This window comes from Chelonia mydas, chromosome 6 (assembly GCF_015237465.2).
Source record: "Chelonia mydas isolate rCheMyd1 chromosome 6, rCheMyd1.pri.v2, whole genome shotgun sequence".
Taxonomy (NCBI): domain Eukaryota; kingdom Metazoa; phylum Chordata; order Testudines; family Cheloniidae; genus Chelonia; species Chelonia mydas.
In genome coordinates, this window is record NC_051246.2 from 53,657,667 (window position 1) to 53,801,845 (window position 144,179).

A 144,179-nucleotide genomic window follows, 5' to 3' on the forward strand; every position below is an offset into this window, starting at 1 on the left:
AGAGTTAGGTGCCTGAGAATGGGATCCATAAAAGCCAGTATGCTGAGCAGGGAGCCACCTAAGCTACATGATAGGAAATGATGAGGAGAAAGGTGTGGCCTAAGCCTCTCTTCCCCCCAGAAAGGCATGTAGATACCTAACTCTGGGCCAGAAGGAGGCACTTCTCTGTATTTGGGATTCACAGCTGTCAAGGTTCCCTCCCCACTCTGAACTCTAGGGTACAGATGTGGGGACCAGCATGAAAGACCCCCTAATCTTATTTCTACCAGCTTAGGTTAAAAACTTCCCCAAAGCACAAATCCTTCCTTGTCGTTGGATGGGTACTGCCACCACCACAAAGTGAGTTAGACAAAGATTCAGGAAAAGGACCACTCAGTGTTCCTGTTTCCCTGAAATATCCCCCCAAGCACCTTCACCCCCTTTCCTGGAGAGCAGGGCCAGCTCTAGGATTTTTGCCGTCCCAAGCAAAAAAATTTTGGCCACCCCTGGCTTTTTTTGTGCCCCTCCGCCCCTGGCTCTGCCCCAACTCCACCCCTTCCCCAAATCCCCAGCCCTGCCTGCTCCCCCCATTGCTTCCTGCGGCTCCCGCCCCCCCCCACAACCCCCACCTTAGCTCACCAGCCTGCTCCCCTGAACATGCCGCTGCTCCGCTTTCCCCCCCTCCCTCTCAGGCAAGGGAGATGCAGTGCATTCAGGGGAGCAGGCGGAGAGGAGGTGAGCAAGGGTGGGGGGGAGCGCAGGAAGTAACTGGAGGTAGAAGAACCTCTCCCTGCCCCAGCTCGTCTCCGCTCCACCACCACTGCTTCCGCCGAGTGCGCTGCCACTTGGCTTCTTCTCCCTCCCTCCCAAGCTTGCCATGCCAAACAGCTGTTCTGAGCACGGCAAGCCTGGGAGGGAGGGGGGAGAAGCGAAGCGGCAGCGGCACGCTCAGGGGAGCAGGTGGAGGCGGAGCGGAGGCGAGCAGGGGCAGCGGGGGCACATTTCTAGGGGCAGCATGGCCGGCGCCACAATACCGCCCCGAGAAATGTGCGGCCCCAAGCACCTGCTTGTTTTGCTGGTGCCTAGAGCCGGCCCTGCTGGGGAGGCTTGAGAATAATCTACCAACCAAATAGGTAAACCAGATTCTTAAAAAACAGAACTTTATTATAAAGAAAAAAAAGTAAAAGAAGCACCTCTGTAAAATCAGGATGGAAGGTAACTTTACAGGGTAATCAAATTCAAAACACAGAGGATTCCCCTCTGGGCAAAACTTTAAAGTTACAAAAAAAACCCCAAACAAACAGGGATAAACCTCCCTCTTCCTACAGGGAAAATTCACAAGCTAAAAACAAAAGATAATCTAATGCACCTTGCCTTATTTACTTACTCTTTTTGCAATATTGAGACTCATTTTAGGAGAAGGAGTTTTCTGACCTGATGCTTCTCTGCTTCCCCAGAGAACACACAAACAAAGCCTTCCCCCCAGATTTGAAAGTATCTTCTTTCCCCATTGGTCCTTTTGGTCAGGTGCCAACCAGGTTATTTGAACTTCTTAACCCCTTACAGGTAAGGAGGAATTCTGGGCTACCCTTAGCTGTATGGTTGTGACAACAGCCGTGAATCCTCTCCTGGAATTAGGCATCCTAAGCCTTTTCTCTCAAAAAAATGAGGAGGAGGAGCTGTGGCCCTTATTTATAACCTTGAGCCCAGTGGTTAGAGCACTCATCCAGGGTGTGGAAAACCAAGATTCAGATTGCCCCTCTGCCTGATTCAGAGCAGGGATTTTAATCACACCTGAGGAGAGCATCCTAACCACGGGGCCACAAAGTATTCTGGGGGGGTCTCTCTCAATTTCTTCTGTTGAAGCTGTTCCACTTTGTACAAATAACTAAATATTCATTGGGCTAGATGAAGAGTGAGAATGATTCTGTGTTCTAGTGCTTAGGGCACTCACCTGGTACATAGGAGTCAGACTCAAATTCATGTCCCTGTTGAACTTGAGTCTCCCAAAGTTAATAGGGGCCCACTACCACTTGTGTTCTGTTAGCTGACCTCTGAGAATGCCTACCAGATTGGGTCCTGCAGGTCAGATAGGTGGGGAAATGCATAGTTTGAGGATCCTGCCGAGGCTTAGGCATTTGTATGATGGGACTGAGGCAGCTGTGCACATGCCCTGTGGTAGATCTTTACATGCCTAATGGACTGTACCAGCGGAAACTTTGATACCTACAGAATTAGGTGGCAGCTGAGCAGGGGTTTTGAAGATCTAAATTTTGGACTTAGGTGTCTAAAATAGCATTTAGGTGTATAAATCCCTTTGTGGATCTAGTCCTTTAGCCCTAAAAAAGGGCACACTGGATCTTATTGAGTACAATGTTTCAGTACAGCATTAATAAAACCAAATGTCTTCAAGGAAAAATTTGATACAACTAACGATGTTACATTAGCTTTATTTCAATGTAATGAAAAAGAGCACTACAGGAAACTGCTAGTAAACACTTTATCCGGGCTTCTCTTTAGAGCGCTTCTTGGTCAATTATGCCACCATAAAATACATCACCTTCACTCTCCAAAAAACCTACTAAAAGGGACAAAAATTAGAGGACATGACTAACATGGCTACATGATTAAAGATAAATGGATGATCGTTTTTGAGTAGCAAATCATCCTGGATAAATAATAAAAGGCTTATAAATATGTATGATTATATTTCATGTTAGAAGTTCTATTTACAAGGCAAAATGCAGCAATACTTTACAAAAAGGACTATTAAGAAATAGTTTGATCCATAATAATAAGTCTCTGTGGTTCAAAGTGGTTTTGCTCTTGTCATATTAATTTTGTGTGCACATGCAATAAGGGTAAGTGAATACAATTAAAACAATTTATCAAACAGCATTTGTGGATTATGGTCAGGCAATATAGGCAGTGTAGAGGTTAAATCACAGTTTTTCTAATGAGACTAGCAGTTTACATTCTTTCATGAGCATATAATATTAGCAACTGCTGGGATTCTTTCATTTACAATATTCTGAAATGGATTTATTCTGCAAGGGGACATCACATTTCGCTGCAGTGAGCTCTAATAAGATAAGATATTGGCTAATATAGCAACAGCAGGAGATCAGATTAGGTGATCTTGTGGGCACACCTGGTAAAATGAAATCAGTCATAAACTCTAGCTGCATATGAATATTGTATATATTGTGTGCAGGATTATCTGCATTAGACTGTGTATAACGCTAACTAGCTAAAAGCTCCCCTGCCCCTTCTTGAATTTACTCCTTTATTTACTTCTCCAGGAAAAGCAAAGATTTTCATTACTAATCAGCATACCCAAAGTTAGAGTGATATGGAAATAAAGAAATAGCTCACTGATCACAGGAAAAGGTTCCATGCATGGGGGGAAAACCAGAATCCACTTAGCAAAGGAAAGTAACTGCCACATGGGCTGACACAGCTTCTGTAATGTTTGCGAAAATATTGTTCCAAGGGAAGGTGCAGATGCAGAGTAAGGGGTCCCAGTTTGCACTTAATAGAAAAAACTTCCCCTTGTGACAGCCCCAGATAGGTGTTAATGGATTCTGATTAATACCTTAGTTCACTGTGTGCTGAACATATGAGGCTGTATTCTGATCTCAGTAATACGAGGGTAAATTGGAGGTAGCTCAGTGTATTTTCCTCCAGTGTAACTGAGATCAGAATCTAGCCCAAGGTGCACTGGCTGCAAAGTTCAGCTACGTATTCCAATCATTTGAAGCAGAAAAAAAACTGGATTTGCAAAAACTGTTGAAGACACTGGGACAATCTTAGTGTTGCCATCCCTCACAATTTTATTGCAAGTGACCAATCTTCACAATCTTATTGCAAGTCTCACAATATCTGGAGCTTTTCTTAAAGCCTAGCTTCTAGATCCATGTGATTAGACAAAAAAAAGTAGCGTTTTTTAAGCCCTCAGGGTTGCTGAGAAACACTTGAAAATGTGACCCCCAGTGCAACCTGCAGGCTCAGAAACCAAAGGAAAATAAAAATAACCTTTTTAAAAAATTGTGATTTTTTTTTTAAGCCAAACTCAGGATTTGGGGGAGGAGAGGAGCTGTACAAGGCCACACCGCACAGAAGTCACTATTTTGAAGAGTGCACTGCCCTGCTCTCACTGGAGTGACCTCGCATGCAGGGTGTGTGTGAGGTCACACCAGCAGAGGCGAAGCATCAAGTTCTTCAAAATGGCATCCCCCATCCATGATACCAGACAAAACTGCGTCCAGTTTTGTCTCCATACTGGAAAGGGGACACAACCACGGAAAAAGAGGGGTTTCTGGCTTAAAGCCAGATGAATGGCCTGCCTAGATGGAGGTCCTGCTCCAGATTCTGTTACCAGATCTCAATGCTGGCAGCAAAGCAGAATGTTTGGTAGCACCATGTAGCTAGAAGGGAGTTGGAAGATCTCAGGCCTGCTGTGAGAATAGTGGCTTCCTAAAATGGTGTAAATCATACGTTCCTATTGGCATTGCTATTAGGTTTCTAATCCTCTTGTAGCCACTACAGACAAGGGGCCTGATTCTTTTCTTGCTTAAGCAAGCAAAGCTCCACTGGCTTCACAGCAGTTATTCCCCACTGATGCTAGGGTGACTAGGTGTCTGGTTTTTGACCAGAACACCCAGTCGAAAAGGGACCCTGGCGGCTCTAGCCAGCACCGATGACCAGGCCGTTAAATGTCCGGTCAGCAGTGCTGTGGGTCTAAGGCAGGCTAGTCCCTACCTGTCCTGGCTCTGCACTGCGCCCCAGAAGCGGCCAGCAACTCTGGCTCCTAGACAAGGGGGACCCACTGGGCTCCGTACGTTACCCCCGCCCTGACCACTGTCTTTGCACTCCCATTGGCCGGGAACCGTGGCACAGCGCAGAGTTAGCACAGGCAGGAAGCCTACCTTAGCCCCCGCACTGCATCACTGACTGGGAGCCGCCAGAGATAAGCCCGTGCCCCAATCCCTGCCCCAGCCCTGAGCCCCCCCCAAATGCAGAGCCCCCTTCTGCACCCCAAACCCCTCATCCCTGGCCCCACTCCAGAGCCCAAATCCCCAGATGGAGCCCTCACCCCTCCTGCACCCCAACCCAGATCCTCCTCCCACACCCTGAACCCTGAGTCCTCAGCCCCACCCCAGAATCTGCACCTCCCTCCTAGTGAAAGTGACGGAGGGAGGGGGAATGTAGTGGGGTAGGGGGCAGGGCCTCAGGGAGGGGCGGGGCTAGGGTGTTTGGTTTTGTGTAATTAGAAAGATGGCAACCCTAACTGATGCTGAACATAGCCTCCAAGCACCTTGCCCTAGGAAACATACAACAGAGTGAGATTTTGAAATGAGTCACTGAAACAGAGTGTTGTTGCCACTGTGTTGGTCCCACACCTGAAGCAGAGCTCTGTGTAAGCCTGAAAGCTTTGTCTCTCTCTCTCACCGACAGAAGCTGGTCCAATAAAAGATATTACCTCACCCACCTTGTCTCACTGACACACACACATTTTTCATCATACCAAGAGGGAGATACTTAAAAAAAAAAACCTACCTTAAAATTTAATCCCAGCAGGTGAGGGATTTCCCCTTCAAATCAGCATGTTCTGATAGAGCTGATGGTTTCTGCGGTCTTAAAGGGAGGAGAGGGGAAAGAAGAAGAAGAAGAAAAAAGGCCACTGCCACTTTAAATGACTCAGGAAGTAAAAACCAGGATGGCCTGAACTTTAAAAGTGAAAGTAGCTGCTAATGTGCATTGGGCCCTGCTGCTTGGTTTAAGGGAGCAACTGAGATCCCAGCACCCTGCTCATGAAAACTAAGGGGAGTGAGGTTATTTTGGCGTGTTAAATCCCAGTTGCTCAGAAGGTGGGAGGGGGATCAGGCCGGGAGCTCAGCCAGAAACAGGAGAGGGATTGTGGCTGGAGAGGAGGAAGCAGAGCAACTGGGCCGTTCAAGTGTCGCAGGGCAGAGAGCAGCTGGAGGCTTGTGCTGGAAGCGGGGAAGCCGCTTCCCAGCAGAGAGGCAGCAGTTATCCCCCCGAGCTGAGAGCTGCGGCAGGGAAGCGACCAGGCCGGGCAGGGGGCTGCAGCCCCAGCCAGGCCACCCCGGGAGAGGCTCGCCATGGCCTCTGAGGCGGGGGAGCGCGCCGAGGAGCTTCCCCCCGACGGCACGTGCGATGTCTGCGAGCCCGATGAAGCCAAGAGCGCGGTGGGGGTGTGCGAGGAGTGCGGCTTCTCCTTCTGCCAGCCCCACGCCGAGGAGCACGGCCAGAAGTTCGCGGCCCACCGCCTGCGGGGCCCCGCCTCGGGCGGCGAGGAGCTGGGGGAAGAGGCGCCCAAGCTGGAGCGGAAGAAGTGCGAGGAGCACGGGCAGGAGCTGAGCCTGTACTGCAAGGAGCACGAGAAGATCATCTGCGTGCTGTGCGCCGTCACCGGCACCCACCGGCAGCACCAGCTCATCACCCTGGATGAAGCCTACCAGGCCATGAGGGTAAGCGCTCCCCCCCCCCCCCCCCCCCGTCCCTGCCTCGAGCCTCTCCAACAGGGGCAGGGCTCCTCCTGCCTTCCCCCGGTTTCTCACCGCCCTGGGACCTTCTCCTCTGCTCTGGGGGTGTCGGAGGAGAAGCTCCACTGAAGTGGCAGCATTGCACCGCTGTTGTGAGTGGAGCCCCATTGCACACCCTGGGGAAACTGAGGCGCGAAGAGGGGCAGTCGCTCTCTTTGCAGGGCTGTTATGCAGTGTGTCAGTTTCAGGGTCCAGTATAGCCTGCCAGAATGTGCGTGGTGGTGTTAGGCCAGATTCACTGTTGCCCCATGTGTCCTCACCCCTTATGGCTCCCCATCACACTCACCCATAAACAGAAGGCTGGAAAGAGATGGCGAAAGAAGGGGCAAAGGGGCTTTAGAGCAGGCCCAAGGTACCTCTTTAGGATGGTGTAATCTCATGTCTGCCCCAAACCAGTGCAAGAGACAGTCCACGCTCATATACTGGGTGTTGGTTGCCTGAGACGGTCCTGCACTCCAGCAGTTCCCCGTTGCCACAAGCTCCTTTGGGACTATGGCATTAGGGGATGTAAAATACGTTAATGCTCAGGACTGCAGTATTCTGCATCGGAAGCTGAACTGGCCCCTGGTACTCCTGAACAAGGGAGGCACAAGCAACCTCCCCTTCACCTTTGTGTCAGTATAGAGGTTAATTCCCCTGATGATACCCAGGAGTTCATAGGCTGTCATGGGCTTGATTTTCCTCTTGCACAAGTTGACACTGGAGTAATGCCACTGATGCCAGTGAAGTTGCTTTTCAATCCCATCAGAACCTCAAGAGAGTAAGGCCTCTATCTTTTTGTCTTTACAGTGCACCCAGGAAACAGACATAACCAAATTCTCTATTGTGTATTGCTGCTTACAATCCAAATATAAGTCACAGCCAACTTTTGCAGTGTCGAGTTGTGAAGCTTTCATTTGGACCCATCAGTAGGCTGCATATTGGAAGCATGGTTGTTAATGCACTCTAAGGCCTGATCCATGCTGCAAAGTTTTATCAGTAAAACTTGCCTTCTGTTGGCACACAGGCTGTATGCAGTGTGGTCCTTCTTAGAGATCCTAGGGAGGTTTTGTCTTTCAGCATGTCCATGCCTGCCCCAAAGGGATGGTTTGTGGTGTCTTTAATATCCTTGGCAAAGCAATAATTTCTGGGATGTTTTTCCACATACTGGCATCACATCTGACCTGCCCTTCCTCTGATGAGGGCATTTTCTATACTGAAATGAAGTGAGTTAGAAAAGAAATCCCAGGGTCTGTCACTGCAGACTCAAAAAGCAACCAGCCAGACCAAGGTTCTTTTTTCTGCTTCTGTGTTACTTGGGGCAGCTACAGGGTCATGTGTGAGTTGGCCCCAGGGAGTTATCAATAGACTGCTTCTTTCTCCATCTCTTCCCACCCTTCTGTTTATGGGTGAGTATGATGGGCAGTCATAAGGGGAGAGGACACATGAGACAAGAATCAAGAAAGAAGGGAGGGGGAAGAAAACATACATGGTCTAGAGAGTAGGGAAAGAGACCTGGTGAGATGGCAGCAACAGTGCTGGGGCATTGGCATGTGAGGACATAGAGAAAGGTAACCAATCAGTTGTAAAGAGCATCTCCAATGGTGGGACAAAACATAGGAACTATGGAATAAAATCCATAGGCAAGCCACTCTCAGTAAATGTAATATTGCTGGGTTTCCTTGGGACAACTGTTTGTCCTCCCCTCCTGTATTCTATCTGTCTGCTCCAGTCTGATGTTTAGGGAGGCTATTGACATGTATAAGCCTCTTATTCTCTGCATATTTCAGTAGCCTGCTGTTGCAGTGTGCCCTGGCAAATCAAGACACAGCTGGTAGTTTAATTTTAGGCCTCCCTTCCAGCCTTCATGATTGTTTTTCTGCAATCCCCTGAAAAGTGCTGCTCTGTCTCTTAGGAAGTGTAGGAATTTTTAAAGACATGGTGTTAATTTTCTAAGTATCAAAATAGAAAGGGGGGAAAATACACAGACGTGCTGCTTCCTCTTTGTTCACTGCAGATTTATTTGCTCCATTAACAAGCAAAATGACTAGCTAAAGGACTGATAGCTCCTCTGGGTACATCTACACTGCAGCTAGGAGCTTAGAGGGTCGAGTGGGCTGGAGATCCCGAGCTCCAGCCCATGCTGCTAAGCCCACACTGCTATTTTAAGTGTGCTAACACAAGCTCTGCTAGCTCAAATCCATCTACCTAGGCTGAGAGGCTTGCTCCCTGCTGCAGTGTAGACATACCTTCGGCCTACCCTGCTTTTGCCTTTCAGCTGCACGTTTCTGAAGCCTTCTCCCATAGTTCCATAAAGCATGGACTGGATGATTCAGGGGGATTGGTAGTAAGATATTAAAAGCCTCTGAGTTGTATCCAACTCATTAGTTGGTGCTGTTGATTAGCTGAGAGTTTCTACCATCTGATGGCTGCTGGGTGGCCTGTGTGAAATACATTTGTTGGCTCATTCCAGTCTCACGGTCTAAATTGTAAATATTGCTAGTGTCCGTAGCGCTGTTGTTGGCAGTCTCAGCAGAAGGGCCACTGAGAGCGGGCTCCTCTCCAACTCCTAGAGTTGGTCCCTTTGATCTGGGTTGCAGCCCATGGGGAAAGCTTGTCTGGCTGCTTTCCTTGCATTGCCTGTTTTGTGTCTCAAGTTGGGACTTCAGTCTCCAGGGCTGTCAAGACAGCTCCTGTTCTAAGCACTAAATTCACATGCACAATTTTTTCTTGAAGAGGTGGGTGGGGGAGAGATCTACAAATTCTGCAGGAATGCTTCCAAGCCCATACATGTTTCAGTAGTGTCCTTTCAGTGTCTCAGATTGTTGTTGTGCTTCCCTTAGAAGAAGTGAAAGCTTCTGTAACAAAGACTCCACTAGCTGCAACCCATCCACAATCCACCCATTTGCAGAGGTGAAGGGGCTGGATAACAGACTGAAATCTTGTTCTTGTTTGTCAAAGTCCTTCTTTGGCTAAGAAGGGTTCCAAGTCCCAGAAAATTAAAGATGGGCCTGACCTGCTAAATTGGAATCTGAATCCAAGCATTGCCAGTGTTGAAGGAAGTGAAGGGTGGTGGTTCTGTTAATAAATTTTTGGTTTGAAAGAGAAGTATATGGTCTGACCCCTGGAGAGAACCTTATGTTTTCTTGAAATTGGTATTGGATTTTCTTTTGGCACTCGAGTAGTTGCTGATTAGAACAAGGCAAGTAATGCAACAGGATTAATGAACGCCCATTTCATTGAGGGACTTATTTCAGATGTGCTGAACACCCATAGCTTCCAGTGACTTGAACTGGAGCTGTGGGTCCTTAGCATCTCTTTAAAAACAAGGGGTGGGATCCTTCCCCCTGCCCCCTCCATTCCAGCTCCTTTGTTCAGGGTAAAAAGGCTGAAATGGTGTAAGTGGCTCTAAAAGCCCCAGATCTGGAAGGGACAGGTCTGGGGCGGGTATTGTGGAGACAGCCATAAGGAGTCCTTGAGAGTTAGCCTTCACAAGCCCTGGCATTGGGGGCAGGGGTGACAGGGTGTGTTGCCAATTTAGCAAATTTGTTGCTAATCTAGCATCTTTTTAGGTCTTTGAAAGATTTTTTTCAGGCTTTCCTGCACCAAGTCTCTGAACGGTGACTTATAAATAAATTTGTGGATACTCTGGTGACACTTGCTTTTGCCCATGCTCAGGGAGTGAGCCTCAGTTCCGGTCAGGCCTTGCTTGGAGTTGGAGGCACCTGTCCATGCGCACTTCAGGGGTGTCAGAATTTGGCAGGAGGGGAGCGAGGGGAAATGCAGTGACACCAGTTGCTCCTTGCATACCTGTAGGCAGCGGCAAGCAGCTGCTGCAGTCTGACCTGTTGTCACTCAGGACCCAGCTATATAGAGGATGGAGCCTCTGGCTGCAAATGGTCCCACTGGGCTCAGCAGGGAAGAGACTCTCAGCACTGAGCTACCTGCCTCCCCCATCTCTTGCAGGCCCTTACCATGCAGCACCTTGCATTCCTCTAGACACGCAGCACCCACCAGCCCCTGGCATCCCCCAGACACCCAGCACACATCAATCCCCCCTCAGACGTTGATCACCCACAGCCCTTTACAAAGGGTCATTTACGATGAATGTGGAATCAAAATCATCTCAACACAACAACCAAATACAACTCGAATAGATCCTGAATCCTCTGCTGTACAGCTGTGAAACATGGACATTATGTTGCTCAGACTGGACAAAGCTGGAGGCTTTCCACACAAAATGCCAACATCGTATATTGGGCATAAAGTGGAATGACTTTCTTTGTAATGCAGATGTTTACGGTTGCTCCAGTCTACAGACTACTGGGGCCATTGTCCATAACCGGCATTTTACGCTTTTTCAGACATATCGCCAGAATGCCACAAGGCATTCCAGCAAACTCCATTTTCTGGGTGGCTCGTAACATCCGGGATATAATTCCACTAACTGAGGGGTGGAGGCGACCCAGAGACAGACCCCCCCATTACATGGGTGCATCAAGTCTGTTCCAACATTGAACTTTCAGTTGGTTAAGCCCTTGCGGCCACACAGGAATGGACCAAATGGTGAACGAGTGGTACGGCAGATTGTTCGGCTAAGCATTGAAGAAGAAGAAGAAGAAGCACCACCTGTTTAGCGGCCTTACCATCTCCTACACAGAATCTCTTGTCAGTCTGTTGGCCTTGTGCTACCCATAATGCTTCCCCAGAGCTCTGTCCACCCTCCGGCACTTCACCCAGAACACTTAAATCTTGTTACAATATATCTGAAAGGGGAAACCTTTGCAGGAGAACAGTCGGGTCCTTTTGTTGAAAAGGACAGTTCTATCTCTGCAGCCATGTGGAAGAAAGGCAATTGGTAGTCTTGATGCCTGTATTCACTTTATTTAAAATTCAGTTTTAATTATTTTAAAACTCCAATGAATGCGTCTGTAGCTGTCCTAATGTTTACCGCATCTATCAGAGAAGCAGCCTTTTTCTTTTTAGCTTTTATACTTGTGGATTTTTATTTCAAATTGCATGCTACAGTAGCATTCAAAAGTGTGACATTTACAACTGACTCCGCCACAAGTTGAATAAAACCCATACTGAATCGTTCAGGGGCATACTGATGTAATTCATATGTTGATCACCTTTTTCCAAAAATTACAAAAAGAAACAAGGAGAGAGGAAATATTTCATTAAAATGTGTCCCTGCAAACAAATCTATAAAGCTTTACCAAGTAGCAAGACATTTCAGTCATGTTTCAAAGAAGCAGCCGTGTTAGTCTGTATCTGCAAAAAGAACAGGAGTACTTGTGGCACCTTAGAGACTAACAAATTTATTAGAGCATAAGATTTTGTGGGCTACAGCTCACTTCATTGGATGCATAGAATGGAACACAGAGTAAGAAGATATATATACATACAGATAAGTTGGAAGTTGCCATACAAACTGTGAGAGGCTAATGTTGGTTACAAGACTTCTCCTGTTTAGGAAAAGATGGAGGGGCCGCCCTCGCTGAAGTCCATGACTTCACTAGCAGTGGAGTCAGGCATCAAATCCAGAAAGTAGTGTGGAGGTGGGGCTTCTTTGTACCATGTGATGACAGCAGCCAATAGAAAACGATCACCCGGATAGCCACAGTCCGATAAAATACAGGCTCTTGGGAGTTTAGAGAGAGTTTTTTGCTGCATCTGGAGACTTTTCAAGGTCCAGGTGGTGGTTGCAACACTGACCCAGAGCACAGCCCCTGGAGGTTGCCATAACTTAGGCTTTTAGCCATCTGAGCCCTGACCCCGTCTCTTCTTGGGCAGCATAGACTCGCACCCCTGGCACATGTTTTCTTCTTTTAAATATTTTTTATCCCAAAGTTCACAGACTAAATTAACTGCATACACTCCTGGTTCATATTTACCCACATCTAACCATGTTGCTCCAGTCTCTATTACAGATAAAGATACTGGGTGCAATTTTAATTTCCTTAGAGCACTGTTTCTTGAAATGAACTAGCAATTTCTCGTTGTTCATCCTGCTTCTTACTGAGTTCCTAGCAGGGTGTCTATATCTAACTTCACCTGCTATAGAAGTTCTGTCCCGCAGGGTACTGAGTGCTCTGGACTCAGTGAAATCAGTGAGCATTGAGATTTCTCTGTACCCTTATTTGTGCAATGGTAGGCCTGCAGTACTAAGGATGTAATCAATCTGCTTCAGTCAGGTGGGTGGAGGGATAAAGTTGGTTAGGTTTTTGCAAACTTCAAATTGCTGGCTGTACTCCTGTATCCACAGTGGAGAGACAATCTTTAATGGGTAAGAAACATTTTTAGCAGTGGCTTGGATTGTCCTAGTTTTAGAATGTGTGTGTTCAGACTCAACTCTCCTTTCCAAAAGAGCATGCTCCAAATAATGGCATCGATACCTTGTGAACAGGTGAGAATAACCAGCCTTGTATGACTTTCAAAAGTCATACTCTGATAGCTTATTTATCCAAAATATTTTGGATGATGTTTTAATGCTATGGAAGAGTCACATGGCAAGTGAAACGAAAGACTCAGGAAATGCCCTAAGCTGATCCTAGTCTCTGAACTAGGATCATAGGAGCTACTGTGGAGGATCTAGAGCACAGAAGTTTACATCAGATGGAACATGTTCACATCTCTCTGCTTTGACATTTAATGTCTTTTGAGAGGAAAAATGCTCTTTTTTTCTGTCTTTGGGTGTGTGATAAGGATCATTGGGATGCTGCTTGCATTGTTTAAATCACTCTGCCTTCTGTCTCGTGTCAGACTAGTCCTTCAGGACGCTTGCCATTGGTACCTCATTGGAAAAACCTCTATTTGGAAACAATCCTGCTTATACCATATTTTAATAGTTTATTTGGTTGATTACTTGGAGCACTTGTATACAAATAAGATCTTTGTTGCTTTTGATTTTTGTCTGTTCCTGCTGCTTCTGCCTCCTTTGAAATCCTAATTGTTAGGGGGCTTATTCCTTCACCCACTTCCTTCCCTGGTCCTTCTCTCATGAACAGAGAGCAACAATACCCGAAGTCCAAAGGTGCAAACAATTCGATGTTTATTGGGGTGAACTTCCAGCGAGCATGATTCCAGTTTCCTTCCTTAGTGTCCCTCTTCCCAGCTCTGACACCACAGAGGCTTACCTGTGTCCCTGTTCCCATTTCCCCCTTTAGCTAAACATGATTCCAATTTCCCCACCCCCATTCCCTGTTCCCATTTCCCACCCACGCACACACTCACTTCCTGATTGACTGCAGACTGTATAGTAAAACTTGAGATCTGCTTAGCTATACCTTAACCAATCATTTTCCTGAAATTTAACTAACCAATCCTAACATATTGTAACATGATTATGTAACCAATCATATCCCACCACCTTAATTAGTTTACACCCAGCAAAATTAATTATACAGCAGACAGGAACAATCATAGAACCAGACAGAGATTATACAGACAAACAATAGCAAAGTGGGGAACTATAGTGACAAAACAATACAGAAGTGAGGATTTCACATCCCAGCTATTGATAAGTGAGTTTTTGCCAGACAGGATGCTATCCGATGAAGTGAGCTGTAGCTCACAAAAGCTTATGCTCAAATAAATTTGTTAGTCTCTAAGGTGCCACAAGTACTCCTTTTCTTTTAGCGAATACAGACTAACACGGCTGCTACTCTGAAACCTATCAAACTAAGTTTCCTTTTACATCTTCTAGGCACTTCCCTTTCTCTGGAGGCAATAGGCATTATCAGGACAGGATTGTATTCCTAACAGCCCAATAGCACCTTCTTTCAATGTGACTAGTTTGGAATATGAGGATGTGACCGGTCGCTTCCCAGTTTATGGCTGCTTCTGTTGCTTAGCGAAAGGCCTTAGCCTAAGAATAGGGCCTCAGACTGTCACAGTAAGAGAAGGACCTTACACTGGCAGACGGTGATTTTGATTCTTTCTTTTATACCTAGCTAAGTGATAAGAATACACCTAAATTCTTAGAGTCTAGGCCTTTACAGACAGGCCTGAATATCTATATCCTAACACTAATCTGAATGTGTGATGTCATAATTGATTGCTCAAGGAACAGAGGATACGATGCCTGGAAACTGACTGGGGCTATATGAACACCTTAATTAGGTAGGCTTCAATGAGGAATAAGCAATAGAAGCAGATGACATTGTCAACACAGTATTTCTGTTTTGATGTAGCTGTCCCAAGTAATACTTCCTTTTTTTTAAAGGAAGACATCGGAAACATTCACTATAAGCAGAATCATCCTGAAATGGAGGGGTACATTTTGGGCTAAGGGACAGACCATGACGGATAGAATGGGAGCAGTTCAGAGGGGCTCCTCAGCAGCAATTACTGAAGAAATTCTGGCTGGTTCACCAGGGATACTTTCATGAAGCAAAAGTTGCTTCACTGTTGCCACACCTTTTGAAAGAAGCCATTGCCCTTTGCAGAGGCCCAGCTTTCAGCTAAATCACTCTAGCCCTTGCCTCATCTTTTCCCATTTTAGAGCATTATCAAACCTCAAGAGCAACAGATGGGGTTTGAGAACTGGAGGATTGGGATTGTGGCTAGCCCTTGCATAAAACTGCACTGTTCCTAGGCTAGGGATTGAACTGGGGGGAGGAAGGAGTGCTATCCTCCCAAACACTGCCCACAAACCAAGCCTTGTCCATTTTGAGACAGAGTGCAAAACGAAATAGACCAACCCCCCCCCCCCCCCCGCCCCCCATCCCATTTTCAGCTATTCTGGGTTTGGCTCAGTGATGTTTGCATATGTCTTTCCATTGTACAGAAGGAGCAGTGGGAACAGCACCCCACAGGACATGGCCACATTGAGCCTCCCAACCCAGGAAGACAGATTTATGCTGGCAGGGCTCAAAGTAGTGCACTGAAAGTATCAGTGTGGACACTATGGCTCTGGTGGAAACTTGGGCTAACTGCACGAGCTCAGATCCAGGGAGTCGGTTATGGCACCTGAGCTGCAACGTCTCGCTGCTATTTTTGCGCTCTAGCTCAAGCCCTGTTAGTGTAAGTCCATCCAGAGATGGCTGATACCTGCTAATGGGTGTGGAGGGGTAGGAGGCACAATTTAAAGGTCCCCTACAACAGCTTGAGTCATGCGTCCCCCTCTTCCCTCAGTGGCCCCTCCCTGCAGCTTTCAGGTGTTTGCTGCTACTTCTCCCTGTGAAGCTAAAGCAACGCCCCCTCCCTGCAGCCCCCAGCTGTTTGGTGCCTCTCCCCATGGTTGTAGCTTGCCAGCTCCAGGAGCTGCTGCCCGAGGAGGAGGCCTGGCTGGCAAATCCTGGCATAAATCTGTGGGGGGCACATGTCGCCCCCCCCCCCCTTTCCCACACATCATCTCTGAGTCCATCTACCCAGGCTGGAAGGCTCTCTCCCAGCTGCAGTGTAGACAAACCCAGTGTGGCCCAACTACAATATGACTCTTCCTTGGGGGGGTTGGACCGCACCCCCAGTCATGGTTGGACTCAGTTGGTTTGTTGGCTCTTGCTCTTGGTTACTGCCTGTGCTGTTTTTCCTGTGTGCTTTGGGGGTGCTGCTTCTGCCCCCGCAAGCGGGCAGTAAGAATTGTTGGCACTGTATTTCTGACTAGCAGTGGTGTCTGTCAGCTGGAGCTATCATCAGAGGCTCTAGGTTGTGGTGTGTCTGTCTGTCTCTTTTTCTCTTGGCTTTTGAGCCCAGTCATGTATTTGTATTTTGTGCTAGGGCCCCTCCGACCAGTGGTACTGGTGACAACACAGGGTGGTCGCTGAGGAGACGAGGAAAAATTCAAAATGGCAACTGGCAACAAAAGGTCCTGGCTTGCTATGCAACTACAAGCATTTCTTGCACTGGAGTTGTGGGTAGCCTCTGCAGAGATGGACAATGGGGTTACTTGCTTTCTTTTATCCCTTCTGTGCTGGTATAATAGAATGTTTTCCATGAGGTGTCAGTATTCTGATAGCTGCTATAGATAGGTCTGACCCATGTCTTGGAGAAAACTGCCTTAATATTGCTGTTTAACTCTTGTATTTGTCACTGCAATCATTCTCTGCAAAAAGTAAAATTACACTTATTTGAGAGGAACAGCTGAAGCAAAGGAAATGAATATTCCAGGGATTCCATAAGTGCCTATCACTTCACTTCTCTCTCCTGAAGTATGAACTCTTGATTGCTTCCTTAATTAGTTCTTTCCTTTTTTAATCTCTCTCTCTGCTCCAATTTATAAATGGATATACAAAAAGTGCAAGATTAAATTATCAGGCAGCCAGTGCCCATGATAGAATATAAATGTTACATGGACCCAGGCCACCCATTCTTGCAGATCCTCAGTAAGAGCCTTATCCTGTAAAGTGCTGAGTGCCTCCTGCAAGTCACTGAACCACTGGCTTTAGTAGTAATTGAGAGGCAATGAGCATCTTCTAGGATTGGACCCTAATTCAGTGAACCTGGGTGCAGCTGAGCCACGAGACGAAGCAATGAATGAGTCAGCCTGTGCAATTGCATTTAATTTTCATTCCAATAGTTTTCCCAGTTCACTTGGCGGCTTTTTTTTTTTTTTTCTTCCCCTCGTGCCTTTTGTCTGAACAAAAATAGTCCTAGAAGAGCAGGCAAATGTATTCATGGGCTCACTGCAACATGGCTGATAGAATTAGCTGAAAAATTGCTGCCTCCCATTGTCCTGTGAAAATCCTTGTTGTGCTTGGTAGAGTTAAAACGAGTACTGTTTAGTGACCTCTGTCCTCCCTTCCTTGTAGAATAGAGAACCCGTTGACCTGAAGGTGGCCATGCTGGAGATGGTGGAAAGGTTAAAGTTCAAGTGTGCAGACCCTAAAGTAAGTTACTGAAATGATTGTTTGAATGCGCGCGCTCTCTCTTTCGCCTTTCATTCTCCTTGAGCTAAGTGCAGTATATTGTTAATGACTATCTGAATCGTACATTGAGATCTAATTAAGCATGTCAGTCAAAACACAGAAAGCAGACTTCTGTTATGCCTAGTGATATGTCATATATTTTCCCCTTCTATTTTATGACTTTGAACATACAATCATTAATTGTTTTCCCTCAACTACAAACAAGTGTGTTGTTAATTTCCTTTGCAGTAGCACTTACCTTAGAGGCCCACACCCACTCTAAAATCAGTGTAGCTAAACGAACTGTGAAAGGTCCACAACAAGCTGTACTGTTGCTAAGGTGGCACCAGAGAAACATGATCTATTGGGGAAACTAGGACAACAGTCTTCCTTCTGTCATCCAAGTGGAGATGATAACCAAGAGAATGTGCTAAGGCTCCACGTGACAAGGAATCTTGTCAGAAGATGTAAAGGTGACAGTCTTCCTGGGAAAACAGACCTCTTGGAAAGAGAAGGGAAGGTATAACCTTTCAAGTGTACATATTCCAGTGCAGAGTCGGGGAGTGGACTAAGAACTACCTACTGGTATACACTGTTATTAACATGGACTCCCACTTGCTAGCCAAAACACTGCAATGGAAGTGGCATCTGCAAAGCTTCATTTGAGGGCCTGGGAGTGGTGGTCAGAAGGGGAAGCCACAAACGGGAATTATCATTGACAAACAACTCAGCAGGAGAGAGGAAAGAGGGCTTCTACTTCTCAACATTGTGGAAAGTATAAGGCATAGTACATCAGCAAAATTGAGGCTAAAGTGGTTTATACAAGTGCTGGGAGCTATTCTCCTCTTGGAGGTGGTTTTATTACAATGCTGGAGCCGCGACTACACAGCCACGGATGCCACAGCAGCGCTTTAACTTCAGCTGTGTAGACATACCCTTAGACCAGCTATCAGGAAAAACTTCCAAGCGGCAAGATCTATTAGATTATGGAGGAGTCTCCTAAGGGAAGTTGCAGCAAGTCCCATTGCTTGATGTATTGAAAACACAATGGGACAAAATAGTAGCATAACAAAGGTGCCGTAATATAGAGAGTATAGTAGAACCCGTCAGTTACCGACACTAGAGTTACGAACTTGCCAGTCAATCACACACCTCATTTGGAACCAGAAGTACACAATCAGACAGAAGCAGAGACCCCCCCGCCCCCCCCCAAAAAAAGGGAGGCGGGGGGGGAATAAAGCACAGTACTGCGTTAAATGTAAACTACTAAAAATATAAAGGGAGAGCAGCATTTTTGTTCTGCATAGTAAGATTTCAAAGCTGTATTAAGTCAATGTTCAGTTATAAACTTCTGAAAGAACCATAACATTTTGTTCAGCGTTACGAACATTTCAGAGTTACAAACAACCTCCATTCCCAAGATGTTTGTGACTCTGAGGTTCTACTGTAGGTGACTGGGTAGATCTTCCTTATCTCTTATCCTGTGCACTTATATTCTCTTGAAGTTTCCTGATTGTTTCCATATTTCCCTGCAGTTGCTAAATCATGTATTTACTTATTTGTAAGTACTTCCAGGGTTTGCATAGTGTGTGGTAATTGTATTCTGCTTGCTCCATACTAAGGGGTGTTCAGTACTGGAATTCCAAAATGAGCTGGAGGAAAGTTGTGATCAAATGGACACTGAGTATACCGTACAAGATCATGGACTGTAATGTAACAAATTTTCTACTGACACCCAAATATCACATTAACTGGGCTTTGGTACAGTAGCTGGGGTGGCTAACTGCCCCCTTCCATTGTGGCCAACATCTATTTTTCCTTCTATAATAGACTATTTTGTGACCTGAGATTTTTTTTTCCTTTCCCCTGCTGTAATTCTCCTGGAACATCTGCTTGAACCAGAAACAAACGGCAGTTCATTCTCTGGATACTGCATCGTTGCCTGAATGCTCTGGCCCAGAAATCATCCAGCGCTTTGTTCCTGTAGCGTTTTTTCCCTCTAGCACTACAAGACTTGATTAATCCAAATGTTGAAGTCCCGCAGGCACTGTAGTTATTTTTAGCTTTAGAGCTCTGCAAAAGGTGAATGAAGATTTATGATTTCATCTAATATAAATCTAGCAGCCCTTCCCTTCCCTGCTAGGACTTGGATGGATTCCAGCAACCTCCTCCCCTCTCTTAAATAGCCTTTTATTTCTTTAATTAAAAAGTTGAGAAGGGCCAGTAACTCCTTCAAGGTCCTAAGACGCATGGATGAAATAGGTACAACATATAATGTTAGGAATTTCTGCGTATGGCTGCTTTCTTTTGGGGATTATAAATTGGCTTTTGCAAACACCCATTTATTTTGTGCATTGGTTCGATGTCTTGGGGGTGGGAGGAAGAGGAGGCTGGAGCGGTGAGAGAGACTGATTAGGCTAGTGATGAACCTTAAAAAGTTTGGAGATCCATTTTGGACGCTTACCTAAAGTTCTAAGGATCACTTATTTGAATATCTCCTTAAGAATGGCCTCCATCTTTACGCCACCTTTCCATTTCCCTATGTACTTCATCTTTTACAGTTGGCTTTCAGAGACGCTGACTCTTATTCTGAGGGAATAAACCTTAGAACAGGGGTCGGCAACCTTTCAGAAGTGGTGTGCCGAGTCTTCATTTATTCACCTTAATTACTGGCACGCAAAACCTGAAATTCATTTTAATGTTTTTTAGAAGATCTGTCTTTATAAGTCTATATATTATATAACTAAACTATTGTCGTATGTAAAGTAAACAAGGTTTTCAAAATGTTTAAGAAGCTTCATTTAAAATTAAATTTAAAATGCTGATCTTATGCCGCCGGCCTGCTCAGCCCGCTGCCAGCCTGGGGTTCCGTTCGCTTAGGCCGGCAGCAGGCTGGGCGGGGCCTGCGGCCGGGACCCCGGCTGGCAAGGGGCTGGCAGCCAGAATCCCAGACCAGCAGTGGGCTGAGAGGAGCTGGCAGCCGGGACCCCAGATTGTATAGCTCAGCCCGCTGCCAGTCTGGGGTCCTGGCCCTGCCCACACAGAGTGGGTACCTACCTTTTCCCTGGTTCTAGCCCATTCTCTTCCTCTCTCTCTGCACTGAGCACAGGGCTGGGGGTGAAGGAGCAGGCTGGGGGTTGGGGTGTAGGGTCTGGCCAGGAGCTAGAATGAGGGAGGGGGCTCAGTGTTGTGGCGGGAGGTTTGGATGTGGAGTGCTTACCTGGGCAGCTCCCATTTGGTGCGAGGGGTGCAGATGAGAATGTGGGGAGAGGGGTAGGAGCTCCCGTTTGGAGCTCAGGGTCAGAGTGGGGAATGTGGGAGGTGCAGGGGTCAGGGCAGAGGGCTTGGGGTGTGGGCTAGGGTCCTGGGGTTGCTCCCAGCCCCCTGCCCAGAGCGGCTCACGGCAGGGGGCTGGAGGGGATATGCCCTGATTCCTCTCCGCCCCTCCCTGGAGCAGCGTGCGCACTACGGCTCCACTCCTCCCCCTCCCTCGCAAGGGCCATCAGCTGATGGGCAGCAGGGAGGGAGCGGAGGAGGGGCAGGAACCCAGCATGCTCAGGGAAGAGGCGGGGGAGGGGGGAGCTTGCCTGCCCTGCAGCAGCAGCCGGCAGGACCAAGCTTCTTCACCCTGCCCCTGCGGGGGCAGAGAAGACCGGGCTGGGGTGGGCAGGATTTTTAATGGCTCGCTGCTGCCTGCTGGGGTCCCGGCCTGGGTTCGGCAGCAGCCTGAGCGGGGCTGGTGGCTGGGACCCAGCAGGCAGCAGCATGCCATTAAAAATCGGCTCGTGTGTCATCTTTGGCACGCATGCTATAGGTTGACGACCCCTGCCTTAGAACATAAGAATGGTCATATTGGGTCAAACAAATGGTCCATCTAGCCCAGTATCCCATCCTCTGACAGCAGCCAACACCGGATGCTCAAAGGGAATGAACAGAACAGGGCAACCATCAGACGATCCATCCCCTGTCATCCAGGGTGTCCTTAGGCAGCCAGACGCCTAGGGACACCCTGACTATTTTGTCTAATAGCTATTGATGGACCCATCCTCCATGAACTTACCTAATTCTTTTTTGAACCCAGCTATAGTTTTTTGCCTTCACAACATCCCCAGGCAACAAAGTTGACTGTGCATTATGTGAATTAGTACTTCCTTATGTTTTGTTTTAAACCTGCTGCCTATAAATTTCATTGGGTGACTTTGTTCTGTTCGGCTCTTGTGTTATGTGAAGAGGTAAATAACACTTTCTCCTCCCCAGTCCTGATTGTATATACCTCTGTCATGCCCTCCCACCCCCCCTTAGTCATCTCTTTTCTAAGCTGAACAGTCCCCATGTTTTTAATCTCTCCTCATACGGAAGCTGTCCCATGCCCTTCATCATTTTGTTGCCCGTCTCTGTGCCTTTTCCAGGTCTAATATACCTTTTTTGAGATGGAGCGACCAGAGCTGCACGCAGTATTCAAGGTTTGAGTGTACCATGGATTTATATAGTGGCATTACTGTCTTCTTATCTACCCATTTCCTAATGGTTACTAACATTGTTCGCTTTTTTGACCGCTGCTGCACATCGAGTGGATGTTTTCAGAGAACTCTCCACAATGACTCTAAGATCTCTCTTGATGGTAACTGCTAATTTAGATGCCATCATTTTATATGTGTAGTTGGGATTGTTTTCTAATGTGCATTACTTTGCATTTATCAACATTGAATTTCATCTGCCGTTGTGTTGCCCAGTCACGCAGTTTTGTGAGATCCCTTTGTAACTCTTCAGTCTGCTTTAAGCTTAAATATCTTGACTAATTTTTGTATCCTTTGCAAACTATGCCACCTTACTGTTTACCCTTTTTTCCAGATCATTTTTGACTATGTTGAACAGCACTTGTCCCAGTATAGATTCTTGGGGGACCCCGTTATTTATCTCTCTCCTTTCTGAAAACTGACAGTTTATTCCTGCTCTTTGTTTCCTGCCTTTTAAACAGTTATTGATCCAGGAGAGGATCTTCCCTCTTATCGCATAACTGCCTACTCCACTTAAAGAAAAGGAGTACTTGTGTGCGGCAGCTTAGACACTAACAAATTTATTTGAGCATAAGCTTTCGTGAGCTACAGCTCACTTCATTGGATGCAACTCCACTTAAGAGCCTTAAAGACCTTGTCAAGGATTTTATGAAAGTCCAACTTCACTATATCCACTGGATCACCCTTGTCCGCATGTTTGTTGACACCCCCCCCACCCCAAAGAATTGATGTGGCATGATTTCCCTTTACAAAAGCCATTTTGACTCGTCCCAAACAGATTGTGTTCATCTATTTGTCTGATAATTCTATTCTTTGCTATAGTTTCAACCAATTTGCCTGGTACAGATGTTAGGCTTACTGGCCTCTAATTGCCAGGGTTGCCTCTGGAGCCTTTTATAAAAATTGGCATCACATAAGCTATCCTCCGAACATCTGGTATAGAGGCTGATTTAAGTGATAGGTTACATACCATAGTTAGTAGTAGTTATGCAATTGTATATTTGAGTTGCTTCAGAACTCTTGAATGCCATCTAGTCCTGGTGGCGTATTACAGTTTAATATATCTGTTTGTTCCAAAATCTCCTTGATTGGCACCTCAATCTGGGACAGTTCTTCAGATATGTCACCTAAAAAGACTGGCTTAGGTGTGGGAATCTCCCTAACATCCTCTGCAGTGAAAATCAAATGCAAAGAATTTATTTATCTTCTCCACTATGGCCTTGTCTTCCCTGAGTGATCCTTTATCAGCTTGAGAATCCATGGCCCTACTGATTGGCTATCTGCTTTTGATGTACTTAAAATTGTTTTTGCTACTAGTTTTTTGCTAGTTGCTCTTCAAATTCTTTTTTGGCCTGCCTAATAATACTTTTACATTTGACTTGCCAGAGTTTATGCTTTTTTCTATTTTCCTCCATAGGATTTGACTCCTAATTTTTAAAGGATGCTTTTTTGCTTCTGCATTTTTCTAGTTACCTTATTATATATTTAATTTGAGGCTCTATAACAGTGTTTTTTAAAAGTTTCCATGCAGCTTGCAGACCTTTAACTCCTGTGACTGTTTCTTTTAATTTCTTTGTAACTAGTTTCCTCATTTTTGTGTACTTCTTTTTGAAGTTAAATGTTACTAGGGTGGGCTTCTTTGCCATTTTCCCCCTTACAAGGATGTTAAATTTAATTATATTATGGTCGGTATTACTGAGCAGTTCAGCTATATACACCTCTTGGCTTAGATACTATGTTCCGCTTAGTACTAAATCAAGAATTGTCTCTCCCCTTGTGGGTTCCAGGACCAGCTGTTCCAAGAAACAGTCATTAATGGTGTCTAGAAACGTTAAATCTGCATCCTGCCCTGAGGTGACATGTACCCAGTCAATATGAGGGTAGTTGAAATCAGCCATTATTATTGAGTTTTCTATGTTTAAAGCCTCTCTAATTTCCCTTAGCATTTCACTTTCACCATCACAGTCCTAGTCCAGTTGTCAGTAGTATATTCCTTTTGCTATACTCTTGTTATTCAAGTATGGAATTTCTATCCATAGAGATTCTGTGTATAGTTTGATTCATTTAAGAGTTTTGCTATATTTGGCTTTGTGCTTTCTTTCACATATATAGTGCCAGTCCACCACCAGCACGACCTGCTCTGTCATTCCTATATATTTTGTACTCTGGTATTACCATATCCCATTGATTATCATTGTTCCACAAAGTTTCTGTGATGCCTATTATATCAATATCCTCATTTAATACCAGGCACTCAAGTTAACCCATTTTAGTATTTAAATGTTTACCATTTGTATACAAGCACTTTTTAGTTGTCTGCCCTCCAAATGATGTCACTGAATGGGACTCTTTTTCATTTGACCTTTTCTCTTCAGTTCCTCCCTGTACTCTATCAACTTCTATCCGCTCCTCTTTGCTAGGATATAGAAAATCCCTGATAATAGATCCTCCACTATAGGATGCATCTGTCTGAACTGTGTGCTACTCCATACCTGTCAGGTTTCCCCCAGCCCTTAGTTTAAAAACACTTCTACGACCTTTTAAATTTTACATGCCAGCATTCTGCTTCCGTTTTGTGGTTTAGGTGGAGCCCATCCTTCCTGTCTAGGCTCCTCCTTTCCCAAAAGGTTCCCCAGTTCCTAATAAATCTAAAACCCTCCTTTCTACACCATTGTCTCATCTATGCTTTGAGACTCTGCAGTTCTGCCTGTCTAACTGGCCCTATATGTGGAACTGGAAGCATTTCAGAGAATGTTACCATGGAGGTCTTGGGTTTTAATCTCTTACATAGCCGCCTAAATTTGGTCTCCAGCACTCCTCTCCTACCTTTCCCAATATCATCGGTACCTACATGTATCATAACCACCCGTTCTTCCCCAGCGCTGCACATAAGTCTGTCTAGTTGTCTGGAGAGATCTACAATCCTTGCATCCAGCAGGCGGTTTCCTTGGAGAAGAATGATTTGGTGTGGAGCCTTTGGAACTTGTTTGTTAGCCTTCAGGCCCACCTTTGCTGCTTGTCTGTGAAGCGATGTATGTTGGCTGTATAACAGCAATGTAGGGAGGTTAACTTTTCTGTTTGTGTATTTAACGGGTTTGTCAAAGGTGCCTAGAGAATTGGATGAGGCCATTGTATGATTATATAATAAAAGAAATCCAAACAAAGAATGAATAAAAGGCCCAGACTAAAATTGTAAAGTTCTTCTAAAATGCTGGCCATAAATACAAGCAAAAGCTTCATGGCTTTGTGACCCGACACATGCTCAGCAGCTCATTGGCCAGCCTGTGTTCCTGGTTAACAACCTTTCTGGAGCCAGCACAAAAAGGCAGCAACAGTCCCTGACTTGTCTAAAAGGGAAATAGTTGCAGGATGTACCTTTTGTTTGGTAGGGAAGGAGAAGCAGGAAGGGGAGAAGGTTAAATGGCCTTTTTTAAATGTCAACTTTATTTTTTAAAGCCGTGAAGAGTTCTTGGTCACCTCTTCTGTTTTATTGTTACTGACAGAGAAGGGTGGGCTTTAAACAGTTCAATACAACTAAAATATTGCCTCTTCATCTAAAGTTTTAGCAAGTAGTTTTCAGTAACGGTCTCTGCCAAATGGTGATTCATTTGCCTGAACACCTGATTATGACGCAAATTCCATTTTTGACGAGCAGAGCAGAGCTGTCAGACTCTTTTTCCCTATAGGAAACTACATTTCATGTTTCTAGTGCCAGATGATATGTGACGTTTAATTTAAGACCCTTGCTATCTACTTATAAAACTTTACTGTAATAATAGTGACAAAGCAGCTGAGTGTTACATTTGACAGTCGTCTTCCCTTTGCCTAGTTCATTCGCCTGTTCAGTTTGGGCTGAGATGCCTTGCTTGCATTAAAAAAGAGGCTTAACCCTACATTTTTACGAATTAAGGATATCTGACTTGTAGATAACGATCTGACAGTTTTCAGAGTAGCAGCCATGTTAGTCTGTATCCGCAAAAAGAAAAGGAGTACTAGTGGCACTTTAGAGACTAACCAATTTATTTGAGCATAAGCTTTCGTGAGCTACAGCTCACTTCATCGGATGCATTCAGAATCTCATTTAATCTCTGGGATCATTCACTGGCTCACTTGTTATATGCCGGGCAAATGTATACAATGCAAAAGGAAAAAGGGGTAGGGGATAATGGCATCATAGGGAAGGGTCCTGTAGTTAGTTCATACAATTGCTAATTTCCCACTGGAGTAACGCAGATTTCATTGATCCGTAATTGAAATCCCCACAGAGGAAAGGGCACTAATAATATTGACAACCCTGTTACCATGAACAGGAAAAGCTGGGTTTGGTTTTTTTTTTTTTTGTTTTTTTTTTAAGTTTATTGATGGTATTGGCATTGGTGTGACCCTGTCAGATTCTGCAGGTTAAACTGGGTCATGCCAGTTCACTCTCTGAATGGGAGACCTCCCAGGAAGCAAGGTTAATGATTCACTGAGTGGAGTGTTTCCTCCTTGGTCAGTGCAGAACTCATGCCCCAGTGTGGCACTGGTGCGTGTTTTCCCTCAAGTGAGATATAAAACAAGCGTTGACCACCAGTGGTCATGAATTTGGTAAGGGCAGAGGTGGTGATAATCGTGGTGTTCTGGCTAAATTCCAGTTGGTATAAATCACTTTTTGCCTATCAAAATTACTACCCCCTCCCCTTCCCCCAATGCTGCTATTGGATAGCGTGTTCCCAAAGTATGGTCCTCTTATCAGTCTTTGATAGTGGGAGTTGTATAAGTACCTTACCATTTGAGCACCTCACAATCTGTAATGTATATATTTATCCTCATAACACCTCTCTGTGGTAGAGAAGAACTACTATCCCATTATATGGATGGGGAAAACTGAGGCACAGAGAACAAAGCAACTTGCCCAAGGTGTCTCAGCATGTCTGTGGCAGAGCAGGGCATTGAACTCTAGTCTTCTAGTCACCGACTTCTATGGGAACAGAATTGGAACCTTAATTTGATGGAAGTTGCAACATAAATGTAAATTATTTATTGTTGGGGTAACTTTGGACTCCAAGCATGGGGTGCGGCAAACTGTAAGGCTGCAAGTGGATTGATCACTTGTAACTGGCATTTGGTAGCTAGTCCATCCCCCTCTTCAAACAACTAGAGAAATGAGGTAGTGTCATCATACATTCAGCAGTCAGATGTGGGAGTTGCTGGGTGAATGGCAGACTTGCATGTAACTGTGGGGTCCCTGGCTACTAGTTCTGTTATTGGAAAGCATTCTTCCACCATTTGTAAGTTCACCCTCAGTGCTGCAAAAAAAGCCTTAGAACGTGTACTGTCCAAATGAATTGTCCCAGTGCCGGGAAAAGTGGAGAGCAATGGACAACCAAGCAATCTCCACCGTCTGATTGGTTGGGACTGAGGCAGCTTCTACTGTGAAGTGCACATAGCAAGCCCAGCTTTTGGCAGAGGTGCAAACAATGAGGCCTGCTCTGTTTTTCTCTGAGCCCTCATCAAGCTGCTGCAGCGATTTACTGAGATGTCTCTTGCAACGAATGTTTAATCCTGATTTTTACTAGGAAAGGAAAATGTAATAACGAGAGTCCATAAGGTAGCAATCTCCCCACAGATGCCCTTGCTGTATGTGCATCCTGCATGTTGCCACAGGTGAGACTCCAGCCTGGCCATTAAGTATGTAGATTGCTCCTTTACTAGGTGAACTAATAGGGGCTGTGCTAAGGTTGTGTCGTAACTGTCTTTGGCTTGGTCTATACTAGACATTTTTTTCCCCCGCCTTAAAAATTTCTCACTATTGCGCTACCACGAGTGCTGTACCACTTGTGTTAGCTGGGGCGCGAGGGTGGGTGGGGGAGAAGGGTGTGAATGATGGTTCCGATCAAGAAGTTACATTTGCAGTCTTGCACCAGAACTAGAAAGCGCTTGGGTGGGGAAACCAAGGGGCTGACGTTTCAACTGTTTTTCACTTTCAAATAAGTGGACTCGTTTGGGTGGGGAATGAATCCTCTTTTGTCTCTGTAAATCGAATGAAATATGTTCTACATCAGTTTTAAATATAGTGCCTGCCTGAACAAAGAGCCTCCACAAACCTTTCGTGTCACTTTCAACCACCCACTTCCTATGTGATTACTCCTAGAGCGGAATTGTTTCTCTAGGTTTTAAGAGGAGTGGGTAGGAGAATTGCAGAAATCCAATAACATTAGACAGCCATGATTCTTGGAGTGGATTGGGGCTATGTCTGTAGTGCTTTGTGCTGCCTATTCCTAAGATGGTTAAAGTATTATTTAGAGACCCTTTATACACACACACAGAAAGGGAGGACAAATCCACTGAAGCAATGTGATTCTTCTAATGTGTTGCTGTATTCTTTCCTCATGGAAACTTATTGCCTCATAACATTCTAAACAAATGGCTATATTCTAGAAACAATAAAATGTTGGCTGAATGTCCATTACTAATCAGCTCTTTCTTAGGTTTTGTTAAATCAGGGCAGTTGCTGTACATTTACACTGGCAAACTGACCTCACACGCCTGATGACTAGCCATCAAAAGGCAAATGCACAGTGTACTAATGAGCTGCTAAGCTATTGTCAGAGCCATCATTTTTAATGGAACTAAACTGCACTGTAAACAGATGAAGTAGGATGTCTGTGAAAGACTGTTCCCGAAATTGCTTGAATTGGTTTCTAGTCATGAGTGGAGATTCCAGTTTTAATTGGAGGGTAGATTGACTGCGGTTTGCTTTTTTGGAGTGTCTGGTTCAGAAACTGAATGTCTGTCCAGTAGGAGCTGTCGCCTAAACTAGCAGATGAAATAATGGTGTAAATGACTACTCGAGATGAAAGACAGTGAAGAATAAAGCTCTGTGTGTCTGGAGTCATGGATCCAACTCCCTGTTCTACAACAGACTTGGTTTGACTTTGGGCAAGGCATAGGCTACATCTATGCTACACACATCTGGTGGCGGCATGTAGTGTACATGTATATGCCATAGTGAAAAGCAGGCTGTGTCCACACTTTGTGTGTAGCTACACATGTCAGTGAAGGGTTCTGGCAGAGGTGAGGCAGTGGAGAAAGGCTTCAGCGGGGGGAGCTGCCAGAGTCTTTCCCTACTGCTGGAGTCTTTTCCAGCTGCAAGAAAGACTCGGGCAATGGGGAGGCAGCAGGGACACTACACTGCTAAAAAGCAGTGTAGATGGGAAGGCATGGTTTGGGTTACTAGTAGGTTTGCCCGCCCTCCAGGATTGTCCTGGAGTCTCCAGGAATTAAAGATTAATCTGTAATTAAAGATTATGTACTGTGATAAAATCTCCAGGAATTTATCCAACCAAAGTTGGGAACCCTAGCTACTAGAGAGTTGTGTAGATAGGGCCCTTCATTTTCAGTTTTTATTTATTTAATTTTTCCCAGGAATTTATCAGTGTTTATTACCACCACCACAACAGGTGAAAATCGGTGCAAAAACCTGTTAATTTTTCTGGGTAAATATCGGGGTTTATTTTGGTGGCTGGAAAGACAGGAGAAATAAGTATTCTGTAGATTGATGAACGGAATTCAAAGCATTTAAGTGGTTGGCTGCAGAACTAAAACAGAACTCAAAACACAATGCCACCTCTGAGTTTGAGAAAACAATACATCTCTAATCCCCAAATAAAACTTTTTTCATTTGAATAAACAGTTGTAGACTTAGAACTATTAACCTATAAATATTTACATTTAATAATTGGGCCACACCATTTGCAGCACATACACTCACTTCATCCTTTTGTCCTGTTTGTTTTTTTAAAACTTGAATACTTCCTTGTGTTCTGAAATGTATTCTGATACAGGTTTCCATTTTCTTCCCATTTAATGTGTCAAATCTTTAAACCATTATCTGCTAACAGCTTGAAATGTGTATGTGGTGGTTGTGAGATTCATCAATATGTTCAGATGCGTACGCACTTCAGAGCTTGCATGCGTGCCTGTTTCTTTATTGCATGTATCTTCTAGACTAATATATAGCCTTACTTCAACAGACCGCTTTGCATATACACCCAACTTAATGTATTATCGTAATACATATATCTCATGCAACGTATTGTATTGTCCTAATAAAACAAGTTTGTTTTTTTATATATTTAAATGATACAAAAGTAGGGTGAAAATCAGAAAAAACTGGATAATATTTTTTGTAAAAACCTGGGAATTTTTCAGTAAAAATAGGTTTAAACTGAAAGCAAAGGGGCTTACATATAGGGTTGCCAATTTTGTAATATAAAAAAACTGCACACTCCTCCCTTGCCCCGCCCCTTCCTCCGAGTTCCCACCCCCCGTTTGCTCCTCTTTCACTCTACCCCCCATCGCTCGCTGCTCTTCCCCCTGCAGAGCCGGGGCTGGGAGCTGCAGCTGCCTGATGCAGGTAGGAGGTGGCTCCAGCTGAGTGGGGCTGGCGTGGGTAATGACTAGGTGCCTCCCCCTACCTGCTGTAAATGGACTTTGGGTGTCTAGTCAGTAGATCTGACTGGACACCGACAGGTCCCCCTTCCGACCAGTCTTTCTGGTCGAAAACAGGACACCTGGCCACCCTAGGACCTTGCAAAACTCACATACGTACATACCCATACCCTTTGGGCCTGTTCAACTAAGCTGTATGGCCCAGGTCTCATGGTCTACACAACAATTCTGTGCTGGGGGGCTATGCATGTACATATTCTCTACACTGCCAAAAAAAGCATGCAGTATAGAAATACCCTTCGGCTCTGTACCTCAGTTTCCCCAGGCTTATCCCTATTGCAGTGCTGGCGTAGTATGGCTATTGTACTAGTCCTCCCGGCAGTCTTGTGATTGCTCTTGCAACTGCTCTGTTCAAGGTCTTCTGTAATCCTGATTTATTATATTGCAGGTTCTGTAACTTTTTATGTATGAGTTTTTTCTGTGTTTATAAAGTGCAATGTATGCAGTCTTAGAGCATTTCTTGTTTAGATACATAATGTATTACAGTACATACATTAGAGGGTTGCACACTTCATTACTTCTGAGCTCATTGTATTTCTCCTCCCCCCTCCCCCCCCCCAAGCTTCTTGTTTGCTACTCCAATGCTGGGGCTCTATGCATCCCCTCCCCGATTATTTCTTTTCTTTCTGTCTGATAAATCATTCATTGTGTCAGTATTTATAACTGGTTTGATATATAGTTGCAGCTCTGCAACCAGTTGCAGAGCTGGTTGAAGAAGCTGTTGAGTTTGCTGACCAGATGCCAAGGGTTCTGTGTGCCCCCCATTTTTCCATTCTGATTTTCTGATTTTCACCAAATAAACAGGGTTCTTGATGCTTAGAGCATTCCCTGAAATTTTGTAGTTTGGTGGGAGGCAGTGCTCATAAGTTACCATGTTACAAAGAGACGCCATCAAATTCAGTGTAAGGCCTTTTTTTCTCCCCTCCCTCCCCCCACTTCTCAATGTAGTTTGTTTTGGCCAAGTAATGTTGGACTCACAGGACACAACTCCTCTCTCCTGTTGCCAGCTGAGGTACTATCTCGGGGGTTGGGAAATGGGTTTCTGGGTCTACTCTAGGGAGTACTTGTGATGAGCGTGACACAGCTCTCTTTCTTCCTGATTCCTGCCCCAGGTGGTACCTCCAGGGAGGGGTATGGGGCCATGTGCTGGGTTTGATGGATGGAGGCAGGGGATCAGGAGCCATCCAGGCTCTCTTTGCCCTCTTGCCCATTCCAGCAGCTCTCAGGCATTCTCACTGTGCAGTGTACTACTGCTTTGGTGGCAGGGTGGGCATGGCTCATTAGAATGTGTGTGTTCAATTATTACTTGAGCATTCTCTCCCCATATTCCTGAGGAATACAAGCAAGAGAAGGGATATGACGATTGTTAGCAGTTAATATATCTGGAAAACCCACTGTCCTTTCAAAGGACAAAGAAAAGGCACTTCTCGAGCCAGAGAGTTTTCCTGTAGCTGCGTTTCAAAGGCCTGCTGCAAACATGGAGGTGTTGGAGTGTCTCTCACAAGTTGCAAGAATCTTTTATTTTGGGAAGTGTTAGGCAAGCTAAATATAGGAGTTGCTGTCAGCTCCCCCTACACCTTTTATGCACTGCTAATCTGCATTAATTTTACAAAATACCCACTGTTTCATACAATGGAATGGCAACTTACAGAGTTTATATTTTGAAAATTCAAAACTCCAAGCATGGATTGCTGCTCTGACTAACCCCTATGTCAGAGAGCTGTGCTGGGAACTGTAGGGTACGTACTCTCAACTGACTGGTAATACAGTGATGTGAGTGCTGTGTGGGAACACACTGAACTTGTTTTACACAAAGCATGATGATTAGTGTGGCTACCTGGGACTGTTGAACGTTACAGTGGTTCAGCTGAGCCATTGTGTGTCCAGTGTACGCGAGGATCTGTCAGGTTATGGCCACTTCTCTTTAATGTAGTGGATACATTGGAGAAACTAAAAAAAGGAATGTTCTATTTACAATCAAATTACAAACCTCCTAACTAGGCAAAGTTACCCCCCCTTGCTGCCTTTCTCATTCCCATCTCCAATGTACGGACAGATGATGCTTTAACAAGAGCTAGCTGACCAGCAGATGTCCAGTGGGAACCCCTGCCATGTAGTCTGGGGGAGCAGTGGAACCTGGGTGGGCCCTGTGCTGCCAGTTTCCATCTTTGGTTCTGCCCTAATATATAGAGAGAACCTGGTTTAGAAATTATCTGGGAGTTGCAGATTTATTTGAGACATGGTGCTTGTTAGGTGTTTTTGTTTCATTTTTTGAAAAAATGCTGTTCAGGGAGTGTTTTTTGACATGCAGATCCAGCCCTCTAATTTAAACTCAATGTCAACAAAATCCATCATTTCTATGGCAAATCAGAGCCCTGGAAGGCAGCAGGATAAATCTATCAAGAACAAATGAAGACATTTTCACTTCATGCTTATGAAGTTCAAACCCCTAGTGTGCTGGTGCTACTGTGCCTGCTCTCTGTGCTGGCTGGGACAGGGCAGATTCTCAGAGAAGTGCTTTTTTTTCTTTTCTTTTTCTTTTTCTTTTCCCCAAGAACAGCGACCATTCAAATGAGTATCTGAGGTAGAAGTACTCTTGCCTTGATTTTTATTATTAGATCTGTAGTTTCAATTCTACTTTCATTTCAGCCCTTTCCTCATAAGATAGGGCACAGAATGGCTTTCTTTATACCTGGCAGGTAGTCTGGCTAATAGGATGAATGCTTCAGAAGCAAGTGAGCCATTTCAGCTTTCTATTTGTGCTGCTTTCTGCCCTTGACCCTTGCAAGTTTTTGCTGGAGAATGCCCTGTGCGTGTTTTCAAGGGGTACTTCCAGCACAGGTTTCCATCATTATCTAATAGTGTCGATTTAAAGGGGGAAATGTATCCTGTCTTGCTACTTGCTGATAACAGCCCTGCCAGCAGATCTGGGACTACCTGTCCGAGGCTCAAAGAATGATACCTACAAAGCTGTTGTGTTTTGTGTGTGTTATTAATTCTATTTTTTTTTCCTTCTCGTTTTTAACTGATATAGGTGGGGCTGGTAGCACTGCTTACTATAAAGGTTGCCTGGGACTTTCTATTATAAGACCGTTTTCAGTTGGTTATAACTATAGCCAACTTTAACTGCAAAAAGAACAGAAGTACTTGTGGCACCTTAGAGACTAACAAATTTATTTGAGCATAAGCTTTCGTGGGCCCAAACAAATTTGTTAGCCTCTAAGGTGCCACAAGTACTCCTGTTCTTTTTGCAGATACTGACTAACACGGGTGCTACTCTGAAACCCAACTTTAACTGGTCACACTGAATTTTTCCATGCCAAGTGTCCATCTGAGACTGGGTTTGTTTGAAACTTTTTAGCCAAAACAGTTCGGCCATTTTTGAGAATGAAGTTAAGGGGGAAAAGATGTTTTGCAACATTTTTTAGAAAAATAAAATGTTGGTAACCTTTTCTTGAGAAGCTCTAGCATACTGTTACTTTGGTGCAGAGACTTGAAATTTGACAGGGTGGTATCCTCTGTGTCAGGATGTGCCTTTTGCTTGTTGCTCCAGGATGGAATAAGACTAGGGACTGGACCTGAGAGCAGGGAACCTGTTTTTCCTGTGCTCTCAATGACCTTCACCTCTTCCCCCTGTAACTCCTTTCTCTCCCCCCCCCCTCCCCCACGCCCATATAGTATGGAGGAAGAAACTGCCTGATTTGAGTACAGAGGGGACAAGAGCTGGACTGGGGCCAGGAGAGGAAGAGTAGATTGGGACAAGGAGGCTGGTGGGACTGGATTGGAGGGAATGACTGGGAGTTATGCTTGGGAAACAGAGACTGGGAACTGCGGAGGGTAGGGAGTGGGACTTGCTGACTGGGACAGGGGAAGAGAGGCAGTGGGTGTGAGCAAGCAAGGGAAATGGGTGTGGGAGACTGGGACTGGGAACCAGTGTGGAAAGAATGGACTTAGAAGGGGAGTGGTGACAGATATGGTGGAGTTGGGGTGTGGGGGTAGAATTGGGACTAGCTAGGGCAATAGATCATACAAGGAGCTGGGGATGTGGTAGGAGGAGGGAGAAGGAGATTCTCTGAGGAGCAGAGGAAGGAAAACTAGGATTGGGAGCCAATGGAAGGGGCTGGGAATGCAGGGAGAGAATGATTGGAGGGTGGGTGAGGACAGGAGGGTAGAGGCAGATCAGAGAAGGAGCTAGGATGGGGAGACTAGGACTGGCTGTGCTAGAAGACTGTGATGGGGATGAGAAGCCTTAGGAGTATAGACTGGGACACGGTAGGCAAGGAAAATAAGACTGGAGTGAGGAAGTGACAGGACTGGGACAGGAACAGGCTGTAGAGGATGGGGCCGAAGAGGTCCAAGCTTGGGGGAGGATGCTCCGAGGGGTTTGTGTACACTATAGTGCACACCCCACCTGATCCTGGAAAGAAACCAAGATTCCTGAGTCTCACCATTCCTCCTGCAGTCAGCATATATATGTGAAACCTCATCCTTCTCTAATCCGTAGTGGTCCTTATAGAGGATGACAACCTACTATTGCTATAATTTACTCCGTTTGCTCATGTGGAAGTGGTCTGTGCAGTGGATCTAAAGGTTCCAACTCTTCTAATGACCCACATGGCTGTCAGTATGATTCCACGTTATGGAATTTCTGTTTTTTTCAGTTTGTTTAAAAAAAAACACTGAGGAAATTAAACACACAAAACTAGATTAAAAGAGCATTAAGCTTGCAAAGTCAAGCATTTGATATTTAGGAAATGCCAGAATTAAGGTTGCTTGGTGCAACCTTAGTTCAGCCCCCTTGTGTGTATAGGCATTAGGATATAGTTTTTAATTACATGATCACAAACTATATTTTCCAGAGGCCCAGCTTCATTCAGTGCACATGATGGGAGTGATGAGGATTGTGTCGTAAATGAGGCTGTTGTCTGTAGTACCCCCTGCTTTGTTTGTTGCAGAAGTTGGTAGATGTATGGTGAATGAGGCAGGGGATTGCAGGAATAAAAAGGAGAGTCTCTTGATTTAGGCAGTTGAATGCTGTCCTAGAGAACTGGATTCTGTTCCTGTCATGAAACTTTGGGGCAGACTGTTAAGAACCAGGGCACAAATCCCAGATTGGCGGTGAGTTCTATGCTTAGATTTCACCAACCAGTTATCAATTATGAATGCCTTAAGCACTATAACAGCTTAAACATGGTGTCATAGACAGTCCTCTTGATTGCTCCAATCTATCTTGTCACCTAGGCAAGTCTACTTTTGTGATAGATGGTCACTTACACCATGAATCACAGCAGTATTCAGGTTACTTCCAGTCCCAAAGGACCAGTCACTTCTCCCAGGTCAGTTGCACTGTAGATCTCACACAAAATCCAATCCTATAATAAACTATATGGATTTATCAATAGGAAAAGGAAATGTTATTTACAAGGTTACAGCAGGTAAACATATATACAAATGAGTTACACTCTTAAATTTTCAAAAGGTGAAAGAAACTTCTACAATGAACATCCTCTGTTGTCTTAAAGGGCTAACCCAGGCTAAGCAGCTGGTGATTCCTTACTTTTTCCTAGAAATCTTTTTCCCCATTGTCCAAGTAGCAATGAGATGCAGTTCCTCCTTATTAGAGGCTTTTATTCTGTTTCTTCCTTCTGTTTTGAGCGGCAAACTCAGCTGATGGGAGGAATTAACTTGCAAGAATTCTCTTCATGGGGGCAGAGCCAGGAAAAGAGAAAACAAAAGAAAAGTCTTTTGTCATCTTTAATGTTCCACTTCAGTCCATCTGGTGTCCAGGGGCATTCCTTGTCAGGCAGGTCATAACACTTTCTGTTGGAGACCAGCATTTCACTCTAGTTAATGTCTCTCTCCTTTCTGGTGATTTACACAGTTACAAAGGCTTAAAATGCCAATATTCAAATATTACCTTACCATATGGGATACAGATCTTATCAGTGAGATTAATGCATGCAGCAACTCACGAGCGTTCAATAAAGTCTAAACACATTCTTATCATTCTAAATCCTGTTTTAACAATGCGAACGCAGAGATGAGCCAGACTAGTTCAGCCATGTATTTGTCAGTATTCAACTGAGGCATGGGGACCTTGGGATGAGCTGCCATCTGGTTTGCTAGTTTCACAATCCCTGCCTCTGCCACAGAATTCTTATCTGATATTGGGCAAGTCACTTAAACTAGATTTTTTTACAAGTGGCCACTAATTGTGTGTGCCTCAGTTTCTGGGTGCCTGACTTGAGACCCTGGTGTATAATTTGCAGGAGTCTTGAGCACTCAGCTGCAAGTGAAGTCAGTGGGAGCTGTGCTTTGAATATATGAAATGCTATATGAGGCAATGTACTCTGAAAAAACCAGGTCCTAGTTGTCTCAGATTGGGCATCCCTAAGTAGTAGATTATCCTGACCTAAGTGCTCTGTGCCTGTTTCCCCTTCTGTGAGATAATACTGCCTCATCTCACAGGGGTGTTGCCCATGAAGAAATTAATAATTCTGTCTTTTGGAGCAGGGTTTGAATAGTGTGCAGTAAAGTGTGTCAGCTTTGCAAAACATGTGCGTCACCAAATCCGTGTTTTTCAGCCAAAAAAAGTTTCAGCCAAAAAACTTCACCCAGGTCTAGATTTATAGGTTGTCCTCGTCCTGCACTCAAGGGCTGTGCTGCTGCAGGCACTCAGACGTTGGAAGTACATTTTTGGGGGGAGGGGGTTGTGAAGCAGTGTAGATTTCAAAGATGCCCTGCACCTAACCCCCCATTTAATAAAAAGAAAAGGAGTACTTGTGGCACCTTAGAGACTAACCAATTTATTTGAGCATAAGCTTTCGTGAGCTACAGCTCACTTCATCGGATGCATACTGTGGAAAGTGTAGAAGATCTTTTTATACACACAAAGCATGAAAAAATACCTCCCCCCACCCCACTCTCCTGCTGCTCCCCCCACATCGCCAAGGGGGGGGTTAAACTTGGTGTGCTGGCCAAATTCTAACAATAGGAATTTAATTCTCCCTAACTAAATTCTGTCTTCAGTTTCACTTGCGCACAGTGCTCTTGTTCTGTAGTGGTAAAACAGGAGCTGCTGAGTTTGACTCCAGAAGTGACTGCATTTTGGTAAAGGATTACTCTAATCCACCACAAGTTTTTAGATTCATCTACGTTTGGAAAGTGCTTTGAGATGAAGGATGCTCTATAAACAAAGTGATGTTATTTAGTCTAATTATTTTTCAGAAAACTACTGGATTTGAAAAGGTTGTATTCTCTCTTCCCCTCGCTCCCCTGTTTCATCTTAACCTGAGGTAATACTGCAATTCAAAGGTTCATCTGTTCTTTTGCACTTCCAAACTGCCCATGTGTCTTAGGTGCCGATTTAAACTGTCTTTCGTTTAGAGACTAACCAGTTTATTTGAGCATGAGCTTTCGTGAGCTACAGCTCACTTCATCGGATGCTATGCATCCGATGAAGTGAGCTGTAGCTCACGAAAGCTCGTGCTCAAATAAACTGGTTAGTCTCTAAGGTGCCACAAGTACTCCTTTTCTTTTTACGAATACAGACTAACACGGCTGTTACTCTGAAACCTGTCTTTCGTTTGCACCTCATTTCCCTAAAATCTTGGAGGGACTCTGCTATGGAGTGATGTCTTCCTTTCCAGAACACATCATAGTACAACTCCTAGGCTAGATCTGTCAGTCTGAACAGGGGTGATCTGATCTTACACATTCTGCTTGGCCCCGGTATATTTAGGAAAGGAGAACGTAAGATCAGAGTTTTTCTTAAGGTCTGACTGTATTCTCGCTGATGCACAAGGCACAGATAAAGACCATCTCTGTTCTGAGGAGCTACTGAATGTTCCTCTGAGGGAAGGTCGTGCCCCCTTTGGCTATGAATTTCTTTATTGAATTCAAGTCTGTGTGAGACAAATAAGGACGCTGGTTGCATTACCACAATGCACTCCTTGTGGGGCAACCTGAGAAGGTAACTCAGACTTCAGCTAGTGAGAGAGTGGCTGCCTGCGTAATGACCAGGATTTCACATGGAGCATGTTGTAACGTGTCCATGCTTTCAGTTGGTCTCCATGGGTAAATCATGGCGTTGGAAAAGAAAACCTTTTGTAGTTTTAATCCTGGATCTTGGAGATCATCTCCCACTCAGCTTGCCTGTGCTAGAAAAGAAGTGGATGCCTAATTCTCTGCTGGTGGGCACAGTGGTGAGGGCTGGAGTGTAGAAATGCTGCTCTTGCTACGGCATCATCTAACTGTAGGCTATCCACTATTGCAAACAACAGTGTTGCAATATGGATGCTGAACTAATGGGTCCAGTTTTGCCAGTGCAGAAGCAGCCTATTCAGGCTCCAACTTGGCATTTAAGATCAGCTGGCACAGTTGAGCTCACAGCCTCCTGGTTTGTAAGTCTGAGGTCTGAGGGAAGGCTGGTCCCAGAGGAGGGCCATTCACTCTGGAGCTCACTGCTCCTCTTACTGCACTTGAATCTGAGACTATTTTCCCACAGGGTATGTTGCAAGGTGTATGCGAGGAAAGATGGTCTTGTGGTTAAGGCATTGGACTGAGGTTCCAGAAATCTCGGTTCCGTTCCTTTTTCTGTGAAAGACTTTTTTTAGTGCAACTTTGGGTAAAGTCATTTAAGTCCAGATTTTTGAAGTTCTCAGCACCCACAGCTGGGGCCAGATCTTCAAAACTGCTCAACATCCAGAAGCTCCCCTACATTTGTGGTTAAACTTTCAGATCAACTTAGCACCCAAAATCCTGAGCTCTCCAAAATAGATGGATTTTAGTGCCTAAATGGGAAATGAGCTTTTAATCACTCTGTGCCTCAGTTTCCCCTCTCTAAAATGAGGAGAATGCTTCCTTTGTCTTGCCTATTTAGATTGTAAGATTTTGGGGGCAGGGATTGTCTGTTTTACTAAGAGTTTGTACCATGGCTAGTACAGTGAGGTCCCAACCTCCCAATACAAATGAATTTGTTCTATCTTTATTATTTTATTACTGTCATCTCGGGAAAAGCTTTTTGGTCTGCGGAAAAAGTGTTTTGAGAGTTTCCCTTTGAGGTGGGAGAATAGGGAGTCCTTTTGGCATTGATTTGGTGACAGATGTAGATGACCTTAGCGTTTTGTACATGCACCTAAAGGCTGAAATGGACAATCTTCATTATTGCTCTTTTTCCAATTTATTAAAAAAGAATAAGGAAAAAATTTCCATTAAAGCAAAAAGCATATGGAAAAACTGCCATAGTCTGAAGGCTCTGGCAAGCCTTCCTATTTAGGAAGTGTGAATTTATGCATTAAGTTACAGGCCCCTGTTTAGAGGAAACTGAATATTCGTCAGGATTAACAGAACCTTTACATGAGGAGTGTGAAAATGGGTTGTCAGCATAACGAACGTGTTCCTGTTCTCAGTTTTGCGACTCATGCAGTCATCTTGATGTGTCTTTTTAAAAAATATTTATTATTATTAATTTACATGGTGCCAGTTATGTGCCAAGGGCCTTTAGACACACAACCTGATTCCAAACTCGCTTACACCGTTGAAACTTCGTTGATGTAAGTGGAGTTACTCCCAATTACATAGTGGTCAGATCATGTTCTGAAGTATACTTTCGCTCAAGGGTGTGGCTAGGGCCTTTTGAGTCAATGTAGGGGGAGGCTTAGACTGCTGCTGCCAGGGCTGTATCTGTTCTGTGGATAAAAAGAAGACTTGAGCCTCCAGGGCTGTCAGTCAGGGACCTTTCTTCAAAGCTAACTATCTATATAAACACTAGTCTTGCAAAATTCTGTCCTTCCAGGGTGAGCAAATGACTTAAAAAAAATTAGTAAGTAAAATCATTAGTCTATTCGTCAATAATCATCATGGCAAAGAACGACAAGTAAATATAATGCCAGGATTGTATATTTGCAGGACTTTCTTTACCAGGCTGAAAATAGTAGAGAGAGAAAATTACTTGAAGTTCATAAAGAGAAGGATGCTGTGGCAATGAATGATCTAATTCCAATTTCTTTACTTAATTGGTGTGGCCCTTCTTTGATATCCATATCCTAGAGGAACTACAGGGAAAACTATGTGCAGTGTTCATCCCGTACCACTTGCGCAACTAAGGGCTTATCTGCACATCCAACACTGCAGTGGCGCAGCTGCACCACTATAGCGCTTAGGCCATGTCTACACTAGAGAGCTTACTTTGGCACAGCTGTACTGATGCAGCTGCATCGTTGTAAGATCTTTCTTGTAGCTGCTCTGTGCTGATGAGAGAGAGTTCTCCTGTAGACATTAATCCACCCCCAGTGAGCGGTGGTAGCTACGTTGGCAGGAGAAGCTTTCCCACCAACGTAGCGCTGTGCACGCTACTGCTTATGCCGGCATAACTTATGTCGCTCGGGGAGGTAGGATATTCATATCCCTAAGTGACATAAGTTTTGCCGACATGAGTGGTAGTGTAGACATAGCCTTAGTGAAGAGACTACCTATGCCGACAGGAGAGCTTCTCCCCGAGAGGCAGTAGCTATGACAGCGGGAAAAGCTCTCCCATCGACCTAGCACTGCCTAGACTAGGGGTTAGGTCAATGTAACTGCATCACTCAGGAATATGGACTTTCCACACCCCTGAGCAACATAGTTATACCAACGTAAGTCTGTAGAACAGACCAAGCCTAAGGGCTGGTCTACACTATGGGTGGAGAAGGGGGAATCAATCTAAGTTAAGCAACTTCAGCTATGTGAATAACGTAGCTGAAGTCGACATACTTAGATCTACTCTACCGCAGTGTCTTCACGAGATGCTCTCCTGTTGATTCCCCTTATGCTTCTCGTTGAGATGGAGTACAGGAGTCGATGCTAGAGCGATCAGCGGTCAATTTATTGTTTCTATACTAGACACGATAAATCGACCCCCGCTGGATCGATTGCTGCCCGTAGTGTAGACAAGCCCTCAGACAAAGTGCTGTGAAGTGTACTGTCGTGGCCAGGTAGTTTTTGTTGTTAACTGTTGGGTCCTTCACCTTGCTGCAGTAGAAAACCTTTGTTTACCTCGAGTCTGTTTTTTATGCCAATTTTGAGACCTTCCAAGTTAAAATAATTTTACTTTAATGAAATTACTTTAACTGCTTTATCCTAATCTTTGGTAAATGAGATAATGTCCCACTTGCTATCCGGTAATTGATCTTGTCAGGTTTATTAAGTATGTTTAGCTTTGGTTCACCACACCTCTGAATCCATCAGTCATTTAGCCTACAGGGATTAATCTAGGACTCTGCTGCACAGAATCTCCTGTTTAAATATAGAACCAGACCTCTACACTTCCAGCCTAGTGGCATGAAATGTAGACTTGGGAGCAGCCTGGGACTTAGGGGTTTCGAAGGCTCTACAGAAATGCGAGGGAGAGTTATGCTGCTGCTGGAGTGGTAACAAAAACAGCCTTGCTGTCATCCTTTCTATGTGGGGAATGAACTCCATTTACAGATGGAGATCAGCGATTCACTTGAAGGAGGAAAACGATGACTTCTAGTTTGAAGGAATGGGCCTCTTCTGGAAATATTTTGTAATAGGCTTTTGTTTTGGGGGCAAACAGGTGCAGCAATGGAGAAGAGGTTCTCAGATGCCTGGGGAGCAGGGATCAGTTCAATGCTTTGCCTGCTTCCAAACAGTCACCGAAGGGGTGATAGCTCAGACGCTTGCACTATAAAGCTGTTCTCTGACAAGCAACGTTCTCTCCCGTGTGTGTGACCTGCAGGTGACTCGGAGTGAGATGAAACTGTGTGTTCAGCAGGAGTTTGACACTGTACGGCGGCTGGTCTGTGAGGAGGAACGGAAAGCTCTCCACCTAGTGGACCTCCAGGAAGCGGTGGCCACTGCTCATGTGACAGAGGTGCTGGCGGAAATCAACGTCCACATGGCAAAGCTGATGACTGAGATGGCAGAGATCAGAAGGCAGCTGAACACCTTCAATGAGTTAGCCCTGCTCAAGCCTGAGGTAAAAACTAAGAGCAGATTAAATGATTATGGCAGGAGGCAACACAACATTGTGATGGATGCAGGAAAGCAGTCTCCCCTGTTGCATATGTCAACATTAAAGATGCCCACAAATGCCACTAAATGTCTGAGGTGATAAGCCAAGATGCAAGTAATAGTGCAGGATGAGTTGTGCGGTCATATTGGATACTCACATTCTTTAAGTGGTTAAAGGGGCACAAAGCCAAATGCCTGTAACCACTTAATAGTGGATTTCTAGTGTACTGCAGTTGTAATTTTTGAAGTGTGCTATTGCTTCATAAAACATCCAGAGAATGCTTTAATATTCTTGTAACATGGCTAACAAGTGGTGAGCTTCAGGGTTACAATAGCCAGCCAGCCTGCCCTCACCCTCACCGCTCCACTCGGGAAACCCATTTTTGGCATAGCAGGACTATTGTAGATATAATAGTGCATGTGCGTTCCTGGGAAAATGAAACACCTAGGTCCGTGGTATTCCATCCTTGGTTCTTAAACTATATGTAGATCTCAAGGGTCAGGGGCTGAACAGCACTCTTCTCTCCCTACCTGAGTTCTGAGTTTGGGATAAGATAAGCAAAATTCATCTATAGCCAAACTCCTTGAGGGTGCACACCTGAACTAAAAAAATCTCATGTAACTGGCATTTCTGTGTCTAGTCGTCCTTTGAATCCTGAAGTGCAAAGATGGGGACGGGGGCAGGGCAGGGGGGATTATGGTTGTGGTAGGGAAAGGGGAAGCCTAGTCAAACACTTCAAATGTGCACAGCTTCAATTCTAAAAGCCTGCAGTGGGTTTTTTGTTTGCTTTTGTTTTTCCCCAAACCAATTTGCCTCTCCTTTGTCTATCACTTTACCCATCAATTTATGCTTCCTCTGTCTTCAGCACTGTAAAAGCTTCATAAAACACTAGCTTTTCGGAGTGTTCATTACATGGTGAATGAAATTCCTGTAACTGTTTAGACCATATAATGATATGGTAACTTTATATATGCCTGCTAAGGGAAGCCAATTCTTCACATGTGGTAGTTGTGTACATCAATGTGGAATTGTTATTTTTGTTACAGTACCGACCAAAGGCCCCAACCAAGATCAGAACCTCTTTGTGCTAGGACTGTACGCTTAGTAAGAGAGAGTCCCTGCCCCAAAGAGTTTATTATCTTTATTGAACGCCTTTATAAGGCCCGCATATGGGAATACAGGTTTGCAGTTTAATCCTTTCTATGAGGGAAAGATGTATGGTTTTATTTCACATAAGATTTCTTTTAACCATCTTCATAGACAGTGGTTGAAATTCAGCCCTGGTGAAACTGTAGCCACTTTCCTGGAGTTACAGCAGGGATGAATTAAGAAACTCAGGTTGGAAAGAATTCCAGCAGGTCAAGAACTAAAACTTGAGCATCATAAGAAGTTCTAGGAACAAATTCTGCTCAATATCTTTTGATGCAATTGCACCTGTAATGTAAAAGGAACTGAAGACACTCTGATAGTGGAGTTGAATCAACAGTCTTTCACTGTTGGTACCACTAGAGCCGGGATCAGCAACCGTTGGCCAGTGGGAGCTGCGATCGGCCAAACCGGCAGACGCTGCAGGTAAACAAACCGGCCCAGCCCACCAGCAGATTTCCCTGATGGACCGTGTGCCAAAGGTTGCCAATCTCTGCACTAGATTCTGTGTTCAATTGCTATTTTGTAGCTGCTTTCACATTATTCAGTGAATTGCAGCTGAACTGCCTAAAGCAGTGGTATCATGAAGAGATTGTTTCTCTAGCAGTGAGAGAAGAGTGTTGCTAAATCGTGACACTCGCCATTTTGACACTGGTACCTAGAGGTTGTGCACTTAAAGTGAAGGTCTTAAAATCAGAATTTTGTATGAGTCTAACTGTTAAGGTGTCCTGGTGCTTCCTCTTAACCAAGCTTTGAAGAACCTCCACCTAGCACAATGGGGTCCTGGTACATAACTGGAGCGTTACTGCAATATAAATAACAATTGCTTTGCTACCAGTCCCTGGTTCAAGATCACTGTCTTGAGTTTGAGTCACCACTGGCTTGAATCTTGTGCATTCCAACTGTAAAGGGTCCAATTCTGTTACACTAAGGCCCCTTTACGCTGCTCTTACAACATAACAAGACTCCTAAATACTCCTGGGGTTTAGGGGGAGCTCCCAGCCTGCAACAGCAGGCAGACTCAGCTGGGAAATTGAACTGGGAAATGTGTCTGCAGCACATTCTTCTCTGGCTATTCTCTCCTTTCTGGGAGCCAGGGGAAACAGAGTGTAGATTAGAAAGGGTAGAGTAACCCTGAGGCTACTGTAGTTTTTCTGAGGGCCAGACATAGAGATCTGCCAAGCCCAGAACACAGGGAACTCAAAGAAAGCTTGAAGCCACCTTTGCCCCAAGCACAGTGATTGCGATGTAAGAGTGCTACTGATCTGCTTTGGTAATCTTATACCCGCTTTGCGTTCCCTTGTATAATTGTATATGACTACATCAAGTGCAAGACAGTGATTGAATCAAGCCTAAAAAGCCAAATTCTGTTCTTGGTTACAATCATGCAACCCTGGTGGAGTCAGCAGCCTTGCACAGCCTCACCGAGGGCAGAATTTAGCCCCCTACTTCAGAAACAATGGAGCAAATCAATCCATTTTAAGAATCCTTTAACTTCAGTGCAGTTACACCTGAGGTTGAGTTGTCCCACTGTGTGCCAGAAACTGACATTTGGATTCACTGGTGGAACAGCATGACTTCTGGTAGGGTTGTGAATTAATTTGTGTCTGGAGTCTCCGTACTTAGCTGTAGAATTCAAAGTGAACAGTCCACTCCTCGTTATTCTTTGTAAATAAATATGGTTTTGTAGAATTTTCAAAACTCCAGTGGAAAGTTGGTGTGGGGGAGGATGGGGTGTTTTCTCTAAATGAATAAGCCTAGTCCGTGGAGCTTGCAACCCAAACACTTGCAGCCTAGTGTTGGTACCTGAAAACCTAAAAGTGAAATTGTTTAGAAACCTGATTGTGATTTACACTGAAGTAGATCTAATTCTGCTCTCCAGATTTAACTATAAAAGAGAAGTGAAGGTCCAAGCTGAGAGAAATGAAAGGAACTAGAGAAATAGCATTGAAAAGTAAATCAAACTTGTGGGAATTCTCTTAATCTAAGGTTAGATTAATAACCTAGGAAAAAGAACATGCTTTGTAAAAGTCTGACTGTGCTTTTAGCCTGACTGTGGCCCTTGAACTTTTCTCTCTGTGGTTGGAAGGCTGATTGGTACATGTCAATCTTGGGTGCAGAAAGAACAAACCAAAGTCTGCTTCAGCAAGTGGGCAGTTGGTTACTGACCTCAGATTCACAGGTGAAAGATACTGGGGTGAGCAACCAAATTTGGCCATGATTCTTTGCTGCAGTGGACGGTTGATGTGGAAATGTTTCTGATGGGATGCAGAATAGTGACTTGACTTGGGGGAGATGACAGTCCACACAATTGCCACTTGTGCGTGTGTCCTTAGCTTTGCTTACAGATAATTTTCTCCTTTATAATTATCTAAGGTAATGTCAAGTTTTTGTCCATCAGGTGTCAGCTGTTCTATAAGGCAAATGATTTAAGCATTTAAAGATGTATTGAGGTATGCTGTAGATACGTTGAGTTGCCTAGTTATGAAAATCATGAAATTGCATGACTCTGCTGGTTCATATAATATTTCCTATCAGACTGTCCAAGCAATCAGAAATCAGCTGATTTCTTGCTTGCTTAGCATAGCTCTTTTCTTTTGCTTTTGCTTTTCTCCCGGGGAAGGCAGTGGAATGGGAGTGTTGTTTGTATATCCCCATTGTGGAAATACTGCAATTTGCATAGAATTTGTGACGGATGTGATTGCAATGCTCGTGCTGTATTAACATCTCATTTAAATAGTTTTACTGCTCTTGTACTGAATGAATAGCTTTAATGAAGAGTGACTGATTCTGTCTCACACCAGTTTTACATCTGTGTACTTTCATTGACTTCAGTGGAGCTATTTCTTCTTTACCAGTGTATGTGAACTGAAAATCAAGCCCAGCATGTTTTGCTTTATATGCAGTTACTATTTAAACTCCCCTGTGTATATAGAAATGTAGACTATCGGATGCCAGGTAATATTAGGCCCTTGTGCATTTACACACCATCTGCTTCCACACATGCTGGATATCTGATCAACCTGTCTGTGTAGCACTGGTAACAGGATGATGTTACCACAAAGGGATTGCATTAAGCCAGATTCTCCTTTGGTGCAGGTGGGAGGAAAATGGGGCCTAAAGGATGTGAAAATATTTCAACTGTATTGGAAATTGATGTGATTGCATACTGCTGGGGGATATTGGGCTATGTAGACCTTATAATAAACAATGACCTGTCCCTCTTGATCGCTGGTCAAGCCAAGCCTGATTTTTAAATGTGATCATGATGACCTCAGCTGTTGGAGTATAAACACTTTCCTGCCTTTAAAGACAGCCAGCCCTGAATGTGCCTATGCAATAGTAAATAGATTACTAAAATGTTTGAAAAGTGATAAACCCAACACTGCTTCTGTTTTTGTTTTTCCTGCAGAGCAACGATGAGGAACCCAGGTAAGAGTACTTCATTTCTCTGCTCGTCTATAATGTCTGAAATTCCATTTGAAAAGCTGTATGTCTTTAGATTAAAGATTGTGAGAAGCAGCATAGTCCAATGGACTGATCGTGGGACTGAAATCCAGGAACACTAGAGGTGTAGTCCTAGTTGTGCCTCTGACTCCTTCCACAGTCTTAAGCAAGACACTTCCGTCAGAATATTCAAACTTAGCTGCCTGACTTCAGGAACCTAACACTAGTTAAGCCCTCTAAATACATGGCCTGATATTCAGGGATCCTTAACACCGCCAGCTCCCATTAGCTTCAGGTATACCTGGATTTGGCCTAGTATTTTGTTTTGGAACCAGTTTTAATATAATATAATTTTTGTTTCTCTAGCAATCTAGGCAGGGCAAAAATTTATTCAAGCTCAGTGACTATAAAAGAAGCTGTTGTTCCCGGCCTTACCCAATCCATTGCAATGTAAAGCTACCTACCTATAAAGCAGTTTTAAAGAATATGAATCTCTGCACCACCAGGCTCTGGGAGGGAGTTTGGGTGCTGGGTGCAGGCTCTGGGCTGGGGCAGGAGGTGGGGTTGCAGGCTCTGGGAGGGGTTCGGGGATGCAGTGCTTACCTGGGGCTCCAAGGCAGGGCAGGCCGGGGGGCTTCCGCGCGCAGCTGCCCCCAGGCACCGCCCCCGCAGCTTCCCATTGGCCACAGGGGTGCTCAGGGCAGGGGCAGCACGCAGAGGCACAGCCCCACCCCGCCCCGGTGTCGCAGGGAGGGGCCAGCAGACATGTGGAACAAGCAGGCAGACACCACTCAGCTCCCCTGTGCTGCTGGTGGTGGGCAGGGCCCTGGGCCATTGTAAATTGCCTGTGGGGGAGCGCCCGGGAGCAGCAGGCAGGGCGAAGGGAGAGACCCAGCCCCAAAATTGCTGGAGCCCCCAGGCCACGTTATGGAAGTTCTCGGCCGCAGCTGGCCCATGGGACAGGAGTTTGAGACCCCCGATGTAAACTGAAGGGACCCAATCTCCTTTTTAATCTTTTATGCTACAAAAGTGAACAAGTACAATGAGAATCAGTGGATGCTGACCCCTGTGGTTACTGTTACATTATGTAACTCTTATTCAATCCTAAATTAAATGTTATCCTTTTTAAAATGAGAAAATGCATGCATGCTGAAATGTTAAATCCAAGAATTAGAAAGAAGGGGGAACGTGAATTGTTGTTAAATATAGGGGCTGGTTCATTATCATGTCTTCAACAGTGGCCAGAGAAAGGTACAAGAAACTCTCCAGAAAGCAATTATGGAATAACCAACTCATTGCCCTAACAAGGAAAGTTTCTTCCCACCCCCCATTAGTTAGAAGTGGTTTTATGTCCCAAAGCATGAGGGTTTATAACCTTTCCAAAATTTAGTTATTTCTTTAATGCTTACTATCATAACTCTAAAAAGAAAAGGAGTACTTGTGGCAGCTTAGCGACTAACCAGTTTATTTGAGCATAAGCTTTCGTGAGCTACAGCTCACTTCATCAGATGCATTCAGTGGAAAATACAGTGAGGAGATTTATATACACACAGAACATGAAACAATGGGTGTTATCATACACACTGTAAGGAGAGTGATCACTTAAGATGAGCTAAAACCAGCAGGAGAGCGGGGTGGGGGGGGAGAGAAAACCTTTTGTAGTGATAATCAAGGTGGGCTATTTCCAGCAGTTAATGAGAATGTGTGGGGTTGGGGTGGGGGAAATAAACATGGGGAAATAGTTTTACTTTGTATAATGACCCATCCACTTCCAGTCTCTATTCAAGCCTAAGTTAATTGTATCCAGTTTGCAAATTAATTCCAATTCAGCAGTCTCTCGTTGGAGTCTGTGATATATGCCATCATGTGCCAGCAATGCCCCTCTGCCATGTACATTGGTCAAACTGGACAGTCTCTACGTAAAAGAATAAATGGACACAAATCAGATGTCAGAAATCAGATTACATATTATAATTATGTCAAGAATTATAACATTCAAAAACCAGTCGGAGAACACTTCAATCTCTCTGGTCACTCGATTACAGACCTAAAAGTCTCAATATTACAACAAAAAGACTTCAGAAACAGACTCCAATGAGAGACTGCTGAATTGGAATTAATTTGCAAACTGGATACAATTAATTTAGGCTTGAATAGAGACTGGGAGTTCATTGACGCTCAGGAAAGTGTTACATGTATTCTAATAGTCTTCAAAAGACTTGTAGCATCCTACATATGTAGGATCCTAAATGAACAACTGAATCTGTGGATGGGCTGAATTGGGGAGTATGGTAAGAATGAACAGTTTAAGGTAATGGGATGACAGAGGTAAAGCAGTTCTTCATGTTCTGTTAGTGTGGGACTTTTGATCTGGCTGCAGATGGTTTAGTGTCATTTCAAAATTGCAGCCGGTAGGTAACAAATGGTGTTAAGTCGTTAGAACCCAGTGATACATTGCTGCCTCCATGAAGATGCCCTGGTGTACTCATTGGTATTGATTAGTTTGTTTATGTTGAGCTTCTGTCTGTCTGGGTCTATTGTAACTAACACTTCGGTGCCAATTTTGCTGTTCTTATTCATTCATTTATGATATGCTCTTCACCATCACTGAAAGTCAACTGCATCTTGTTGACAAAGGTGCTGATAACAATTTTGGAATGCAGCTTAATGTAAGAGAGAGATCAGGAGAGGCAACAACACTTCTGTAAATGGGGGAGTATAGTTAAAAATAACACTATGAATTGCTATTCCAATTCTTGCACCAGCTTGGATTGCCTGGAGCCCAGGACAAGTAATATTCTGCCTGTTGTTATTAGACCATTCCATGCAGTGTTTGCATTCTCTCTCAATAGTGTTAATAACCCAAAAAACTGTGGATGCATTGTGGTACACTGAAAATGTGGAAAAAGTGTAGAATTGACTTTAATATCAGAATAACACAGGGGTTACTGTGCTGACTATCGTTTGGTTAATAAAAATCTCAATTCTTTCAACATATCTGAAGCTGCTGTAGAGTCGAGGGACTCTGAAGTAGATTTTAGGTCAAATGTGCCATGGAGTAAATGAGACCTTGTGCATAGACTGAGGCAGCTGGCCATGAGTCTGTCTACTCCAACAGAGGGAGAAGCAACATCAAAGGCCACCGAGACCACTGAAACAGAGCTGGTCCCTGCTGCTCTGGCAGGACTTTGCTGATATCACACCCCAGCGAAAAACTTGGCAAGCCACCCTACCATTCACATCCCTCTGCTGAGGTGGGCAGGGGTTGAGTTCTCTCTCCTTTTGGGATGGACCCCAGCCCATGGGAAGACAGGTTTCATGGCCAGCTGCCTCAGCCTGTACAGAAGTTCTCACCTACTCAATGGCACATCAGACCTAAAATCTGCTTCAAGGTTGCTGGACTCTGCAGCAGCTTCAGATATGTTAAAAGAAACCATTAGGAAAAGGACAGATAATAAAGAAAATATCATAATGCTACTATATACATCCATGCTACACCCACACCTTGAATACTGTGTACAGTTTGGTCGTTCTATCTCAGAAAACATATAGAGAAGGGCAACAGAAATTGTTAGAGGTATGGAACAGCTTTCATTTGAGGAGAGATTAAATAGATTGGGACTGCTCATCTTAGAAGAGAGATAAGGTGGTGGGGGCGGAATATGATAGAAATCTATAAAGTCATGAAAGGTGTGGAGAAAGTGAATAAGGAAGTGTTGTTTACCCCCTCATGTAACACAAGAACCAACAGTCACCCAATGAAATTAATAGGCAGCAGGTTTAAAACAAACAAAAGGAAGTACTTCTTCACACAACGCACAATCAACTTATGGAACTCATTGCCAAGGGATGTTGTGAAGGTCACAAGAATAACTGGGTTCAAAAAAGAAATAGATAAATTCATGAAGGATAGGTCCATCGGTGGCTGTTAGTCAAGATAATCAGGGATGCAAATCCATGCTCTGGGTGTCCGTAAGCCTCTGACTGGCAGACGCTGGGACTGGACGACAGGAGATGGATCACTCGATAATTGCCCTGTTCTGTTCATTCCCTCTGGAGCGTCTAGCACCGGCTACTGTCAGAAGACAGGATACTGGTCTAGATGGACCATTGGTGTGACCCAGTATGGCCATTCTTATGTGGTGGCCCAGAGATTAGGAGAGGCCTCTACTAGTCCAAAGAGTAGTGGTGGTGGAGGCCTCAGCTTTTGTGTGGGTGGCCCTTTCCACTACCACCCCAGTTAAAGGGTGACAGGACTGTCAAGGCCTCCATATTAAGGGTATTCCTAAGGGCTAGACTGCCTTAATCTAGCCTATGTACAAGTGCATGTATGTTGGATAAAGTCCTTTTAAAAATCAGTGTTCTTTGTGGATACTAAAAATTTCATGGCCCTCTTTGTAAGAGGAGGAATTTGCATTGGTGTCCTTGCCAAAATTTCCTTTCTCTGCCTCTCTACTGTTGCCTTCCTGCTGCACGGGGTTTGCATTTTGCTCATGCTCTGTTTCTATAGCGTGTAAAACACTTCATGATGAAAGCCCCAGTAGAAATTTTAAAATGCCATTTCTCTGGCCTAAATGGTTGGTTCCTAGTGACTTCACCTTTCCCACTTACCTCCAAGCCTCTGTGCATTGTAACAAATGGCTTAGTATCTCACAGGGGCAGCTCTACCAATTTTGCCGCCCCAAGCAGTTGCCGCCGAATTGCCGCCGCAACAACAGCGGCAGAGCTGCCACTGAATTGCCACCGCTCCAGGAAGAGCGGCGGAGTTGCGCCCAAAAGCCGCCATGGTGGGAAAAGCGGTGGAGCTGCCGCCGAATTGCCGCTGCGAGACACGAACTGCTGCCCCATTCTGAATGACTCCCCAAGCACCTGCTTGGAAAGCTGGTGCCTGGAGCCGACCCTGGTATCTCATATCACATCCATGCTTTCTTTAGCCACTTCACCTTCCATATATGCAATACTAGTATCAAACATTCTGGATGCTGTGCTTACTTTGCAATAGATGAGCTACAGGGCTTTCTATACTGCTCATTTCCTAGGATTCCGAATATAACCCGTCATTATTCTAAACAACAGTGATTGAAATCCCTGATGAAAATGAAGAGTGATTGTAAAGCAAACATGCACAAAATGAAGCTTGCACCCTACCATAGTAGTGTGCATGCTGTATGGAGTCTGCACTTACACTGTAGCAATATTGGACAGTAATTTTCTCATGCACTTTTATGATCATAGGTTCTTATTCCTGCATCACTTACAAATACCCTTCAATGTGATGAATAAAGGAAGAGTTTGAGAGTTACTTCGGGCACCCATCCAACCCTACAGCCATCGGAGCCCTAGCTTTACTAAAGCTATCTCAGTGACAGTAAAGAGATATTAACAGGATCCCAGAAGAAGAGTAAATTATAAACAGGAACAATCTGCTCACCTTACACAGAACAATTTTGAGTTAATAGCCCGCTTTGCCACTAGGGAGTAGTTGTCCATTGTCTTTCCATCTGCCCTTATTTTGTCTCTCTCTGATTAGAACTCGTTTGGGCGGGGGCATATTGATGTGCATGGAGATGGAGGTTTAAGTGCTTAGTCATTTTAAAGACTGTTTTTGCTGAGGGCAGACTTGTAAAACAGACAGCAGCTTTCCATCTTCTGCCTGCTATTCCGGGCTGTTCCTGTCCAGGTGAGTTTCTTATCCTCCTTCTGCCTGATCTGGAGGTGAAGTATATTGCACTCTGTGAAACTGTCGTCAAAAAATTTTCAGCCTAAACGCAAAATCTAATCACCCACCCTTAGCATGATGATGAAAAAGCAAATGGTATTTTATTTGCCCACCAGATAAAATTATTTGGCTTAAACTTTGTATGTCAAACGACACTACCAAGGCTTCCAGGCTCCATATAATACCCTTGCAACTTTTCCTGCCCCCTACATAAGCTAGCCTTGCTTTTGGAATATAACTGTGATACAAAACTGACACTAGGTATTAGAAAACTAAGGCAGTAATAGCCTTAAGGTTCACAGTAGCTAGAATGTGCCCCCTCAGTACATCTGTTCGGAGCTCCGTATGCAGGGCTAGCCCAGGTTATGCTTTAAAATTACGGCCTCTCTCTCTTCAGAGAGCCTTCTGTATACTAGCAATATAGGGCCAGATTCTCTTCATAATGGTCTGCCCCAGTACAACTCCAGTGAGTTAAATGGAACTGAGAGGGTGGAACTGAGAGGAAAAGCAGGCCCATAGTATTTAAATAAGATTAACATTTTTGTGGGAGTGGGCTGGCAAAAAAGACAGTGTCTATATTTGTGACTTGGACAGTAGGTGTCTTGTTAGAAAGCATTTGTTTTGTCTTTTCTGCTGTGAGTTGCTCTGACACACAAAGTGTGCTCCATAAAGTGAGCTGTGCATCATCAGTTCATTGCACTCTGAGCAGGAATGCTAATGCAGCCCTTTTATTTCTCTGCTGTTATGAATTCATTGCTTGGTTGCAATTGATTCATTGTTGCATTACCTTAATTTCGGTGGGCTTTCTCTTAAGCCCAGGCATATGACTGTGATACTAGGGAAGCAGAGAGCATGTGAGAGAGGAGCCATTTATCATTCTAAAAGACCTTCAAATACTCTTGTAGGACTGATGTGTATAGACTCACCTGTCACACTTCAGCTGTGTAGGGTGAGCGGGATCTTTCTTCTCCCTCTCCTTTCTTTCCCTCAGTAGGATGAAAAGTGGGGCTACTTTATGTGAGCTCTGTCTCTAACAAAACCCAAGCAGTAATTGATTTTCAGAGCATAACAGCTTGCTAATTGCAATGCTTTTTATTTTGTAAGTTTCAGCATGCTTCCAAGAGAGTGCTGTCCACACCAGAATATCTTAAATGGTCCCTCTCTATCACTTATTGTATGTTTAATGCTGTGAGCATAATTCATGATGGCTCAGGTTGGGGAGCTGGGGGAAAGAGGTGTGGGTGATGTGGTAACTGTGTGCCCATTTACGGATGTTTAGACTGGTGTGTCTGAAGGGGTCACTTATGCAGGGAGCACCCCAGTAATTATTAAGAAGAATGGCCGTGTGCTCTAGAATAAGATTCCTCTAAAGTCTCTGAAGCCAGCCCCAGAGGTGGCCACTCTATGGTTCCTTTAAGAGTAGGTTCTGTGGTGAATTCTTTATATATTGTTGGCCGTAACATCTGTTGGTCCCATTAATAAGAAGACATCAGGAATCGGTGAGCTTGCTTTCTCAGCCTCATTTAAAGGTAACATAGGCCACCGGCCCGTCTCCTCCAGCCCGGGAAAGACTAAGGCAGCACCCAAAATCTGTTCAGGGCCTTCCTTCAGGGTACAGTTTTATTCCTCAACCATAAGACTCACAAAGTAACACCAAATAAAGCTAGTCCGCATACCAAAGCAGGCTGTAGGGTCCCAGAAGCCTCTTTCCCACTGCTTCAGGCCAGCCACAGAGAGCCATCTGCTCCCCACAGCTTGCTTGCTCAACTGAGACACTTGGTGGCTTGTATAGTCACTTGATCAGTCTCAGCTGGGAAGTAGCTGATCATTCACAGATGAGACTGAGCCCCCACTTCTTTAAAAGGGTCAGTCACCTTGTGACAGGTAGCATTTAACTGAAGAATCAGAATGCAATATTCTCCTGTCATCCAGCAACTGGTTAGTCTGACTGGGGACTCTTACGTTTGGCCTATTGGTTAAATATATTTTAATTGTAATAACTGCTTTGAGGTTCTAGCCATAGATGAGCAGGTATTTCCTCCTCTAATAGTGTGCATACCAGTTATAAACTAAAACCCTATCCCATCTTCATGGAGAATGTGTGACCTCTTTAGTGATGAACAAAGAGAGGAATTTAGTCAGAAGTCTGACAATTGTTAACTTTGTTTTTGCTACAGACAGAACTGGCTCTTTAAACTACCCTGACAATGCCAAGATGTTCTTTCAGGAGCATAGAGTTTTCACTTTTTTGACATTGCTCCATTCACCTTACTCTTACCTACCATGCTGGTGAACTCTGTATGGGGCAAGAATGAGAAATCCTGATGAAACCTTTATAAGTCTAATCTATGCAGGCATTTACACTGTGGTATTCTTGCTGGGGTATTGTCAGTGACTTCATCCTCTGCATTGCTAGAAGTGCAGACCTTACTTTGACTTATTAATTTCTCCCACTTACTGAATGTGATCTGTTTGGGTTTTGGTGCATATAGTTACTCTTTATGATGTAATAAGGGATGTTTTTTAAATACCTTAGATTTCTTTCCTGTTCAGCTACTTGACGGACTTTCTTTTTAAAAAACTTAAATGCATATACTGGGGACTCTGCTCCCTCTTTCCAGTGTTGTGTAGAGCACAGGTCTGCAGCCCAGGGAATCTGGGACCATCTCTCGATAAGAGCAGGGTTACGGCTGCATTGTCTTTATATAGGACCGTTTTTAATACAATAAGGAAATTACTGATTTAAGTTGCTATTTCCTTAGAAGTAGTATGCTTTTCTCTACTACCTAGTCTTACTTGACTTGTGAAAGTCTCTTTTAAAGTCCTGGCAGCAATTTGTAATTCATCCCATGGAGTACATGTGCAACTCAGCACAATTAAGTAACATTAATGAGAAGCTGAGAGGTGATGCTGACAGGTAGCGGATCTTATTACTACTTCTTGGAATAGTAGCGAAGAAGAAAGATTATCCTTTTTCAAAGCTACAAAGACTTATCTGTCATCCCAAGAGACAGATGGGGCTGGGGGCACTCAGAATCCAGTGAAGGGATGGCATAAAGTGTGTCTAAGGGTATGTCTACACTGCAGTTAGATACCCATGGCTGGCCCGTCCCAGATGGCTTGGGCTTGGGCTAAGGGGCTGATCAGTTGCATTGCAGAGGTTCAGGCTCGAGCTCTGGGACCCTCCCACCTCATGGGGTCCTGGAGCCCAAACCTGTACACTGCAATTAAACAGCCCCTTAGCCTGAGCCCTGTGAGCCCAAGTCAGCTGGCAGAGGCCTGAAGCAGATTTTTAATTGCAGTGTAGACCTGTTCCAAATGCTTGTGATGGGTCATTGGCCTAATCTTCTGCATGGGTAAACATAATTTCCTGTGGGCCACAAAAAATAGGCTATTACCTCAGTCTCTCAGCAAATGAAGTATTTGTTTTTGTGTTCCCAGTTCAGTTTCTTTTTTTACACTACTGCTTCCTGGAGGCTGGATGGTCACAGACATGTTACCCAGTGGAGACATATATAATTTTATTTCTTATGACTTATGTTCTCAGCTCTGGCACAATAAACAGGACAGTGTGACGGAACTTAATGAGCTGGCCAGGCACATTCAGTAGGACAGCTATTCTGCTTAAGTAACAAAGTGCAGCTGAAAGCTCTCCTGGTTTCAAGGTGTGCCCAGTTGAATACAACTTGACCAGCATCTGTAAAAGTATCTATTTAACAAACACATACGTGGGAGAAAACGGGCATGATGTTTTGTCAGCTAGAAAAACTGGTAGGCCCCATATCCCTAGCATTTGTGTTATAGAATTATTGCTCTTTTGCTGAACAGTAGCAGAGTTCTGGGCCTTGTAATTGATGAAGAGTTGGGTATTTTCTTAATGTAACATTCATGTTCACAAAACGTGCACAAGACCTGTTTCTTTGAACAGGGTGGCAATAGACTTCATCCAGGCAAAAAGCTCTCTTGCAGAATCCTCAGGTAAGGCACCAGTGCCCTGTCCTAAGAAGTAGTTTTCTTGGATCTCTGTCTTCAGGGCCTCATGCAAGGCTAAGGGTGTGATCTATGAAGCAACTTATGTACCTAAACGTTAGCATTAAGTGCCTAAGAACCCATGCACAGCACCACTGCTATCCATGGAACTCCAGCTTGGCTGCTTCCAGACTCCGTAAGTGCCTAAACAGACTCGGCACCTAACATTCTGCTGTAAACTGGGCACCTAAGTTTTAGACTCTGGGGCATGTGCACTACTGTCACATTCTAGGCCTACAAATGCCTATCTCCCACCTAAGCCCCTGTGTGGTTCACGAACGGGGAAAATGAGCATTTGGCCAACTATGTTGTGTGCAGGTCCTGATCAGGTAGGTGTGGTCACTGGCTGCCTACCAAATTGGGTCCCATTTGAAATGGAGGGAGCGGTGACCTCACTGCCCACCGAATAGCCCAGTGGACAGAACACTTGCCTGGGCAGTGGGAGATCCAGATTCAGTTCTCCCTCTCTGCCAAAGTGGGAGAGGGGATATGAACAGGGGTCTCCCACCTTTTAGGAGAGTTCTCTAACTACAGAGTTATGGCATAGTCTGATGTGGGGTTACTTAACAAGTGCTTAACTCATTCCCATGAGAAGGGGCCTAAATGCCTAAACCACCTAACTCCAGGAGGTAGGTTCCCATTCATGGATTGCAAGAGATAAGAGAGGGGTGTGCATGCATCTCTGCATTCGGCATCTCCGATTGGTGTGTTTAGGCCACTCTCTGTCTAGTGTGCTGGCTTTTGTGAATTGCATAATCTCAGGTGCCATCGCTCCCCATTCATTGTATAAGGAGCCTAGGTGCCTAACTCTGCTTTGCTGATCACAGTGGTGTTCCTGTAATTTTTCTAGGTGGCTAAAAGTTCGGTGCTTTGATACTCAGCATTGTAGCACTGAAGACCCTTCTTGGATTCCACCCTATTTGCTTTATCAACTCTGTGCCCCTTTTCTCCTTCAGCCCCTGCACTTTTTACCTGGCATCCCCCTATTCTCAGGTTGCTCAGAGACTACATGGCCTGCAAAAAGGTGAGCCTGGGCGTCTTCCCTCCTTTAGTGTAACTCCGTTTCAATACAAAGGAAGCCAGAAAGGTGAAAGGGCACAGAGAAGGGTGCTTTAAAGCACATTATATCCTCAACAACTCGGGATGCAGTTCTGTATGGCATTTTTAACTCCTTTCTCTGGAGAGATTTCATCTTGGGTGCTTATTCATCAGGTGACCTTAACAGTCAACTACTAGCACCTTTTGGCATAACAGAACCATAGCAGTTCTGTTATGAGGCAAGAGGACAAGGTGTCTATTAGATTCAAGATTATTCTGTGCAATATATTTTCCCGGTTTTTTCTGTTGCACTTTAAAATGTCTCCAGGGTTGGGGCTTGTGACATTTCACTCCCCTTGGGAGATTATTTCAGTTTTCTGCTGTATAGATCTTGCTGTCAAGAAGTTTTTCCTTGTTAGAACCTAAATTTCTATTCCTTAGCTTTATCCCACTGCTCCTTGTTATCCCCCTCTGTACAATGCAAAATAATTCATCATCTTGCTGTTTACTTCCTCTTTTTGTAGAACGTTTCCTCATTCATTCTGATCAATGTGAGGTGCTATGCAAGCATAAAATATTTGTAAATGAATTATTCTAAAGGGATTTTATAGATCTGGCGAGTTCCCTCTGTGTAAATGGGGATTGGCTAGCACCGTTTTAAAAAAAATAAAAGTAATGCTATCTCAACTACTTTTAAACATATTAAAAGACTTCAAAAAAATCCGACTTGAACAAACTCAAAGAACGGGTAGATAAGATCTCATGGGAAGAAAATCTAAAGGAAGGAGGAGTTCAGGAGAGCTGGCAATTTCTCCAGGGGACAATATTAAAGGCACACTGCAAACTATCCCAATATAAAAGAAAGATTGGAAGAATAGTAGGAAGACAATATAGCTCTATTCGGAGCTCTTTAATGACCTGAAAATCAAAAAGGAATCCCTCAAAAAATGGATACATGGACAAATTGCTATGAAGGAGTACAAAAGAATAGCACAAACATGTAGGAACAAAACCGGAATGGATAAGGCACAAACTGAGTTACACCTAGCAAGGGACATAAAAGGCAATAAGATGATGCTCTTTAAATGCATTAAAGAGAAAAACGAGGAAAAGTGTAGGTCCTCTAGTTAGCAGGGAAGGAGAACTAATAATTGATGACATCAAGAAAGCTGAGGTGTTTAATGCCCATTTTACGTCAGTCTTCACTAAAAAGGGTAATTGTGACCATACGCTCAACACAATTAATATTAGCAGTAAGGGGGAAGGAATGAAAGCCAAAATAGGGAAAGAACAGGTTTAAGAATATTTAGAGAAGTTAGATGTATTCATGTCAGCGGGGTTGAATGAAATTCTTTCTAGGGTTCTTAAGGAGCTAGATTAATTGCTAATGGTTCCAAAGTTGCTTATCTTTGAGAACTCCTAGAGGATGGGTGGGGTCCTAGAAGACTGGAGTAGGACAAACATAGTACCTATCTTTAAAAGGGGGGGATGAAGAGGACTCGGGGAATTATAGACCAATCACCCTAACTTTGATACCTGGAAAGAAACTGGAACTAATTTGTTAGCACCTGGAGGGTAACAGGGTTATAAGGAATAACCAGCATGGATTTGTCAAGAACAAATCATGTCAAACCAACCTACTTTCCTTCTTTGACAGGGTTAGCGTCCAAGTGGATAGTAGGGAAGCACTAGATGTGATTATATCTTTATTTTTAGTAAGGCTTTTGGCACAGTTCCACATAACATTCCCATAAACAAATTAGATTAAATTACTATAAGGTTGATACACAACTGATTGAAAGACCATACTCAGAGTAATTACTAGCGGTTTACTATCAAATTGGGAGGTTGTATCTAATGGGGTCCTGCAGGGGTCAATCCTGGGCCCAGTATTATTCAATATTTTCATTAATGACTTGGATAATGAAATGGAGAGTATGCTTATACAATTTGCAGATGACACCAAACTGGGAGGGGTTGCAACACTTTGGAGAATAAGATTAGAATTCAAAACTACCTTGAGAAGTGGTCTGAAATCAGCAAGATGCAATTCAATAAAGACAAGTGGAAAGCGCTTCACTTAGGAAGAAAAAAACAAATACAAAATGGGAAATAACTGACTAGGTGGTAGTACTGCTGTAAAGGATCTGGAGAGTATAGTGGATCACAAATTGAATAAGTCAACAGTGTGATGCAGTTATGAGAAAGGCTAATATCATTCTCGGGTTTATTAGCAGGAATGTCATATGTAAAATACAGGAGATAATTGTCCCACTCTGATTGGCACTGGTGAGGTCTCAGTTGGACTACTGTGCCCAGTTCTGGGCACCTCACTTTAGGAAAGAAGTGGATGTATTGGAGACAGTCCAGAGGAGAGCAACAAAAATGATAAAAGGTTTAGAAAACCTGACCTTTGAGGAAAGGTTAAAAAAAGCTGGGCATGTTTAGTCTTGAGAAAAGAAGAGGGCGGGGGGACGGGTCCTGATAACAATCTTCAGATATGTTAAAGACTGTTTATGCAGAGGACTGTGTTCAATTGTTCTCCATGTCTACTGATTGTAGGAGAAAAGTGTTGGGCTTAATCTGTGGCAAGGAAGATTTAGGTTAGATATTAGGAAAAACATTCTAACTATAAGGATAACTAAGCTCTGGAATCAGCTTCCAGTGGAGGTTGTGGAATCCCCATCATAGGAGGCTTTTTAAAAAACAAGTCGGACAAACGCCTGTCAGGGATGGTGTGGGTTTACTTGGTCCTGCCTCAGCACAGAGGCCTGGACTTGATGACTTCTCAAGGTCCCTTCCAGCTCTACATTTTGATGATTCTAATGTGATTTAACAAAAAAATCTGAGAGACTGGCTAACTCCGAGGACTGGTAATGACATCTAGAACCTTCCACTTCTCCCATGCACACCAAATCAGTAGTGACCAAAAGTTGTTACTGTTTTACAGCAGTGTGCAAACTGAATGTATACTCTCTTGTACTTCCCCAATATAAACCCTACCTGCAGGCCTTTTAGGGGCTGTCAGGGGCTAATACTTTTGTACAATGCTTTTTATTCAAGGATCTCTGAAGGGTAAGCATTTAACCTATATTAGAGATGGGAGAAATGGACATATGAAAATTTACGGACAAATGTTTTAGAGGTGGGCATGATTTTTGGTTTTGCAGCCTGAACCAGGTTGGGTTGGAGTTTTTGAAGGCGCTGAAGTTAGACTTCAGTTGGAACTCAGCACCTAGAAAATCAGGCTCAAGATGTCCCAAATTGGGCATCCAGAAATGTTGGAGACGCCCAGAATTAGAGCGCACTATTGAAAAATTTGATCTGAAGTCATTTAATAAACATCGCACAGAGAGTCTGTGGCAAAGCTGGGTATAGAATCTAGGTCTCCTGACACCCTGTCCACTGGGGCCACACCACCTTTGTATATTAGAGAAACAAGGTGGGTGAGGTAATATATATATATATATTTTTTTTATTCTACAAACTTCAGTTGGTGAAAGAGACAAGCTTACACAGAGCTCTTCTTCAGCTCGAAAGCTTGCCTCTCTCACAGCAGCAGTTGGTCCAATAAAAAGATATTACCTCGCCCACCAGGTCTCTAATGTCCTGGGACCAACACAGCTACAACACCACTGCATATAATCTTTGTATATGGTAGTTTGTTCCTTGTACTCAGTTTTCCATGTAATACACGCAGAATAGGAAGTCACCTATTGCAGTGAAAAGGGCAGCCAAATCTTCAGCTGCTCTGTGTTGGTGTCCGTGTCTGTTCTTTACAGCCGACATGCTGGGCTGCCTAGAGCAGCAGACTGCCTACAGCTGGCACTCCCTAGATGCATTCCCACCAAACGTCCCTCTTATCCCTTCCTAGATGGGACTCCCAATATTTACATCCGACTTATGGGAAGAAATCACAACCGCAGCCAATGAGACTTTTTGTTTCTTTCCAAATGGGCCACTGTTCACTCAGTGGCAGATGCGGGCCAGTTGTTGTCATGGCAACAAGGGCAGAGGGAGGAAAGCAGCTTAGTTCCAGAGCTGATAATTAGCTGGGGGGGGAATAATTGTAGCAGGAGGGGAAGCTCTCAGTAATTATAGGAGAACAGCACAGATGAAAAGGCAGGGCACAGATGCTGTCAGTGTTGTGTGCCCTGCTGTAGCCATTTAAGTTGTCACAGGCTGGGAAGTGTTGCGAAATGGGACACTGCCATTCCTAGCAGGGAAGAGCACGTCCTGGGGAGCTTTTACTTGGGGAGGGATTAGAGGAACAGACCCATTATGGAAGCAGTAAGGAGACCGTCAGAAAGGGGGAACCACTTAAATTTACAAAGCAGATTCCAAAATAGGCTGCTAACCAAATTCCATTCACATGTACACCAGTATGTACCAATAATATAACCGAAGAGCTGAAACCAAAACAAGTGGTAGGTAGATAGATATGGGCAAAGAGAACATAAGGCCTTTGACTTGAGTTCAGTTACTCAAGGCTTACACTGTGTGATGGAGAGCAGAGTTACAATTAGATGAAATATATGCATGGATAGCTATGAAATGCAGCCATTTCTGTGGTGGAACACTGCAGCCAGTCATCTTGGCAACATTAAACAGTTCTTCAGAAGACAGCTTCTACTGACCACAAGTTGTTAGGGCTTTGGCTTTCTATCTAATCTGAAAGGCAGTAACACAGCACAACACAGCTATGCTGAGCACCGTTCTGTTGCTGACTCAGAAAGACATGAAGCCCACTTTCTGAATTATCAATGCCATTATCTACAGCTCCTGTTTCTCCTTGGGGATGTGATTAAGGCTAATTCTCTTTAGTCTGAGATCTGACAGAATCACAGGGAGAAGTAGTTTGGCTTTTAGGATGTTACTTGGGATGTACTTTGACACTCCCTTTCTGTGCCCTAAGGGCTGTAGAGTAGATGGTTTGTGATAGAAGCGGTTGTGAGGGGAGGGGACTCTGCGGTCAGTAGAATGATATTCAGTAGTACAGTGACCTACTTCTGGCCAAGCTGCTGGGATGTTGGTAGCTACCCCACTTAGGATCTGTTCTCCTAAAATCACCATGGTTTTCTGTTAATAACATGAACTTCCTCTTGTTTTCTTCCCAGAGTTTGCCATATACCAAGCTGCTGTTGGAATCTATAGACAAGCAATTAGTATTGGAGTTGGGGTGTCTGACTGACACAGTAATTACGCTGGAAAATGTAATTTCCCCTGCATATTAGCAATGGGGTTATTTCAAGGAGCTCTCATTAATGTGCTGTTTGCCAACAAAGAGCCCAGTAACCTCTCTTTTAATAAGATTAGTGCAGGGGTCATAATGCAGCAGGCTGTTAAGATGATAATTTCTCTCTCTAGAACAAAAAGCTGAATATATCTTTTGCTATCTACACTGGTATAAAGGAGAAGCTTTCATTTAGAGAGCTGGAGACTCAACAATCACTCCTTTCCTAGTAACCAGTGCCCACCCTTCTATGCAGAGATGCTGTGCATCCTCACAGTGGAGGTTTTGGAGTTGGGAGCGGGTGTGGTGAGTAGTGGCTAGAGCAGAGGACTGGCAGCTAGGTCTCCTGGATTGTCTTCCTAAATCTGCCAATTACATGTCATGTGACCATAAACAAATCCGCTTAACACCTGTCTCATTTTACCCATGTATAAAAGGTAGATATTTGCGTCCCCAAAGGCTATTGTTTGTTTGTAGAACATTTGAAGTTCTACGTGCACCTAGAGTGACCAAGTATTATCATCATGTTCATCCTGCTGAGTTCCAAATGTAGTAGCAGGTACATAGGAAAGAAACACAGTGAAGTTCAAAGGGACTCAGGCTGTTTGAATTATTTTTAAATTAACTAATTTTTGAAAATTCAGCCTTCCGGTGGAGCTTTACGCAATGTGTAGACAGTTCTGTTGTTTTAAAAAAAAAAAAAGTGTAGGACTCTTTCATTGCTCCCTGCTGATGTTTGTAAGGGTGTTTTGGGGTGAGCCAGGGGACAATACAACCAAACATGCTTAGGTTCCATCTTTCCCTTTCCACTCTGTGTACACATCTGTCTACCATCTGTTTTGGTTTCAGCTCTACTACTGTGTTACTGGTAAATACTGTCTTGCAGGGCTTGGAGCACAGAGTGCATGGGAACGTTTTCCATCTAGACCAGTGTGTAAAGCAGTGGTTCTCAAACTTTTGCACTGGTGACTCCCTTCACACAGCAAGCTTCTGAGTGTGACCTCCTCCCCTCTTGTAAATTAAAAACACATTTTTTTATATTTAACTTGATTATAAATGTTGGAGGAGAAGCAGGTCTTCGGAGTGGAGGCTGGCTGATTGCAACCTCCCACGTAATAACCTCATGACCCTCTGAGGGGTCACGACCCCCAGTATGAGAACCCCTGGTATAAGGGATATCTTCCTGATAGCACACCCAACAGGAAGTGCAATTGATAGAGTTGCCAACCCTACAGGAGTCTCCGTGAATTAAATATTAATATTTTAATTAAAAGATTATGTCATGTGATGAAACCTCCAGGAATACGTCCAACCAAAACTGGCAATCCTGGCAATTGACCATCAGCCAAACAGTGTAAGTTGCTGTATGTAAAGTGCTGCATCAGGGAGCAGACCAACTAGGATCAGCTGCTGGTCTGTTCCAAGTAACTTTGCTACTAGGCACCCAGTGAGCCCAGTTTCACTGCTTTGGAACTGACAGAGTGGCCACAGCCCCTGATTGGTGCTGGTTGAGCAGCCTGCTTATAAGCCTGACCCACAACAGCAGATCAGGAGCTGCCCATCATGTACCAAGCCTTCAGCTGTGCTTCCCCTTGTTCCAGTCCCTACTCCAGGCCTCTGCTTCCCTCCTGCTTGAGATTTCTGGCTTTGATCCCCAACTTTGCCTCTGGCTTACAACTGTGGTTGTCCCTCCGGTTCTGGCATTTGGCTTCTCTCTCTCTCTCTCTCACCAGTACTGACTCTCTGCCCATTTCCTGGACTCTGCCCACCATGAGCCTAGCTCTAACTGGTAGGCTGAACTCTCGCTGACTACCCACAGCCTGGTTGGCTATATGATGTCACGTGCATAAACAAACAACTGGGGGTGGGGGCATATTTTTTCCCTCTTTCTACTTACTTCAGGCCTTACTCATAGCAACAGTATATATGATATTTTCAGTTAGAAATATTTTTTCCACTCCGACATGAAAGACCACATTTTGATTTATGACCCACTATGATAGCTGTGCTCCACTCGGACAATGCAGATTGCAAAGCCCAGGACAAAACGCGTTAGAACTGGGATCAAAGCATTTTCAATCAATGTGATCCAACTATGGGACAGGCTTCTAGAGGAGATCAGGGAAATCCAGAGACTGCCCATTTTTAGAAAACATTGCAAAACCTTTCTCTTTGGAAAAAGCCTTTTCACTGCAAGAAACACATTCACAACATGGACACCTCTTCTACTCCAAAACCTCCACTAACTAAAAAAAAAAAAAAAATTATTTATTTAAAAACTACTTCAAGCAGTTTTTACTTGAGAATGGAAGATTGTTCCATGGACTTTGTGAAATCCACGAGGGACTATGCTAATGCTATTGATTTTTACACAGAAGGTGCTCAGATACCATGGTGGTAGGAGGCATGATAAAATCCTTAGCTTAAAAAGGGGCATCAATTTCCATCAATGTGAGATTAGCTGCTTTAGCATAAATAACATTGCTTATTGTCTCAGTTTCATGATATAATATTTGTGCTTTGAATAATTTGCAACAATAGAAGTGAAAATACAGAGCATTAGATTTATGTAGGATGGAGGGTCATTTGGAGCTGTGATAATGAGGGGCTATTCCAAGCTATGTGTGGAAGCAATTTGCTTATGAAATAATTAGTACCTAGCGTTAATGGGTTTCGTGAGTCGAGTTGGGTGAATAACTGATTTCTTTTTTTCCAGTTTGCTGGCAGTTCTGAAAAATGGAGGGATAATTGGTTTGGGTTGAACCAAATCAGGAATTTTGGGGAATTTTTGGCAAACTGAAAAAGTTTGTTTAGGGTTGAACAAAACATCTTGTTTCCAGGCATTTCCAGGGATAGATTCACAAAACAGGAGAAGTGGTGCCCTTCTTATAACTTCCAACCCAGTGGATTAAGGTGCTTACCCAGGAGGTGAGAGGCTGGGGTTCAATCCTCCTGCCTGATATGGAGAAGGTCTTTGTACTTGGGTCTCCCCCTTTCCAGGTAAGTGCCCTAACCAGTGGGCTATAGGCTGCTGTTCTTTCTTTCTCTCAATCTCTCCTATTGAAGCTGTATATTTTTATAAATATTATATATAATCGTTGTGACAAAGCTCTGTCCTTGCCTCTGTGGGTCCCACGTTTCCTGGCGGATTTCACTAGCCTCAGAGACTCACTGTGACCCTCCACATAACCCTTCTCTCTCTGAGCCATTTTCATCGTAAGCCAGTGAGGGAGGTGAGGAGAAGTTATCCTTCCTTGCACAGTCTCTGTTGTCTCCCAGTCTCGGTGATTAATCAGGGGGCAAAGGTGGGGGAGGGAGCCCGGGCCCACCCTCTACTCCGGGCTCCAGCCCAGGGACCCTAATAGTATCAGCTATGGTAGCTGACCTTTTAGAAACATGACATGTACAATTCCCTGGGCTACTTCCCCCACAGTAGCCCTCATTCCTCAAGCTCCACTTCACCCTTATCTCAGTGCCTCCTTCCTTGTGCCTGATATGGTGTGTACTACTCAGCCTCTCCAACAGCGCAACTTCCTCCCACAGCTCCTGACATGCACACCCACCTGACTGACTGGGAGGCTTTGAACTATTTTCAGCCAGCCCCTGATTGGCTTCAGGTGTCCCAATCAACCTAGCATTCTCCCTGCCTTCTGGAAAGTTCTTAATCGGCCCCAGGTGTCTTAATTGACCTGGAGCAGCTTCCATTTCACTTATCCTGGTACCAGGGATTTGTTTAGCCTGGAGCTAATATATCTATCTCCCACTACTTTTCTATAGCCATCTGGCTTTGCCCCGTCACATTATATATTATTAATTTTATAAATAATTAAAAATTCACTGGAGCAAGGACTTGAACTTAGGTGCCCCATCGCCCAGGCTATAGAGTCAGTCTCTTCGCTCGCTGGCATAATGACAAAGCAAGTACTGTATGTATGTATTTATTTATTATACAAACTGGAACAAGCAGAACTCAAATAATAAACAATGGTTACTTCAGTTGCAGTCTCTTCTATATGTCTCTCTGTGGACAGATTATGCCTCTAAGGGTGGGCTCACTGCTGGTGGGCACTCTTCTGTTGTTAACTTAAGACAAAAGTTGGTAGTGAGCCCTTTCTTAATATGTCATAACCAAAACAGTTTGTAGATGGACAAAGGAATTTTGATTAAGGGCAGGTGAGTCTTGTTCAGTTTGATGGATTACCTAAGCAGTTTATAAATGGCTAAAGGGAGTATTAACTAAGTCCTATGAAACCAAAGAAAGTATATATTGAAATCAGTTCCTCAAAAGAAGCAGTTCAAGGAACTGTTTTAAGACAGATAAATGAATGAATATTAAGAATCTTATTTGAATTAAATCCCACTACAGTAAAAGCTGTGTTATCTGGCACTTTACCAACCGTAAAGCTATAGAAACCAGCATTTCTGATATCTCCCAATACAAATCTTCAATAGGGTTGTCTGGCTCAGTGTGGCTCCCCGGAAGCAGTGACATGTCCCTGCTGCTCTTAGGCAGAGGAATGGCCGCCGGGACTGTGCACTGCCCGTGCCCCGCCCCAAGCCCTGGCTCCGCAGCTCCCATTGGCCAGGAACCGTGGCCAATGGGAGCTGCAGGGGTGGTGTCTGTGGGCGGAGGCAGCGCACAGAGCTGCCTAGGTGCACGTCCACCTAGGAGCAGCAGGGACATGTCACCACTTGTAGGGAGCTGCCTGAGGTGCGTGCCACTCAGATCCGGCACCCCGCATCCCAACCCCCAGCCCTGAGCCCCCTACCCCACCTAAACTCCACCCCCCCCCCCCAAAGCCCATGTCCTGCACCCTGTCCTGTGCCCCAGCCATGAGCTCCCTCCCGCACCCAAACTCCTTCCCTCCATTGATAAGTATAACTCTTAGTTAACTGGAATTTTTGACTAACTGGCACCCCCCATTTCATAGATTCATAGATACTAAGGTCAGAAGGGACCATTATGATCATCTAGTCTGACCTCCTGCACAACGCAGGCCACAGAATCTCACCCACCCACTGCTGCAAAAAACCTCACCTATGTCTGAGCTATTGAAGTCCTCAAATCGTGGTTTAAAGACTTCAAGGAGCAGAGAATCCTCCAGCAGGTGACCCGTGCCTCATGCTACAGAGGAAGGCGAAAAACCTCCAGGGCCCTTCCAATCTGCCCTGGAGGAAAATTCCTTCCTGACCCCAAATATGGCAATCAGCTAAACCCTGAGCATATGGGCAAGATTCACCAGCCAGATACTACAGAAAATTCTTTCCTGGGTAACTCAGATCCCACCCCATCTAACATCCCATCACAGGCCATTAGGGCTATTTACCATGAATATTTAAAGATCACTTAATTACCAAAATCATGTTATCCCATCATACCATCTCCTCCATAAACTTATCAAGTTTAATCTTAAAGCCAGATAGATCTTTTGCCCCCACTGCTTTCCTTGGAAGGCTATTCCAAAACTTCACTTGATGGTTAGAAACCTTCATCTAATTTAAAGTCTGAACTTCCTGTGGCCAGTTTATATCCATTTCTTCGTGTCCACATTGGTATTGAGCTTAAATAATTCCTCTCCCTCCCCAGTATTTATCCCTCTGATATATTTATAGAGAGCAATCATATCTCCCCTCAACCTTCTTTTAGTTAGGCTAAACAAGCCAAGCTCCTTGAGTCTCCTTTCATAAGACAAGTTTTCCATTCCTCGGATCATCCTAGTAGCCCTTCTCTGTACCTGTTCCAGTTTGAATTCATCCTTCTTAAACATGGGAGACCAGAACTGCACACGATATACCAGATGAGGTCTCACCAGTGCCTTGTATAACGGTACTAAAACCTCCTTATCGCTACTGGAAATACCTCTCCCTAATATGCCATATAACAAAGCTTTTACTGTATTTATTTCACTGATATAAGGAAGTTTTTACATTAGAAACTTTGCATTTAGATAAAATATTTGCAGATACACATCTCAAAAGAGGCTTGTCCTTGCAAAAATTTAAATAACCAAGGTTTGCACCATTGAGAGGAAACATAAACTGGAAGCTACTAATATCTTCTGTAAAACATTTTCCAACCATCAATGTTTTTCTTACCATTTGAAGGTTTAGAGTACCTATAAAAGAAATTACTTTCATTAGGAGTTTTATAGCTGTGGAGTTTTTTTCTCTATGAAAGAAGGAGGGGAGAAAGACAGCCTCCTTTTATGACTTAGTCTTTACTCTGACAGCACATCTGTACATTCCTCTTTGTTCTAAAACAGAGCATTCTTATATTCTTTTGAAATCCTAATGCTTTCTAAAAATAAATATCTTACAAAGATTGTTTTGTTTTCTTGAAATGCATAGCTATACCAGACTAGTCTCTTCTCTGAGAACACAATCATGTCATTTGTTTGCCTTTTTGACCAAAATGGTCCTTTCATTTACTACCTGCCATTTGTAGAATATTTACAGTTTGCAACTAAAGACTTCCCTTAAACATGCTACACAAAGCACAACAAACAATGCTTATGTCCATTTTCAAAACCTAGCATAAAAGAAAATAGAAACATAAAACAAAATAAAAGTTATGAAAGCTGCATTTTTTAGAGCTTGTGTTAACACACTTGAGTATAACAAACATGGTTTTGTGGCCAGAGGTGTTATCTTGCCTGATATTTGGCTTGGCCCTGGTGACAGAAAGCAGAAACGTCTTGGAATTTCTTTAAATAATAAAATAAATAACCAAAACCATAGACTTGTGTTATATTCTTCAGGCATCATGGATACAAACAGAGTTGTAGGTATCTCTTAACATCAATATTGCATCAATATTGAGGTTGCTTGCTTGAGAGATCCTCTTTTCCCCCAAACATCCCCTTATTCAAGGCCCAAGGTCAGTAAGATTCAGCTCTGGGTATGAGAGTTCTTCTGTACTGAACAAACTTGAAAAGCTGTGATATTTTATATGTAATATCATATCTCTGCAGAGCTAGAAACAGGAACTTTAAACCATTGAGAAGGGAAGATTATAGAGAATCCATTTTTGTCCCCAAATGCATTATGCTCACTTTTTTTCTTTTTGCCAGGATTCAGGGTTGGAAATTCCAATGATGATGTGTCCATGAGTCATTTCTTTGCTAACACAACTGAGAATGGAAGACTGATGGCTAGGAAATCCTAGCTGAATTCAAAAGGGCATGTGTAGCCAGGGTCATTTTTCAGTACTCACTAGCCCAAATCTCAGATTTCATACCTGCTCAGTTTCTGCTCTCTCACCCCATTATTTATATGTATAACTTTTTAAAAAATCTCTATTTTCTCTTCAGTGCCAAACAGTAGGTAACAACACAATAGCATTTTCCAAATAGATAAGCCAAGTGGGACTCTGTGTTTGCAGAGATAAAGTTCCACTTTAGTAAGTAACCAAAAAAAATTGAACAATTTCTTTAGTTTGAATGATGTAAACATTACTCCAGCATTTCAATAAATGGTGGAGCACTTTATATGCTGTAACATATGATTTCAATATTATTACCAGCTAACTCTGCTTGTGTTTGTAGGGCAAAATTGCCTTAAAGTAAAAAGTGTGTAGTGGCCATGTGGGATTGCAGTAAGAAAAAAATTAATAGGGGGAAATGCATGGGTTTGACAATGGGCAATACATAGATTAAAGGTCAGAAGGGACCACTGGATCATCTAGTCTGCCCTCCTGTGTAATATAGGCTATAGCATTTCAGTTACTCCTGTACTGAGCCCAGTAACTGGTTTGATTAAAGTACCTCTTCCAGAAAGCCTCCCAGTCTTGATCTGAAGACTTAATTAAGCAGCTGTTCTTCTCAGTCAGCTGTTCCAATCCAGCCTGATCAGATCCAACTAGACTGATAGTGATAAAAAGTAGTTACCAGATGATAGCTGTGTGGTAGCATCTGAGGTAGCTTGGTGGACTGGGCCTAATTCCTAAGGGAAAGGTGAATACTTTACAGAAGTCCACCAGTAGAGCTGGCACTAATTTCCCCCTGCCTGTAGTTAGGCCATGGATTGAATGGGCCCGAGCACCTCAGCTCCCGTCTCCTCCTTAAAGGTACGCCCTCTTTCGGCTTTCACAGTGTCTCCTGCCCTCTCCATTTTGGTCCTTTTTAGGAAGTGGCTGTCTGTCTTTTTGAGTCTTGTATGTTGCCGGTCACTTGTGGTCATTGCTAAACAAAAGTAATAATGGGGTTTTACTGTCTATTCATATGTGATGAAATAAGAGGATTTCTGTCGTGACAAATGGCATCGTAAGGGTATGAAATGAGGCAGCCATTTGGATGGCTGTAGCTTGGCCAAGAATGTTTCATTTCTTTGCTTTCTCTTTAAAATTAGATGGACCATAAGGGGAAATGTAGGGTAAATAGGTACTTGTTTATAATGGTGATGAATGTGCCATAAGACCGTAAGAGGGACCTTCATTTTGAGGGTGGGATTTTTTAAAGCACTCTTTGCCAACCTAATTTTGCATCCAACTGAAGTCCATGGCAAAACTCCCAGCCCTGATTTATTTTGGTGTGTCGGTCTTTGCTTTTGAATATATTTTCTTGAGCAGTTTGGCCCAACCTGCTCAGGAATGCAGCAGAGATCGTCTCTCTCGAGTGGGTCTCTTCAGGCACAGCTGCGGCAGCCATAAAACCAATTGAGTAAATTCTTTACCTCTCAGGAGCGCGTACTCATGGTCTCTCAAGACTGAAGGATGCTTGCTATAGGATGCCTACTTGGCCCAAAAGCATAAAAGGCTTTACTGCTGTATCCAGCCCTCCAGTTTGCCTGTGGTACAGCCCAGGCACTTTGTGTTCCTATTCTGTTGTCTGCTGTTAATTCACTCCATTTTCCCTGAGTAATGAGGATGGTGCTAGGAAAGAGAAAGCTTTTGAAGGAAAAGAGAAATGTATCTCTCAAAGATGCAGCAGCTTCTTAGAATTCTGTCTCGGCCTCCAAAAGCTGATGCACGGACGTTGAGAGTTCCAAAGCTAGAATTCTGCAGTATAGGTTGAGTTGGAATCCTATGGCATTTCTTAGTGAGACTGAGGTTACCCCTCTGTGTCCAGGCTGAGCTGAAGGTCAATTAGTTTCAGATTCTCCTAACCCATTGGGATACTAGCAGGGAGCTAGGCATGAGGAAGTATTAAAAGTGTGAGGTAGGTTGAGTTGTTCTGAGCTGATCTTTGCTTGCCTGCTGGCTTCCAAAAAACGTCAACACCTTGGTTTGGATAAATTCTACAATAGCAATTGTTGGCAATATTAAGCAACAGTGGTCCCTCTGAAGGTTACAAATGAGTTTCCACAATAAGATTTTTGGTTCCCTCTCTAAAATCCACAGATGTATTGGTTTCAAAATCAGTAGTGAAATTTTTCTACAAAAATTTGTTTTGAAGTGAATCGGGCAGAACATGCTTGTGACCCTGAAAGCCGAGCTGTTCAATATGTCTTCTTACACGCGTTAGTTCTCTGCAGCAATAGCAAACCTTGGAAAGAGAGGGATCTTACGCAATGGCTCTTCACTGAGATTGAAAGTAAAAATTTCAGGCACACCTAAGTGACTTAAGAGCCTAAGTTCATTTTCAAAAGTGACTTCAGCTCTGAGGAACTTAAGTTAGCTGGGTGTTGCAACTCTGAGTGGAGCAGTGCCTAAATACCATTAAAAAGTTGGGCCTTAATCACTTAGAGCTTTTATACATAAATAGGGTGACCAGATAGCAAGTGTGAAAAATCAGGCTGGGTAGGGGGTAATAGGAGCCCATATTAAAAAAAAGTCCCAAATATCGGGACTGTCCCTATAAAATCAGGACATCTGGTCACCCTATACATAAATATTTAGTTTGTGGCAAACTGGGATATGACTCTACCTCTCAGTAGCCTCCCGTGGACTAGCCATCCCTGTGGACCCTGTTGGTGCACATTAACAGTTTGTTAGTTTATGTTGACATAGTTCCATTTCAAAGCAGACTAGATCAAAGCATGTTAACTGTTGGTCTGTGTCGGTATGGTCCACATGGAAAGTTAGTCCCTGGCAGACTAATGCAAGGTAGATTCACACCCCCAACTTGCCACAAACTAAATGCTGGTGTAGACAAGTCCTTAGAAGCTCTTGAAAATTTCCCCTAGTGCCTAGGACCAAATTATTTAGTTAAATTTTCAAATAAAATTGCAAGTGTTATAAGCTAAGCTTTCATTTAAAAAACAAAAAAGTCTTTCTAGCTCTTTTTCTATGCAGAGCCAGATCTTAAAATGTAAGTAGATAACACTAGTGAGATTTTGTCAGTGTTAAAACCAGAAGTTTTCTACCTAAAGCCACACAAATGAGATCCAGCAAGCCTCCTAAACCTTATTGTGGATCTTGCTCTCCTGCAAACTTGAGGAGATTCACAGAAAGGGTGACTGCATGTTCCTTGTGGTAAAAAAATCAATGGACTAAAATCAATGCTAGAGTTTGTAAGCACTGAAACCCCACTGATTCCAGTGGCATTGCATCCATTTACTCCGGTGGTTGAATGTTCTGTCAGTGGGCTGTATTTCCCTGCTTAGACTGGGAGTGCGTAGCCATTTGTTGTGTAGGAGTGGGGGTGTCTTTGTGTTTTCTTGTATCTTTGATTCAAGGGAGGGAGGGAAGTGCATAAACTTGAATAAAACATTTTCTGGCAGAATGATTTGGACAAAATTGCATGTTGCTGAAGAAATTGTGATTAAAATATTTGTCTGCATTCCACTCTGTGGGCTGGATGGCTGACAAACTTGTTTCTGCCCACAGCATGGGAGGGAGTTGGGGGGCTGGCAGCTGACACAGAACCAAAGATGGTGATTCTGGACAGTGCTCATTTCTTTCTTCATTACAGACGCAAACTGAATGTTTTGGGCTTTTCATTTTGCCATTTCTTGGTGAATAGCCTAAGATAGTGGGGTCTGCCTCTGGGACACCCAAGTGGTGTGTGAAATAAACACACAGATTCCCAAAGCCATACTTCTCTCACATTTCTGCCAGGGGGGATAAGCCATAGCAAATTGCTCGCTTTCAGGTTTTTATTTTGCTTTTAAAGTAACTTTAGTGCTGGTGAGAATCAAAGGTGCAGTAGTGCAAGTTTCACACTCTTTGTGCCTTGCTGATGTACATCAGTGCTCAACTGAAGAGATGCCCATCGAGGGAAGTTCAGGGTTAGGGTTAGGTTTGCATGCTCTCTGAGCTACACTTCAGCCAAGGCCTCACTCCGGTGCCGCTCGCCTACCTCCGATAAATATCTTGACTTTCTGTTTACTAATCTAGTGCAACACTGGAATTGAGATGTAAATGGTTTGTACAAGACCCAATTTTTGTCCTGGCTTTTGAACAAATTAAGAAGGTAAATTTAGGCTGAATATCAGGATTTTTTTTTTTTTTTTTACCCAGCAGTTTTGACAGACTGTGGAGTAGTTCCCTAAGGGAAGTGGTAAAAGGTCCTCTTCAGGAACCTAAAACTAAGTTGGCTAAAGCAGTGGCACTCGACCTTTCCAGTCTATTATACCCCTTTCAGGAGTCTGATTTGTCTTGTGTACCCCCAAGTTTCACCTCACTTAAAAACTGCTTTTTTTACAAAAGTCACAGCACACTATTACTGAAAAAAAAGCTTACTTTCTTATTTGTAACCATATAAATATAAAATAAATCAATTGGAATATAAATATATTATACTTCCATTTCAGTGTATAGTATGTAGAGCAGTATAAACAAGTCATTGACTGAATGAAATTTTAGTTTGTACTGACTTCGCTAGTGCTTTTTCTGTAGCCTGCTGTAAAACTAGGCAAACGTCTAGATGAGTTCATGTATCTCTTGGAAGAGCTCTGAGTATCCCCAGGGGTACGTGTACCGCTGGTTGAGAAGCGCTGGGCTAAAGCACTAGTAAAAGTACTGTAGTAAATATACTATGTACTAGTAAATGTACTGTAGTCAATAACCTGCAGTGGCCAGAGAAGAGGCTCTCTAGAAGACCAAATCAGCTCAGATAGAGATGGAAAAAGACCTATATTAGGGAACAGCAGCAATCCTTTTATAGGAAAGTGTTAAGAGCATGTGCACTTGTATCTCCTTAGAGCCTTTGAGGTGGCAGTTTGCCATTATGCGAGTCTCCCTTTAATTTATGTGTTACACCCATGTCCTCTATCACTTTTATTGATATGAAATCCAGCCACACATTGCTTTTTAAATGTCCTGCCATTTTGAATGCATTTGCTGTTCATTGTAATAGCGCTCATCATAATTAATTTATTTTGCATTTATGTGGATGTCACCGGCACTTTGGATTGTTTAGCTGTAATTTATGTTGGTAAATGGACACTTAAAAGCATTACCTGCATGTCCATTACTCCACCAAGAGAGCAAGGGTTAAGTGTGTTTGGATGTCAGGTTTGTATACCACTCTGCTTAGTCAGAAAGCTTCCACCTGGCTCAAAATGAGTGACCAGACATTCTAGATTGATTGATTGATTATTCCTTGTGACAGCATATATCTTATCCAATTTGTTGCATATGCAACTTGCACATCAGTGTTCGTGCTATAGGTGTTCCGCTGTGATTTAGCAGTTGGCTCAGTTTAATGGGTCATGTACTATATCAAATATCTGTCTTAAGTTTTTCAGGTCAGGTGAAGAGGAGGGAAATCCTCTTAATTTATCATAAGAAGCATTCCTGGCTCCTTTGCTGAATGCTGTGTGTCTTTCCCCTCACATGTGCAGGCTTTAGCTGAGAGAGGCTGGCACTGAGATGACAAGCCTGTTGTCAGTGGATAAACTCTCTAGTTCAGTGATGCAGAATCTCTGCTCAATGAACCAAGAGAGAGAAATAATTTGGTGGCAGATGTTTGGAGTTCAAAAAGTACAGACCTATAAATGCTGGTATGAAATGTAGTGTGTGGAGGAAGGGAAATAGAGGAGGGCAGAACAGGGGACCAGCGAAGCTAAGCACTAATGTAGGCCCAAGAACAAAGGATACAGAATGCTGAATAAGGCATTTGGGCTCTTTGTAACATTCTTAATGTGGGAATTGAGCTGCACTGGATGAGTCCCATTAAAGAACAAAAGCTTGTAGGGCTGGGTGCATGTGTAGAAGCACTAAATATTTCTTGACCCTTTTAAGCCCAATCTTCTGAGTGTTAAGCATCACCTGGGAAGTCCCAGTGATTTCAGCAGGAGTGGACAGCACTAGAAACCAGCCAGGAAATGTTCTGCACAGGATTGGACCTCTGGATTACCTATACCTCCAACTGAGAGTTTGGTATTATCCCCATTTTAAAGGTAGAGAAACCGAAGCACAGAGAGACTGAGTGATAGACTGAGTCAGTAATAGCTGGGATTAGAATTTGGAAGCTCCTGGCCCTCAGCCCTGTGCTCAGTCCATCTAGCCCTTCTCTCTCTCCTCTAGTCGCTCATTGTATAGCTCCATATGCAGACCTGAAAACAGGAATCCTAGATACAACTTCCCCACATCCTCACCAATCGGGCATGACTTCCAGGCATGATACGCTTGTATTGCATTCTGGAGCGATGTATTTCTTGGGGTTGCATCCGTTAAGAAGTTATTGTCCCCAATGTCATAAGTAAGTTAAATATATATGGGATACAAGCACAAACAAAATGTCTGGTACTTCACCTGATCCCACTGTTTGGCTCTAACTAGTGTCCTAAGCATTAAATCAGGAGATAGAACAGAACATTTAAATCTAGAAGCAGCTGGTTCAATTTTTGGAGATGCTTGGGAGATAGAGGGCCAGGAAGGCTGTAGAGCGGAGGGTTGGGCCCAAAACCCAAGAGTAGAAGATACTGAATTGGGTCCTCTCAGCTATCTTTGGAACACTCTCACGTCTTGCAATGCATAATCCAGAGCATTTCATCTAATAAAGGCCAATGTCCCATGAGTTCTACTCACTTTAATGTAGTGTAATCTTTGGACCCTCTTATACACAAGGGAAAATCTGACTTGTGTGTTTGTGTGAACATACGAGAGAGAACTCTGAATTGTGAACAGTAGGCAGAGCATTGGTTAAATCTTAAATGAAGGGAAAGGGCTCCTCTTAGAGCCATTGTTCTTGGTTGTTTTTCAGCTGGAGACTTTTAACAACTAACACCTGCTGTTTCATGGCTATAGCAATGAGTGGAAGCATTCAGTAGCTAGGCCCACTTCATCAGAAGTATGCGTGTGTTGCTTTAATGCTTCTGACCAAATTAATCTCTGCTGATTTCCACACAGCTCCAGCTGTAGCTAAGTGTGAGGACCATGATCTCCAGGCACATTTATCTGTAGTTTATTAGAAATGAGGGGAAAGGGTTAGTCTTTTTTCCACATGAAACTCAAAACCCCCAACCAATATCCGTTCTGTAAAGTGGTAGGATTCTCGGACATGATCCCGCAAGGTGCTAGGTCCTCATACCCCACTGATTTGAAATCAGGGGCCTGATTCTGCAAAGTGCCACACACCTCCAACTCCATTCAAGTCGTGGCATGAGGCTTTTGATTTCCTGCCTGTTCTGAAATTCAGACCTGGTTCAGTGGTGGGTTCACAGGTGATCGGCAGCCCGTCAAACCAGTGTAGGCTGAGTTTCAGGAGACTCTGTGCCAATTTATAGTGGCAGTGTGAAACTTGTTGATTTTTTTAAAGAAGTTGATTTCAGCCCCAAACCAGACAACATATAAGGAGTTTTGCCCTGAGTTTTTGGAACTGTCTGAAGATTCAACTCAAAGCAAAACTCAGGGGGATGCAAACCCAAAGTAAATTGGAATGGGAAAGAAGGTTCTCAGGAATGGAAACCTCTGAGTTTCACTCAGTCCTAATAGTAAAAGGGAACATGGGCACATGAGCCTGCAGTGGTTATTATTGGCATTACCAGTGATGCCTAGATGCGATGGAAGATGTTCTTCATCTGTGCTTTGCAGGCCTGCAGAAAGCTGGCTGGTTACATGGTTCTGGCCCCTCCTTGTTTCCAGGTGCTAAACTGCATTAAAAGAGGTTAAATATACATTAAATGTTTCCCTAGAGTGTTTTAATGTAAGAAATCGCTGTAGAATCTTCAGCAATTATAGTTGTCAATGAGAAGCAGCCCAGGAGTTCATAAAATGCAGGGATATACTGTGTAATTTCTCTGCTTCCCTTGCCTCTCTCGCTTTGTTCAAATCAGCTGAGCCAGCATAAAGAGATCTGACTGCTAGAGAACTGGGGGCATACTGCTTCATTTCCAGAGACAGGCCTAGGTTTGATAGATGCGTCAGCAAGTTGGAGTGAGATCTGGCAGCTCTGTGAAATCACTCGAAAGAGACAACCTCCAAGACTAGAAACAAATGATAAAGATGTGAATAGCCTATTAAAGATGTCACGTGACTTTTAAAGAAGTGTTCCCCCTCTCCAAAACATGCAGAGATGTGGCTAGAGATGTGATCTGAGCTTTGCGTAATCTTAAAGTCCTCATATTTTTATTTTTATATCTATTAGTCCCTTTTAATTTAAAGCTGTATTTTCCACCTCCACCACCTAACCTCCCTTGCCTTTTTAATTTAAAATATTCTATTAACTGGCACATTGTCTTAATGGACATCTTCTCTGGCCAGTTAGTGTGCTTGTTACACAAGACTAGGGCTGGGGCTGTTGTCGGGTTTCAAGAGCAAAAGTTTGTTCCCACTTGTGCAGAAGTAAGGTTTTGAATCTTTACAGTGTCTCTGCTTTGGAACAGAGGTGGGAAGGAAGCAATCTGGAGGATCCCCACTCCTCCAATTAAAAGTACCAGTGATCCAGAGCCTCATTCAGTAGCTAGGGATATTAGGAAAGGCTAGCTATTTTGTGGTTAAGAGGATGTGGGAAAAGATGTTTAGGTCTAAGGGATTTGGATACCCAATTCCTATGGAAATAGTGGGAAATGAATGTTCAAATCCCCAGACGGTTTTAAAAATTGCAACCTTAGGCTAGGTCTACACTAGCACTTTTTTCGGTATAATTTACGTCTCTCCGGGGTGTGAAAGAAACACCCCTTGAGCAACATAAGCTATGCCGACAGAAGCACTGATGTAGCCGCCAACATAGCTCCCGCCGATCGTTGTGGGTGGCTTAATTACGTCGACGAGAGAGCGCTCTCCCATCAGCATAGAGCGGCTACATCTGAGATCTTACAGCAGAGCAGCTGCATCGGTACAGCTCTGCCGCTGTAAGCTCTGTAGTGTAGACGTGGCCTTAGATAACAGAACAGTATTAATTACAAAAGGCTTTGGGGAATTAGAGCTAAGATCTAAGTGCAGAATAACTGAAGAGCAATTCCTGAAGTCCTTAGTTAGTACGTAGTTGGGGAAAAAATCCCATTGAAGTCAATAGGAATTTTTTGCTTGAGTAAACATTAGGGTTTAGCCAGTATAACAGCAGGCTCATGTTTCTAAGCAACCAGGTGAGAAACCTTTCAGGCTAAGCGACAGACTTGACTGTTGCTGTCTCTGTCTCTGTTGCAGTGGGTATTTTTCTCTTGAGTGGCATAGCTGAATCCTACTAGCTGTGCTAAATGGCTCTCTGCTATAGTATGCCATGCTGACAACTGCACTAGAAATTCCATGTATTGACACTTGAGTTACCAGAAAGTGGGCCTGAGCTACTCTGGGTCAGTTGTGTGCCCGCAATTGATTGTGGCCCTATTTTTATTGCATTTTCAATTCACTGATGGTAGAAAGTTGTTTTTCCTCCATGACTTGCAGGCACACACTGGTATTTAGTCACCTAACTCCTAATGTTTGCACCCACAATTCAGTCTTGACCAATCATTATTAAAAATGTGAAGTAAATAGTTGGCTATTAAATCCGATTCATCGTTCCGTTTTTGCATGCAACGGTAGCTGTTCATGTAGTTTGATTGCATGATCCAGAAATGGAAAATCCATTTTTATTTATGGTCCCAGATGTAAAGTACTCAAGTTCTGAAATCCTTCCAGATGGCTCAATGACCTGTCTTTTTTTCTCTTGAGAGTAGCATTGCTCTCATTAGTGAAGAGTGAAGGAAGAAGGCTCTCTTTTATTAAACGGGAGAGTGGAGGACTGTCTTTCATTTGTGTCTAGATCCTTCCCCCAGCCTACCTTCATGATTTTCTTAAGTGTGTTTTAATGGCTGCCTGAAACTAGAAAGAGATTCCCTAGTGTGAGTTCAATTTGTCACCCTTGCTTGTTGCCAGAAGTGACCTTGTGGTTTGCTTCTCCTGTGACCTGCAAAAAGAACCCTTTGCTTTTGTAGAAGTGCAAGATAATGAGCCAGATTCATCCCTGTGTAAGGGCAGAGAAGAAGCAGCTAGCACCTCTTCTATTCAAGGGTGAAGGGGCTGGTACAGCGCGGAGTAATGCAGCTGTGAGAGCTGTCCTAACTCGTGGCACTGTAGCAATGACCCCTTGCAGGGTGCAAAATTGCCAAAGCATGGGCTTGCCTGAGAACACCCCCTGGACCAGGGCTTTCTGTAGGGGGAGTTGATTCCAGCAAAGATCCACCTATGCTGCAGATATGCCTTGAAATGGGGGTCTTGGGGCTGCAGTGCCAGTGTGAATTTCTCTTTTACTTACTGGGAGATTAGGAAGAGGGCTGGAGGTTGTTCTTTATCCTAGCCCCGATGTCATGGGCATACATGCAGTCTCACATGCACTTAATAATTTAATGAGCAAGAAATAGCCAAAATATGCTACATACCTTTCAGGCACTCCTTGGGTTTATGTGAGCATGTGCAGTACCGGGAAAATAACCACTGAGTGCATACTTGGCGAGGTGGAGAGAACTGAGTAATTAGTGCAGGTCAGACTGTCATATGTTCAGCTTTACTTCTTCTGTGATTTTTCAGTAATAATGTGCTGTGCCACTTTTGCATTATGTCAGATTTTGTAAGCAAGTAGTTTTTAAGTGAGGTAAAAGCTGGGATCTGCAAGACAAATCAACCTCCTGAAAGCGGTTCAGTAGTGTGAAAAGGTTGGGATCCACAGGTTAGAAGGCCTAAAGATAAGAGGGGGAATCTACCTTTGTCTCTAGTTTAATAGCTGCTATATTTCTTTCCAGAGGTGACTGCAGATCAGGGCTGGATGAAGCAGTCCCTAATTGTACTCAGTTATACCAGTATAGGTCAGGAGCTCATTTTACTGGTGTATCTGAGAGAGCAATTTGGTCCACTTTTTATACTGCACTCTGGGATCCTGAGGTGGGGTGAGGTTTAGAGTAAGCAGGGCATTTGCCCTATTTCCCCAGTGAAATGAATGTGCAAGTATGTTCTAACCTGAGATGGTAACTGTATTGGATTTCTTACAACCTTCATATTGGAAGTATCTTTTGATAAGCCATGAACAAAAGAACGCCTGACAAGTGGAAGATCTCAGCCCTTCTGAATAAGTGGATCTGATGGAGGTCCTGAGGAGATTTGGCATTTGTGCAGGGACAGTCAGGTGCTTCTCTAGCTTAGGATGGATGGCAATCTTTGAGGAGTTCACCTAGCTTTGTGTAATAATTGCTAATCTTGTCTTCACTCCCTCACCCCTCTTTCTGTGGTATATTGTCTTTCTGACGTGGCTCACATCATGAGGTTTCACAGCTATCCAGAGTTCGGATTTTATGGGGGAAGGAGATAACTGAGGGTGAGTCAAAGGCTCACGATCCCCCGTGTTAATTGGGAGATGGGAGTCATCCTGTCTACTCCTCGCTTCTTATTATATGGCATGGGAACTTTCCTGAGGAGCGGATAATATTTTCGCAAATTATTTGGCAAATAGGATTCAACAACAAATTCAAGAAAAAACCCTTTAGTTTTAAGAGCAGAAAATGAGGACTTTTTGATTATCCATTATGAATTATTCCTTCAACTTTTGCCCCTTTCTGGGAAGAATGGTGTTTGAACCTGGCTCTGGCTAACACTGTGAGGCTAAGGTCTTACACTCTAACCTCTACCACTGTGGAAACCTCTGTGTTGAAGCAAGGTTCAGAAACACAGTTCAGTCGCATTTATATGCTGGGAATCACCACGTTCCCAAAAACCACATAAATTCCAGTATCTGGCTAATTGGCTAAGTCTTGTATCCTTCCCTTAAATTGCTGGACATGTATAGAGATATCAGCATTCTTTCCGATAATCATTCTTTCTTCCTCCAGGCTTTGTTCTCCCGGATACAGCATTTCAAAATGTTGAACACAGAATTTAGAGCAGCACATTTTACTTTTTGTGAGAAATTGGACATGAATGGCACAGAATAGGGCCATCTTTCATGAGGCAATGAAATGACTGCCTGTCAGCTGCTTCTTGCAGGTCAATTTTGTTAGGGAGCAAGGTTGAATTCAAACTAGTTTGACATCTACAGTACAGTGAAATGATACACTGTCCTGAGAGGCAGGCATCGGTGCTGGAGATATATGTGGAGAGAGGTTTGCAGCTAGTGGAATTGTGAACATTAATCTAGCTTAAATGTTTGGTTCTCCTAGATAACAACAATGAAGTTTAGGTGGTGGCGGCCTTTCCATCCTTGATCCCTATTTTCAGTCTCTTGGACACTCCTCCCCATCTTCAGTTTGAGGTAAAGCTTGTCATGCTTCAGCTCAGTTTAGAAGTCAGTTTGGTTTGGGGAAAGCTTCCTTACAAATCCATTTAACAGTTTCGAGTTTGACGCTTGAGAGGCGGGGAAAATGCACATTTTACAATTAAACTTTGCAGATGCTTTTCTTCACACATTGGTAGCTAAAAATGCCACTGCGTTGTAGCCTGACAAGTACATAGTCCTGAGTGATGAATGCATGCTTTCCCTGGTTGTGAAATGCCAACATTTCTTGTAAGAGAGTTGTGTAAGTATTGAAAGAGTGTACTTGGTGTGGATGACACATTATTTTCCTTAAGATCTGTAATCTACGCTGTGATGTGAAGATTCCCAGATCCCTAAGGGAATATGTTGAAATATACAAGTAGGAGAGGGGGAAGGAGCCATTTGTTACATTGGTATTTGGATGCTTTTGAAAACTGTACTTGATGCCTATTGGCAGGAAAAAGATTCTAGTACCCCTCTAACCAGAAAAGCCAGCTCTATACTGTTTCTTTCAATGATAAAAACAAAGGAAAATCTGGGAGTACGGTGAGGAAAGCAGATGAAATTTTAAAAAGCTCTTTTTTTCTCTGCAAGCCCAGAGCAGTGAATGGCAGTAACTGGATAGTGGTTAGCAGACTTCTTCAGCCACAGCTTTATTCTATGCTGTCCCATCCTCAACCCAAGAAATATTTTCCCTTGGCATAACAGTTGGGGTGAAATCTTGGCTCTACTGAAGTAAATGGCAAAACTCCTGTTGACTTCAGTAAAGCTGGGATTTCATCCGAGACCATTTTGTTGCTCTAACAATGTCTGCACTACACCTTTAGCAGTGTGAGGAAACCCCATTACAACAGCAATGCTCTGTATTGCTATCAGAATGTTAACTGTCCCCACACTGAGATGACCATGGCGTTTGCAGAGTTCAAATAGAAGGTTTAAAAGCTGAGTCCTATCTATACTACATAATAGAACAGCATTCTTACCATGTCCCCGATCTAGTTCTCAGAGCTATCATGCCTAAGATTGCTTAATAACCAGTCTACTGCATTATTTTCTTTCAGTGTTCTTAATAGATAGATGACTGACATGTCAACACAAGAAATATCATACCAGTGAAGGCAAAATTAATTTCTGAGGCTTGGATCATTGTGTCTGAGGAGAAAGAGGAAAGAAAGCATGAGTGTCCATAGGGTATGTCTACACTACGAAATTAGGTCGAATTTGTAGAAGTTGTTTTTTTTAGAAATCGTTCTTGTATAGTCGATTGTGTGTGTCCCCACACAAAATGCTCTAAGTGCATTAACTCGGCGGAGTGCTTCCACAGTACCGAGGCAAGCGTCGACTTCCGGAGTGTTGCACTGTGGGTAGCTATCCCATAGTTCCCGCAGTCTCCGCTGCCCATTGGAATTCTGGGTTGAGATCCCAATGCCTGCTGGGGCAAAAAGCATTGTCGCGGATGGTTCTGGGTACATGTCATCAGGCCCTCCCTCCCTCCCTCCCTCTGTGAAAGCAACGGCAGACAATCGTTTCACGCCTTTTTTCCTGAGTTACCTGTGCAGACGCCATACCACACATGGAGCCCACTCAGCTCACTGTCACCGTATGTCTCCTGGGTGCTAGCAGGCGCAGTACTGCATTGCTACACAGCAGCAGCAACCCATTGCCTTGTGGCAGCAGACGGTACAATAAGCCTGAAAACCATCCTCATCATGTCCGAGGTGCTCCTGGCCGCCTCGGTAAGGTCGGTAAGGAGCACCTGGGCAGACATGGGTGCAGGGACTAAATTAGGAGTGACTCGACCAGGTCATTCTCTTTAGTCCTGCAGGCAGTCCTATTGTACCATCTTATGGTGAGCAGGCAGGAGATGAGGATGGCTAGCAGTCCTATTGCACCATCTTCTGCCGAGCAGCCAGGAGATGTGGATGGCTTGCAGTCCTTCTGCACCATCTGCTGCCAGCCAAAGATGTAAAAGATAGATGGAGTGGATCAAAACAAGAAATAGACCAGATTTGTTTTGTATTCATTTGCTCCCCCCTCCGTGAAGTCCTGCCTGAAATACCAGAGGGAGGGATAGCTCAGTGGGTTGAGCATTGGCCTCCTAAACCCAGGTTTTGAGTTCAATCCTTGAGGGGGCCATTCTGTGTGACAGTTGTTGTTTTTGTTTCTCCTTGATGTAAAGCCACCCCCTTTGTTGATTTTAATTCCCTGTAAGCCAACCCTGTAAGCCATGTCGTCAGTCGCCCCTCCCTCCATCAGAGCAACGGCAGACAATCGTTCCGCGCCTTTTTTCTGTGCAGATGCCATACCACGGCAAGCATGGAGCCCGCTCAGATCACTTTGGCAATTAGGAGCACATTAAACACCACGCGCATTATCCAGCAGTATATGCAGCACCAGAACCTGGCAAAGCGAAACCTGGCGAGTAGGCGACATCAGCGCGGTGACGAGAGTGATGAGGACATGGACACAGACTTCTCTCAAAGCACGGGCCCTGGCAATGTGGGCATCATGGTGCTAATGGGGCAGGCTCATGTGGTGGACCGCCAATTCTGGGCCCGGGAAATAAGCACAGACTGGTGGGACCGCATAGTGTTGCAGGTCTGGGACGATTCCCAGTGGCTGCGAAACTTTCGCATGCGTAAGGGCACTTTCATGGAACTTTGTGACTTGCTTTCCCCTGCCCTGAAGTGCATGAATCTCAAGATGAGAGCAGCCCTCACAGTTGAGAAGCGAGTGGCAATAGCCCTGTGGAAGCTTGCAATGCCAGACAACTACCGGTCAGTCGGGAATCAATTTGGAGTGGGCAAATCTACTGTGGGGGCTGCTCTGATGCAAGTAGCCAACAAAATCAAAGATCTGCTGATATCAAGGCTAGTGACCCTGGGAAATGTGCAGGTCATAGTGGATGGCTTTGCTGCAATGGGATTCCCTAACTGTGGTGGGGCCATAGACGGAACCCATATCCCTATCTTGGCACCGGAGCACCAAGCCGGCGAGTACATAAACCGCAAGGGGTACTTTTCAATAGTGCTGCAAGCACTGGTGGATCACAAGGGACATTTCACCAACATCACCGCCCCTTGGTTCACTCTACTTCCCTGAAAGCTAACCACCCTCCCATCCTCCCTTCGATCACTGCTTGCAGAGGCAATAAAGTCATTGTTGCTTCACATTCATGCATTCTTTATTAATTCATCGCACAAATAGGGGGATAACTGCCAAGGTAGCCCGGGAGGGGTGGTGGAGGAGAGAAGCACCAGGAGAGGTGGTGGAGGAGGGAAGGACAAGGCCACACAGCACTTTAAAAGTTTAAAACTTATTGAATGCCAGCCTTCTGTTGCTTGGGCAATCCTCTGGGGTGGAGTGGCTGGGTGGCCAGAGGCCCCCCCACCACGTTCTTGGGCGTCTGGGTGAGGAGGCTTTGGAACTTGGGGAGGAGGGCGGTTGGTTACACAGGGGCTGTAGCGGCGGTCTGTGCTCCAGCTGCCTTTCCTGCAGCTCAACCATACGCTGGAGCATATTAGTTTGATCCTCCAGCAGCCTCAGCATTGTATCCTGCCTCCTCTCATCACGCTGCTGCCACCTTTCAGCTTCAGCCCCTCTTCAGCCCGCCACCTCTCCTCCCGGTCATTTTGTGCTTTCCTGCACTCTGACATTGTCTGCCTTCACGCATTCGTCTGTGTGGGAGGACAGCATGAGCTCAGAGAACATTTCATCACAAATGCTTTTTTTTGCCTTTGAATCTTCACTAGCCTGTGGGAAGGAGAAGATCCTGTGATCCTTGAAACACATGCAGCTGGTGGAGGGAAAAAAAAAAAGGGGACAGTGATATTTAAAAAGACACATTTTATAGAACAATGGGTACACTCTTTCACGGTAAACCTTGCTGTTAACATTACATACATAGCACATGTGCTTTCGTTCCAAGGTCGCATTTTGCCTCCCCCCACCACGTGGCTAGCCCCTACACCCTCCGTCTCTCCACCCCCCTCCCCCCGTGGCTAACAGCGGGGAACATTTCTGTTCAGCCACAGGTTAACAGCCCAGCAGAAACGGGCACCTCTGAATGTCCCCTTAAGAAAAGCACCCTATTTCAACCAGGTGACCATGAATGATATCACTCTCCTGAGGATAACACAGAGAGATAAAGAACGGATGTTGTTTGAATGCCAGCAAACATACACTGCAATGCTTTGTTCTACAATGATTCCCCAGTACGTGCTACTGGCCTGGAGTGGTAAAGTGTCCTACCATGGTGGACAGAATAAGGCTGCCCTCCCCAGAAACCTTTTGCAAAGGCTTTGGGAGTACATCCAGGAGAGCCACAAATGCCAGGGCAAATTAATCATTAAACATGCTTGCTTTTAAACCATGTATACTATTTTAGAAGGTACACTCACCAGAGGTCCCTTCTCTGCCTGGTGGGTCCGGGAGACGGCCTTGGGTGGGTTCGGGTGGTACTGGCTCCAGGTCCAGGGTGAGAAACAGTTCCTGGCTGTCGAGGAAATCCGGTTTCTCCGCTTGCTTGCTGTGAGCTATCTACAACCTCATCATCATCATCTTCCTCATCCCCAAAACCTGCTTCTGTGTTGCATCCATCTCCATTGAAGGAGTCAAACAATATGGCTGGGGTAGTGGTGGCTGAATCCCCTAAAATGGCATGCAGCTCATCATAGAAGCGGCATGTTTGGGGCTCTGACCCGGAGCGGCCGTTTGCCTCTCTGGTTTTCTGGTAGGCTTGCCTCAGCTCCTTAAGTTTCATGCGGCACTGCTTCGGGTCCCTGTTATGGCCTCTGTCCTTCATGCCCTGGGAGATTTTGACAAATGTTTTGGCATTTCGAAAACTGGAACGGAGTTCTGATAGCACGGATTCCTCTCCCCATACAGCGATCAGATCCCGTACCTCCAGTTCGGTCCATGCTGGAGCTCTTTTGTAATTCTGGGACTCCATCATGGTCACCTCTGTTGATGAGCTCTGCATTCACCTGCAGCTTGCCACGCTGGCCAAACCAGAAATTGAAATTCAAAAGTTCACAGGCCTTTTCCTGTCTACCTGGCCAGTGCATCTGAGTTGAGAGCGCTGTCCAGATCGGTCAAAATGGAGCACTCTGGGATAGCTCCCGGAGGCCAATACCATCTAATTGCATCCACAGTACCCCAAATTCGACCCAGCAAGGCCGATTTCAGCGCTAATCCCCTTGTCAGGGGTGGAGTAAGGAAATCGATTTTAAGAGCCCTTTAAGTCCAAAAAAAAAAAAAAAAAAAGGGCTTCGTCGTGTGGACGGGTGCAGGGTTAAATCGATTTAACGCTGCTAAATTTGACCTCAACTCCTAGTGTAGACCAGGGCATAGAGGTCTTGCAGTCTTTCTCTTCTCTTTCTCTTCAGCCTTTGGCACTGGAAAGAGTAGGACAATAGTTTTAGGTAACACAAGCTTAAAGATTTAGGTCTTGGTTATTAAGAACTATTAAAGGTACTAGGTAACCCAGCAATGCCAGAAGTGTACTAATGAAGCTGCAAAAATTAGAACTAGTTTATTAGATTATTAAAAAAGAAAAATCACCATGCTTAACTGCCTCTTAAAAAAACCAAATATACAGCTTTTTTCCTTTTGAAAGGTATAAATGCAGTTTACTAGCTTTTATCACCAAGTTGCATTAGAAACAGCAGAAGGGCTAAAAATAGTTTCCTATATGGGTGGCTTTAGTTTTTCCTTTTAAGTAGCTTGATTTTTTTTTTTCAAAGCCTAGTAATCTTTTTCCTCTTCTCTAAGCAGAATGATCTGGTCCATCCATTAGTAACTGATTATCTCTTGTCATTTACTGCACTAGCAGAGCTCTCATTTCTCCCCCTTGTTATGTTAAAAATGCCACTTGGGTACATTCTGAGCACAGCATCCATTGGAAGGAGGCCTGTAAATTCCATCAGAAAAATTCCAAGACATGCATGAGGCTGAAATCTCCCACGTAAATCCATTAGAGTTCATGCATAATTTACTTTTTATGTAGCTGTTTTGGTGCTGTGAAATATCTTTAACAGTAACTTGCTTCCTTTAAAAACATAGTGATGTCTGCAGATAGGTGACATGCTCTTGGAACTGGGAAACCATTTTCTGCTTCATTAATTAATAAAATCTCCTTAATTATAAAACAAACAAAAACCATTTATTTTTCCCAGTATCCTAAGAGAGGAGATTGTCAGTAGACTTTGGCTGCTTTGGACCAGGAGCAGAAGCACAAGCCAGTGTTTAGAGCCTACTGAGAATACCTGTTCCCTGGATGTACAGATTTATGAACTGTTAGCGCAGGGGTCCCATCTGATCTCAAATGTAGTGTTATCGTGCAGAGATGCTGTCTACGCTGGCTTTTTAGACCTAAAATTTCCCTCTGGTGCAGCTGCATAGGTGGTGTCAACAGTAAGAGTACTAGTGTAGACCAGCTGCTGCTACTTTTAAATGTCCAGTCTTGCTCCAAGCAGGTCTAGACAATGTTGGCAACTCTCAGGGCCTTGTCTACACTAGAGCTCGCACCACTACAGCAGTGGGATATTTAAAAAAACATTAGTGTAGTATAGACCAAGCAAGGGAAAGAGAAGATCTCTCCAGGATTCAAGCTGCATTGGACTTTATCAACTAAAGGGACCAACATGGTGGGGAACAAGAGGGTTGGTTGCAAAAAGCAATGGCAAGTCAAAATAAGGAGTTTATCTTGCAGCCTATATCCCCCTTTATCAAAGGGAGATGTAGGATCAGTGTTGACCATCTTTCTGGTGATCTATGTGAAATGAGTCAATGGTCTTTCTTTTGTTCTTAGTAGGAAGCTCATCTGCATCGCAACTAGCCCGCACACTCTCAGTCTTAGCAGAGAGGCAAAAGACAGAATGCAGACTGAATTCTCCTGTGGGCCGTAGAGGGGTTCCCTCTTAAAATAAGACCGAGGACATGCTAGTGGGAGAGCACAGGCACTGCTGGGGGGTAGCTTGCACTGCTGCTGTACCTGTTCAGTGAATGAATCGAGGACTTCATTCCCGAAGGTGGTCAATCTCAGCACTTTTCATGATCCCTGAATTCACTGAGAGGTCTCAGCCCAACAATGTGCTGCGCTGTTGTTGTGGAAGATGTCTTACTGTGGGGGATGGTGAAATGGCACTTGCATGTCATGCAGGGTTGCGTGTTACTGCATAGAAAGATAGATCTCAGCCATCCATCTGTGTCAGAGGATCTTGCATGTCTGCTCTCTTGATCTCCAAGGGAAAACCTCAGGCAGTGAAAAGTATTCCAAGGTCTCCCTTGCTTCCTGCTTCTTCTAATCTGCATTCTCAGGAATGAATCAAAAGTGTGAAAGGAGTTTTTGTTTGGTTCTATGCTTTAAAGGCCTGGACGGGAAGAGCAGGGAGAAAAGAGATGAGATCTATTTATAAGCCAAGAACAGACTTTTCTCGTCTGACACTTCAAGGTCTTATTTGAGCAGACAGTCTGGTGAGAATAGTTACACATGTGTGTCCTACTCCCCCAGCACCTTAATAATAAATAGTGATGTTATAACTAATATTCCAAGAGACTGGAGTGTAATTTTTCTATTTTATCCTAGTCTCTTGCTGCAGTGTTGTGTATATGTTTGCTTTTATATTGAGCTGGCATCTTTCTGTATTGAAAGGGAAAAAATAAAATAAAATGCAGGTTTGGCCAGATAACAGTGAGTTTGAATAGACACTTATCCTATCTCCTGTCTGGGCTGTGTAACTCTGCCTGTTAGGGGCAAATGAATTTTAAGAAAACAAAACCTGGCACCTTACTGCCAGCCACTCAGAGTCTTTCCCTCCAATGGGGAAAACTCTCCGGCCTGTGAGATCGCTTATGAGCATTTGTACTTCAGAATATCTAGAAATAAAAAGGCAAAGAATTAGGAGAGGCAGTGTATTCCAGTGGCTAGAGCAGTGGATTGGGAGTTAGACGACCTGGATTCTGTTCCCAGATCTGCCAGTGATCTCAGGCAATGTACTTTCCCTCTGTTTCCCCTTCCCCAGGCTCACTTCTTCTCTTTGTCTGTTTAAATTGTAAGCTCTTCAGGGCAGTGTCATTCTCTAACACAGTGGGGCCCTGATCTCTGTTTGGGGCCCAGACGTGTACACTAATAAATACAAATAGGTGGGGAAAGCACTGAAAATTCCCATTTCTGCTTTTCACTTTCATTCTAGGTGACCATTTGCTTCCAGGAAATGTGTGTAGATATTATATATATTTGCATAAAGAAAATATATAATGCCTGAGACTTAATACAACACTTGCCTTCCCAGTGAGAAGAAACTAGTGATGTGGAATTTTTTTTTCCACTGACATTTAGTGACCATTCTATTAACAAAGAGTACAGAAGAGATTAAGTGCCTGATGATGATGTCTTCGCTGATCCCGGAATTTTAGTTTTGCCAAACAAGTGTGAAACTCTCTGGCAAAGGGGGAGACCATTCTGCAAGCTGAGGAGCCTGATCTTTCTTGGCTTGTCCCCTAAGATGTTCTTCCCGGTGATATACTCATGACTGGCACATGTTATCATTCCGAGTGCTCTCCCGGTTGTGTAAAATGTTTTTGAGAGCCCTGGAGTGTGGATCCATTGCATGAAACATTCTCTGTCTACTTCTAAAACGTCTGTGTTTTTGCTGCCTCCAGCAGGATTGCACTGAAAGTGTTCCTGATTATTTAAAACACAAACCGAAACCTGGGCCTACTGAACCTTAGTGGGATAACTTGGTTTTTCTATAGGGCTGGCCAGCCTGTTGGTTTGTTTTCCCTCTCCCCAAGAAAAGGTCCTCTGCTCTCCAAATGTTCATACTGCCCCCTTCTAATTACTAACTTCCCCTCCCAGCTTAATATCATGCCAAACACCATCCTAAAATAGGGATGATCTGGCTCCTTCCTAAAAGTAAAAATATGGAGCAATCCACCACAGGCAATGGGTTGAATTAGTTTCAGCAAGTAGCAATTAGTTTCAGCAATCCCCCATTTCTATTATCTATGTTTGAAGCTTGTCTCCAGATTGGCTAGAAGGGATCACTGTGGTGTAGTATGAGGCGCATTCCCTTCCTCTGGGGACTGAGCGCCCTGCCAGCTAGGGAGAAGAGGTTACTCCTATTCTGTCCAGCTGCAAGAACACCCACCCCAGGAGAGGGACAGATCTGATGGAATTAAAGAGATTAACTAAATGTCAGCCAGGTCTAATCAGAGGCAGATAGAACAGGTCAGGTAGATTTTTTGGGGGGCACATGGTTGAATATGACATTTTAATGGGGCCAGCTTTATGAGATCACTGGTTATGAGCTGTCTTCCATCACCTCCTTTTGGGAGTTGGGCCATCCGTTCAGACTTCACAGGACACCAAGAAAGTGAGGGGATTTTCCCCAACCACCTTTAACTGAGGGCATCATGTACTCCAGGACCCTCCTCCTTCCAACCTGCAAACCCTTGAAAGAAAAGTTCCATTAATTGCTGAGGTTGCCCCTTTTTTCCCTCCCCCAGCCCATCCAATTCTTTTCAGAAACTGTCCCACCCTTTGGTTGCAGACTGTTCTTTTCCCCACCTCTCCATTTGTCCCAGCAGTTGTCTGCAGCTGTGCCTCTCTAGAGGCCATCACTCTATTGATGTCTTGCATAAACTGGGAGATTGTTCTCCCCCACCATCCCGCCACCCCATCTCCTTTAAATGATGGATAGGCTGCAAAATAGTCTGTGTGGAAGATGAATACACTGGGGACACTTTCAGGGTGCCTCACAAAATGGAAATGACTTCCTGAGATTCCCACTGTTTTAGAGAGCCACTCTGCTACTGCTTAGCATAACTTCTCAGGATAAGCCTCAAGTATTTACTGAAGACAGCCTGTCACCCCTCTTTAGTTGGTTACCTTGGTGCTGCTTGTTTGCACAGTGAAGCATGCAGTATTTTTATGAGTAAAGCACCTGCATTTCTGGCCAGGCTGCTCAGGAGAACTACGCCAACCGTTTAAAAATATGACCAACAATATTAAGCTCAGTATTAAAACAAACAAAATGTAACCTAAACAAGAGCATCATCTCAGAATCAGGGAGGGGCCTCACCCGTGTAACGCTTGCTTAAAATACAGTATGACTCTGAAAGTGAGTTTTCTAATCAGGGATTTATTCTGCACTATGTACACCTGCTTCTGCAGCAGTACAGACTGCTGGTGTGTGGACAAGCAATTGCCATCCTATATATATACACAAACGTGTACAGTTCATAAACATGATAGGGTACAACGAGCACTTTGTTGGAGGCAATGACCTGTTGCACGGAAACCAGAGAAACCAATTTGCACACTGCTGTGTACGCACACTTACACAGTAGAGGTTTTATATGCACTGTGTAGATTCCTGCATGATCTTCAATTGCTTACACAAAATGCTAGTGCAGTATAGCATATGCTCACTTAGCGTGGTCTGAGAAGTCTCTTGGTTTTAAGCAATTGCTAATTTTTAGCTTAATGAGAGAGTGTGGACTAATGGCCAGAACAAGGGATTGGGAGTCTAGCTTGCTGGATTCCATTCCAAACTCTGCCACTGACCTGTTCTGTGACCTTTGGTAAATCTGTTAATCTCACATTGCTTCATTTCTCCTATCTGAAATGAGCATGGTGATACTTGCCTTTCTCATAGGGCTGTTGTGAGGTTTTGTTAATGTCTGTTGAGATCCTCTGATGAAAGGCCCAACAGAATTGCAAAGGTATTATCATTATCTTCCAGGCTTCTCTTCTTTTACAGATACACGTTCACTTGCAGTCAATATCTCATTATTAGCACAGATTTCAGCAAATCAAGATGAGCCAATCGGACTCCATTCTTTTGTCCCCTCACAGAGAAGAATGCTCTTTCAAGACTTCGGCACATGAACCAATCAGATGAGCTTTTGTGTGTGCTGAGGACAACTTGACAGCAGGGATACCCCAGAGGCAGAATGGGTGGACTGGTCTCCCTGGGGAAATGTTTTTTGCAGAACCCCTGATTAGTGTGTAGTGCTCTGGGGTGTGCTCTGAAGAATTTCAGTTTCTCGTCTGGGTTGGTAATGACTGAAAGTTGTGATCATTTGATGGCTGTTTTGCTGAACCTGTGTGAAATGATTTTCTGCAGTCTCAGTCCAAGTCCCAACGGACAAGTAACGACATCACAAGCCACTACTACATATGGCACTAGTTGATCTTTGCTGGCCATATCAGCAGAGACCAAGGACCAGGTAGACCATGGACACTGACATTCACTCTACTCATTCCCTAGCAACGTTCCCTGCTGCTCAGGGTTGAGGCGTGCTGGCCGGTACTCATGTAATGGAAGGGGAAGGGTGTAAGCGAGTGCTGTCCTCCCTGATTAGCTGGAGATATGTCCCCTGCTGTTTCCTGCCGTGCCTCTACTAGTTCCTATTTTCCTTTTCCTGAGGGCATGTCTACAATTAAAAATTACAGCTGTGCTAGTTTGTTAGTCTCTAAGGTGCCACAAGTCCTCCTTTTCTTTTTGCGAATACAGACTAACACGGATGCTACTCTACAAGCTGTGCTACTGGAGCACTTCAGTGTAGACACGACCTGTGCCAACAAGAGGACTTCTCCCTTTGGCATCGGTAATCCATCTTCCCAAGAGGTGGTAGCTAGGTCAATGGAAGAATTCTTCCGGCAACCTAATGCTGTTTATGCTGGGGATTATGTCAGTGTAGCTATGTATCTCTCGGGTGTGGATTTTTCACATGCCTGAGAGACATAGCTATGCCGTTGCAAGTTTCTAGTATAGACCAGCCCTGAGTTTCCTAAGCGGGGAGATACACATGTGTCTTGAAGGCTGCTCACAGCTGGATGCAAAGTTCAACACATTGCCACAAGAGCAGATGTCTTATGCAGAAGACAGATTAGTGCAGCCGTACACAGAGATTAATAGATTTAGCCAGAATTCTTGGTTGGTGTGTGCATGCTAATTTCTGGGTCGTGTGTTGCTGATTTCATAGTGAAATAAGATTTCCCTCACCCCCACTGTGCCGATACTATTCTTCCTGCCTATTTGTGTCAGCAGGCAGCTCCGTCTAATCCGCTCATTACTGTGTTTGGTTTTTATATTAGTTTAGAAGAGTAATAGACATTTATGGTGCACCACTCAAAGTACAATTCCTAAGGACATTTACCTGTGAGAGAGATCGTTATCAGTGCATAGAGACCCTAGACAGACAAACTGAGCTTTCATTTTACCGGCATTAGTGAGAAGTGACTGGAAAGCCAGGCTGAGCATCTGTGAAAGCAAAGGGGGTGGTGAGGTTGTGAAATTCTCCAATATTGCATGGTGCACAGCCGAGCCAGAGCATCAGGAGACGTGTGAACCCATTAATCATTGCAGGGCAGCTGCCAGCTCTCTGACTTTAATTGCAGGCCTTCTAATATTTAAGCTGATTTTGTGGGGTAAGGGGCGCTGTTAGAGAATTTCATTGCCCACGCAATGAGGTGTGAACTTAACTCAAGTTTGCCGAGTGACTTTCAACTACTGGGGGAAATAATGTTAGCACCATTTTCCTTCAGAGATTGCTGTCTCTGCAGCATGTTTAGATTTTTGTATTTTTTCTCTCTCTCAATTTCCTGTTGCCCAGGCCCTCTATCTCAACGATTTACAATCTGCTGCATTTTTATTAAAGATTCTCATGGAAGGAAACTGCTTTGGAGAGAGTTGCTTTTCAATATCCCTGCCCTGAGAAGAGGGGGTGAGAGTTGGGGGAAAACAGTTACTTAACAGGGAGAGGTGGTTCGGGAAGTGTGTATTTAAGAAGAATGGTTGAAAGTGTATCTCATAAATTCCACCCACTCTCTAATAAAAGAGGGTGCCAGACTATATAAATCAAAACACCTGCCTGGCCCTGAGGACTATGTGACTTTGCACTACAGCGAAGCTTTTCAAGAAACCCAGCTGCATTGTTGCAAGCAAAATAGGGATGCACCCCCTCTCCCTTTTTGTTTTTAATTGAACAGAAATTGAGCCCTGATTTGTCATTCCATGCTGTATATAATTTTCTCCTATGATTTTTTTAAATGGCGGTTCTGTGGCATTTGGTAACCTAGTGCTACCACCTGGCTAACCTGTATTCCTAAGAGTATGCAAGACAATGAGCCTTGAATCTGATATTGCACCGATGTTACACCAGCCTTTCTTTGATTTCAGTGATGTTACTCCTGATTTTACACTGGGGTAAGTGTGAGGAGAATCAAGCCCTGTGGATGCAGCTTGCAGGTGTATAGCTTGTACACCTGTTACAAGGTGCAGCCCTGTGTCCAGAGGAAGGCTTCTTTGCAGGTCATCTGTCACACAGGGGGAATCATTCATTGGTATATTGTTTGCGTGGGCTCTCAGCTCTTTCCCCATCTCTGTTTTGTTTGATTACAGAGCTGATCCTTTCCCTCCTGCCTCTCCTTCCCGAGGAAACGGGCGATATGATGACAAGGACCCATCGTCGGCTAACGGGCCCTGCTGAGACAAGACGGGTTTGGCTGCAGTGGAGACATTACAGGTATTTTTCATTTCCTCATCAACTGCTACCTCTTAAATTTACAACACAGGTAAAGGTAGGAAGGAGCATGCTCCTCCAGTGACCTCCCACACCCAAGTGATGTCAGGGAACTGACTGAGTGGGGATAAGGCCCGCCTGCTATGAATAGAAGGACAAGCTAATTTATTTTGGTTTTTACATTGCACCCCTCACCATGTATCTGAGCACCTTCTAGCGATACATTAAGCAGTGTGACTGGCCCATGTTGCCTTCTTCAGAAGAAGGTAAGGTCTTTGAAAATCTCCGTCTAAGGCACTATGTTATCTAGGCACTCAAATCCCATTGAATTTCAATGGGATTTGGGCGGCCTAATTTCCCTAGGAGCCCTTCGAAAATCCCAGCTTTAGCCAGTATGTGCTGGGTGAAAAAAGTCTCGAGCCCAATATGGCAAACATGTCATTGGTCCGATGTTAGTCTGGGGATCATCTGTTCACCATGTTTACTCACCTTGCCCCCATTTTATATTCCATCTCTTGGTAATGCTAATAGATTTTTCTTAAGTCATAGTAAAGTTGATTCATGTGCTGGGAAAAGGGCAGCCCAGATGTGGTTGATTAGTCATATTTTCTTTAATCTATTTGGATTTTCAGCCCCACGTTCAGTAGTAAAAGCAAAGGGGAATAATAAGATCTTGCTTTGGGTTTCATACCAGTGGAGTCCAGGATGCAGTTCAAACTCTGCAAGGCTTCTGGTGGGAGTCTTTCACAAAAGACACTTTGTTCCCTTTGGGACAGATACCACCAAAGAGTAGAGTTTATTTCGTAATTATTTTTCCAGGGCCTCACTGTTTCCAGCTTGCTCACAAATACTTCACATAGAGATTTGCTTGGAATGGCACGAAGGGGGACCGACACTGGGGATTTGCTTTCTATGCATGGCATGGCTTGCCCTGTCTTCATGAGATCTTTCTTGTTCCTAGGATACACTTGCTTGCCTTAATTTATGGGGCTAGTTTCCCCGCCCTCCCATTTGGCTGAGATTTGTTTTGACTTTGTCACTAAGCTCCTTTCTGTGCAGGGGCAAAACCACTAGCAATTAATTTAAGTGAAATGAAAATACCGTCCTTGTGCTCAGGTAGGGTCTGGGCTGCTGCAACACACTCCACCTGCTCAGATGCAAAAGGAACCTCATGTTTTGTTCAACAGGGACCCATCTGAAGAGCAGAGCGCCACTTGTGGGAGCTCCGGAGGAACTCTGCTCCCATCAGTGTAGTTTGAAAGATGTGGACTACAAGAGTGATGGCATGTGAACTAAGGAAAGGAAAGGAAAGAAAAGAAATGACCCACTAGATCAGACCAAATATCCACCTAGTCCCCTCTCCCGACAGCAGGTAGTTCCAGATGCTTCAGAAAATGACATAACTTCTCCGCTCCCCTTGTTCAACAGTGGCTATTAATAATGGAAAATAATCATAATTACTCATAGCATATGAATAAATGTTACCAAAACTAATGAGGGATGCCACCTATTACTAATAAAAAGGAAATTTACCTCATTCTGCAGTAACATTCCAAGGGTTGTGGGGAAGGGCAATTTTTTCCTGACCACTAATTTGTGCTCTGAAGCATGAGGATTGATGGCCCTTGTAACTCACAGTAGCAGGTGTCATTGCAAGTATCATTCTTGTTCATATGTATGTAACATTTGGATTCTTATTGCACCATTTCAAGTTGAGAAGAAAATTTAAGGCTGCACAATTGCTCCCCAGAAACATTATTACCCAAGGGACTAAAGGGGAAATCCAGTGTTAAAATCTATGTATCCTGTAGGCCCCTTGCTTCTTAGTGGACTGGATGCATCTTCCTTTAAACCAGTAAAAAAGATTGAGAGCAGTGGAGTCATTTAGTTTCCAAAAATTACCTGTTTACTGTCTTTCACGGTGTTACTGCCCGCAATGAGCTCAAAGTCTGAGCTGGACAAAATCTCCAATTTTCTGCCCATCCCCCTGTGGGGAAGATCAGCGATCAAGTCCCAAGCTTGGGGGTCTTGCTCTTTTGGCTTGTGATGGGCTGGGAATACTATGATAGACAGTCAGGGGAAGGGGGAAATAGAATTATGCGGCTCTATAGAGAGCCACAGTCCCTGTCTTCAGATGTTAATGTCAAACAGGGGAATGAGCAAAGTAAACTAGTCAGACTACCTAGTGCCCTCCATAAAGGGACTGATGGCTCAGGGGGTTGATAATGGGATTTACTTCAAGGTCCCTGGTTCAAATTCAGCCCAGATCAGTAAAGACTAATAGTGGTTATCATCCAGTGACTACTGTATGGCTAATGGAAAAAATGTGTCAGCCTCAGCCCAGCTCCTAGAGAGCAGGTGTCCACATAATAAAAAACTATCTCCATGGGTAGGTTTGTCTACAATTGTAACAGAGAAGCTATGTGTTGAATAAGCAAGACACTCAACTTCCTTCTCATCCCTTGAGGTGGCTCAGTCAGGACTGAGGCACATTAATAGAGCTTGTACACAGTAGCGCTTACTCCAGTATAACTAAGTCGCTCAAGGGTGTGGAAAAGCCGCCCCCCCCCACCCCCCTGGAGCGATGCAAGTTACACTGAGCTCAGCGCCAGGTGGACAGCGCTGTGTCAGCGGGAGAGGCTTTCCCACCAACATAGCTACTGCCACTCAGGGAGGTGGAATACTTATGCGGACGGGAGAGCTCTCTCCCGTCCGCATAAAGCATCTGCACTAGCAGCAGTGCAGCGGTGCAGCTACGTCGGTACAGCTGTGCTGCTGTAGCGATTCCAGTGTTAAGTAGCCCATAGCGGGCAGTTTGGAGGAAGCTTGCGGTTTCCCTGCCCGTGCCGTACCTGCTTTGTGGGTGGGTGGCTCAACTCCGTCTCTGAAGCTGTCACTCTTGCATTTCCAGCTAGCACTAGATTATCTTAAACTAGATGAACAAGCCCTTTGTGTCAATTGTTTCAAGAGCATCCTTTTGAAGTTAAAGCTCCCGGAAATCTGTTTTTGGTGGAACCACTGGTACAGCCATATACATTATGAGTTAACGTTTTAAACTCTGTCCAGTGTCAGTTGCATGCAGCTGAGCTGGTATTTGTCTCCTCTTATTAAAAAGGTTAGGCGGGGTAGAAGAGCAGTCGTTTAATACTTTACTTATCACGTACAGAAAATGTAATCTGGCCCCTAGAATCTTCACTGCATCTGTATTTGTCATTGCTGGTTCCAGCGATTTTACTAGTAATGAAATAGAAAGAGCACAAGTAAGAAAGAAACTAGACAGAAAGTGTGACTCCAAACCGATTGAGGTGGATTCAAAGAGCTGATGATTGTGTGAGCTGATGATCTCTGAGGGAGGAAGAGATAGGAGAATGTGTTCTAAATGTGACTTATAGACAGGTCATGGGATATAGAGACTTTGTAAGCTCTTCACTTGCAATGTAGCCTAAGTCCTAGATACTAAAATTTGTTACCAGCTAATGACTGTTCATTGGCCTATGTCCAGTGAGTTGGGGAATCTCAATCCAGTTCTCCTGTGGACAGGTGTCCACATCACAAACTTGGCCCCACTATAACTGGTCCTAACTGCCCCCCTTGTTGGCAATCTCCATAGAGTGCCCAAGGATTGAATGTGTGATATTCTCTCCTCCATGACCTGGTCATCCAGAATCCCGTTGAGACACACCAATGGTGAGAAGTTGGCCAAATCAGACACCTGAAAGGTGTATAGTCATCTGGAAAGGTTGAGCACCACTGCTCTAAATGACAGAAAGAGAAAATGTTCAGGGTTTGATTGTGTTTAACTCACGTAGGCTCTTACATTCGAGCTGGGGAGACCTATTCATCGTAATGAGCCATACATTTTCCACCTGTAGATCACCTGCCATTTCCCTGCTGTTCCCTTACTAACAGGAAAATCTGCTTTTGCTTCACAGAAGGATCCTCTCCACACAGACTCCATGTGATGCTGAGCATGCAGGAAGAGTGTCTTAAGTCACACAACTGCAGCAGAAGCAGCAGCAATCGTTTCCTCCCTTTACTTTGCTGTGTCTTTGGTTCTCCTAGATAAAAATATGATCCTTCCACGCACCTGTCCTTTGGGAACACACTTACTGTCACGCCTAGCGACATATTTCCCGAGCCGCCGTTTCTTAGGAGGACAAATATCCTGCAAAGATATGACACTGTGGAACCAGTAATTAAAATGAAGAATGCAGTACAGTAGAAAGTAGAAATATGAGTCTAAAAGCCACACTGGAGTTTTTACTGATGGGGGTTATTGAGGACTTCAGTTTAATAATTCAGTGCAGCTAAGATTAATAAATGATATGAGGTGGAAATGGTCTTTCAAGAAGAAGAATTGGAGTGGTATGTTAACGGTTTAATTTAGTGTGTTCTGAAAAATGCTGCATGAAACCCTGTATAATAACTGAGCACAGTCCTAAGATTTCAGAGCCTTTGTAGGGGGGGAGAATGTGTATTATGAATGATATTTATGCCTCATGAGTGAGGCTGTCTGAGCACATGCTAGAGAGTCAGGGATCCCAGCTCCGACACTGGCTTCCCGTTGGGCTTCCAGCAAGTCTCTTCATCTCTCTGTCTCAGTCTCTCCACCTGGAGCATGGCATTGGCTTTCATTTTCCAGGTCAAGGGCTGCCACAGGGAACTCCCATAAAGCGCTCATCTTCAGGTTTCCCACTTGTAGCAAATCACAGCCCCTGAGCACTTGATATATTGTCGTTCCCTTCTACCCTCTTTGCTCCAACTGTCTGTAATGTCAGTGAATTCCAGCCCTGCTTAATGAAAGGGCTTCAGGAGACATAGATAGAGGTCTATGCAGCTTAGAGGCCCATCCTGCCACCACATACTACAGGTCATTGGCCCAGATCTACAAAGGGACTTAGGTGCCTAAATACTTAATCATTAGGCCGGGGGGTTGGGGGGAACAGTCGCCTGGTGGATACGGTATCCAGCAGGAAGGTGGGAGACCCAGAATCTAGTCCCCCTGCTCCAATGAACTTTTAACTTATCCAAAGTGGAACAGGTTCAACAGGAGAGCTTACAGGACCCCCTTCCCTCCCCATTAGACTATTCCATAGCTCAGTGATTAGAGCACTCTCCTGAGAAGTGGTTGTCCCTGTTCAAATCTTTTCACACACACACCCCCCGCCCCCCAGGCCAAGGAGGAAAGTGAACCTGTCTCCCCCACATCCCAGGTGAGTGCTCTAACCATTGGGCTAAAAGTTATAAGGGAGCTGCATCCTTTGGGAACAATGAAATTGTCATCCAGTATGGGGAGGCTCGTGAGAAGAGTGAAGAGATCCTTCTGAGGAGCTGTGAGCTCACTCCTGTGAAAGATAAGAATACCTACTAACCATGCCTCATTCAGGTCCCTGATTCATCGAGGTACTTTTAAGCAGTGAGCGGTCCCTTGACTTCCTCCTCCTCTTCCTCCATGTTCTCCCATTCCTCACTCCAAATGACTCCTGGCCAGTGTTAAATTGATCAGTTGATTACCTTGCTACTGTAGAGAAGATTTGGGGGAAATCTTATTTCCTGGCCATGCTTCAGATCTTTGTATATATTACAGCCATATTGCTGGGGTACAAGTGGTCTAATGAATTTACTGTCAGGGATGTGGGATGTCAGAGTGTGCATGCACATGTTACCCTGGCCGTCTCAAACGTGCACATATATTCTCCAGGTACCTCTTGCACTGTCATACATTTAGTTTATGCCACTCGGTTTGTTTAGTTTTGACTTAAAAACAAACAAACCAAAAAAACTTCTGCTTTCTTTTTTCCATTTGATCATTAATTATTATTGAAGAACTGAGCCAAGTTCACTACTGATGTAAGCCCATCCAATTCCATTGAAGCCAGTGGAGTAATCCTGCTTACAGTAGTGGTGAATTGGGCTCCGTGAGTTCAATGGTATAGATGGAATTTAGTGACTTCCTAAGGTGCCGTATAATGTATCAGTTTCTAGAATAGCTTGAAATTGAATATCAAGGTTTGGGAAACACCTTGGGTTACTCATAGGGTACACAAATAGCAACATCAGTGGAACCAGGCATGTGAATAAGGGAAGCAGGTGTGGCCCTGAATCTCTAAACAACAGGATCCACCCACTAAACAGGATTGTCACAAATCTCAGAAGTTGCACAGGATTGTTTTTATTTAATTTTTTTTTTTAAACAGCTCCCAGTGGGAGGTTGTTTTTTTCTCCTCAGCAGCACAGGGTTTTGCAGGCTACACCATTTAGATAGATTTCAAGGGAAACAGATATTTTAGTCACTGAGTGAAACATTTTTACTTCCTAAAATTTAAAAAAAAAAAAATCACAATTTGCATAAAAATAAAGACGATCATCCAGAAACCTGTTATACGAAACTCAATAATCCAGACAGAAAGAGGTACTGCAGTATATTTTTGGAAAGGTTTCTGGTCTCTTTTGCAGTCTCATGCTGTCTAGGACACCTGGTAAAAACTTGAAGCGGGGAGAGCATTAAATACAGAGCAATGGCTTGTACAGAATGACCCATGATTTCTGTTTTATACATTTGATCAATTTAAATCCTGTGATATTTCCCATGATTGCTCCAGCAGCTTTCCATAAACTACACCGTGCCATCTTAGTCCTTCAGCATAAGAATTACATTGTTCCCATATTATTCTTAAACCATACTGTGTAAGGGCAGATGTATTAGTCAGATTGGATTGAATTATGTTTTGATTTGACACGTGCTGCAGTACTCACAGAAATATCAAGTAAGCCTTTATCAGGGGAGCAGGTAACAGCTTCTGTAATGAATCAGGAGCTGAATAAGGGTGACTGGTTGCTATCCAAACAGAAGCAAAAGTTCCTATTTAGCATGGCTCATTAAAATGATGGTGCACCCAAGTGGGTAATAGCAGCAGCAGAAGAGATATCCTGTAGGTATCAGGGCATTGATACAACTACACTGGGAGGAAATAGCTGAAATGACATTTAATTCCCACTGCTTTGCTCCCTAAACTCCCTGTGTTTTAAACGAATGCCTCTGCCACTGTGTTGCAAAGATGGACAAATCAAAGTACTTTGTGGACATTAATTAATCCTCACAACCTCCCTGTGAGATAAATGATTCTTATCCGTATTTGACAGGTCAGGAAACTGAAGCATTAAACAGCTAAGTGACTTGGCCAAGGTCCCTCAGTGACAGAGCGGGGAATAAAACCCAAAGCTCCTGATTCCGTCTCGTTTTCTAACTACTACCCAACAAGATCCTTCTTGTGTTGTTCTCTTTCCTGCTGTTCACGTTAATAGGAATCTTGCTCTATCCTGCCCTGAATGGGTAGTAGTTAATGTCTGATGTAGTGTTTAGAAAAAACACACAGCATCTAGGCCAAAGGATTAAAAATATGAAACTCATGAACATACTGGAAACTCAGCTGCTGTTACTATGAAGCACTCTTGACCCTCCAGATGGTGATGTATATTTTTACATAGACATTAGTCTTCTCCATTCTCTTGTACCATTGAAGCCTTAAATATAGTTGCAGGCATTTTTCTCCAACCAAGGAAAGCCTGGCTCCTATTTTTGCTGAAATGCATAAAGCTAAAAGACACTCCTATCAGTAAGGCTGCTTATATAAAGTTCCCTTTGCTGCAGTTCCTGCAACAGAAACATTGTATTATAATGGAGATTTCAACTCCTGTGTTGCACAGCTCTTGGGCAAATCTGTCTTCCTCATTTAGCTTTGGGTCCCATGAAGGAGGATGATTGGAATGCCAATTAATCTCCATAAAAGCCACAAATCAAGCCCCATCATAACTAAAGAGCGCTCAATGTGGTGTCATCATTACTTACCTCTGGGTGAACATGAGAAGCAGGGCGCTCAATCTGGGCCTAATTGCAAGTGTCACAAATTACTTGTAGTTGAGAGATTGGCTCATTAGTTGAGGGCCTTTTGCACTGGGAGGCCCAGAAATTCTGATGCAATGTGGCACTGCAGGAATAGAGTGAGAAGAAAACATGCTTCTGAATCAGCAGAAATCACAAACATTAGGACCTCTCTTCATGTCTCGCTGTGCCACTCTGATGATTAGCTAAAAGAGAAGAGGATTCCCTGGGTAGAGCCTTCTCTAATACAGTCCAGATTCCACAATCTATCTTTATTTAGGCCCTGATTCTGCAAAGCTTTTCAGCATGTACTTGAGGTTAAGCACAGGCTTAAGTCCCATTGAAGCTAATCATGTGTTTAAGTGCTTTATGTAGAAACTACCACTGATTAATAACTGCTCTTGTTCAGTTGCCAAATGTTCATCACACAAGCCACAAGGGAAAGCTATTACATATGACTGCCTCTGGGCTTATTGAAAATTAATACAGTTTGCAGTTTCTCCATGAAAAATGGCATGGCTATTTTTTTTCCCTTTCCAGATCTTTGATCAGTCAAATCCGTTTCCATGCATTTACTTTTGAGGAGGAGGCATGCTTTGAGTATGCACCTGGAAGTCAGGAATTTGAGTTCTAATTCCAACTCTGGCCTTAGGCACAGCATGTAACCACTCTGTGCCTCAGTTTCCAAATCTGTAAAATGGGGGTAATGATACAAGGGTGTGGTGAGGATTAACTAAATTCTGTTCAAGTCCTTTCAAGAGGGATAACTACTGTATGTAAATATTTGGTTTGCTTTTTGCTACTTAAGTCTTTTCCTTTCTTCAGTCTCTTTAGACGAAAATCATACATGCCACAGGCTCCACAGAGTGAAGCTAATTTTTTCATAATATTATTGTTTTAAAATCCTAAATTATGCCCAGTGGCTGTTATTTTAATATAGCCCCAGGTTAATTGGACTGGAACCATATGTATATTTGCCAACAAAGTATAACTAAAATGTTCTCTCTTTAGTTATTGAGAAAATAATCTGCTGAATGCAAAGAGTCATAACTATGATCCCTGTCCTACAATCAATTCTGTACAGGTGGACCTCAGTTCCCATGCTGATCCCTTTTGATGCCAGTTGATTTACATGCACAAGCAGGGATCCACACTACTTGATCCATTTGCAGGACTGGGCTCAAATCGTGAAGTCCGTCCTCGCTTTTCTCAGTCCTTTTTCAGGCAAACATTATCAAAGGGGACTTGCCTGAAGCAAGACTACATTTTTGGGTGAGGACTTCAGGACTTTGAGCTTTGGTGAGGGCAGATAGGTGCCTCAATGGGAATTAAGCACCTAGGTGCTTTTGAAATTCCCACTAGGCACCGAAGTGCGCCTTTATGTACCTAAATGCCTTTAAAAATCTGGCCCCTACGCAACTCACATATACAGTGTTCATTGGGGGGAAAAAAGAGAATTACATCCACACACAGGGTCAAAAGGGACCTGTCTGCATCTTTAGGCACTTGGGCACCTAACTCCAGATGGGTTTCAGTAGGCATTAGGAACCTAAATACCCTTCAGGATCTGTGTCTTAGGGTATGTCTACACTACGAAATTAGGTCGAATTTATAGAAGTCTGTTTTGTAGAAAGCGTTCTTATACAGTTGATTGTGTATGTCCCCACACAAATGCTCTAAGTGCATGTAGTCGGCGGAGTGTGTCCACAGTACCGAGGCAACCATCAACTTCCGGAGCGTTGCACTGTGGGTAGCTATCCCACAGTTCCTGCAGTCTCCGCCGCCCATTTGAATTCTGGGTAGAAATCCCAGTGCCTGATGGGGCTAAAACATTGTTGCGGGTGGTTCTGGTTACATATCGTCAGGCCCCCCTTCCTTCCCTCCCTCCCTCCGTGAAAGCAAGGGCAGATAATCGTTTTGCGTCTTTTTTCTTGAGTTACCTGTGCAGACGCCATACCACGGCAAGCATGGATCCCGCTCAGCTAACCGTCACCGTATGTCTCCTGGGTGCTGGCAGACGTGGTACTGCATTGCTACACAGCAGCAGTTTATTGGCAGCAGACAGTGCAGTATGACTGGTAGTCATCGTCGACGTAGTCCTGGGTGCTCTTTTAACCGGGCACCTAGGCAAACATGGGAGTGACTCAGCTAAGTCATTTCCCTTGTTTCGTCTCATGGCGATTGAGTCCTACCGGCAGTGCACTGTTTTTTAATCAGCAGCCAGCAGAAGATAATGGCCAGTAGTCATATTGCACCGTCTTCTGCCGAGCACCCAAGAGATGATGATGGCTAGCGGTCGTACTGCACAGTCTGCTGCCAGCAAGATGTATAAAGATACATGAAGTGGCTCAAAAGAAGAAATAGACCAGATCTGTTTTGTATTCATTTTCTCCTCCCTCCCTCGCTCCCTCCCTCTGTGAAATCAACGGCTTGCTAAACCCAGTTTGAGTTCTGTCCTTGAGATTTTGAGTTCTGTCCTTGAGGGGGCCATTCAGTTTCTTGCAAAGCCACCCCCTTTGTTGATTTTAATTCCCTGTAAGCCAATCCTGTAAGCCATGTCGTCAGTCGCCCCTCCCTCCGTCAGGGCAATGGCAGACAATCGTTCCATGCCTTTTTTCTATGCAGACGCCATACCACGGCAAGCCTGGAGCCCGCTCAGATCACTTTGGCAGTTAGGAGCACATTAAACACCACACGCATTTTCCAGCAGTATATACAGCACCAGAATCTGGCAAAGCGATACCAGGCGAGTAGGCGACGTCAGCACGGTGACGAGAGTGATGAGGACATGGACACGGACTTCTCTCAAAGCACAGGCCCTGGCAATGTGGGCATCATGGTGCTAATGGGGCAGGCTCATGTGGTGGAACGCCGATTCTGGGCCCGGGAAATAGGCAGAGACTGGTGGGACCGCATAGTATTGCAGGTCTGGGACGATTCCCAGTGGCTGCGAAACTTTCGCATGCGTAAGGGCACTTTCATGGAACTTTGTGACTTGCTTTCCCCTGCCCTGAAGTGCATGAATCTCAAGATGAGAGCAGCCCTCACAGTTGGGAAGCGAGTGGCAATAGCCCTGTGGAAGCTTGCAACGCCAAACAGCTACCGGTCAGTCGGGAATCAATTTGGAGTGGGCAAATCTACTCTGGGGGCTGCTCTGATGCAAGTAGCCAACGCTGTCAAAGATCTGCTGATATCAAGGGTAGTGACCCTGGGAAATGTGCAGGTCATAGGGGATGGCTTTGCTGCAATGGGATTCCCTAACAGTGGTGGGGCCATAGACGGAACCCATATCCCTGTCTTGGCACCGGAGCACCAAGCCGGCGAGTACATAAACCGCAAGGGGTACTTTTCAATAGTGCTGCAAGCACTGGTGGATCACAAGGAACGTTTCACCAACATCAACGTGGGATGGCCGGGCTCGCATCTTCAGGAACTCTGGTCTGTTTCAAAAACTGCAGGAAGGGGCTTTCTTCCCAGACCAGAAAATAACCATTGGGGATGTTGAAATGCCTACAGTTATCCTTGGGGACCCAGCCTACCCCTTAATGCTATGGCTCATGAAGCCATACACAGGCAGCCTGGACAGTAGTCAGGAGCTGTTCAGCTACAGGCTGAGCAAGAGCAGAATGGTGGTAGAATGTGCATTTGGACGTTTAAAAGTATGCTGGCGCAGTTTACTGACTCGGTTAGACTTCAGCGAAACCAATATTCCCACTGTTATTACTGCTTGCTATGTGCTCCACAATATCTGTGAGAGTAAGGGGGAGACGTTTATGGCGGGGTGGGAGGTTGAGGCAAATCGCCTGGCTCCTGGTTACGCGCAGCCAGACACCAGGGCGGTTAGAAGAGCACAGGAGGGTGCGGTGCATATCAGAGAAGCATTGAAAACCAGTTTCATGACTGGCCAGGCTAGGGTGTGAAAGTTTTGTTTGTTTCTCCTTGATGAAACCCCCGCCCCTTGGTTCACTCTACTTCCCTGTAAGCTAACCACCCTCCCCTTCTTCCTTCGATCACCGCTTGCAGAGGCAATAAAGTCATTGTTGCTTCACATTCATGCATTCTTTATTAATTCATCACACAAATAGGGGGATAACTACCAAGGTAGCCCAGGAGGGGTGGTTGAGGAGGGAAGGACAAGGCCACACAGCACTTTAAAAGTTTAAAACTTTAAAATTTATTGAATGCCAGCCTTCTGTTGCTTGGGCAATCCTCTGGGGTGGAGTGGCTCGGTGGATGGAGGCCCCCCCCACTGCGTTCTTGGGCGTGGGGGTGAGGAGGCTTTGGAACTTGGGGAAGAGGGCAGTTGGTTACACAGGGGCTGTAGCGGCGATCTGTGCTCCAGCTGCCTTTCCCGCAGCTCATCTATACGCTGGAGCATATTAGTTTGATCCTCCAGCAGACTCAGCATTGAATCCTGCCTCCTCTCATCACGCTGCCGCCACCTTTCAGCTTCAGCCCTCTCTTCAGCCCGCCACCTCTCCTCCTGGTCATTTTGTGCTTTCCTGCACTCTGACATTGTCTGCCTCCATGCATTCGTTTGTGCTCTGTCAGTGTGGGAGGACAGAATGAGCTCAGAGAACATTTCATCACGAGTGCGTTTTTTCCGCCTTCTAATCTTTGCTAGCCTCTGGGAAGGAGAAGATCCTGTGATCCTTGAAACACATGCAGCTGGTGGAGAAAAAAAAAGGGACAGTGATATTTAAAAAGAAACATTTTATAGAACAATGGGTACACTCTTTCATAGTAAACCTCGCTGTTAACATTACATACATAGCACATGTGCTTTCGTTCCAAGGTCACATTTTGCCTCCCCCCACCACGTGGCTAGCCCCTACACCCTCCGTCTCTCCACCCCCTTCCCCCCATGGCTAACAGCAGGGACCATTTCTGTTCAGCCACAGACAAACAGCCCAGCAGGAACGGGCACCTCTGAGTGTCCCCTGAAGAAAAGCACCCTATTTCAACCAGGTGACCATGAATGATATCACTCTCCTGAGGATAACACAGAGAGATACAGAACGGATGTTGTTTGAATGCCAGCAAACATACACTGCAATGCTTTGTTCTACATTGATTCCTGAGTACGTGCTACTGGCCTGGAGTGGTAAAGTGTCCTACCATGGTGGACAGAATAAGGCTGTCCTCCCCAGAAACATTTTGCAAAGGCTTTGGGAGTATATCCAGGAGAGCCACGAATGCCAGAGCAAATTAATCATTAAACATGGTTGCTTTTAAACCAAGTATAGTATTTTAAAAGGTACACTCACCAGAGGTCCCTTCTTCGCCTGGCGGGTCTGGGAGGCAGCCTTGGTTGGGTTTGGGGGGTACAAAACCCAGGTCCAGGGTGAGAAACAGTTTCTGGCTGTCAGGAAAACCGGGTTCTCCGCTTGCTTGCTGTGAGCTATCTACAGCCTCATCATCATCATCTTCCTCATCCCCAAAACCTGCTTCCGTGTTGCCTCCATCTCCATTGAAGGAGTCAAACAACACGGCTGGGGTAGTGGTGGCTGAACTCCCTAAAATGGCATGCAGCTCATCATAGAAGCGGCATATTTGGGGCTCTGATCCAGAGCGGCCGTTTGCCTCTCTGGTTTTCTGGTAGGCTTGCCTCAGCTCCTTAAGTTTCACGCGGCACTGCTTCGGGTCCCTGTTATGGCCTCTATCCTTCATGCCCTGGGAGATTTTGACAAATGTTTTGGCATTTCGAAAACTGGAACGGAGTTCTGATAGCACGGATTCCTCTCCCCATACAGCGATCAGATCCCGTACCTCCCGTTCGGTCCATGCTGCAGCTCTTTTGCGATTCTGGGACTCCATCATGGTCACCTCTGCTGATGAGCTCTGCATTGTTACCTGCAGCTTGCCACGCTGGCCAAACAGGAAATTGAAATTCAAAAGTTCGCGGGCCTTTTCCTGTCTACCTGGCCAGTGCATCTGAGTTGAGAGTGCTGTCTAGAGCGGTCACAATGGAGCACTCTGGGATAGCTCCTGGAGGCCGATGCCGTCTAATTGCGTCCACAATACCCCAAATTCGACCCAGCAAGGCCGATTTCAGCGCTAATCCCCTTGTCGGGGGTGGAGTAAGGGAATCGATTTTAAGAGCCCTTTAAGTTGAAAAAAAGGGCTTTGTCGTGTGGAGGGGTGCAGGGTTAAATCGATTTAACGCTGCTAAATTCGACCTCAACTCCTAGTTTAGACCAGGGCTTAAATACCTTTGGAAATCTGGCTCTACTTCCCTTCTGTGTCTTAGGTTGGGCTGTTAGACTTTAGACCTTGTTAGACTTTAAATATTTAAAACAACCCTCTTTAAAAACAACAATATCTGTAGTATTATATTTCAGTTACAAAGCTTGTTAAAAGGGGGAAGGATCTACATTTCCAAACTGGAAAACCAGACTGTATCACATTGGTTTGATTTTTGTTTTCAGGAGAATGCATACATTATTTTAATGTAAAGGACAAATCAAATCCCATCAGCTATTATTGACACCAGCATTATCACAAGGGAAATCATGCAGACTCCGTTTTAGCTTAGGATGAGCTTTGTAATATGCATAATTCTTAATGAACTGGAAATATTGCTTTTTTTGCACTTTCTGGGCTGTGTGTCTTGATCCAACTTCTGTTCTCCATGAGCATTATTTCTTAATGGTTTAAAGTTGCAGATGTTTCTTTGTTTGCCTAGACCAGTCCAACTAAAGAGGAAAAAGTAAGTTCTGCAGCCTGAGGAGACTAGGTTGAGACTTTTGGAAGGCAGCAGAGGTAAATGGTGACAGTGAAGCAATCAAGTGGTCAGTCTTAGTTACTGGAATAAGAAAAAGGGATGAAATGCTACTTGAAGTTGATTGAGTCATTAGCAAGCTTTCAATATGACAAAAATGCTACTGCCCCTGTGGCAGCTAGCCTCGCTTGCCTTGTTTATTGCAGTCTAAGTATCGTCGTATGCATACATAGTAGTTCTATTTCTGTCTGCAGAGAGTGTAACGGTCTCAGCCTGATGCTTTGCAGGCTGAACTTCTTAAAATTCGATTTTACTGGGATGAAAAGTAATGAGCAAGTTATAGATCAGATTTATAAACTCATTTATACAGCAAAGAGCTCGTTCCTGATCTCATTTATACCAATGTAAAGCCAGAAGTCAATAGAATTTACACTAGTGTAAATGAGGTCAGAATTTGGCCCAGTATTCTTAGGCTTTCCCCATAAAGCTCAGGACATTTTTAGTCCTGCAACACTCAAGCCTCTTTATTCATGTTCCCATCTGCTGATTTGGTTTATGACAACACTAGCAACAGACCGTTTCCCTAGGGCCACATCAAAACTCTTTAAGACATCTGAATCTGAAGATTGGATGAGTGGCGGGAAACGCAGCTGACAATATTCACCCTCTTCTCTTGCAAAGGCCTAGATAATGAAATCTTTAAGCAAAACAAATTGATGCAAAGAAATTCAGAGGTTTCTGGTAGGCTTAGAAACCATTACAGCAGCCAGCTTCTGGAAGACTGATTTAATTATACCAGTCTAAGGGGGCACTGATCACTTGACATCTCTCCAGCCCTCAGATAGTCTTGGAACTGGACTGGAGAAATCATTTGAACACAGTGGTGCTCATTCAGTATCCAATTTACCAGCAATAGGAAAGCATTACAATAGGATTGACATTATAAAATATTCCCTCTCCATGTCCTTTGTGCCAAAATCAGAGATGTAGTTCCTCCATAGACAGCTGTTCAGTTCCTTCCCCCTTATGCTGTGATTTCTGGCTGTTCCCTGGCTGCACTCTTGCAGCAGGTCGTATAGTGATATTTTGGGGGGACTGAAGTGTTGTGAAATATTTTTGCATGGCAGGAGATGCAGGTGAGTTGACTGGGTAAGAAAGATGTGGAAAGATGCCAAATTGACCAAAGACACCTGTATAGCCATAGGACAGCAGGAGGAACAGCGATGTAAATCCCCCATGCAGTCCTCCCTCAACTGACCTGCAGGGACTATACGTAGGGGGATTGAGTGTAGTTTAGTCTCCAAGACCTGTGCAGTCTTCTGCCGTAACAAGGGCACCAACTATTGCCAGTGGACACTGTTCTCCTAGGAAGTGGATATGGGTCCAGGCTGCATGTGCCATGGTGATGAGAGTTGGTATAAAAAACTAGGCATTGGATTATGTAGGAGACTGAATGCTGTCAGATGGTCACCACTGACCTAAGATGGATTTAAAGCATTGCCCTAAAAAGGAGGGGGCTCGATGGACCTGATTCTCAACTGCCTTGCACCTTGTGTAGTCCCTTACACCTGAGTAGAAGGTATATCATTTGGATGTAGTAGCATTTCATATGCACTTTACACAGGTGTAAATAATCACAGAAATCTGCACAGCAGAGAACCAAGATGCATATCCCTGTTACCATGCAGCCACCATTCTGCCATTACTTTAACACAGCAGTTCTCAAACTGTGGGTCGAGACCCCCAAAGCCAAAGCCTGATCCTCACTGCCCGGGGCCAAAGCCATAGCCTGAGGGCTTCAGCCCTGGATGATGGGACTCAGGTTATAGGCCCCACGCTTGGGGCTGAAGCCCTTTGGCTTTGGCCCCCGCCTCCAGGGCAGTGGGGTTTGGGCGGGCTCAGGCTTTAGTGCCCCGTGTGGGGTTGTGTAGTAATTTTTGTTGTCAGAAGGTGATCATGGTGCAAGGAAGTTTGAGAACCCTGCCTTTGAAGAATATGCAGCAAGACACAACAGTCCAAATTGGGGCTTAGCAGCTGCAGCATCCAGGAGACTCCACAAACCCTAGGTTAGTGCCTAGGCTCCCTACACAATGCATGGGGAGAAACAGGTGCGTGAGAATGAGATCCAGAAAAACCAGCATGGTAGGCAGGAAGCTACCTAAGAGCAAATACCAACGAGAGGGATGTGCCCTAAGCCCCCACCTCTCTCAGGGAGGGAGGCACTTATCTCTGCATCTCTCCACAGGTGCGATCTCTATTCTGGAGTCAGGCCCATAAGCCATTTCATGCTATAACAGCAGCAGCGTACACCTAATTCCACACACAACAGCTGAGTAGGCAAGCCTCAGAACCATAAGCCCAGTGGGTAAAATACTCACTCAGGATGTGGGAGACCCCAGCTCAATTCCCCCACTCTGCCTGGTGAGAAGGGATTTGAACCAGGCACTTCCACCTTTCAGGTAAGTCCCCGCCCACTAAGCTGTGAAATATTCTGAGGGTGGGGCTCTCTCAGTTTCTCGGGTTGAAGCCATGCCACTTTGTATAAATAAATATACATGTAGCCACAGAAAGAGTGAGACTGATGCTATCATCCAGTGGTTCGGGCCTACCCATGTTCAAAGCCGTCCTCCACCTTCTCCTCAGGCCAAGGGCGGAACTAACCCAGCATCTTCCATATCCTTGGTCAGTACCTAAGCACTGGGCTAATGATTATAAAAGAGACCACCTTTTTCCTTTCCCCCCAGCCATTTTGTGTGGAGGTAGGCATGCTCACACCTACCATATTGTGCCCCACAAGTCAGATAGGTGGGATAATACCTGTCTTCACCTAGTTTGACAATGGTGCTGAGGTCTAGGCACAAGATAGGCAACTGGACCCCTGCTTTGGGCAGCAGTGCACATGCTCAGAGGCAAAAACTTAGCCACGTAGGGAACTGTTACAAAAAAAATTAGGCCCCAAATGAGTCTAGGTACCTATAGAGTTGGGAGGCAGTAGAGCAGGGGTTTTATGGATCTTACTGGTGCCTAAAACTGGGACTTTGTGGATCTTAGCAACATTTATTCCCCCTTGCAAAGCTTATTTCACTATAGAAACTTCTATCCTGAATCAGCCAATACGTCACCTAATCTAACGTTCTGTCTCCAATAGAGGCCAGTACTGGAGGTTTCTTCAGAGATCTAAAGGATCCAATGGCACAATGCTATGCCACAAAGGGACATTCTTCCTGACTCCAGCTTGCGCTCATCTTATGCCTTGAAGCATGAGAATTAACTAACCGTATAATTTTATAATAGCCAGGGTAACTACAAATACTGTTCTGAAACATAGAACCCTTCTCTAAAACTTCCTGAGTTCCTCATCTCACACACAGCCCACGTCAACAGATTCCACAGGTTACAGAAACCAGCTGCTGGGGCTCTAAAGCCTCCTGCACCTCTTGGGTACCCTGTATGTGGCCTTCCTCATACCTGATCAGAGCTCTTCTTGCTTTGCCAGCAGCAAGCAATTCAAACAAAGCACTGATAAAAGGGCAGACGAGGCTGTAGGAAACAACAGAGAAAATAAGAGGGTTGTTCATTCCTCCATTTCTGTTTGCAGCCAAGATGGAAGAGAAAACGAGCTTCTGCCCCTTAGGCAACCAGAGAGGAAGGAATCCTAGAGAGCCACAAATTCATCACTGTGCAACATCTGCCTTGCAAGGCCTTCAACAAGTTGGGGCATCAGCTCTTGAAGACAACACAGCCAAAGCTGTCAAGAGCTTCTGCTGCAATCATTTTATGGTTCCCTTCCATTCCCTGTGGCAGGGCCAGATTAAGTGCAGCATAAGTCCCAATAACCCTGATGACTGAAAACAAGAGTTTTATTCTTGGAGAAAGAAAAACAGAACATCTCACAAGCACTTTAGTGTAATTTTGGCATTGCTGTGTAAACCCCCCCGTTAACTGAGTTTGAGCTGCTAATTCAGGTTTTATACAGCCAAGCCCGCTGTCCCATCAAGCAAAGCTTCCTTAAAGAAACAGTGACAGCATATTTCAGATCCCTCTGCTCCTTGAGACATCAAGTTCTCTGCTTCCAAAGGCTTTCAGTTTCGGAGTCATTTCCAAAAAATAAACTCCAAGCTCCCACTGGATGCTTTCTTACATAAGAGGACAACCTCAGCATGATCCCAGGAAGTATTTCCCTTACAGTCAAGAAGTAAATAGAAGAGCTTCAAAGCTACTGAAGCAAGAGAGAGAAGCCCTCTCCATTGAGACCCCCAATCATAGCAGGTAAGTGTATTAGCACTGCTGTTCCCAGACACACAGTTACAGAGAACTATAACCCAACCCCTGACAAACAACCCTACCCACAAACAATGCTTTCCCTCAGCAGCTCTAGCTGTCCCATGGGAAAGGAAGGTAAGGGGAACAGTGAGACCTGGCCCACTCCTGCCCCAAGAGCTTCACTTACACGAACTCACAGAACATGGATTGATGCCCATGCCTGTGATGAGTATGTCAGGACTCAGCCCACAAGTCAGTGTTTAAATGCAGCTGAAAGAAAACCCTTCTCTCCCATCTTCTTTCACCTTGATGAGTAACTAGGTAAGGGGGCTGTATCCCTTTGAAACACTCCTTTTGATGATTAACTGGACCCCCACTTATCTAGCAGATAAGCTATTTGATTTGCTCTCCATTCCATGCTCACTTTTTTTTTTAACTTCTCCCTTTCACTGTAGCACCTTATGAGTTTTAGGGTAGGAGTTTCTGTCAGTGAATACAATTTATTTCTGTTCACAATCTTTTTATTGAACATAACCTCTCTCACAGCGGGCAGGATTAAATCATAATAGGGCCCAGTAATGGCATAAACAGTTGAAGAAAGGAGGGATGGAAAGTGACTCACTGCCCTGGCTTCCTCTCCAATATCTGGCTTCCAAGGCACATTCAAATTGTGTCCAAAGGAAGTCTATAAATTCCTGGTGCTTTTTAAAATGAAGTGGCAGCCTATGTCACATCTGTAATTCAAAGTGAAAGCCAGGATTTGCAGTCTGTGCTTCTCCTAGTGGAATTCATTCACTGTATCTCACTTTTCCTGCAAGCCTAAGAGAGTGTTTAATATTTATTTCCACTGATCCAAAAGGACAGGTTAAGTCAATATTTAATAGTTGGTTCTGCTTTTGGAAAGTTGAGACCAAGTGATCTTTTCCCCCCTAGCAGGTTGCACAGCCGTGACTTGCTATCTTCATAAACAGCAATGGAGCTGTAAAGACAGTGAGCTTGTTTATGAGGAGGTAGCCCTCGAGGTTTACAGCACAGTTTATTACAGCTCCAGGGGCTGGAGGTCAGGATTCCTTAGTGCCCAAGGAATCCAACCCAGGCATCACGCCTGCAAGATCTGAATTGAGCAAGGGTCTGATCCTGCTAGGTGCTCAATGCCTCATGCAAGGTGCTCAGCACTTCAACTTCCATCAATTCCAATGGGCACTGGGGGCACTCAGACCAGAAAATACTTCATTTGACCTCATCTGAATGGCAAGCACCAGCGACAGGATAAAATGGTAACAAAAACAAGTTGAAAGAGAAGCAGTAATCTGGCCTGCTAGACTCCAGATTAGGTTACAGTGATTTATGAGGATGGATCTCACCCTGCTATTTAATAATCACCACATTGAACTGTGTGGTGAAAGCTTATCACTTAAAGTTGTCTCTTGCTGCTGAAATGTCCAGGCCTCCAGGAGTGTGAAAGAAGCAAATCTGAGTAGTAAGACTCTCTTTACCTTTTAAGATTGAACGAAAGGAGGACCTGAACCCGGCCCTCCCATTCTGCACATGCTTTGGCTCTTGATGTATACTTCAGTGCTGATCCATTTTTCTAGTTTGGAAAACCTTAGATATTAACACCCTCAAACTTTGGAGAAATTCAGGTCCAAACTTGGTGGTTCAGGCCCAGCTCTGACCACAGGTGCTCAATCTAATCACTCAGCTGAGCAAAAAGAAGCTTTAAAATGAACAGCAGTGTCATATGGCTCTTGGGCGTAGTTTTTAGATCTTGTACATTGTAAGACCTTGGAACTGCAGGCAAAAATAGGCATGTGTATGAATGTTCATGAAGATGCTGCAGAGGAGCCACTTTTTGTCTTTGCTTCCTCTCGATTTGTAAGACTTCTGGGGGATAGGGGAGTGAATACCATGAATAGATACTCAGGCTCTTCCACTCAGAATATTCTTTCCCTGCTACAAAACCGCATTGTCAGGCAATAACAGCTGAGATGTTCCCAGAAGGAAATAAATAAATAAGGGCTTTTTTCCCCCCAGGCTTATTACAGAAAAACCACTCACAGTGTATCTGAGAAAAAGAGAAAGCAGGTCCCTTGGGAGTAAATCCAATGAAAAAGAAAATAAATAATGAATTCCTTCCTATTGAGGGATATCCCCAACCAGGGTTTGGTGTGCAGCTTTTTTCCCCCTTGAAGTGGTTCTCCTTCCTTGTGTCACAAGAGTTATGAGTAAGAAAAACAGGTTGAAGGTGAACAAAGGAAAACAGGTTTCAGAGTAGCAGCCGTGTTAGTCTGTATTCGCAAAAAGAACAGGAGTACTTGTGGCACCTTAGTGACTAACAAATTTATTTGAGCATAAGCTTTCGTGAGCTACAGCTCACTTCATCGGATGCAGAGAGTGAATATCAAAGGAAACTTGGTAGCAATGAAACCTATTAAGCTGCAGTACACCCTTTAAAGGGAAATGGCCAATGTCCCCTACTGAAGTTATGTAAATCTAGGCTGCACTGGGGTACAATCCTGCTCTGACAGGAGAGAGGTGGGATAGCTTATGCTACAGTAGGGGCTAGATTCACAAGGGGAGTTGGAGGTGCCTAACTGCCCCTTTAGATGCGTGCCCTAACCGCTAGGCTATAGAGTCATCCTCACCCTCTGGCCTAGTGAATATTTAAGTATGTATACAAATTGGAACAGCTTCAACAGGAGAGATTGAAAGATAGAGTTCAGGAGTTAAGGCACTCCCCTGAGATGTGGGACACCACAGTTCAAGACCCATCTCCACATCAGGCCACCACCATGGCCTCCTTGGCTTTTCTTGAGAGAGCGCTGATCTGGGCTGGGCATCTAACTCCAGGAGAAGGTTCATAGCTGTGAATCCCAGATGAAGATAGGTGCCTCCCTCCACCCCAGACAGAGGCACCTAAGTTCTTCTTGGCATTTCCTACGGGCTGGTTTAGGCGGTGTCCTACTCAGCCTGAAAGCTTCTGTGAATCCCTTCTTGAGGTGCCTAATTCTCCCCATCATTGTACAGGGAGCCTGGGAGCCTAACTCAGAGTTGTGAATTCCACTAGGCAGCAGGACACCGAAAAATGAGGCACTGCACCACCTAAGTCCCCCTTGTGCTACTAGCCCATGGTATTTACCCCCAGGACAACCAGAATATGACACTGGCCAGTCTAGTTTCACTCTCCAACATCAGTGAAATGCAAAAATCAGACTAACAATGGTGGAAAATATGTTAGATTTCAGAATTATTACAGTTTCAGCATATGGTGCTGGATTCACTAAAAATTCTTAACGCTTAGGTTAATCACACAGTTAAAGGAACTTCATCTATTCATTTATCGCAATATCAGTCCTCTGTATTTGACAAGCCAGCTACCGTTTTGACCTTTAAACTAGAACTTGCACATGCCCAGAACAGCTCACAAAGCCAGTCTGCTGCCCCTGACAGCAACACAAAGCTACCTGTTTCCTTTTTCCCTCATTATAAGAACCAACATTAGCATTCAACATATGCAAGTACACTTCACAATAGCTGCTGTTTGTCTCGGCAGCTGGCACCATCTGTGCTCTGTCGTGGCCCCACATTGAACTCCTGACGCAGCGAGGGAGGAGGATAGAAGTTCCATGCTCAGTGAGTCGAACGCATGCTGAACAATGAGACGTGGTTCTGTTTGTTAGAGTGGCAAAGCAGGGCCCACCTCCCCGCTTTTGTTGCCATTTCATTGAGGCAACTTTAATTTAATACAGTTCTAAAGTGACTTGCCACTGAAGTGAGATGTGGGTAGTGCTGCCAGGATCAGATGAGTCTGTGACAGGGCCTCCTTCTGCTTAGTTGCTGCCATGGAGGGGACTGCCCCTGCCAGCCACCAGATGGAAGAGAGGCAGGCATGCCTCCATTTTAACCATAAAGCACACAGGAATGTCAGTGTTCTAATGGAATCCCTCAAAGCGACAGCCTGTGTTCTGGTTGTACCTGTCGAAGTGACTGGGTATGTAGTTGGTCTGGTGGTAATGTTTGATTGTAGTGTGAAGGGATACAATGCATTTATTATTTATATTACACAGTGCTAAGAGGCCCCAGCTGAGATCGGGGCCCTGTTGTGTTAGGCACTGTACATATGCATAACAGATGGCCTCTGTTCCAAAGTACTTGAATCTAAATAGACAAGAGAGACAAAAGGAAGAATTATTGTCTCCAGTTACAAGTGCAGAAACTGAGGCATGGAGCAATTAAGTGACTGGCCCAAGGCTATATGGGAAGATGCTGGCAGAATGGAGGAGTGATCTCCTGAGGCCCAAGCCAGAGCCATCCTCACAAGACCATCCTTCCCTTCATATGCATCCTCTCCACAAGCCCATATACATACGTCTCATTTGTATGACTGAGAAAAAGGTGCTCCAGGGAGAAGGCACAACACGTAACTGATACCCTGGACCCACAAAACTCTTGCCACAAGGGCCAAGAAGAACGGGACTCCAGCAAATTGGTCTTGGGGTACAGGAAGTGATTACCTGCTGGTGTGTGAGAGTGCTTTGGACTTGACCATTCTTTGGCTGGATGAGTATTGAAGAACTCAGCTGTGAAGCCCTTCCCTGCACTTAGAGCAGGCTTTCTAGTGAGCTGAAATCAAGGGAACAAATCAATGAATTTTGAGGCTGGACTGTACAGGACAGCAAGCGAGTCAACATTGTTTGTGTCTCTAGGCAAGGCTCTGCTCTTCCGGCAACAATCACAGGGATTCTTCAGCCCACCCCAAAGCTGTGGAAGTGCTGTGGCATGAGGGAAGGTCACTGTGGGTGTGGAGGCAGGAGGAGGGTGCCTGTCTGCCAGTTAATGCTGTCTCTGATACAATCTGTCTACTTTTCCTTCCAGAGGTGTAGTCTTTAGTCATCACAGACAGCGGCATCCCATCCCCGATAGTGATTTACTGCCTTTGCCACCATTCCAGGTCACTATCATTTCAATTTTCCCAGGGCCACCAGAGCAGCAGAATTTAAAAAAATAAAAATAAAAATAAAAAGAGTAGAAGGCTGGGGTCATACAAGGAAGAAGAAGGAACCCCTGAGGAATAAACATTCTGCAGCTAATGAAGTGTGAATCCAAATGGCAGGGAGGGGTTAAGTGACCAGCAAGCCACCAACCAGCGTTCATTAAGCTGCAGAGTAACTTTGAAACATAATGAGGGTCACAGTCTGTCTGGCTGTGATCCACAGCATCTAATGAGGGGTCCAGCCCATTAAAGTGAGGTAATGGAATGCATGAGTTTTTTTCGTGCCCTCATTAATTTCTCTCCTACTTTAAAAAGGGGATGGGAAGCGAGCAGGGATAAAAGATGACAAGTATTGAGGGTTATTCCTGACCAGAATTATAGCGTTACTGTGGCCATTCTAGGAAGATGGTGTTGGATGGCTGTAGAGACCAAACCGAAGCTCCTAAACTGAAGAGGCTGATTGGAGTGTGCAGAGAAAAGAATTTCCAGAGAATTAAATGTGCTAGTTTATTTCAGCTCCAGGTGTGATTCTAAATTAATCCAGCAGGTGTCTGACTACTGCATTTATCAGACAAAACAACTTACAAGAAAAATGTTCAACTCTTTTGTGGACAGCAGTTGCCTGTTGTTCAGAGCTGTTCTCATTGTAAATTTGCATCCCTTTTCATAATGGGGATGCCAACAGTAACAGCTCTCTCGTTCTTCTGGAGAAAAAGTAAATCAAGACTTTTTTTCCAGCGCTTGTCTTCACTGAAGTATATCAAGTATACTACAAGTCAAGCCTTCACATTACCCAGAAGATATCTTCATTCAGAGAGCCACTTCAGGTCAGCAGCTTTCCAGCATCTGTGTATTTCCCATGGACTTCTTCTTCCCAAACACACAGATCAGGACGAAATATTTGCGGCAAGTCACCAACACCAGCAAATCGTTTAGGTCTCACAGAGAAGTTTTGTTACTAAATAAAGTTTTCAGATCACTGGATGTGATGGAAACTGAGGCATACAGAGCACTGTGCAGTTACCCAAAATGTGCCGGAACCGAAACCTGGGATCCAAACAACCCAAGAAGGTGGGTGGATTCAGAATCGGAATCTGGATCCAGATTTGCACAATTGGGTTCCCTCCCCCACCTTTATCATGAGCTGAATCCAACACCTCTGAATTGTGGGATGGTTAAGATTCAGATCAGACTTTTCAGCTTGGGAGCATCCTAGCCATAGGTAGACATGATGTCTTTGGAAACACCTAAGACTCTCCTCTCACAATTTTAAAACGGGTGTAAGTAACATCAGTGACAGCAATGTAGCTACACGTGATTTACACTGGTGCGAGTGTGAGAGGAACCAAGCCTTAAGTCCCTCCTCCAAGGAGCTTAGGCCAAAATTTTCAAAAGTGGCTACTCATCTGGGTCTCTGGATGCCAAACTGGAGACCCCTTGGGCCTGATTTCCAGAACTACTGAACATCCAGAGCTCCGGTTGAAGTCAATGAGAGTTGCAGACATTGAGCACTTTTTGAAAAGCAAGCCCTTTTCAAAGTGTCTGAAGATGAACCCTCAAAAACGGAGGCACCCTACATTATTAGACCCTTTTCAAAATAGCTATTACAGTTTAGCTCTGAGAATGTGATACTTGAGACAGGAGTTCAAATGAAGAACTTACTACTAAGGGTTTGCAAAAGAAATGGGATTCAGGCATAGGAGTAAGCGAGCAGGAGTTGCCAGGACTATTTTCTCTTAAGTTTCATTGGAAAGAGGGTCTTTTTCTGCTTATTTCTATCTTTTGTGTTTTTAACACTTCCCCTGCGGTGTTGGGAACCCAGACCCCACAGTGGCCACGTGCTAGGTCATGAGCCCCAGAATGTGACTCTTCCTGAGTCTTAAAGGAATGCTTGAGTCACAATTTGAAGCTTTTCTCCGCAACTGTTAGGGTTAGAAACTTGTTTTGTAAATGAAAGCTGATATTCTCACCTCATCATATGCCTCCAGCAGCTGGAGCTTTAAGGAAAAACAGTATCATATCAGGAGACTCACAATAAAATTGCAAGCATTGGCAATGCTACAAATGGCATCACCTCTTTTAAGAGGCCAAGGTTTGTGTTCCTGTATTTTTCTAACAACATTTTTAATTGGTTGACAATATTGGGCCAAATTGTCCCCTGGGTAATCCAAGCACAGCCCTGTTAAGGCCAATGGAGCTGCACCAGTGCATCTGAGGGCAGTGTTTGTCTCAGTGTTTTCAACGATATCACCCAGTGGGTCTCACAGCTTCAGAGCTCTGAACAGGAGGGGCATAGTATTGCTAAGCATAGCCCCAAGTCAAGAAGCCATTGTGGCACCTGTTGAGTGGGGGTTGCTCATAAGTATGTCCCTGTTGGGGTTGCTGGATGAGGGTGAAGTAGAGAGCGATTCCCGTGGTTGGAGGCTTGGAGTGTCCCTAGTGAATTTTACTCTGCCTCCTCCACCTAAAGTAGTGGGCACTGGGAAGCAATATTTCTGTACTTGCTATTGCTGCACAGTCGCTACACTCAGCCTCCAAGGGACAGGAGGTCAAGATGAGCCACCCGCGACCCCTGCAGGATCCAGAGTGAGATGGCCCATCCCTCCCTGTTTGGGAACTGCAAGGTCTTGAGAGAGGAGATAGTATATGGCGGGGGGGGACACGACATGAAACTGCCGCATAGTAAACAGGAGAGGGAAGAAATTTTATCCAGCAAAAGTGTGTTTCTGCTGCTTCCTCCCCATGTGCACAGCAGCCCAACTAATGTGACTGATTTCCAGAGCGGGTGTGTGCCTGTAAATTCCCCTGGCTTTGGTGGGAGCTGCAGGTGCTCAATACCTCTGAATAATCAGGCCATAAACCTCTCTCTCACCACACTCTCTGTCTACCTTTCTCTTTCTCAAGCTAGTTGTAAATACAATTCCATCTCCTGTTGTTTCCAGGGTTTGGGAATTAATTGTGATTAAATGCAATTGAAGGCACTGTGGCCCAAGCCTTTTTGCCCTCATGCTTTGTGACAGCATTGGAAACCTGGAGAAGACCTTATCTTGCTGCCTGGGGTTTAAAAAAAAAAAGTTGTGGAACTCACCTTGCACTACAGTTGCTAACCTCGTTAAGGTCAGAACTGCTGCAGCTCCCCTTCGGTGGTTAGCGTTATTTCTGTCAGGATCACTATGTAATTGTATTAGATCCACTTCACTGCTACTGATAAAGTGCAACCCTGTGAACAGATGAGAACAGGGACAGGGCATATAAAATTAGATTGGTTGTCACTTTGTGAACTCAAACAGATATTTTTTCCAACATTTTATGTCCCAAGTCTAAGTCTTTCTGTGTATGTCAACAAGACTTCTTTCTCTCCCCCTCCTTGTACCTTAACTTCCCCCACTGCACACACATCTCACCCTCTCTCACACATATGCCAGCTTCTCCCCTGTGCTCCCTTTCGATCCATGGCCTGGTGTCCACAGCCATTTCTGCTTCCCATTGGGTTGTGGCCTTGAGCCATATATGTGCCTCTGCTATTACTTCATGTGGCCTTTGCATTCTCCAATGTCTGCCTCTAAGCAGTCGGTCTAGTGAGCACAGATCACAAGAACAAATACTGGACAATGTGGCTGCATTTTAGTGGCTGGCTTGCTTGCTTTTTTTGTTTTTGTTTGTTTGTTCATTTGTTATTGTGTGCTTTACAAACTCTAATAAACCGGTCTATTTACTAAAAGCTGCATTTTGTATATATTAACTCCAGAGCATTCGAAGAAAGAACAATCCTCTTCCACTGTTTTTTTTTCCATGCTCTGCTCTGCCATCCTGTGCCACTCCTGCTTCTGTGCTGCTCTGTGCCCTTGTGCTAGGGCACCAAGGTGGGGATGGAGTACTGCAGCTCATCAAAATTTAATCTTTTCTGACATCAGTAACAGCTGCAGCACAGGAGGGAAAACGCACACAACACCTCCGCATGGAGATGAAAAAGACTGGCTCCAAATAGCCTCTCCAGGTGAAGAGTTCACTGCCCCAGAAATGGAGAGATGGTGTGAAAGGAGTATGTAACACTGCTGGTTTTAAAAAATAAGGCTTGGTTTTACAAAACTAAGGTAGCGTGTGCCCACAACTCCCACTGGCATCAAAAGGACTTTAAGCCATTCACAGGCTTCTAGAGTTAAACCCACATATCTTCACCATCAACATAATAGCCCAATGTGCACCCACATGCTTATTTCAGTTCTGTGATTTCTATGTGATAATGATGCTGACCTCTTTTGTGAAGTGTTTTGCGATCTTCTGATGACAAGCACTAGATAAGAGCTAGGTGTCGTTTTACATAAAAATGAATACTGTGATGATACACTTACTTGCAGTATATCTTTCAGCCACTAGATGGTTCTGTGTTCTGTACATAGTTCCAGTCAGTGTGTGGGCCCTGGTAAACAGGGGAGACAAAGCTGTAACCCAAGCTGTGTGGATGTACTTTTATTTTGGTCTAGTTTATAGCCATTTTGTTTTTTAAATTCCTACTGTTTACATTAAACCTGATTCTTTAGATCATGACTAATACCTAAATTTGAGCAATAGCTAGCAACAAAGATAATCCATTCACATAACATTTCCTAAATGCTGCAGGAAAAACAGATCCCACAACCAGCATTTGGAATCTGACGCTATCACTTTCTTACATGCAAAATCAGGAACAGAGCTACATACAATGTAATTTACAAAAGCCATATGAACAACGAGGAGTTCAATGTCACCTTATGCCCAAATAAATCTGTTAGTCTTTAAGGTGCCACTGGACTCCTTGTTGGTTTTGTGGATACAGACTAACACAGCTACCCCTCTGATAAAAGCCATATGTTAATCTTCAAAATACCTAAATATGGTAAACCAGTAAACTTGGCCAGAGTTAAGGCTGCATGTTGGTTGCTCAGGTTCAAGGTGGACTTGGGTGGGCTGAGCACAGTGAAAGGGAAATAGCTGAGGTTGAGAAGGCCCAATAAAATGTGTAGTGGAGATGGGGTGTTGAATGACTCGGATGCTTATTCTGTTGCTTTTTATGGTTTGCACTGGCAGAATATGCAACCTAGCAACCTTAACTCCAAATTTAGAAGTTTTATGAGGGCATATATATATCATACATATGCAGTATGGCCTCAATTATTCCCGAATTCTTGTTATCCTAAACAGGAGCATGTTACCATGATGTCTGTTAATGATATTGAAAATTCCTTTAATTATCTGTGCTTAATGTTTCCGCAAAAAGAAAAGGAGGACTTGTAGCACTTTAGAGACTAACAAATTTATTTGAGCATTAGCTTTCGTGAGCTACAGCTCACTTCATCAGAGGCATGTCTCCGATGTAGTGAGCTGTAGCTCATGATAGCTAATGCTCAAATAAATTTGTTAGTCTCTAAGGTGCCACAAGTACTCCTTTTCTTTTTGCGGATACAGATTAACACGGCTGCTACTCTGAAACCTGTCAGAAATGTTTCCTGTAACATTCAGATAATTAAGGCTGTACTCTGTGTGTCTGTATTTATTTTATATATATAATATACACACACAATGTGTGTCTGTGTGTTTACATCAGTCACTTTAAAATTCCAGGGGCAATTCAGAGCCAAGCCATCTTAGATGCTATATATCCTCCATTGTGCTACCTGTACAGTGTACAGGCTCTTGCTGTCACTATGAAAAACAACATAGTGAAGGCCCATCAGCAGTCTTAGTGCCACACAATTCCCCTTCTCCTTCCAATTTCTGTGTCCTAGTTGCTCAACCCAACATATTTATTACTAGTCTGTCTTGCATGGTCAACTGTCTTATGAGCTGTGCAGTGCAAAGCAACAGGGAGAACTTAATAAAGGCAAGTCAGACTGCACAGGATATTCCTCTGCGCTTCTGCGGGAAGAGAGGGACTTTGACTTTGCTGCTCTGCAGATATGTTAACACCGTACCTGCCAGTATTTCTAGCTGAGGAGCACGGCTGTTATTACTTTGGCAAGGGAGGCTGAGATATTTTCATTATTTACCTAGGAGATGGTTCCCAGGACACCAGAAGTCATGTTCATAAGTTCGAACTGATGCCTCATCCCACAGCAGATAGTAAACCAGGGTAAAAGAATGAGAGACAAGGGAGTAGATGGTTCATGGGACCATAAAATAGAAACAGCATCGTATGCTACTAGATCATGGTTCTGATCCATCCCAGATCCTGAGTGAGTGAAAGCTGTTACTCTAAGGTCCACCACACGGCCACCAGTGTGAAGTGAGCTGATGTCTCAGTCTAGCTTCTGATGGCCTGGGATCCACATAACAAAAATCCTACTACTACAGCTGTTGTTAACTGGCTCCCATGCTACCAGTTGTAGCAGAGAGGCCAAGGACTGAGGGGTCATACTGGCAATCTGCAAGACAGTTTGACTGGTACCTCATCAGCAGATAAACTGAGCACTCCAGTGCTGTCAGTCTGCTAGTTTGGCTTTGGTATCCAACAGGTTTATAACTCTGTTTCCCAACACAAAGCTTTTCTATTGTCAGAGCTAAGAAAAAAAATGTAATGGGAGTCACAAACATGTTTCACATAGTATGGGTGGGGCAACAGGCAATCAGCTGATCTCTGCAGGAACATTCTCCCTTCTATACAGAATGGTCCAGGACTCTTATGGGAAGTAGCCAGATATTGTAATAAGTCCATCAGACACAGTTACTGTATAAGTCACTTATGGGAAGCTGAAACTAGAACATTGTCCCTTGAGGTCCTAACCTTCAGGCCTCAATCACTTGAGCTAAAGAAGGATTCCTCTACTAGTTGGTAACAATAGCAGGTCTCTTATGCTCTATGGACCATTGATGGGGTCTGTTATGGCAAATTCTGTATACCTAAAGGGAGACTAATGAAAGACCAGTGGGAATACTAGTGAAAATGGTCCAGTGATCTGATGTAGAGGAGAGAAAGGAAGGGAAGACTGACCTGTTGGTAACATAAAATCTATAGTCTGTGGAGGAGAGAACTAGGTGTCAAGCTAGTGGGTCTTGCCCACGTGCTCGGGGTCTAACTGATTGCCGTATTTGGGATCGGGAAGGACTTTTCCTCTGGGTCAGACTGGCAGAGACCCTGGGGTGGGGTTTCACCTTCCTCTCCAGCATGGGACATGGGTCACATGCAGGTTTAAACTAGTGCAAATGGTGAATTCTTAGTAATTTGAAGTCTTTAAATCATGATTTGAGGACTTCAGTAACTCAGCCACTGCTTAGGAGTCTATTACATGAGTGGATGGGTGAGGCTCTGTGGCCCGCAATGTGCAGGAGGTCAGACTAGATGATCATGATGGTCCCTTCTGACCTTAAAGTCTATGGGTCTATTTCTGAGACATTAAGTGTCTATTGGGGAATTAAAAATGCAAGCCAAGCTGTCCTGTTTGTTTAGTGGACATCAGCACCACTAATAACCTGAAAATAAGTTTTCAATACCAAATGCACATTTGTGTGTACAGGTCTGACCACCGCTTAAGCTTCATGACTTGACAGAATTCACAGAGGCACATCACGACTCTTCAGATGGTTAATTACAACTGGATCAGACAAAGCTGTTATGCCAGTAATAATGATCTTGTATTTATGTAGTGCTTTTCATCTCTGTACATCTCAGGTCCCTTTCGAAACGGTGGGGCTGATTTTTAAACAAAGTACGTGCTGGTAATACCTCGACTATAAAAGCAACTGATTTTATTTAGTTATTTGCCTGTGCAGTTACCACATTTGTATGTACAATTGCAATTACTGTGCATGCTGCTGGGGCGAAACTCATCAACCTTTTAACAGAGCTCAGCAACGTTACTTGACAGCTCAGGACAGGAAGTGAAGACTACCCTTTCCAGCAGAAACCATGGGGAGAACATAAGGGAAGAGACTCTCTGACCTGGAAACCAACATGCAAAGGCTTCTTGTGAAAAGTTCTGTGGGAATTTTTAAGTAGTCTGGCCCTTCATTTTACATCTCACCCAAAAAACAGGCGTTTCAGCAGCAAAGCGGCAGCACCAAGGTGAAGCACTGGAAAAATCAACACTATTTGAGCAAGGCTGTTGACTCACTTTGTGTGTGTGTGTCTCTGTTCATCCATCCATTTCAAAACCTGATTTGGACTGAATCTTGGCTCCTCCGTACCATTTAGACTCTATCTATCCAAACATGTTCTAGGGAAATACACTTCTCAGTGTTTCTCCTGTGAGTAACTAGGACTTGACCTTATTTCTATCTATATTATCTATTTAATGAAAACTTCAGCAGAGAAAGGAAAGCAGCACAGCAGGGCTGTCAAGTAAATTATAGAAGATGTGCTTGTTCCTACCCAGTACTCACAAGCTGTTCTGCAGCAACTGCTTTCTCTGCTGAAAGAGATGAACAATGCTTGTACATTAAGCCTTGACCCTAGTGCCTAGTACCAGCCAGATCCATGAGAGTCATGAGATAAGGAAATTCCCTGGTGTCAACACATTCCCAACTGGCTCGGCTTCCTCCCCAGAGTGAGAATATAGCAGAGAGTATTTGACAGGGACGTTTCCGAGGACCACCAGCATTGTGTCTTCATTAGAGCCCAGAGTAAAACTGTGAGCGATCTTGACAAGCTGGGGCAAGCAATCCTCTTAGCCAAAGTGCTACTGATAAATGGTATGCATCTGAGTTCCTTATCGAGCGTTATTGAGAGGAGCAGCATTTCCGGCAAGCTGGGCACCGGATCAACCTGCTCTTGAGACACTGAGAGCTTTCAACAGGAATGCTGCCTGTCAGTTTCTAGGACCACAATGTTCCTAGTCACATAATGAATTCCCTAAAGCTCAGTGCTCAGTTGAGTGGGATTTTATCTGTGGAGAGCTTGTACAAAGAACAGCAGGAAGTTCAAGTCTTTAGGGTCTATTCTGGAAGGTGCCAGGTGCCTTCAACAGCCAGTGAAGTCAAGGATCATCTGACCTTTAAGTTGTACAATGAGATCAGCTGTTCTTGCACATAGAATGCCATTACTAGTAACTATTATTTGTTATTATGTATTTATATAGCACCATTCAGATCAGTCATTTAAGTCCTACAATCATTCCTCCCCTGCACCTCTGACTCTCAGCAATGTAACTTTAAGTTTCGTTTTAGTGGGGCAGTTTGGGGCCAGATCACTCCCTCAAAGGAGAAAACCACTGGAGGGGGCTAGTGGGGCAAGCAGGCTTACATTGAGAAGTTTCTTGTAAATCATCTCCTTTTGAGGGGGCAGGGCTCAGCAGGGTTTGGAGAAGTGAGGTCTCCTAAATCACAGATTAAAGCATGGGGAAGGGCTCTCCTCCCAGACTCATTGAGGGAGATCTTTGGTGCTGGGCAGTGCTTAATTTGTGCCAGGGTTTGCCAGGGCTGAGCTCTGGCACCTCTAGGCTTGGCAGTTTATAGCCCCAGATCCTCTGGGCTTGCTGCATCAGTTATGAATGTAAAAAAAATTGCTTGAGCCCCAGTACCTCTTTCATTACAAATTAAGCACTAGTGCAAGGACTGTCTTTTTGTTCTGTGTTTTTACAGTGCCTAACACAATGGGGTCCTGGTTCAGAACTGGTGCTCCTAGACACTACTGTAAAACTACTAATAATTAATAGGGGCTGACTTGTGGTTCCAATCCCTCTCTCCCCTGCTGGCATCCTCTCCCTCCCTCCGTGGCAGAATGGCTTCCATAGGAACATGTCTCCATTGGCTGAGCTCCCTGCCGTTAGTGAGCAGTAGCCACTGAGGAGATCCAAAGGCAGTCACTCCAGTTTTAGGTTGCATTAACTCTCAAATGGATCTCCATGTGTAAATGCTGAGGCTGGGGAAGAGATGGTGCCACAGTGAGTCTGGTCCCCTGCCCAGTCACCTCTCAGACCTGCACTCAGAACTTCTACACAAAGCCCCAGCAGAGGGGGATCAGCGGGGTGCTAGAGGAGGGGGGGTACAGTGCGATGGAGGTGGTGTTTCCGTGCAGGTGGGGGATCCCCCTGTGGAGGGGATGGTCTGGCCCTTTGCTCTTTCACTGTAAATAATATAAATTATGAGCAATACATTCAATTTTCAACTTGGCAACATGCCTTTAAAAACCTCCAAAGTTTGGGCAGGCAAAAGGGAACAAAAGAACTTCGGCCATACAGTGACAACTGTGTCTTGGGCAGATGCAAAAGATTTGATTAGAGAGTGATTGAATTCCTTGGGTTCTATACAAATGAGATTGCTTTCCTGGAGAACCCTTGGCATTTCATTCAGTGACTAAAACAGAGCTTTTTTCTGCTGTTACTGAACCAGCTGCAGTTAGCTAGGTCTGTATATGGCAGCCATCACCATGGTATCTGAGTACCTCCCACAGTGACATGAAGGTATACGTCCCTCTCTTCCCATGGAAGTTATTAGCCTTTCCTTTTGCTTTCACAGCAGTACTGTTTTTCCTCAAACAGGGAGTCAGAGGCAATCTGCCAAGCACATAATAAAACCCTACAATTTGTTAAAAGGATTCCCAAGCACTTCGCATCTATTGTTCCCACAGGATGAAGTCGGCACCTGTTGATTGCTGCTCCATGGCATACTCTGCTGGAACACTGAGGTTCAGGCTTTAAGGTATCAGAGGGAGTCGGGTGACCCTTCATTTATTACCAGCACACATGTTGAGACTGAGACAGAGCCAATTCCCTCTTGACTGTCATTTGGGGAGGAAGCTCCGTGCAAAGGTTCAAACCTACAGTTTAAAAATAATGAACAAGAGAAGAAAATAGCTGCAGTGAAGGCAACCTGGCAAGCACTTAAAGAAAAAGGAGCAATAAGTAAACAAGGCAGACTCAGAGTAGCTGGTTTTCACACCATTTCACAAAATCTTGCCATGAAATATCTCATGTCTGGTTTGAGCCATTTACAGTCAAAGTACATAAATAGCTGATGTGAGAAATGCCACCGTTCCGGGCTCAGAAATGTTTTACTGTGATAAATGGGACCTTCAAGCACAGAGAATGGGAAAGATGTGCATATTACAAAAAGCCTTTCTGTTACCCACCATAACAAGTAAAAGACAGGGCCAGGAACTGGCTGCCTAGGGGGGTTCAGGAAGAGGCTGAAAACTTTCTCCTTTAGATCATTAGCTCAGAGATGACGCAGCTCAGTGGTGATCTATCATTACTATAGGATGACAGCTGGTTATGTGGAATGAGTGGGTAGTTCTCAGTCCTGATGCCTACTGTTCAAGTATCAACATGCTTTTGTTCCCATCATAATTGGCAGTGGCAGTAGCGGTCAAGGATAATCATAACCTGGCTGAAAAGGCATGCACGCTGAACTCCTCTCTCATCCCTAGTTGTGATTGCTCAGGAATAAGGATGAGGCCATATGGAGGAAGCTTGCATTGTTATTGTCTGTGTTCTGTGAGTGAACAGAGGACTTCAGGGCCTGATTTCCAGATGTGTTCAACGTTCACAGCTCCCGTTGATTGCAAATGGAGTTGTGGATGCTCAGCACCTTCTGAAAATCAAGACCCAAATTCAGTTTTAAACAAAGGCAAAGCTGAATTCTGCAGGGCCTTTATAAAGCGGTTCACCTGCTCAAACCACGCAGAGGGAGCTCCCGTGCACGCTAGTTAACCAACCAGGAAGCCCATCCATCATCTTCTTTACTCTGACATCTTTGGGCTGGATGCTGATCTCAGTGATTCTGACATTGTCAGAATTGTGCATCTGAAGAAGTGGTTTTTTACCCATGAAAGCTTCTGCCTAGATAAATCTGTTAGTCTTTAAGGTGCCATCAGACTCCTTGTTGACATTGTCAGTCACTCTGTCTTTACACCAGTATCACCAAGACCATAATCTTGCCCTAGGTCTTTATTTTAGTTTAGCACCTCTGCTTCTCCTGAATGGTGAGGTCATAAATTTCTGCTCATTCCTCCAGGGAAGGGAACTTAACCAGATCTCTGGGCCTTTGAGATGACTCACGTTAATAAGAAGAGCAAGGTTTCGGCTGATCAGAAAGATCCCTCGGGAAGCATTTACCATTGAAAGATGATCAGCTGTTAGATTAATCTCCCATAACATATCACTTAGGCCAAAGTGAGTTAGTTAAATCTGTGGTCTTAAGAATTTGCAAAGTTCCCATTTTGGCTTAGATGCAGAGAAGAATAAAGAAGCTGAGGTTGCCAGGTACAGGATTTTTAATGTGTATGCACTGAATGGAGCAGCTACCTGGCTTTGCCTGCTAAGTATTCAGTTGCTGAGATTTTACTGCCATTAGAAAGGGTTGTCACCTCCCAAACTGGTCTAACATGCCCTGTCTCACTTATACTTAAAATGCTGCAGCTGGGCCACTGTAGCGCTTCAGTGAAGACACTACTATGCCAGTGAGAGAGCTTCTCCCATCAGCGTAGTTGATCCACCTTAATGAGAGGTGGTAGCTATGTCAGTGGGAGAAGTCCTCCCGTCAACATAGTGCTGTCTACACAGGAAGTTAAGTCGGTATAACTACATCGCTCAGCAGTTTTTCACACTCCTGAGCAATGTAGTTATATTGATGTAAGTTTATAGTATAGACGTGCCCTCAATTAATCCCATTACTGGTGATTTGAGAGAGGCACAGAGTATGTAGACAGCAGATATGAGAAGAGGATGGCTGGAGGCCAGAATTTGAATGCAACGCATGACTTTTGTGTGTGAGTCTCACATAGTTCAGCAATTACCCTGCTGTTCAACAGGAAGCAGCACTGATGGGAGTCCCACTAGAGGAAAAGGCCCTTCAATTGACACCATTCAAGGAGATGAGACTAAGAACAAAGGTACAATTTAGATAGATCTTACAGTCTAGCCCAACGCTGATTTGCCTTAGGCTCCGGATTTCATATCCTATTCCCAAATGGCTTTTTCCACCCCAAAATTGGGCTTCATCTATGGGAAACAAATGGCAGAATGTGACCAAGACTGTTGCTTAGCATGGGGGAGGCCTTCGATCAGAGAAGGAACACAAATAGGAAAGAAATATAATAGAGATGTGAAAGTAATAGCACCTTAGAATACTGGAGTTTTCCAGTCAGCCATCCAGGCTAATGCTTTCTCTAGATCTATCTGATATTTGCACTTAAATTCCTTCCCTGAAGAGATGATGATCTCATGGCACTTTATAAATATTCATAGATTCCAAGGCCAGAAGGAACCACTGTGATCAACTAGTCTGACCGCCTGTATGACACAGGCCACAGAATTTCCCTGAAATAATTCCTAGAGCAGAGCTTTTAGAAAAACATCCAATCTTGATTTTAAAATTGCAAGAGATGGAGACTCCACCACAACCCTTGGTGAGTTGTTCCAATGGTTAATTATTGTACATTTTTTCACGGTGACAACTTATTTCCAATCTGAATTTGTCAAACTTCAATACCTAGCCATTGGATCATGTTATAGCTTTGTTTGCTAGACTGAGCCTTGACCAAGCCTCTCTCTTTGAGGTAGGTAAGGAATATTCAAAGATAACTTCATCCACGCCCAAAAGGCATCCAACCTCTAGAGTAGAACACAGCAGCTTTTCAACAGCATACAGCAACACCACACAATAGCTTAGCAGAGAATCGGAAAAAAGTGCTTCTGTAATTGCAATTGCAGAAAGAATACGGAGTAGATGGAACGTAATTCTCCATTTGGAATGTAGCCAGCACACTAAGGGTAACAATCCTATCTTCATGGAGTTAATTTGCAACCTCTGTCAATTATGATGCTATTGGGAAATATTACAAAATGTAGAGTGCTCTCAGTTCCTCAAACAATGAGTGATCAGCCTGTCTTAGGAGGGGGAGATTCTTCATCAAGGAAAACCTGCTACAGCTGCCCTGATATCTATCACCTGTTTATGACTTTCCCATAGACAGAAGAAGGCTGGCCCAGTGGTTAGCCACTAGCCCAGCACTCTGGTGATCAAGGTTCAATTCCTCATTCTGCCACATACTTCCTGTATGACCCTGAGCAAATCACATATCTCCTTGTGCCTTAGTTCTCCATTTGTACCTTATCTTACAGGGGTGTTGTAAGGCTAACCACATTAAACGTTGTGACTTGTCCAGATGCTATCGTGATGTGGGCCATATAAGTGCCATAGATAGATAAGTTCTTATTTTACCAGCATATCCTCCCACAAAGGAAAGGCATTCCCTTGAAGGGAGGATGTTGTAATTGTATGACTGCTGTAATCACCTGACAGATCAGCTCACTTACCCTACTTATAAATATTGATAATACAAAAAACATCTTGAATTTGTCACTGACTCTGATGCAAGGGAGAACATTACCACAGAACCACCTGGTACTGCAGAAAAGGTCCATCACTGCTCTGATTAATCACTAAACTGAGCTTTTAGCCCTGGATCAGACTGTCACAATCAGTGAGGTGTGTGTTTGTGTGATATGCCTTAGTACAGATGGCAGGCCTGCCTTCTGCTCTGTACAGGAGATTGGAAAGGAAAAGGCTATTTATATAAAGTTAATTAACTGTTTCTGATGAGCCAGGCAGAAACAGCACTTCTTATCTTTTTCTTCCTGGATGGAGCACCTGGTTTATAGAGGAGATACATTCAAAAGACTAAGTTGCTGCTTCCTTAGGACCGAGGTTCTCAAACGGCGTGCGCCCCCGATGGGTGCGTGGAATGTATTCGGGGGGGGGAGGGGGATGAGAAGCTTTTGGAGAGGGGTGGCTGCTGGCTGGGTGCCCTGCTCCGAAGGCAGCACCACCGGCAGCAGCAGCGCAGAAGTGAGGGTGGCCGTAGAGGTCCTTGTGTGGTGGGAGCGGGGAGAGGGTCGCGTAAATGACTACAGACGCAAAGGGGGGTGGCGCTGTGATCAAATAAGTTTGCGAACCACTGGCTTAGGAGAGTAAAGTGTGCAATGCTAACACATGGTGTAGGCAGGGATTGTGTAGGTGGGAAAAATACTTCTCAAGCTTGGTTTGTTATTGCTAGGGTGACCAGCTGTCCCGTTTTTAAAGGGACAGTCCGGTATTTAAGCCCACCTGCAGGTGTCCAGACTTTTTCTTAAAAATGGGCAAATTGTCCCGTATTTTCTATTCCCACCCATCAGGACTTAAGGGTCCTGCTGATGGCTGGATCCCTGCTCACCAGCCACCTGTCCACCAGCGGTGAAGGGGGAGGGTCCAGTGGCCGACAATGGTGTGTGTGTGCAAGGCTGGTGGTAGAGCAAAGATGCACTGTGTGGGGCTGGCCGCTCCCCCGCTGGTCTATTAGTGCAGCCCCCGCTGTGTTCTGGCTCTCAGCCAGCAGGGCCCCGCCCTCTGTCCCTTTTCGGCCTGCACTGGCTGCACGTTGCATACTGCGGTGGCTGGTGAGTGTGGGCAGGCGGCGGCCGGTTACGTGTCACCTCTGCTGCCCACCCATCTGCTCTTTATGTGGTCCCCGTCTCACTGTCCTCTCCCTGCTTTGCCCCTTCACCCCTCCCCAGCCCAACTGCTCTTCCATATCCCCCCTCGGCGGGGTGCATCCCATTCCCAGTGCTCTGTGGAGAACCATCCCCTGGTCGGAGCGCTCAGCTCACCAATAGCCTGGCTGATCGGCTCCTTCCTTCCCCCACTGCCTCTGGCTGGGCCAGCGCCCCAGGAAAGCCAAGACCCTCTGGCTCGGGGTGCTGGCCAGGAGGAGCCAAGCCTTGCATGTGCCAAAGCCCTGCACAGAGCTGGCACGGGGAAGCCTCTCCACCCCTCAGCTAAGCTCTGGAATGGCGTGGAGGGGGGGAAGCGATTTCCAGCCTGTTCACACCCTGAACATACAGGCTCCACGTCAGCCTCCAGAGCAGACGTTTAGCACCCTCCTCACTGCCACCTCCTCCCGCCCCTCCCCCCCCCCACCACCACTCTGGGTCCTGCCCCCAGGAAGCATGTAAAGGCTTCTCCGTCCCCTAGGCTCCCTCTCCTGATGAGTGGCCTCTCTGGCCCTGGAGTCAGGTTCCCTGGGACCTGATGCACAATGCATCCTTAGGGTTTAACCCCTTCCTGCACGCACCATAGCTAGAGAGAGCTGGTTTATGTCAGTTTCCAGCAGCAGCCTGGAGGTGTTAGCTGCCTTTCAACACTGCGAGGGCAGGAAGGGACAAATGGCTTCCAGCCGCACGGGGGAGGGAGGGGAGAAGAGATGAGCTCTGGAAAGACACTGGCAAGACAACCCTTCCCTGCATCCTTCTCCCCTGTGGCTAAAAGCAGCTCCAGTCCCTTTGCTCCCGCACAGTGAGGAAAGGCTGCTGCTGGCCACATTCTGGTATGAACCCTGTCAGAAATCTGGAGGGGACCCTGCATGCCCCCACACCTGTTGCCTTGGGAAGACATGGCTTATTACACAGACCTGTTGCCTCGGGAAGACATGGTACCAAGAGAGGCGGTCCATCCCAGGGACCCAGCAGGGCAGGAAGGGGTGGGTCAGTCAATCAACCCCCTGTGTGAGAGAGGTGTATGGGAACGTGTGTGTGTGTCACCTCTCCCTGTGTGTGTGTGTGTCTGTGTCTGTGTCTGTGTGTGTATGGGGGGGAAGGGGTGTCACCCCTCCCCATGTGAACCGTAAAGCCTTATAGATAAGAAGGTAAATAAAAAGAATCCAACTACTCAGTATTTCTTTTAACAGGGGCTCAGTCAACTTGATAATAAATTTGAATGTTTGTACTGCATAGTTCTGATTGATTGCCATTGAACTCGCTTGAATATGAGTAATTTTACCAGGTGTCCTGTATTCAGCATAGGGAAATATGGTCACCCTAGTTATTGCAAGGCTGCTTTGTGAAGTCAGACCACCATGGACTGGTCTGTTATTGTAGGGTTGCTGGTGAATATTAGGCTACACAAGCTGATTTGTTATTGTAGGGCTGCTTTGTGAGTGCAGCTGCACATTGGTTTGTGATTGTAGAGTTGCTTTGTTGTATTGGAAAACCGGGGAGGTGGACGGGCTCAAACCCGCCCACTGCTAAAGGCCCCTTCCCCAGCCTAGCGGTGGGACCACTGGACCCAGGGACTAACTGATTGAGGGAGGGACAACTTATGCAAGAGTCGCTTTGTGAGTGCCGGGCTCTACACAGGGGTTTGTTGTTGTATGGCTGCTGGTAAGAACTGGGTCTTAGTTACTGGGTGTAAAATTATCTTCCGGTATCTGGGCCATCCTGGCGAAGAGCAAGAGAGCAGCAGACTGGCTAGCTGGAAGACTGAAGACTGTGCTAGCTGGAAGACTAGGTATGGGGAGGAAGAGTTGAAGGGGCTGATTCAGCTTTGGAGAGGAGACGGGGGCAAAATAGGGATGGTGACACTGCATTAACATCTCCTGAAGAGGTTTTGATGTTTTGCTTTTAGTAGGCCCTCAAAACAGTACGTGCAGGGCCTGCTTCCTCCAGACCTTGATTTTTCTCAGAAACATGAAATGCAATTTCACTTGCAAACATCTGAACCAAACATAGATGTACCAGAGCAAATCTACACGAGGGGCAAGGATGGGGGGGTTCTCAGACTGGCAGCCTGGAGGATGTCCTGATCCATTTGGAAAGTAGTTCAATATGCCTCCACTTTTTGCAGGATGAGTGGAGGACTCGCATGTCATGACTGAAGCATGTATGATCTGGGGAGCGGGGAAGGTTCCAACATACCAGTCCTCACATTCCTGACGCAGTTAAAGTTGGATAGGTTTTTCCTTATTTGCTTCCCTAAGCTACTGCAATAATATTGGTGCACAGTTAAACAGCTGCCACTTCCCACTCCCAAGATGATTGCATTTCAGTGGAGGGTGACCTGATTACTCTATAGATGAAGGGCAAATGGCTCCATTTGGCTCCCCACAATGGCTCTGAGGCCTGATATTCTGCTCTCCTTAAATGCACGGTATTCTGCACACACAGGTTAAATGTTGCAGAGTAATCTGGGCCTTTAAAGATGTTCCAATGCAGACCCCACTGGTTTCTGGTTCTCCTATCAGATGATGGGACTTGTAGTTCAGGGATCATGTGACTATGGACCAGGAGCAAGGCTTGCCGGGAAGGGAAAAGCAGGATAAAAGGGAAGTCCTGTTCCTTAGTGGAGAGAGAGCAAGAGAACGCTAGGGAGGACAGTAGCTGGCTGAAGTCTGGGAGAAGACCTGGGGGAAAACAATAGCTTGTTGGCAGCTCTGTCCCTGGGCCAGCCAGTTGGGGCTGAGACTAGGGGGATTTCCTGCAGAGAAGGAGATGGGAGTGAAATCTGTGTGGGTGTGGCTGATGAAGGCCTGGAAAGAGATACGCAGCTGTAGGAGGTGGCCCTAGGAATGATGATGCAGGGCAGTTTGTAGTGGAGGGAAGACAGCTTTTCCATAGTATCCAGTCCCAGGTTAAAGACTAGAGGAGGAGGAGGATCCAGATTTCCTACAGTGCCACCTAGAAGCAGTGGGAAAGTCCTGTGACTGAGAGGAAGGACTTGGAGGGAAGCTGTAGACCAAGGATGGATTGACTCCGATATAATGAGTGAATGAACTCCCTGAAAGCTAGAGGGAAGGATTTTCCAGTTCCACAGGCCCTAGGCAGAGGGCTTGGCCCACAGAGGTTGCAAGGGCTCATTTTGATTTGATTTATGTTTGGACTTTCCTTACCCTGGAAAGGGAGGATGTCCTGTGTGGCCAGAGGGCCAAATCACCAAACTACCAAAGAGCAGCCAGGAAACTGAGGTGCCTGATGGTAGAGAGGTAAGTTGTAGCCTCGCAGTGGAATCCTCTTGTATACAGAGAGTCAGCACAAAGCCTATGCACCAGTGAACCCTCATTTAGGCCCTAACTGAGATCTCTCGATGGAAGATGCGATGGAAATGCAGAGCAGTGCTGTTACATTTTAAACCAATATATGGTTCAAAATTCAGTCTCTCCAAAAATTTGCATTTTTGCAGAAATCTGACTCTCTGACTTGGAAGAAAGCCCATTTTATGCTCCAAAACTTTGGGACCAACCTCCTGCCATTATGGAATTCCTTGTCTCTGCTCACAGCCACAACTTACTTCCTGTTGGGAGACAGCTCAACAAGAAGAGGAATTTGTCCTGTTTCTGTATTCACAGCAGAAGTTGTTCCTTCCACTCAGTGCTCAACTCCCTAGCACAGGAGTCCTGTACTTGGGCTGTGGAGGAAGAGCCATTACTTTTATTCCAGTCTTAATTATGGTTTCCAGGAGCCTGTATATTGCTGAAGGGCAGCACGCACCTGGTTGCACAGTCTCTGAATTGGCCCATTTGCCCACATTGTTTAAATGAGAAGATTCAAACAACGTCAGTTGTAGGAATCTGTTGCTCAAAGGAAATAAGAACATCAACATGTCATGCCTCACTCCCACTTCTGCATCCTGTGTTGGGAAGTTGCAACGGACACGACTCTGGAATTCATGCCTATAAAAAAGCAACAATGAGTGAGTGAAAACAGGTTCTACAGATTTTAATAGGATTTTAAGTCACCTGTATTGATTTATATTTTAAGTTCAGCTTGTTTTGTATGTATTTAGATAGGTTGTTTCTGTGTAAGTATTGTGTATTTACACAGTTCATAGAATCATAGAATCATAGAATATCAGGGTTGGAAGGGACCCCAGAAGGTCATCTAGTCCAACGCCCTGCTCGAAGCAGGACCAATTCCCAGTTAAATCATCCCAGCCAGGGCTTTGTCAAGCCTGACCTTAAAAACCTCTAAGGAAGGAGATTCTCCCACCTCCCTAGGTAACGCATTCCAGTGTTTCACCACCCTCTTAGTGAAAAAGTTTTTCCTAATATCCAATCTAAACCTCCCCCATTGCAACTTGAGACCATTACTCCTCGTTCTGTCATCTGCTACCATTGAGAACAGTCTAGAGCCATCCTCTTTGGAACCCCCTTTCAGGTAGTTGAAAGCAGCTATCAAATCCCCCCTCATTCTTCTCTTCTGCAGACTAAACAATCCCAGCTCCCTCAGCCTCTCCTCATAAGTCATGTGCTCTAGACCCCTAATCATTTTTGTTGCCCTTCGCTGGACTCTCTCCAATTTATCCACATCCTTCTTGTAGCGTGGGGCCCAAAACTGGACACAGTACTCCAGATGAGGCCTCACCAGTGTCGAATAGAGGGGAACGATCACGTCCCTCGATCTGCTTGCTATGCCCCTACTTATACATCCCAAAATGCCATTGGCCTTCTTGGCAACAAGGGCACACTGCTGACTCATATCCAGCTTCTCGTCCACTGTCACCCTTAGGTCCTTTTCCGCAGAACTGCTGCCTAGCCATTCGGTCCCTAGTCTGTAGTGGTGCATTGGATTCTTCCATCCTAAGTGTAGGACCCTGCACTTATCCTTATTGAACCTCATCAGATTTCTTTTGGCCCAAACCTCCAATTTGTCTAGGTCCTTCTGTATCCTATCTCTCCCCTCCAGCGTATCTACCACTCCTCCCAGTTTAGTATCATCCGCAAATTTGCTGAGAGTGCAATCCACACCATCCTCCAGATCATTTATGAAGATATTGAACAAAACCGGCCCCAGGACCGACCCCCGGGGCACTCCACTTGACACCGGCTGCCAACTAGACATGGAGCCCTTGATCACTACCCGTTGAGCCCGACAATCTAGCCAGCTTTCTACCCACCTTATAGTGCATTCATCCAGCCCATACTTCCTTAACTTGCTGACAAGAATACTGTGGGAGACCGTGTCAAAAGCTTTGCTAAAGTCAAGAAACAATACATCCACTGCTTTCCTTTCATCCACAGAACCAGTAATCTCATCATAAAAGGCGATTAGATTAGTCAGGCATGACCTTCCCTTGGTGAATCCATGCTGACTGTTCCTGATCACTTTCCTCTCATGTAAGTGCTTCAGGATTGATTCTTTGAGGACCTGCTCCATGATTTTTCCAGGGACTGAGGTGAGGCTGACTGGCCTGTAGTTCCCAGGATCCTCCTTCTTCCCTTTTTTAAAGATTGGCACTACATTAGCCTTTTTCCAGTCATCCGGGACTTCCCCCGTTCGCCACGAGTTTTCAAAGATAATGGCCAAGGGCTCTGCAATCACAGCCGCCAATTCCTTCAGCACTCTCGGATGCAACTCGTCCGGCCCCATGGACTTGTGCACGTCCAGCTTTTCTAAATAGTCCCTAACCACCTCTATCTCCACAGAGGGCTGGCCATCTCTTCCCCATTTTGTGATGCCCAGCGCAGCAGTCTGGGAGCTGACCTTGTTAGTGAAAACAGAGGCAAAAAAAGCATTGAGTACATTAGCTTTTTCCACATCCTCTGTCACTAGGTTGCCTCCCTCATTCAGTAAGGGGCCCACACTTTCCTTGGCTTTCTTCTTGTTGCCAACATACCTGAAGAAACCCTTCTTGTTACTCTTGACATCTCTTGCTAGCTGCAGCTCCAGGTGCGATTTGGCCCTCCTGATATCTTTCCTACATGCCCGAGCAATATTTTTATACTCTTCCCTGGTCATATGTCCAACCTTGTAAGCTTCTTTTTTATGTTTAAGATCCGCTAGGATTTCACCATTAAGCCAAGCTGGTCGCCTGCCATATTTACTATTCTTTCGACTCATCGGGATGGTTTGTCCCTGTAACCTCAACAGGGATTCCTTGAAATACAGCCAGCTCTCCTGGACTCCCTTCCCCTTCATGTTAGTCCCCCAGGGGATCCTGGCCATCTGTTCCCTGAGGGAGTCGAAGTCTGCTTTCCTGAAGTCCAGGGTCCGTATCCTGCTGCTTACCTTTCTTCCCTGTGTCAGGATCCTGAACTCAACCAACTCATGGTCACTGCCTCCCAGATTCCCATCCACTTTTGCTTCCCCCACTAATTCTACCCGGTTTGTGAGCAGCAGGTCAAGAAAAGCGCCCCCCCCTAGTTGGCTCCCCTAGCACTTGCGCCAGGAAATTGTCCCCTACGCTTTCCAAAAACTTCCTGGATTGTCTATGCACCGCTGTATTGCTCTCCCAGCAGATATCAGGAAAATTAAAGTCACCCATGAGAATCAGGGCATGCGATCTAGTAGCTTCCGTGAGTTGCCGGAAGAAAGCCTCATCCACCTCATCCCCCTGGTCCGGTGGTCTATAGCAGACTCCCACCACTACATCACTCTTGTTGCACACACTTCTAAACTTAATCCAGAGACACTCAGGTTTTTCCACAGTTTCGTACCGGAGCTCTGAGCAGTCATACTGCTCCCTTACATACAGTGCTACTCCCCCACCTTTTCTGCCCTGCCTGTCCTTCCTGAACAGTTTATAACCATCCATGACAGTACTCCAGTCATGTGAGTTATCCCACCAAGTCTCTGTTATTCCAATCACGTCATAGTTCCTTGACATCACCAGGACCTCCAGTTCTCCCTGCTTGTTTCCAAGGCTTTGTGCATTCGTATATAAGCACTTGAGATAACCTGTTGATCGCCCCTCATTCCCAGTATGAGGCAGGAGCCCTCCCCTCACAGACATTCCTGCCTGTGCTTCCTCCCGGTATCCCGCTTTCCCACTTACCTCAGGGCTTTGGTCTCCTTCCCCCGGTGAACCTAGTTTAAAGCCCTCCTCACTAGGTTAGCCAACCTAGGTTAGTTGTGTAAACTAAAATGATGTAAACATGACGACAAAACGCTAACGAATCGGCCATTAGCATATTGTGTTGAAGCAGGCTGCAGGCCTTATGAAATGCTCTGGTGGGCCATGTACGGTCTGCGGGCCATAGTTCGGCACCACCCTCAAAATAGGGCTCAAGTGAGACTTGGGTGTTGCGTGGGCCTTGTACTGGCACTCTGGACAGGCGTGGATTTTGTCCCATGAAGATAACACACATCATCTGACTTCAAAGGAGCCATTGTCAAGGTTTTTAACACTCAATCTGGAACTCAATTCCTCAATTCCTGAGGGGTTAATTAGGATTTGTACCCTTCCCCCAAGTGCTTTCTCCTGAATGGCGCCTACACAGTGTTGGTTATTACAGAGATGTTCATGAGTGGTGGGCTGCATGTACTGATTTGTTGTTGGTTGACAGTTTGGCCATATATGCTGAATCATAGATAGCAGAGATGGAACAGACTTATCAAATCATCCAGTCCATCTCCCTGCAGATGCAAGATTGTTTCATACAGGACACTACCTAATGCGTTGCCCAGTCTAGTTTTAACCCACCCCAAGCAATAGGAGGTTTCACAACTTCCCTAGGAAGAATATTGCGTAGCCTGATATTTCTCATTGGCTTGTTTTGACAGGGTTGTTCTTGAGTGCTGGAGTTGGCTGGAAATCTTCAAATTTTCAGGGATCTGTTTTGGGTCAGGGGATGGGGGGAATCTTTTTAGCTCAGCTTGAATGAATACTCAGCTGTGTACACACACAGGTCTGTTTGTTGCAGGGATGCTCATGAGTTTTGGACTGGCAACGTTGGTTTGTTATTTCAGGATTATTAGTGAGCCTCTGCATTATGCCCTCTGGTGTGTTACAATTTGAACATGCTGATGTTCCACAGTTGTCGTTCGTGCAATAAGGAGCCACAGAGGCATGTAATAAAATAACATTATTTTGCAACCTAAATAAATGCCATGTTATAATCTAACCCCTCCCCACACCAAGCCTTAAGTAAGAAGTCATGTGCATTTTTTATATGTCATTTTTTTAAAAAGAGGGGGAAAGGGGGTGGGACAAGGAGACGAAACAGACATTTTCCAAAAAGAAACTCTTTGTTGAGCAGTTCCAGTGAATAGCTGTTCTCTTTGTTTCGGCACCAGTGTTGGATATAAAGTGCTCTCTGAGGTAGCAGGCCAGATGATTGGTGTGTCCCAAATCAACCTGGCAGACTCTCTTATTTCTCTGGATGTATATGTTAAGTGGCTGTGGTGCTGGTGAGAGGCGCCAGATGTACCCATTGTGTGCAGTCTCCAAAGTCGAACACAGACAATGGCAACAGCAAGGCTCAGACCCACTGGCAGTGCCCTTATGGGCCTGATCCAAGGCCCACTGAACAGGACAGGAGGGGTTTTTTTAACTGACTTTAATAGGTTTTGGATCAGGCCTGGAGGGTGTGGGGAAGTGTGCACTGTTTCTCTCTGAGTCTGGTCTAGTGACGAACACAAGATTTCAGTCTCCAGGACTGTCAAACTGGCAACATCCAGCAGCATAGGTGCTTATTTTGGAGGTGGGTGCTTACTTTGGTGGTGGTATTTTGTGATTTGATACCTGACCTACTAGGAACCATTAACTAATTTCCCATAGGAGACCACTTAA

At 44.6% G+C, this 144,179-nt stretch overlaps 1 protein-coding gene across 5 annotated transcripts; it reads left to right on the forward strand.

The window, feature by feature from the left end:
* The first annotated feature begins 1,379 nt into the window (after positions 1–1,379).
* TRIM44 (tripartite motif containing 44) lies at positions 1,380–102,415 on the forward strand. 5 transcript variants are annotated; one of them, XR_005225460.2, is made up of 6 exons: positions 1,380–6,473; positions 17,282–17,359; positions 42,125–42,364; positions 46,959–46,978; positions 65,853–66,012; positions 95,972–96,095. XR_005225460.2 is itself a non-coding variant. In XM_007055241.4 (6 exons), the coding sequence occupies exons 1-5, from the start codon at positions 6,105–6,107 to the stop codon at positions 96,057–96,059; spliced, it is 795 nt and encodes a 264-aa protein (XP_007055303.2). In that variant the 5' UTR covers positions 1,380–6,104; the 3' UTR covers positions 96,060–96,095; positions 100,025–102,415. The 5 variants fall into 5 exon arrangements, 4 of the variants coding, with proteins under 4 accessions (XP_007055303.2, XP_043404247.1, XP_043404246.1 ...); XM_007055241.4 differs by lacking the exon at positions 65,853–66,012 and adding an exon at positions 100,025–102,415; XM_043548312.1 differs by lacking the exons at positions 17,282–17,359; positions 65,853–66,012 and adding an exon at positions 100,025–102,415.
* The last annotated feature ends 41,764 nt before the right edge of the window (positions 102,416–144,179 follow it).

Bases quoted from the DNA above. Each gene is read 5' to 3' on its own strand.
- TRIM44 (XM_007055241.4), top strand. From the start codon at position 6,105: ATGGCCTCTGAGGCGGGGGAGCGCGCCGAGGAGCTTCCCCCCGACGGC. The intron at 17,360-42,124 runs GTAAGTTACTGA...TGTGACCTGCAG, and splicing joins TCAAGTGTGCAGACCCTAAA to GTGACTCGGAGTGAGATGAA. The intron at 46,979-95,971 runs GTAAGAGTACTT...GTTTGATTACAG, and splicing joins AGCAACGATGAGGAACCCAG to AGCTGATCCTTTCCCTCCTG.